The 144,179-nt window shown below is 44.2% G+C and overlaps 3 protein-coding genes across 11 annotated transcripts; 1 reads left to right on the forward strand and 2 right to left on the reverse strand.

The window, feature by feature from the left end:
• Positions 1 to 494: 494 nt before the first annotated feature.
• Positions 495 to 40,179, reverse strand: ANKRD22 (ankyrin repeat domain 22). The gene is made up of 6 exons (XM_053311343.1): positions 39,949 to 40,179; positions 18,121 to 18,312; positions 15,694 to 15,801; positions 9,546 to 9,623; positions 5,179 to 5,277; positions 495 to 1,104 (listed from the first exon to the last, which is right to left on the reverse strand). The coding sequence occupies exons 1-6, from the start codon at positions 39,967 to 39,969 to the stop codon at positions 1,027 to 1,029; spliced, it is 576 nt and encodes a 191-aa protein (XP_053167318.1). The 5' UTR covers positions 39,970 to 40,179; the 3' UTR covers positions 495 to 1,026.
• Positions 40,180 to 60,423: 20,244 nt separating this feature from the next.
• On the forward strand, positions 60,424 to 99,414 carry STAMBPL1 (STAM binding protein like 1). 9 transcript variants are annotated; one of them, XR_008320067.1, is made up of 12 exons: positions 61,366 to 62,357; positions 73,873 to 73,953; positions 75,091 to 75,308; positions 77,426 to 77,501; positions 78,949 to 79,044; positions 81,646 to 81,988; positions 88,143 to 88,267; positions 89,637 to 89,774; positions 95,808 to 95,860; positions 96,096 to 96,208; positions 97,286 to 97,315; positions 99,067 to 99,144. XR_008320067.1 is itself a non-coding variant. In XM_053311789.1 (11 exons), the coding sequence occupies exons 2-11, from the start codon at positions 73,873 to 73,875 to the stop codon at positions 99,121 to 99,123; spliced, it is 1,347 nt and encodes a 448-aa protein (XP_053167764.1). In that variant the 5' UTR covers positions 60,424 to 61,209; the 3' UTR covers positions 99,124 to 99,414. The 9 variants fall into 9 exon arrangements, 8 of the variants coding, with proteins under 8 accessions (XP_053167764.1, XP_053167769.1, XP_053167766.1 ...); XM_053311789.1 differs by lacking the exons at positions 61,366 to 62,357; positions 95,808 to 95,860; positions 97,286 to 97,315 and adding exons at positions 60,424 to 61,209; positions 97,350 to 97,449 and having other exon boundaries at positions 99,067 to 99,414; XM_053311794.1 differs by lacking the exon at positions 97,286 to 97,315 and having other exon boundaries at positions 99,067 to 99,414.
• A 4,243-nt stretch (positions 99,415 to 103,657) lies between these two features.
• Positions 103,658 to 128,441, reverse strand: ACTA2 (actin alpha 2, smooth muscle). Its single transcript, XM_053308053.1, has 9 exons — positions 128,385 to 128,441; positions 119,647 to 119,817; positions 114,909 to 115,037; positions 113,022 to 113,132; positions 112,207 to 112,291; positions 111,957 to 112,118; positions 108,676 to 108,867; positions 104,697 to 104,878; positions 103,658 to 104,045 (listed from the first exon to the last, which is right to left on the reverse strand). The coding sequence occupies exons 2-9, from the start codon at positions 119,773 to 119,775 to the stop codon at positions 103,902 to 103,904; spliced, it is 1,134 nt and encodes a 377-aa protein (XP_053164028.1). The 5' UTR covers positions 119,776 to 119,817; positions 128,385 to 128,441; the 3' UTR covers positions 103,658 to 103,901.
• Between the last annotated feature and the right edge of the window lie 15,738 nt (positions 128,442 to 144,179).

Here is a 144,179-nt window from a genome sequence, read left to right on the forward strand (position 1 = left end):
GGCCTAGTGACAGATGGTAAAGAAATACAAAACAGGTCTTTATTTCCAAATCTGTTTTGAATCATAACTTTTACAGAGAGTAAGTAAGTAAAATGTGCCGTCAAGTTGATTTCGACTCCTGGCACCCACAGAGCCCTCTGGTTTTCTTTAATAGAATACAGGAGGGGTTTATCATTGCCTGCTCCCATGCAGTGTGGCCAGAACCTAAGGGGTATACTTGTGAGTCAAATGGGCGGTAACCCAAAATTTGGCTTTTAAAAAGCTAAATCTGGCAACAGAGCTCCCATGCAGTATGAGATGATGCCTTTCAGCATCTTCCTATATCGCTGATGCCCGATATAGTAGCAGCAGGGATTCGAACCGGCAACCTTCTGCTTGTTAGTCGAGCATTTCCCCGCTGCACCACTTACATATCACCTAATGGGGCAGTGGGGAAATGACTTGATTAACAAGCCAGAGACTGCTGGTTCAAATCCCCACTGGTATGTTTCTGAGACTATGGGAAACACCTATATCAGGCAGCAGCGATATAGGAAGATGCTGATAGGCATCATCTCATACTGTACGGGAGATGGCAATGGTAAACCCCTTCTGTATTCTACCAAAAATAACCACAGGGCTCTGTCATCACCAGGAATCAACATCGAATCGATGACACACTTTACCTTTTACATATCAAATAAATACTGTGGCTCATACACTTACAAGCACCATGCTTGGAAATAAAAAGAAGATCAAAATCAAGGGTGCCATTTAATTGTTCAAAGAGTTGTTGCAATTGTTTAAGTGTTTACAAAACTGATCATGTCCTTCTGGTAAAATCATATCACTTATCAATGTGATGTGAACACAGTAGCAGGTTCAACATAGGTTCACTACAGTTATGTTACCTAAACCCCACTGCTGCTGTAAACAACAGGTCAAGCCAATTGTAAACAATAGGTCAAGCCAATGGCACTGATTTGAATGAATTGCCCAAGCACATAATCTTTCTTCATAACCTTCTTGAGAACATCCCATAATAGTCTAGGATTCCTTCTTTAATATGTATTCTATGTTGTTGAACTTTAATCTTTGTACTATATCCAATGGAGTCTCTCCTTCCTGAAAAAAAAAGAGGTAAATGAAACAGTATTAGATGTAATTAAAGAAGGTAGTACTGATGGCTGACAGGATGCACATCTTGGCATTGCGGTAAATCAAACTGGGGCTGCTGTGGACACATAAGGCAACCCCTGACATGATTGAGGACAGGTGATTGCACAAGCAGGCATCCACAGCAGCGCCAACATGGTTTAGGTCCAGGATGTTGCCAAGACACTGCGCCCCATGTCAGCCAAGATATATCATCCAGAGGGAGAAGAGGCGCTCTTATCCCTGGACTTCAAGGCCAAAGTCCAGGGCCTCCACACCCCCTGGGGGTCCCCAAATCCTCTTTAGTCTGTCCTGAGTGGTGTAGTTTGTGCCCTCAAATACCTACATGTTAAAAAATGATGATTAACCTGCAGCAGGAGGGCCGCCAAAGACCTTTAGGTCCAGTCTCCAAAGTTACTCTGAGAGGGAGTAATCCTTTGCAAGCTGTATAGATATGAATGGATGTTGGGCAAGAATTACTACTGTTGATGGGACATATGCAGGATGTGCTTCCTTTGGATTCTGCCCACTATGACTAACTTTGTTGTTTCAACACTGATGTAGTTGCAAATTCAAAAGTGCAGGTGGTCTGCATGATAGTCCCCATAGCCACAGATCATTTCAGTGCAAAAAATCAACAACAACAACAACAACAACTAATATTTATATATTTGGAAACAAAAGTTTCCAAAGCAGTTATATAGAGAAATGATAAATATATAAGATGGCTCCCTGTCCCCAAGAGCTCACATAGGGCCAGTTACTCTGGGGGTGGATAGGGCCAGAACGGACATTGAACCACCTTCAAATTATTCTCTTGACAAAATTAATCACAGAATATATGGTCCCAGACCCTTCTGCAGTGGAATGGCTTTTATAAGGCATAGGAACATGGGAAGCTGCCTCAGACCATTGGTCCATGTAGCTCAGTGTTGTCTAAACAGACTGGCAGAGGCTTCTCCAAGGTTGCAGACAGGAGTCTCTCTCAGCCCTATTTTGGAAATGCCAGGGAGGGAACTTGGAATCTTCTGCATGCAAGCATGCAGATGCTCTTCCTAGAGCAGCCCCATCCCCTGAGTACTCTATTTTACAGTGCTCACATGTAGACTCCCATTCAAATGCAAACCAGGGTTGACACGCAAGTCCTTTTCAGACATGATTAAAGCATGGACACTATATTCTAATGCAGTTTCCTCCAGAACACACTGGGAAGCCCCACTCCTTTGCTGATGTGCTCTGAAACCTTGACCCTCCATCAGATGCATAACCAGGGTGGGGCAGGCAGGGCACGTGCCCTAGGCGCCAATTGCAGGGGGGGGCACAAAGTGCCTGCCATGCCCCACCCATGTCCCCAACCACCACAATTTTATTTAAAATAATTATCTTATTTTTTGTGAAAATTTCCCCTTCAATCCCAGCGGGCGCCACCGGGCAGGCCCGCTGCCACTCACCGCTGCCTGCCACGGCCGCACCCCCCTCACTTGCACAGGCGTGACTCTGAGTTGGGGTGGGCTGGCGCTCTCCCATTGGCTGCAAGCCTGCGGAGAGTGTGCGCGGCACCTACCCCACCCCCAAGAGCCCCCTCCCCCGAGCGAGCAGCACTTGCTGATTATTTTCAAGCAGCGTTTGCTGCCTGAAAGCCTCTATTCCCCTTTGTATGTGGCCACTCCCTTTTGTGGTGTCACATGCAAGGGGGCTTGGCCCCAAGCTCCTTAGAGCCCAAGAGAGCTCCTCAGTTTCATTTCAGGCAGGCTTGCTGCCTGAAAGCCAGAAAACGCTGCTTGAAAATAATTGTTGAAAATAATTGGCAAGTGCTGCTGGTGGGGTTCCTAGTAGCCCATGCATGGGGGGGGGGCGGTTCTGGCCGGAACTGGCAGGAAGTAGCACCCACGGGTGCACACGCTACTTCCAGCCAAGAAGGGGAAAGGGGTGGCAGCTCCCTGCCGAGCTTAGGTTCAGAGGCATCAAGATTCCTCGTTTCTCCCGCCTTCAGAATGGAAAGTGAACTGTTTTCTTTTACTGTAAAGCAGACCATTTGGGGGAAGCAGAGAGAGGTAAACATAATATAGATTATTTCCTTCTTCCCACTGCTCTGCTTTCTAGCAATGGCTACGGATGTTTGAAGTGAGAAGGATGGGGGTGGCAACGGGGTGGGGGGAGGAAGAAAGGGGATTGTTATAAAGAAAAACTTAAAAGAAGTTGTGAGAGGAAGGGCAGGGGTGGATCTGGGTGGGAGATCTGCTTTTTCTTGCAGTTAAAGCTGCAGCATATTTACTCTGAAGTAGGTCCCATTCACTTCAAGGGGACTTGAACTTGGGGTGTGTGTGTGTGTGTGTGTGTGTGTGTGTGTGTGTGTGCGTGTGTGCGTGTGCGTGTGTACTCAGAAGAAAATCCAGCTATGGTCTGTGAAGCTCACTCCCGGGTAAGTGTGTGTGAAGTTGGAACCTCCTCAGCTCCAGTAAAAATGCATCTGATTGCAAGCAAAAGAGGCAGGAATTCTTCTGCTGCATCCCTGCTGAACTGGTTTCTTTAAGCACCCTGACCCCATTCCTGAATGCTAGACAAGAGGAAGAAAAATTGGTTCTGAATATGAGTTCTCTCAAGGGTGGAAAAAAATTAGAGCCAGACATGCCCCATGGTTTCCTGTTTTGTTTGGGATCTTAGTCTTTTGTTCGGGATCCATGTGTGATGCCTTGGGGAAAGAAGTCCTCATGTTCTAGTTGAAAGAACACCATTTTCCTCTCCTTTAACTTTAAGGAATGGGGCAGTACTGGAATGAGTTGGGGGGTCGGGGGGGGGGAGTGCTCCCTCTAGTTTTTTTCATCTCTGTGTGGAATGAGTTTTGTTCTGGGTGGCAGTATCAAGGCACTGTGTACGCAGATGCATTCAGAATCAGTGCCTTCGCCCTCACATCCCCTGCCTTCATTTTCTGTTGCATGCTAGAGATGGGGGTGGGATGGCATAGAGAAGCCAGACCAGGCATTCAGGTGTGCTATTCTTTCATGCCTTTACGCCTTTGAGGGGTTGCAGATAGAACTGCAAGCCTTTTGGGTGGGAACTAGATCGTGTCTGAGTTCGGCATAGCATTAGCATAGCATAGTATAGCAGTTATCTGAAAGATGGGTGTCAGATGTTTGGACAGGGGTGCAATTTCAGTGCTTGCTCTAGGCATTATTTTCCCTAGATACGCCCCTGCCCTCCATTCTCAATGCTTACACCATTTCTGTCTGAAGAGACAAATTCTGCACATGAGAAGAGATCATCTCTGTGATGTGGAATGTGTACCGGATCTCTCCTCACATTGATCTCTTCAAACAAGTGCTGCAAGTGGGGAAAGTGGAGGTGCAGTGATGTGGCTCCCAAGCACACACTTTGGGATTTGTAGAATGTTTTGCACAGAACTAGAGATGTCCACAGATTGAATACTTTAAACATATATATTGTTCTCTATGACAGATTTTTAGAAAAACCCAACAATTTTTAGCAGAAGGGAGTGGAATGGAAATTAAAGGAAACCATACAAAGTTAAGAGGGAACAGAAACAGAGCAAACCATCCACCTACATGAGGTAACCAGCGAGAAGGATTTTGTAGTGGATTTACCAAACCATTACTGATACTGAGGGCTCCAGTTTGGTCATTAGAGTTCTCTGGGGAAATATTGTATGCCATGCAGTTACCCAGTAAAAACAAAAATATGGTTCACTATGATGATCATTCTTGATTGTTCTGCGGAGACTCAGTTGACCATTTCAAGAAGCAAGTTCATGGGCAACTGCTTCTGCATATCAGAATGTCTGTGGGTTGAGATTATTTGTAATTATTATTATTATTTGTAAAGGGTTGCTAGGAGTGCTGAACACACACCCCCTTCCAGCTAACAGCAGATGGGGAAGGGGGAGAATAACTTATGATCTACATAGGAAAAACATTTTTTTTCCTCCCTAGAGAAAAAACAACTAGGTCCCACCATTCATAACGGGTGTGATGGTCTAGGAGAAAACAGTCAAAACTGTAGCCATTTTAAGAGTTCTAACTTGCTTACCGTATCTGTTATGGAAGGATCACCACCTGCTTCAAGTAGTAGAGGAATGATGGACTCATTCTTCATTTCACAGGCATAGTGGAGAGGTGTCCTTCCTAACTGGAAAGAACCAAAATGTTGAGTTTTTCAAGCATAAACTGCAGGTCTGTACTCATGCTTCTCTATTAAGGTATCCTTCATTTTTAAGAAGAAAATGAGACAGTTATCTTCTCAAGCTTTCCATATGTTATTAATGATTACAATTGTTGTATTTTTATAATCATTTGTTCTACTCTTCCATAAAACTCTAGGCTAGGAGTGGAATCCAGTGGCTTCTTCAGGTTGTACAGAAGAGTATAGCTTAAAAATAGGTAGAAAATACAGCTCCTAAAGTCACCAGGAAGTGTATTTTTTACCCATTTTTAAAAAATTCCTGGAGTAGTCAGTGCCAGGCTGGCACCCACTAGCATTCTGGCTGAACAGCTGGATTAGTAGGCTGTTGTAGCCAATAAAACCAAGCAAGGAAGCAACAGGCAAGGAGGGGGGCTAGATGAAGCTCCGTGCTTTGGGTGATTTGTTGGCTGCCTGTAGTAGTAAGTTCTCTGGTAGCTTTTTGGTTTTGTTTGATTGGGTGTGGGTGTGGATGCAAGTCCTGGCTTTCTCACCCTTGAGTTCTCTTTTCTGACCCGCTTTCTCTCTCCCCCTGCCCTTCTTTTTTTGCTCTCTGCTTTCCGGCTTGTTGCCCCTGGCATCTCTCCCCTTCCCCTTTCTGCTTTTTGGCCTCTGCCTTCTCTCCCCCACCCCCACCCCCACACACTTCCTGCCTTTTGGTCCCTGCCTTCTGCTTTCTCCCCTTTTGTGTCTTCTGCTCCCTTCCTTCTCTCCCCACTTCTGCCTTTTGGCCCCACCTTCTGTTTCTGCTTTGTCCCTTTTTTTCTTTTCTTTTTGCCTTTTGGCCCCTGCTTTCTGCTTTCTCCCCTCCACCCCTCACTTTTGGTTGCTGCTGCCTCACCACTTTCTGGTTTCTTCCTTTTGCCCTGCTTTCTGCTTACCCCTGTTTCTGATATACAGTGGTCCCTCTACTTACGAAATTAATCCGTTCCGAATGCACATTTGTAAGTCGAAAAATTCGTAAGTCGAAAAGCGGTTTACCATAGGAATGCATTGGGAACGGATTAATGCGTTCCGGAGCCTAGAAAAAAGACCCAGACCCCCAGTAAGGCTTGCAAACTGCACAGGAACATTTCTTTTCAAGAATAAACAGGCAGTAAACAGGCAGGCAAGTCAAGGAAACCGCATGTAAAATTCGTAAGTCAAGGAAACCCCATCTAAAAATTTGTAAGTCGAGGAAACCCAATCTAAAAATTTGTAAGTCGAAAAAACCGCATCTAAAACCGGATCTAAAACTGCCGTTTGTAACTCGAAAAATACTTATGTCGAGTAGTTTGTAAGTCGAGGGACCACTGTATTCTTTTTGCCCCTGCTTTTCTCCCTTTCTCTCTGCTTCCCTTCATGTCAGTGGGCTTTCCCTCACCAGTATGGAGGAAAGCATGGTGGGTGGGAAGGAACCTCCTGCCTTGGGAGTAGGCTCTCCTCCATCCCCCTAGCCCTAGTGTCCTCTAGGGGTGTGCACAGACAAAAAAATGTGGTTTGGTTCAAATACAAATCTATTCAAACTGAACTGCATTGAGGAGAGCTGGTCGTGGGGTAGCAACCATGACTTGTCCCCTTAGCTAAGCAGGGTCCACCCTGGTTGCATATGAAAGGGAGACTAGAAGTCTGAGCACTGTAAGATCCATCCTCAGGGGATGCAGCTGCTCTGGGACGAGCATCTGGGTTCCAAGTTCCATCCCTGGCAGCATCTCCAAGATAGGGCTGAGAGAGATTCCTGCCTGCAACCTTGGAGAAGCTGCTGCCAGTCTGTGAAGACAATACTGAGCTAGATAGACCAATGGTCTGACTCAGTATATGGCAGCTTTCTATGAACCGGTTCGGTTGAACTGATCAGCTGGTCTAGTCTATTTGACTGAACAGTCCAGGCAGCCATTACCTGTAAAGGGGAACCCAGTGAAGATTCCCCTTTACAAGTACAGGGGGTGGGGGCCCTTCAAAAGGTAAGGGGTGATCGGGCGGGGGTGGCAAGAGAGGGGGAAATCTGCTTTACCCAGGCGCTGTGGCTGCCGGTGCCACAGCTTGCCCTCCCAGTGTGCTCCCCCATCCTTTACCAAGCCACCAGCTTGGCACCATTTGTGTGGCATCCACACGTGCTGCTCCCACCCAGCCACCCCTGACAGTGTCCAGTTCAATCCACGATTGAACCTCCGAACCGGCCCTGGTTCAAGGCAAACCAGTTCATCACAAACTGTTTGTGTGCACACCCCTAGTTCCTACCAGCTGCCACTGAGTATAGCCAAGGATCACTCATACACCCATTTCTTCCTTCCAACACAAAACTGTTTCTGAATGACTTATTTCAGGCCTGTGTTATTCTATTCAAGTTCCTGTTCAGAATTAGTTCTGCACTTTCCCTTTGCTCTCTAGCTGCTCTGAATTTTAGAAAAACATCTCCCCTCAACATTAAAAATAAAAGAAAAAACAAATTCTCTAGATATTTTTATTTATTTATTTTTATATACCGCCCTTCCAAAAATGGATATATAATTTCCATACCATAAGCTCAATCAAGTGGCAAGAGATGGCTGTAAATTTTCAATATTTAATTATAAGTGGAAAAGTAATGTATCTCCCACAGACGGTAAATGTCCAGGAGATATTATTGGCATCACATATAATGCTAACAATAATTTCTTATAACTGAGTCAAATGGTATTTCCCAAATTGTGTGCATTTCTATTGTGCCACAGAAGAACTACTAGTATGTAATGAAAGAATAACTAACCAGTTAATTAATTGTCACCTATGAGTCCAAAGCACCCATTTGTAGAAAAGGCTATCTGCTGTTTCATTGTATGATTTGATGCTCTTGATAATCTGCTCTGTCTCTGAATTGGGTATAACCTCCTGATGCAAAGACACAGCAGAATTCACACCCTCAGAGGAAGCCACTGTCAGATGCCTAAGGGCAGGATCTCAAACTGGGGCTTCCAGAAGTTAAGTTCCAGTGGCTTACCTCCTGTACAACCAGCACTTTCTCCTACTTCAAGTCTGCCAGAGTGAGCCCTGGGCTTCAAGAGTGCAATGTGATTGATTAAGTGCCATCAGGTAGGTGTCAACTCTTTGTAACCACATAGATAGGTTCTCTCGAGGATGATCTGTCTTCAACTTGGCCTTTAAGGTCTCTCAGTGGTGCATTCATTGCTGTCGTAATTGAGTCCATCCACCTTGCTGCTGGTCATCCTCTTCTCTTTCCTTCAAATTTTCCCAGTATTATGGACTTCTCAAAGGAGCTGGGTTTTTGCATAATGTGTCTGAATTATGATAGTTTGAGCTTGGTCATTTGTGCCTCAAGTGAAAATTCTGGATTGATTTGTTGTATTATCCATTTGTTTGTTTTCCTGGCTGTCCATGGTATCTTCAAAAGTCTTCTCCAGCACCAAAGTTCAAAAGCATCAATGCTTTTTCTATTTTGCTTCTTCCAAGTCCAGCTTTCATATCCATAGAGTGTCACGGGGAAAACCATTGACTCAACAATTCTAATTTTTGTAGGTATAGACACATCATGGCATCTAAATATCCTTTCCAAGGCCTTCATTGCAACCCTACCAAGTGCTAGTCTGTGGCATATTACTTGACTGCTGGATCCTTGCAATGTAAACTGCTCCCAATTAGCTGGCCCTCATGGGCCAATTCTAGCACACCAGGCTTATAAAGTTCTAGTAGAACTAGAGCTAGTTCATTGGTCTGGACAATTGATCAGATGGAATCATTGCTTTAGAGTCCTCCCCTCCCTTCTGCAGCTTCTGACTCTTCCAACTGCCATAGGTTTCAACTCTTCCAACTGCCATAGGTCTCATCTGATTTGGATTACACTCCCACCTCTAGCTCTTCTGACCTCTGTTGGTTCATTGTGGAACTCAGTCTTCTGCCTGGCTCTGACCAATAGATGCTTCTGTTCCTTGGATTCTGCCTTCTCTAGAACTAAACCCATTTTTTTACCATGCTGCTGTCTCTAGACCTGAACTTGACAGGTATCCACTGCATCCTTGCAGGTGCCACTACTCTGGGCTTGCATCCATGCAATCAGGAAACAGCCTCAGTAAAGGAAGTCACACAGAAATAAAGAGGGTGAGCTCCTCTGAGCCAGAAAACTCTTTCACAATCTAAATGAGCTTTCAATGTAACTTCTCGGGAACAGGACTTTCCCTAAGGGCTAGATCACAGAGTAAACAGAATCCTAAAACATTCTGCACAGATATTGGTCCACTTACATTATCTGTAGCATTAACATTAGCACCAGCTCTAAGTAACAGCTTGATGAGATTTTCATTCTGCTTAGTTCTGGATACCTGTTCAAAAGATTGAGGAGAACTTTATGTTCACAGTGAGCTAAGTCAAATACATAAAAAGTAGTCAGATAAATTAGAACTTACTCTTAAAATTATCTTAAAATAATTTATAGATGGTACATGACTCCTGTGAAATTGGCATATATTACTAAAAATAAATATATGCTCTGTAATGAGAAGAGCACTGTAATGAGAAGAGCACATATTTTCATCTATGGTGGATGTGCCCAAGCATTAGAGGCTTTTGGGACTTGGTATTTGCAGAAATGGGTAAAACCATTCATCAGGAAATTAAAATGGACCCTCAGCTAGCATTGTTGGGAATATTTACTGAGGAAAATAAAATAATAAAATCTAAAGAGCTAGTGATTTATATGTTGATAGCAGCTAGAATGGTGATAACTAAACATTGGAAGCAAGGAACATTATCTTTAGGTGAATGGTACAATAAGCTTTGGTTTATAGCTACAGCAGAGAAATTAACCCATTTGTTGCATCTTCAAACAGGACAATCAAAACCATATTCTTTCTTTGTGATTAGGCAAGATTTAATATTTTTTAATTAAATAAATTATGTTAAAGTATTGCCTATTCTATATTCCAATATGGAAAGGTGTGTGTTATTTATAAAATGCTCATATTTGTTTGAGTTTTGGATTGGTAACATTAATTAAAAACTGATAGGCATTTGGCACACAACCCGCCTGATCTGACACTCATCGAGAAGAACTGTATTCTGATCATTGATATTACAATCCGAGGGGATAGACGAGTTGATGAAAAACAATTGGAGAAAATAAATACAAGGACCTTCAGATAGAAATTGAGTGGTTCTGGAAAAAGAAAACAATAGTGGTGCCCTTGGTGCAGTACCAAAAGAACTTGAACACCATCTTGATACCTTGGCCATCAATCAATACAACACATCGACTACAGAAGGCCACACTACCTGGGACAGCACAAATACTACGATGATATCTTTAATTCTTCTTTAGTTATCCTAGACCCTTGGAAAGGGCTCAATAATTAAAGTACCAAGCCCAGTCAATAACATCTGCTAGACTGTCTGTAAATAGCATAGCAGTACTAGCACTACTACTGCTAGTAGTAGTAGTAATAGTAGAGACCTGATCTCTAGGAATCTAACGTGTGTGAGTTGTTATGCATTCTGGGATCTGTGATATTAAATTATGTAATGCTCTGTGTTTAATAAATAAAGATTAATTTAAAAAAACTTTATCTTCTACAGTCATGGCTGGCCCAAATGCGGCATAGCATTGTCCTTCCTTTCCTGGTGGTGTGCTCCACTCTCCCCTCCAGCCCAGCACATGTTCCACTCTCTTTCCCTTCGCCTGGTAATGCACTCCGCTCTTCCTGTTACCTGGCTGCACATTAGTGTTGCTGCTGCTCCTCCCACCCCCTAGATTTTTTTTAAAAAGAAGAGAAAGAGAGCAGAAGATGCTCTAGGCCACCACCTCTCTCCTCCACACATTCTTTTACTTATTAAACTCCAGAGAGTGGGAGAGCTGTAGAGACTAAGAAAAATAAGTAAAAGGGTACATGTCATTGAGTAAGGGGGGCACTGATGGAAGTGACAAGCTGGTGGGGGGAGAAAGAGAGAGGGGATGAAGTGGTGGGAGGCAGAGGCATACAGGTGGGATAATACCTACAGCAGGGGGCAAGGTGGTGGCACCCACTGCACACATACCCCATCTGCTGCCTGAGGCAATTGCCACACTTTCCCTCATAGAAGGGCCTACCCTGTTCCCAACCACCCAAATAATGATGTGGCATTATCTTAGCATTGCCTGAAAAATATTCTGCCATCACTTTTTGGTACTCTGAAGCTGTCCAGCTGTTGGCAACAGACACTCTCATATTGGCTTGATCTGCAGTCCGCCAAGTTAAGTGTCCTCTATAAGTGATTATGATACTAATTCATAGAGCTCCCTCCAATCTCAAAAGCATTACAAGTTCCATTGATCCCAGTGGAATGTAATTTAAAGTATGGGCTACTTCATGTATTACAAAATTCCTGCATTGAAGATACTTCTATGTAGATTTTTCACTGTGTGCCAATGAGCTGAGAAGCTTTGACTAACTATCTGGCTTCTAAAGGTACATGTTCACTGCAGAAAACATACATGTGCAATGGCCATGGGACAATCCATGCAAAGACTGTATATTGAAATTCCTGAACCTTGAAATGGTCCCCAAGATATGGATTACAGGCTCATTTTGACATTCAGCTATATGTTTGTGCATTTAGAACTTAATTTGTAAGGTAAAGGTAAAGTGTGCCGTCGAGTCACTGTCAACTCCTGGTGACCACAGAGCTTTGGTTGTCAGAGCTTTGGTTGTCTTTGGTAGAATACAGGAAGGGTTTACCATTGCCATCTCCCACACAGCATGAGATTATGCCTTTCAGCATCTTCCTATATTGCTGCTGCCCAATATAGGTACCAGCAGGGATTTGAACCGGCAACCTCAGGCTTGCTAGACAAGTCATTTAATATTCTTCTTTGTGGTAAATGTGGAACTGAAAAATCAGATTACACACAAGAAACAGAGCTGAGCCCACATCCCTTTCCTAATGTCTAAAGGAATACAAAATTTAATCAGATGATGCCTGTAATAGAGAGAAATATAATGTACATTAGGGATGTGCACAAAACAGATTTTCCTTCCCCCATCCCCAAGCTCAAAACAAAACAGATGGCTGAATTGTTTCATCAAAAAGTCAGTTGAATTGGTTGTTTTGACAAAACTCAAAACATTTCTAGTAAAATTCAGAACACCCCATTGTTCCCTATGGCTTCACAGAGTGCCCTGCGCATAAGTTTTACATTGCAATTTGGATTGCATTTTGCAACCTTGCCTTCAAAAACACTGCAGAAGCACACAATAAAAGGGAATTTGTCCCTCCCAACACAGAACATACATTTCAAAGACAGTCCAAAAACAGCCAAGAAAGAATAACTGACCCAGAATCTACTTTCAGCCACAGTGCCTGCGCTGCAGTAACATCATTGCTCTCTCCCATATAATTATGACTCCCTACACTCCTAGCAGTGCAACAGCTGCCACAGGAGCACCCTTACTAGCAGTAAGCATTAGGGTTGTGCGTTTTGTCTTTTTTCCTGTTTTGTTTTTGGCTCGAATCCAAAACACCCCCATTTTGTTCTTTGTTCGAAATTGCAAAGTCCAAATCTGAAATGTTTTGGATTTTAAAAAATGGCCCCAGGGAAAAACTAGTGGGTGGGGGTGGTAGTGTCAAATGGGTGGAAACTACCACCCAAATTTCAGAGGAATTGGGCAAAGGGCTGGGTTTTGGTGAAGTTTTGAAGTATAGGATTTTCCCCTTAGGGAAGAATTGAGGTTTTAGCAAAAGTATAGCTTCATGTTGGGGGGAAAGGGGTGGCCCAGAGCAGAGTAGGGTGGGTGGTAGTGCCCAGTGGGGGCAAGGAAGCTGCCAGAATTATTTCAAAGGAATTGGGCAGAAGGCTGATTTTTAAACATATAATGGAGTTTGTGTGTCTGTAAAGTTCTTCCCCATAGGGAATGATGGACCTCCATAACTCCTGCCCCATAAATGCACTTGGGGGCACCAGGGTGGCCCAGAGCGAGTGGTGGTGGAGAGCACATAGGGTGCCAACCACCCACATGGGTTCCTAACCCATGGGGTACTGGGTACTGTTGTTTCTGAGATGTTTTGAGTGTAGATTCAGATTCTCTGGTAGCATATGAGAGTGGATTCATGGTTTGTCATTGAAAATCTCATATGCTACCAGAGAATCTACACTCAGAAACACCTCAGAAACAACAGAACCCAGCACCCCATGGGTTAGCACCCCATGGGGGCGGTTGGCACCCTATGTGCACTACACCACCACTCACTCCTGGCCACCCCAGTGCCCCCCCAGGTGGAGTTATGGGTCTGCTGAAACCTCCATTATTCCCTGAGGGGGACCTTAAAGAAGCGTAAACTTCCAACAATTCCTAAGAAATCAGCCCTTTGCCCTATTCCTTTGGAATATGGGTTGTGGCAGGCACCCCTTGGGGCACTTGCACCCAACCCACTGTTTTGCCCCTCAGGCCCCCTTTCTGCCCCGAATCCACCCCAAAGTAATTTCAACTTCAGAAATTCTTTAAAAATCAGCCCTTTTCCCAATTCCTTTGGAATCTGGGTGGCAGCAGGCACCCATTGGGGCACTACCACCTGAACCACTCTTCTGTCCCTAAGGCCCCCTTTCTGCCCCCAATCCACCCCAAATAACATTAACATCACACCAACAACAGCAGAGCTTTGGAAAAAATCAGGCAGATTTCCAAAGGTCATGCACATCCACATCCCACCCCCCGTCCGAAATGCAACTGATCTACACACAACAGTGTGAAACAACAACAATGAAATGCACACTGCCCCACTGGCCAATGAGGGTAAAATTTACCCTTAAATTTGCTTAAAAGGAATAAGGAGGCAATTGCCAGCAGATGAGCTCATGCTTTCGCTGGCCAATCTGCGGGCTGGAAGGGCTGGAAATTCAAACAGATGTCAAAACTCAAAATGGAGACGGAAGGAGAAAGACTTTTCACAATTGCAAAATGGAGTTCCAAAACAACAAAACATTTTGTATCCGAAACAGGGATGTTTTGTTTTGGCTACAAAATTTTCTGTTTTGGGCATTGGGTGTTTTGAGCATTGTTTTGGCTACAAAACAGCCGAAATGGCCTGTTTTGTTCACAAAACGTTTTGTATCCTAAACGAAACGCACATCCCTAGTAAGCATAGCCATGAGATCTAGAACAACTTCAGCCACATTTTCAATCTTGCAGTACAGATTGAATAGCAGACCAGAGCAGTGAGTGAAGCACAAGTAAGTCTCAAGGCCGGACATGGAGCTCATCATAGCAATCACCAAGGAATATCAGAGAGAGAGAGAGAGAGAGAGAGAGAGAGAGAGAGAGAGAGCTGCTACTGTCCATTTCTCACCACAACACTAGCTCACAAACAAAACAAACCACAACTCAAGGAAGGCAAGCACCCAAGTCCTGTCTTCGTTATTCTGAGATCCAGGAAAACCAGATAGTTATAGCAGCAATAGCACCACATATTAGGGATCTGTATGAGGCGAGAAGTGGATAACTTTAAAGGAGGGGGAGGGTTCTATTACCCCTCCCACTGTGTTTCCCTCACCAGCACTGTGTATTCAAATGGTCTGGCAGGGCAGCAGCATACCTCCCTGCCACCCTCTTGCTTCCTGTGACCGGAAGTTCCCAGTGCACATGCGCACTGGGAACTTCCAGTCACTTCTGCTCTGAGGAAGCAATGGGGCGGCAAGGAGGTATGCTACTGCCCCTCCAGAACACACTCCCCCACCATTAAAGATATCCATTCCCCCACCTTTGAGCTGGCTCAGATGCTGCTCCACAGAATCAGTTCGGCACTACTAGAATGGAGTACTGAACAGTTCTGTGCACATCCCTACAGCATATTATACTTGGCACTGAGAAAACCACAAAATCAAACCTTTCTTGATTCCTTCCTCCTCTCCTGATGTATCCTTTTCAAGAGAGGCACACTATAAGGGCTCTCTCTGCCTCCCAGTCCCTTTGAGTACATTTTGAAACTCCATCCATTTGGGCTCTCTCCCCCTCCCCACCCCCAGTCAATGGGGGCACAGTTGCCCATAACAACACTTGATTGTATGATAACAATCCAACCAAGGATATTGCAAGCCAGTCAGAAGCCAGTGCCAAAAAATTAATCAGCAATGGAAAAACAAGCCTCCAAAATGATTCTCAAAATGTCAAAACTTTTTGAATTGAAATGGGGTTGTTTAGTTCCGAGCTTGAAACAGGCCCTTTAATTAAAGGGTGCTTAATTAAATGGTGTCAGATTAAACACTCGAAAAGGCCATTTGTAGATGAAACATTTTGATGTTGATGTTGAAAAAGTTTGCAAATCCCTAATGTACATAATATCCCAAACATATCCAGGAAATTGAGAGAGAGAGAGATCTAGGCGTAGAAGGCTACAATTTTCATGCTTGGTTTTCACATAGCTTACCATGAGGAGATACCCAATAAGCATAACTGGCATAAGAATGATAATGAGCAGGTAGTCAAGGAAGCTGAATCGTTTTCTGACAGCATAATGCAAACATGTCCGCTCTTTCTGGAGAGAAATAAGAGAGCTATAAGTATCATTGAACAAAGAATTTTCATTCTGTGATGTGTTTCTAAACAGGAAATGTTTTGAATGCCTTTGCCATGTTTTCACGAACTTCCCACAGTGACAGGGGTGTATCTAGGGTACGGCAGACAGAGCACGTGCCCCGGGCACCACTTGAAGGGGGCACCATTTTTAAAAATTATTTTTTTAAAAAAATATATGGCTGCCGAAAACAAAAAGGCCACCGCACATGCTCAAATGACCTTTATGAGGCCCTAGGCCATGCCAGGCCTTGTAGGGGCCATTTGAACATGTGCGGTGGTCATTTTGTTTTCAGCGGCCATTTTAAAAACATATTTTTAAAAATGGCCACTGCACATGCTCAAATGGTCCCTGCGAGGCCCTAGAGGCCAGAGGAGGAGGGGAAACTTTGCAGACCCCCCATGGCCTTTAGGAAGCCCCCCCCCAAGAGGCTACAGGTAAATATTAAAAAAATATATATATAATATATATAATATATATGTCACTGTACACATATTTAGTTTGGAACTATGTACAGAGACTCAGAGCTTGTGAATACTGAGCTGAAGCTTATGAGCTAGGATTGTATTCATTTGCTCTTACTTTGCTTCTTGTGATAAGTGAGTTAAATGTGATGTCTTAATAATATGGCTATTAATGATGAGTTTGCCTTTGAATCAGTGTGAAATCCTTAGTATTAAGGCCCACTGGGAGTTTCTTGCTCTCTTTCTCTCATTTTAACTGTCTTTCTGAAATACTAGAATATATTACAAGCAGTGACACAGTTTACTCTGCATATCCTTTAATTATTTCCAGAGTAACTGGGGAAAGTCAAATTCTCCATTTATTTTTAAAACTTATGTAATAGTGATGCTACAATTCATAATAGAGAATTAGACAGGCACTTCTGTTTAGTTTTCCAAGTATACCTCCACATAGTATTTGGGTATTTCATGAGCCCCAGCATACTGAAATTCGTAGTTTTCCAGCATTTTTTGGTCTGGCTAAATCCACTGCTATATAGTTTTTGAAATATTAAAAGATTAATGAGCTTGGCTTGTATTTTTGAGCTGATATTATGGTAAAGTTATCTGAAAGATGGGTGTCAGATGTTTGGACTGGGGGTGCAATTTCAGTGCTTGCCCTAGGCGCTATTTCCCCTAGATACGCCTCTGCACAGCAAGAGGAGGAGGAGGAGGAGGAGGAGGAGGAGGAGGAGCCTGAGAACACTGACCAACAAGATCTACACCATACCGGTGACAGTGCAATTTGTGCCAGGGCTGCTGCAGACTCAAGCGCAGCCCTGATGCTGTTGAGAACAAATGGTTCTTAATTATTGTGAATCGTTATTTCCATTCTCCACAGTGGGAATATCTGCGGTAACTGCAACAGCCTCTCATTCTCAACAGCACCAGGGCTGCTTATGAGTCTACAGCAGCCCTGGTGGGGATCACACCATCACTGGTTCAGTGCACATCATGTTTATTTATTTAACACATTTAATGTTGTTAATGTTGGCCATTGTTTGATTGGCTATCGGCATGTAACATTTATTTATTATTGATTCATTGATTCGATTTCTATACCAACCTTCCAAAATGGCTCAGGGTGGTTTACACAGAGAAATAATAAGTAAATAAGATGGACCCCTGTCCCCAAAGGGCTCACAATTTTAAAAAGAAACATAAGATAGACACCAGCAACAGTCACTGGAGGTACTGCGCTGGGGGTGGACAGGGCCAGTTACTATCCCCCTGCTAAATAAAGAGAATCGCCATGTTAAAAAGGTGCCTCTTTGCCCAGTTAGTGGGGATTTGTTTCATTTACACCCAGTAGTAGTCTGTACTAACAAGCTGGAAGGGCATAAAATGAGCCACAGCTGCTTTGGCACTGGTAGCTGCTCTCTTACTCTTTCTGGCCCCACCCCAGCTGAATTGAATTATTTTGGGATTGAGCTGAATTGATTGTATTCATAACTTGAATTGGGTAATCCCCACCCCTTGTCATGACATGCACCTGGTTGAAGATTTCCCTCCCCTACTGATCAAATGACCAGCCTACATGGCTTGTTTCCAGCTGGGGCAGGGCTGGCAGGCAGAGAGAGAGCAGCTGCCGATACTGAAGTAGCTGCAGCTTGTTTTTCTCCCCCTCTAGTTGGTTAATACGGGCGGGCCACTACTGCTTATACATATGAATATTCAATAGGCTTTAATTTAACCTGTTATGTTGAGGATGGAACACCTTCCCTTATGCTCAAAAATGCCAGACCACCCTTTGGGCTATGTACTTGTTGCTGCTCACCTTATTCTTGATGTTCACATCAGCATTTCTTTTCAGAAGGTAACTGACTATTCTGTTGTGTCCCTGTTTGCAGGCACAGATTAAGGGCGTGTCTCCGCCAAAGCTGTCCTGGATGTTCAGATTATTGCCATCTTCCTCCAACAGGAGCTGAAGTTCATTTAAGTCATTATTATAAGCTGCCTGACAAATGGGCTGGGGGAGAAAAGGGAAAGAAAGAAGAACATGGTCACAAAACTGCTCAGGGTTAACCAATTTTTTCAGCAGCCCTAAGGCTTCTCAGGGTTTGTTGTGGGTATGCAGTGAGCTTTCCTGTGCATCTAGATCCCAGGACAGTGGGATATTTTCTGCAAGGTTCAGCATAGGAACAGTAGACGTCTGGGTATGGTGGTCAATTCGCCATTTTGGAAAATAGGAGAAACTACAGTAATGCTGGTAGAACAAACACTGTCCTCCCAAGCAGTTGTGTTGCGTCTGTGACCACAGTAGCAGTGTCCCATTACCCCCTGTCCTTGTTAGGACTGTGTCTCATGACAGCCACGGTACACAAATGGTAAGGGTGTTGTACATGGAGCCGGTTGGGGTGGCAGGTCTCAGGGGCCTCCTGGCCCCCAGAAGTCCCAGCATGTTCTGTGCGAGTGTGCAGGATAGTCTAAGGAGCCCTGCAACACCGGGAGGCTGGTTGTAGCCCCCCAGTCGGAGGGCTACTTGTGGAATCACACCAAGGCGACACACAATCAGAGAAACAGGGTTAGCAGAGTGCGCGCTACACTAACTTTATTTAGGGGGGGCATTTACATGGGCTTGCCGCCAGGAGCCATGAGGCTCCCATTGCTTCCCAAGATCAGGAGAAATCAGGCTAGCCTTTCCTAGCTCAATTCTTGCTGATCATGAGAATAGCCTCGTTCTCTTTCTCCCACACATTACTCGTCATACTTTCCACAGTATCTGCTGGCAATATCCCCACCCATTTCATTGGACAGGCACAGTAAACTGAATTAAAGGGAGTCTGCCACCAGTAATTAATAAAGACAAGCAGCCAAGTCCTCAACTCGAGGGAAAGTGGGTGAGGCAGTATGTGAAAGTTATTTCCCCCTACTGCTTATTCATTCATTCATTCATTGAACTTCTATACCACCTAATATAGACATCTCTAGGCTTTGTACAGATTAAAACATAGTATAAAATATAAAACACTTAAAATTCATAAAACAGATAAAAATCACAATAGATAAAAACACATTAAATTTTCAAAATTAGATTTCAGTTAAAAGCCTGGGAAAATAGGTACGTCTTCAGGGTCCTCCTGAAAACAAACAGAGAAGGAGATGCTCTTATTTCAGCAAGGAGTGTGTTCTGAAGCGCTGGAGCAGCCACAGAGAAGGCCTGGTCCCAAGTTGCCACCAATACGAGCTTATATCTGTATTCATTTAAAATAGGGGAAATAAAGAAAAATAAAATAAAAGAGAACCAAGTGAATCAGATGTGACAAAGACACTGAGGCAATTCTCATGATCGGCAGGGTGCACAGGCAGGCGGGGGCGGGGAATGCAGGGTAAACCTTACTTTCCCAACAGATGAGCAAGGTGAAGGTAGTGAGAATGCATTCTGAACTCAGCCCTGCTCTCTGTGAAGCTCCATGAAGCACAGAGCAGAGTAGAGGGGTCTGAGCAGGGGGGGAGGTTCCAGCCTCCGGGCATCCCACAACGCACCATGTGGCACATGCGATGCATTGGGAGATTCCCCCATCAGACAGGCACTCTATGTGCCCATCTCTGTGTCCCCTTGGGGAAACTCAGCTTGAGGAGACCTACGAAACCCAGCAGCTGGGATAAGGGTGTGTGCGCACCCTTAACATCAACGAACAGTTGGGTTGTTTAGGAGGGTTAGCTGGGCAGGAAGCGGAAGGAACTGCAAGGATCCTGCTGCTTCTCATGAGCAGCCTAACCCCAGCTGGGCTGCCCCAAGCTGGTCGTGAGAACAGCCCCATTGGGGGAGGAGCCAAGATGGCAATCGGCTAGCAGCTACCTAACGAGGCTCCTTACAGAATTCACTCCAAGGGCACCTCTCCCTCGATCCATCATGCCATCAAAAGGGGAAAAACGAAGCAAGGATAACAAGTCCTGAGACTGAAAATGTTGCCCAAACTCAATCTGGAAGAAGGAGGAGGGGAAAACAGCTTAAGCTTGATCTCTTCCTTTCACCAATGAAGCAAAGGGAAACAGTGAGTACCATCCCACATGGTACGAACAGATCTATAACCCTGGCCACTGATAAATCAGAACCACCACCCCAACCCAACAAGGACTGCATAGGGGAGCTGCAAATAAATCCAAATATCTCAGATCCAGCAAAACGATCAGACCAGAGACACCCCAGGGAACGGAAAAAAGGGGCCCCTAAATCTGCCGTGTCTGATATTCATCTCCCCCGGGAACTCCTCACTCACTATCTTGGTGATTCATGCCTTTTGACGGCCTAGACTCTAATTACATTGACATCTAAACTAAATAAAATCTCTACTAAGTTGGACAAACTCAGGCTTGACTTAGAATAATTTACGCAGGGGCAGTGCTCACACACAGACTGTAATCTCCAGCCTGTCCCCACCCTCACGGTGTGGGCTCAAAATCTGCCACATAAACCGGATACTGGCATAAGACAAAGTTATCACAGAATCCTGCAACCACACCAAGTCCTCATGGAGCTGCCTGGTAGGGACTGCCAACTTTGGGCAAACAGGAAAGCCATAGAGGCTTCATTATTGGAGCTCTTAATGCTGCAACTTGACACCATAGAACTGAGAGATTTTCACTACCTTCCCTCTAGAGCTGGTTACAAAAGACTTTTTCTCATTTTTAAAACAGCTGCTATTCCTTCACTCCTCTCAAGGCTGACTGATCATGTAAGTTCTTATTGCCTTGCTGCCCGGTGTTGCTTTATGGACATGGGGGTTAGACCATTCTGCTCTAGGAGAAACTGCAATAAATCTCCTGTCCTGGTCAAAGCTCCCACTCTTTTAAGCTCACCTCAACTTAACCCTTCTACACAAAGTCCCAAGATAAAGGTAATTTACCAGGATCTTGCTGAATTAAAAATTAAAATAGCAGAAGCAAGGCACAATACAAAGGCTCTAACCTGTACAGAGGACTCCCTTTCTGACTTGAGCTCTGACTCAGAAAGTGAAATGGAGACATAAGGCACTACAAATACATCCAGAAAGCCCAAAAGAAAACTTACAGCGCACTTTGATGATCCATATCCTCAGATAATGAGTCTGAAATTGAATCTTCTGGCCCCTCCATTCCTCCTGTATGACAGCCCGCGCTGAGGATGAGACCTTCACCATCAGCCACCTCCTTCCTAGATGTGAACATCCCTATCTCTAGAGAGGGCCCATACGTGCTAACTCCACTACTTGCAGAGGGACATATTGAATGCAGGCTGACTCAGGAGAAAATTCACTGCCCTAGCCCCTCTCCACATTTCCAGCTCAGAAGGACGATGCACAATGCCCCTCTCCCCTGAGGAGCAGCACCATGCTGGCACCCAGTTTAAGACTGCCTTATGCCAGCGATCCCCACTTTGACAATCTCATTGCACTGATTGCTCCAGACAGCCTGATCATGCAGAGCGATCGGTCACCCTGTCTCAGCTCTCATCAATGTCTCCTAGAGCCCGCAGAGGTCAGCCACATCCAGGGGCATGATCCTGGCAAAACACTCACGATCCAGCAGGACTGCTGGCACTCTAAGCCCAATAGCATGCTGAGCATGCTAGACAAGCCAACTGATACAGTGAGCTCAGATGGTCCCCCTGTTGAGCCCCAGGGAAGGGAGACAGGACAGATATTGAAGGAATCAGCAGGTTCCCAGAGTGATACTTCAGAGCCCCCTGGGAGCACAGGAAGGATGCTAACAGAGGCTTCTCTATCCACTATACCTAGGCATCAGCTGCAACCCCCCAATGGACCTGCTGATGAACATGCTAATCTCACAACTGCCCTGACCTTGTGACATCCCCTAGACCAGGTATTCTCAAACTTGGGTCCTCAGGTGTTATTGGACTTCAACTCCCATAATCCCCAGCCTCAGTGGCCTTTGGTTGGGGATTATGGGAGCTGAAGTCCAATAACACCTGAGGACCCAAGTTTGAGAATCACTGCCCTAGACCATCATGGGATCAAGCTCACATCATGGAACGTTGCCACATGGGTTTGTTGCAGAGACACAGACTGCAACAGCTTCATCTAAAAATTTGACACAATCCTAGCTCAGGAAACCTGGATGGCAGCTGACCTTACACGCAATGGATTCCACTCATTCTCTGTGGTGGCTATATCTGGGACTGGGAATGGAAGGCTCAAAGGAAGTTTGGCAATACTTGTCTCCACCTCCATACGGGTAATGGTGACACCCCTCACCTCTTTAAAACAATATGCTATGGCCTTACTAATCCATTTTGGTCCCAGTTTGCTGCTGTTAATTAATGTATATCTACCACCTTAGCAACGGAAACCTGTAATTTGGTCTGTATGGACTGACCTTGAGCAGTACACAAATGACCTACTGCTGACCAATCCCAAAGCGCTGGTGGTGATGGGAGGTGACTTCAATGCTAGGATGGGACCAGATGACCACACCCTATTTACTCGACATCAGCTACCCATCCATCATCCAGGATCTGAGCTCCTACCCCTGTCCCACCTGTCAAAGGATCAGAGAGCAAATTTTGTGGGGCTCTGCCTAGCACAAATGACTGCCAGACGTAACCTTCAAATCCTAAATGGCTCACTGGAAAGTGATCACCCAGGAGAATTTACATATCTATCCAGTACAAAAACAAGCACCATAGACTATATTGCTGTTACTGGGAACCTGCAACCTTTTGTTGTGAACTTTGAAGTCATGCCCCATGTAGATAGTGACCATTTCCCACTTCTCTTCGAACTGGCGCCCTTGGCTCAACAGCTACACCTGGAAACTTGCTACACTCCCAATATTTTACCAGAGGGTCAGAGGAGATGCCATGCCAGATGGACACCTCAGCTTGATCAAAAAATATTAAGAATTGCTTGCAGCAGAACCCTTCCTGACTTAACAGCAAGACCTCACTTCAAAGGGTTCATCATTTGCCCCTTTGGAGATGTATGACACGTTAGTACATGAATTCCAACAACATTTAATTAGGAAAGTGGACTACACTTCAAAGCCACCCGGGCGTCCATCCAAACCCTGGTTCGATAAGGTCTGCAAAGAAAGCCCTTACATCCGCCTACCTCTCCTACAGTGCTAGCACTGGGGCCTAGCACCTTAGAGGGCCTCTCACACTTTTCACAACTCAAGAAACTATATAAACATCTATTGACAACCAAGAAGAGAGAGGCCATGAGGGCCACTTAGTCACAACTTATCCAAGCAGCCAAAGATAAGGACTCCTCCACATTTTGGTGCATCATGGCCAACCTTTCCTAAAATGGCATAACCCCAATAGATTCCCACATCCCTCCAGCAGTAACTACACTTCCAGAGCCTATAAGAGGATGTAATGGCAAACTCTGGTCCCCCTCCAAAGGACATAAAAGACTTGCCTAGCTGGCCACCGGTCACTGCAGTGGAGGTTGAGTCCCTTGTCTCGCAATCTAAAGCGGGAAAGGCCCCAGGAAAAGACCTCATCCCTATAGATTTTATAAAAAGTAATCTGGAGTGGTAGGCCCTAGTTCTGACTTCGTTATTTACCCATATTGACTGCCAGGGTCGCATACCCAGGGACTGGGGGCAGGTGATCATCGTCCCCATAATCAAAAAGGGACAAAGGGATGACCCTGCCGATTATAGGCCCATTAGCCTGCTCAACACCATCGGCAAGCTGTATGCCAGGCACATACATGGGAAACTCAAAGACTGGCTAGAGCAAGAAGTAATGCTGGCAGACAAACAAGCAGGCTTTAGGGAAGACAGATCTACAAGTGATCAGTGCCTGGTGTTCCAACATCTCATTGAAAGGTACTCTTCTAACAAATCTACCTCCCTCTATGCTGCCTTCATAGACCTTAAGGCTGCATTTGACTCTATCTCCTGAGTTAAGCTATGGGGAAAAAGCTTGAATCCTCCTCAATTGATAGGTGCCTGCTTTATCTGATTTGCACCCTTTACACAAACACATCACTTAAGGTGAGATGTAGCCCACAAGGACACCTTACGGAGCCTATATCAACCCAAAAGGGAGTTAAACAAGGATGTATCCTGGCCCCGCTATTGTTCAACTTCTGTATCGATGCCATGGTGAACTGTCTCAACAATCCTGACTTCCACCCTCCCAAGTTGGCCGGAAGAGCCATCTCCATCTTACTCTATGCAGATGATCCTGCTATCATTTCAAGGACCCCTGTAGGCCTCAGAAGGACGATGGCAACATTATCACAGCACTGCAAGAGTGGGCAACTGGAAATAAACTACCAAAAAAACCAAGGGCACGGCCTTCGCTAGAAGACTGAAGATCTACCACTGGAATATTGATGGACACAGAATTGAGCAGGTCGCCTGCTTTACATACCTGGTGGTGGTCCTTCATGACTCTAGCTCAAGAAGGGCCCATTATGATCACGTTGCCCTAGCGGCATGGAGGAGCTCCACTGCCATCTTGAGGTTCCTTCATTCTAGAGGCGGCCATTACATACCTGCAGCGCTCAAACTATATGAAGCCAAGTCGCTGGCACAATTATTATATGGCGCCCACCCAGGATCTCCATCCAATCTGGTTATACTGGAATGTGTTCAATCTAAATTCTTGAGAGGGGCCTTACAAGTGCCTTGCTGTGTCTCCAGTGCTGGAAACTGGCATGATATGGCTGGAAACTGGCATGATAAAAGTGGAGGCTAAGGTTTGGATGACAGTTCTCGACCATTGGCTCAAACTAGCCATTTGTCCACAGTGTCTGGCCCCACTAACCCTGTAGGACAATTTTCAATACTCATGGAAAGGGGCTGTCTTCAGTGAAGTGGTGCATCTGGGCTTCTCCCCGTCCCTTCTGTTGACTATGGCTGGAACAAGGCGAAACGGCCACCAAACAGAGGATTCTGGACATGGAACGCCAGGCTTTCTGGCCCCAGATAGTCATAGATTTACCATCTCCCCCTCTACATATCTGACACAATTGGAAATATCAAGCCATAGAAAGGCATTCACCCTCCCCTGGTGTTATGCCCTTCCCCGCACCTCTATGCAGATACAAGAAGATAGGCAGATACAAGAAGATTCCACCCATGGAAAGGCTTTGTCTTTGTGACTCTGGGGAGGTGGAAACCATAGAGCATGTGCTCCTCTCATGTCCCTTTTATAAAGACAGCCATGACAAGCTCATATCTGCCTTGCTTCTCAAATACCCTGGTCGCTCTATTCAAGTCTACACCAAGATGCTGCTCTCAGATGACCATTGGACTTTCATGTACAATGCTGCCAGATTCTGCAGAGCAGCATGCAAGATCCACCGGGTCCTGATCGCCAGTTAATATCCCTTGCAGCAGACTTTCAACTACTGATCATTTTACTTAATAGAATAATTTTTATTTGCTCCTCATGGTAGCTTTTATATGTTATCTTAACCATTTTATATTTTTAGATGCCCCACTTTGAAAGATAGTTGTATACTGTTTTATCTCTACTCCATTAATCTCCCTACAGTTTCTAGGCTTACGCTGCAGTATCTTATTTTATTAATTACCCCACAGTTTTTAGAGTTGTATTTCATTATAATCATAACCAAAATAATCATAATAATTATTATTATTTTATAGGCTAATTATAGTGTTGGATTCACAGCATTTTAGGTGTATCTATCTGGTTAATAATAATTTTGATGAGTTATATTTCATTGTATATGTCCTACTTTTAAAGATAGTTGTATACTTACTCCTGTTTTATCTCTCAACAGCATCTAGGCTTAACCTGCCGTATATTTTTTTAAATTTAATTTAATTTTTATTTTTACATTTTATATCCCGCTCTACCTCCAAGGAGCCCAGAGCGGTGTACTACATACTGAAGTTTCTCCTCACAACAACCCTGTGAAGTAGGTTAGGCTGAGAGAGAAGTGACTGGCCCAGAGTCACCCAGCTGGTATCATGGCTGAATGGGGATTTGAACTCAGGTCTCCCCGGTCCTAGTCCAGCACTCTAGCCACTACACCATGCTGGCTCTCCTAATTACCCCACAGTTTGTAGAGTTGCATTTCACTAATCAAAATCATAATATAATTATAACCATAATGATCATAATTATAGTTATTATTTTATAGGTTAACTATAGCCATGGATTTACAGCATTTTAGGTGTATCTATCTGGTTTATATTAATTTAATGAGTTTTAGTTCATTGTATCTGTACTATATCCTGTGCTGGTCTTTGACCATAATAAAGATGATTGATTGATTCTGAACAGCCTCATTTTGTATTAACCAATCAACTCATTAAAAGTCAAAAAAGCAAAAAGGCATCTTTAAAAGTGGGGTTCTTTTATATTTAGCAGGGGAAGAGCAACTGAACTTATTCAGCCCCAGCACAGCATCCCTCAAGTGGCTGTTGCTGGTGCCTACCTTGTGTTTCTTTTTAGACTGTGTGCCCTTTTAGGACAGATAAGCATCTTTATTTCCTTTTTTTCCTGGGTACACTTTGAGAACTTTGCTGGAAAATAGTATACAAATATCAGTAATGGTAGTAGCAGTAGATTCTACATCCACCTCCCTCAACCCTGGAGGATCCGGATTCCACTTTCACAGTTAGTGGGAGGTAGAATTAAGACTGAAATTACAGGTTAAGTCCACAAGGTGGTGGTAGTAGATCAGCCGTAGCCCAAACTGAAAATAAAAACTGCTAGAGGCCAACCAGCAGCAAGGTGGATGGACTCGATTACGACAGCAGTGAATGCACCACCTAGAGACCTTAAAGGCCAAGTTGAAGACAGATCAACCTGGAGAGAAACTATCTATGTGGTCACTAAGAGTCAACACCGACTTGACGGCACTTAATTAATCAATCAATCAATCAGTGATAACTGATCCCCAGATTTAAGAGCATTCATTCTTGCCTTTGAATAACTAATTCCAGTGTAATGTCCAATGCAAATGAAATGAATGCAGTGAGGTCAGTGTTCTTCGATGTTCATTTCAAGTATGAGTATTATTACAACTGTGCCATCTGAAGCAGATCTTTATAACTGGCAGCCAAAGGAAAAGGAATCCTGTGGAATCCTGCAGGCAAATGAGTTTATTAGCTTTTATAGGCCGACTTCATAATCTGCTAAACTGAGAAGGGTAGCGAGAGAAGACTGAATATCAAAGGTTGCTATAGGCTGGTGACACACAGCACTAGGGATGTGCAAACTGCCCGTTTGGCCAGCTCGGTTCTGCCCCTGGGGAGAAGGTCCTCTGTACCTTAGTGGAGGCCAGCAGAGGCTGTGGCAGAGGCGGCAGAGACATTGGCTGTGGTGATGGTGGTGGTGCTCCTACAAGTCTCCTGTTGGCCTTATGAATGACAGCCTGGGTTGGCTGCAGCCCGGTTTGGGCCATTTTCAAGACCTCTATGCATGTGCTCCAGCCATTCACATCACCACATTATTTGCATGGTGATGCAATTGGCCTCTGAGCTTGTGTGATCATGAAAATGGCCTCCTCGCATGCACAGAGGTCCAAACTGGGCCACAGCTGTCATTCAAGATGTTAGCGGAGGGCTTGGAGGAGCCAACCCCACCACCGCCGAGGTCTCTGCCGCCTCTGCTACCAGCCTCCACTGGCCTCCACTAAGGTATGGAGGACCTATCTCTCTCTCCCCATGCCCCCCCCCCAGCCGTTAGGATAGGGAATACCCCCTTTACTTGTAAAGGGGGATTCTCGCCAGATTCCTTAATAAATATACTCCTGAACTGGGTGCAAACTGGTTCTTAGAACCGGGGCCAGACCCATTCACTCAGAGTGGCTGAACTGGGCCAGGTCAATTCAAACCACAGTTTGAATCAAGCCAGCTTGCACATCCCTACACAGTGCCTATGTCATTGTTTGGAAACATTTATGAAAAACAGTGTAAATTGGATGGTCAGATGTGGACCACAACCTCTTTAAGGATGGATTTACAGTCACAACTCACCTTTGAAGGTGGAGTAGGACCTATTAGAAGGGTACATCCAAGGAGGTTATTAGATCCTATTAATCCGCCCAGAGAACTTGCATTTTGGATGGTATAGAAATGTATTAAGATAGATAGATAGATAGATAGATAGATAGATAGATAGAACCCAAGAGGCCACGGAAGACTGTAGAGTTGGTTCTGCTAGTGACTGAATTAGAAACCTGGAATAGACAGTAGATATGATTGCTCCTAAGTGTTCTCTCACTCACTTTAAAATTAGCCCCATGGTATACTGAAGAACTATGGAAGATGAAGTGGCAAAATAGATGACGAGATCACAAGTGGAAGAGGATTCACCTTGAATCCAACAATGTAGAGCCCATTTGAAGGCTTATGCTGTGGTGGTATGTGCAGCAAAGAAGCATTTATTTTCTGTATGCCGTGCATCAGCAAGCTTGCACCCAATGGACTTAGTTAGGGTTATGAGGAGACTGACTCAGGTTCCCTCCTCCCTAAACTCAAATTTGGAACCTTCAGTGGCCCTCTGTGATGTTTTTAATGACTATTTTGTGGATAACATCTCTCCTTTCTGGGCTGACTTGTATAGCACTATTGTAGCAATTACAAGACTGTCCAGTAACTTCTGTATGGTGTGAGGTATCCCTGGGGCAAGAGTGGAGGGCCAGGAGGAGTGACTAGCCAGCCCTGGCGATGGGGAGTCTCCGATCGCCTCACTCTCCCCAGCCATGGACAGCGATCATGGAATTCCCACACGTGGCTTCGTGTGCTGGCCCATGCAGGGAACCAGTGAGACTGCCTCGGCATTCAGCAAGGCCCCATGAGACTTCATGAGTGTCTCATGAGAGCTTGGTGGAGTCTCGCGGGACTTCGGGCTGAGATCTCGGCCAGGGCTGAGGTATTGCGAGGACTGCCCCAGTTGTCAGTGGCTTTATAACAAGCAGACAGCCTGTGATGAGGGGCCAGACTATGAGGAGGGCTCGGAAGTGACAGAGTCCTATGACTCCTGGTGGAGATGGTGCCCATGGTTTGTGAGCCCCCTGGCTGAGGACATAGCCCCCACTCTGACTGTTCTCGGAGGCCAGCCTGCCTCCAAAGCCCTGTCCTGGGTGTAGGAATCGCCGGCCACAAGGGCAAGTGTGACATAAGGTTAGACAGGATCTGTTTCAATTTGTTATTCCTGAGGATGTAGACAAGCTGCTTGGAATGGTGAAGACTACTGGAGTTCCCTGGGGCTCCATCTTGTCACCAATGTTTTTAAATATCTACATGAAACTGCTGGGAGAGAGCATCAGGAGTGTGCTGATGAAACCCAAATCTATTTCTCCAGGACAATTTCATTGTGCAATGATATGGCTTCCCTCAATGCCTGTTTACAAATGGTAATGGGTTGGATGCACTGGGGGAGCTATAATTGGGTGGATGGATCCAAAGAACCGAGACCACCCAGTTCCTGGAAGCCACCTGATTTGCCCCCATCCCATAGCTACAGCCTAATAAGTCCTAACCCTCCCAAAAGTGAGTTGTGGCTGTACATTCAACCATAACCAGATGGCGGTCCATCTCTGACCATCCAATTTATACTGCTTATCATAAGTATTTCCAGACAATGGCAATTTGTATCAGACTTCCAGTTCACTAATTGCTTGAATTGTTTTAAATTTTTCATAATCTGCCATGAGATTTAATAATTGGAGTATTTATACATAGATTATACTTGTCCCAAAATTATTTTAGAAGCAGACTTGGTGAAAATTCAGAGATGTTGAAGAATTTGGGGGTGAAACAGGCCAATCAGTCAGTTTGGGCAACATTTCAAGGTGCAGACAAATTTTGGAATGAAACAGCAATTTTGGGAGGAGAAATTCTTATAAAATTCTTTATTAAGTTTAGAGCAGAATAACTTACCAATGTTTGGTGACAGCAATAGTATCATTTTCCTTCCTTTTTTCAGTTTATGCTATGTGTCTGAAGGAAGCTATGACAGCACTAACCACTACATAGTTTGTAAGTGGTTTGTATTCTAATCATTTCTGACAGTTAGGAGATGGAGAAATTCATGAGTTTCTCAAGCCTATCAAAAATAAATAAATGGTGAAATTGGCCTCCCATTTTTAACCACCTGAGAATATAATGGAAAAACTGGGAGGTGTGTTTTGGATATGGGAGAATGTAATGGATATTTCAGGAGGAATATTTTTGATCAAAATATTTGCAAAATAAATAAATTAAATAATCTGGAACATTGTGGAGGGCAGATGGGCCCCAGCTTTTGCGGCGAGTGGGGGTGAGGAATACCTAGTGGCATCAAAAATTAAGAAACTTGTGTCTCTCCACACACACACACATCACTTCTCCACTAAGAACCTTTGGTTGTTTTCCAGCTATATAAAGATATATAAAATCATACTAGGGCTTCCTTACACCCTTTTCTTTGTAACATGCAGTTTGTCCCTAAGATTCAGATGTAGAAGAACAATCCGGAATCAGAGAAACAGTAAAAAAAGAGCAAGGCAGGTGGGCAGAAAACAATACAAACCCACCAATGTTCAACAGGGCTAGAAATACTTTTTGGGGGTAAGAAATTATGGGCTTTCCTGTCCTTAACCTTAGCAGTGTGAAGGGAATTTATGCCCTGAATGTTGGTGGGGTGGGGTGGGGTTAAAAGGTGGTTTTTTAACCATGTGATATAGTAAATCAGTGAGTGGGACCAAAGTAAGACAACAGATTGAGGGTGAGAAGAATGGAGAGCTCTCCTGTTATAATATCTAATATATCCCTATTCTTATATATCCCTCAGAACCTTATGAACTAAGGATGTGCAAACAGGTTCAGATTTGAACGTGTTCAAACTCAGTTTGAAGGTTTGAACCGGTTCAAAGGTTCAAACTTGGACCAGACTGGCCATTGGAATGGCAGTTCCAGTCCGAGTTTGAACAGAGCCTAGCCTGGTTTGATTCAAACCGGTTCAAAGAGGCTTGAAGGCTCAAGCTTCCATTTTACAAAGCAGTGGCCATTTTGTGACATATGTGTCACTTTAATTTATTGGCTGAGCTGACGCTTCTCTGATTGGCCAGATGTGTTTGGCCCTTTGGTTGGTTCAACAGTGTTGCCACTCAGGGACAACTGTCACCCCATTGGGCAGGGGGGAGGGACAAGGGGGGAGGGACAAGGGGGGATGCTCCAGATGGAGGGTGATTCAAGTTATAGTTAAAAGCCACCCCTGGCCTAGCAAAATCATTCTGCTAAGGATGATGTTTTACATTGAAACGTTTGCTATTTTGTTACATCTGAGGTTTAATTTTAAAGTTTTAAACAGTGAATGTTTTTTAAACTTGTAAACTTTTAACTTTTACTGCACATTGGAGGAAGTTATTGAAAAAGCTTTGCAGTGTGGAAATGCGTATTTCATCACCCTTATACTGTCATTTATTTTAACTATTTTTTATTCTAGGACTAAGTTTTGAGTGGTATTAAAATATGTTTAATAATTATTATCATCATCATGATCTTAAATAAATAAATAAATAAATAATTTGCCATTTTGTCACCCACTCACCCAGTTTGGAGAGATCCTTTTGGAGCTCCTCACATTCTGTTTTGGATTTTACTACCCTAAATAGTTTCATGTCATCTGCAAATCTGGCCACCTCATGGCTTACCCAAACTTCTAGATCATTTATCAATAAACTAAAAAGCACCGATCCCAGTACAGATCCCTGGAGGACCCCACTTCTTACTTACTTCCATTGTGAAAACTCTCCATTTACACCTACACTCTGTTTCCTGTCCTTCAACCAGTTAGCAATCCACACATGTACTTGTCCCCTTATCCCATGACTGCTAAGTTTTCTCAAGAGTCTTTGATGAGGAACTTTCTTGAAAGTTTTTTGGAAGTCCAGATATACTATGTCAACCAGATCACGTTTATCCACACACCTGTTGACACTCATAAAGAACTCCAAAAGTATTGTGAGGCAAGGTTTACCTTTGAAGAAGCCATGCTGGCTCTCCGCCTGCAGGGCCTACTCTTCTATGATTCTGTTTTCCTATGAATCAGGGGATCTTACAATTTTATCCTTGAGAATGCTTTTCATCAATTTGCCTGGAGCAGACATTAAGCTAACTGGCCTGTAATTTCCCGGATTGCCCCTGGATCCCCTTTTGAAAAATGGAGTTATATTGGCTACTTTCCAGGCCCCTGGTATAGAGCCTGAATGTAGGGATAAGTTATATATTATAGCAAGGAGTTCAACAATTTCACCCCCTTTTTCTGACTGCCCTTTTGCTGGGGTGACATTTTGTTTTTTATGCAGTTGGGCACTCTCTGTGCATTCAGGTACAGGTTGTGCTCTCTGACCTGCCTTTTTCGGCAGAGGAGAGGGAACTGGACTATTTTATTTTAATTTATTGATATTTTTAATTTTTAAAAAAATCTTGAAGCAAGTGCTTCCATATTTGTAAAAAGCTTTTTGAAGCACACTGCCTACACACTCCATGATCAGCAGCAGCTGAGTCTATGGGTGGGGGAGGGGGTTCCTACACAGTGCCCAGAGCTCAGGCCTAGTTCCTAGGTTCTGTGCAGATCCATTTTGCCTTTGGGGGGGGCAGCTCCCTGAGAGAGACTTTTTTAAAGATAGAGAGGCAGGCTTCTCTCTCTCTCTTTTCACATTTAATTCTTTTCCTTGAATTTAGTTTCTGCCATTTCCTTTTGGCCTTTTAATTTAATTTAATAGTGTTTCATTTCATTTGGTTTTTTGGGTGAGTGGCTGTGTGGATCACCTGCAGGCCATGTTTTTCCCTCCCCCCACCAGCTGAGTGTGTTGCCAGGTATTATTGCTCTGCTGGGCTACAGCCCATGGCCTACCTGGGGAAGAAGACTCCAGGACTTCGGAGGGGTAAATTTATGGGGGTTTTAGTTACCCCTTTGCCCCTGAGTTTTTGGTTTAAATAGGGCCTCCTGGTTGATTTGTGGAGGAACTTTGCTCTTCTATGCTCTTTTGGCGGAGCAGGTTTTTCCTTTTCAGGTCCCCCTTTATTTGCTTCCCCCCCCCCCTTGTTGCATGTTGTTGAGCGTCGTGAGTGGGTTTTAAGGGTGCTAGGTTTTTTATTTTAATTTTTTGTTAAAGCCCCAGGGAAGGGAAGACAGGGATGCTTGACTATCACCATATCCCGAGCAAGGCTCAGACCTGGGTGGCAAGCAGAGGAGGGAGGTATGGCCAACATGCTAGCGGGGGAGGTAAGGGGGACAGAGAAGGCTGGAGAGGGTGCTGCAGCTACCCATTCCCCAATTCTTTGCCCCTGGTGAGGTGGCGCACAGGCTCTCCTTCCTGGAGGAGCCTGCTGGTCCTGCTGCACCACCAGAGCTGCTGCCACCTATGGCTCCTGGCAGTGCTGGAGGGGGGCAACTCCCCTGCCAGGGAAGCTGATGTTTCCATGGCAGGGGTGGAGGGCAAGGGCTCGACAGCTGCCAGCGCAGCCAGACTGTCCCTCTTTCTTGTGCCCCCCAACACTCGCCACTTAGTGAGGCCCCCACCGTCCAACTTGTGGAGACCTCTGAGTCCTCCGGGACTGGGTCAGATTCTGAGGAGGGATCTACTGTGGAGGAGGAGTCCCCTCAGCCGGGCCCTTCCCGGATGTAGGGCGGTGGGGTGGGTGGTGGTGGAAATACTTTTTGGGGGTAAGAAATTATGGGCTTTCCTGTCCTTAACCTTAGCAGTGTGAAGGGAATTTATGCCCTGAATGTTGGTGGGGTGGGGTGGGGTTAAAAGGTGGTTTTTTAACCATGTGATATAGTAAATCAGTGAGTGGGACCAAAGTAAGACAACAGATTGAGGGTGAGAAGAATGGAGAGCTCTCCTGTTATAATATCTAATATATCCCTATTCTTATATATCCCTCAGAACCTTATGAACTAAGGATGTGCAAACAGGTTCAGATTTGAACGTGTTCAAACTCAGTTTGAAGGTTTGAACCGGTTCAAAGGTTCAAACTTGGACCAGACTGGCCATTGGAATGGCAGTTCCAGTCCGAGTTTGAACAGAGCCTAGCCCGGTTTGATTCAAACCGGTTCAAAGAGGCTTGAAGGCTCAAGCTTCCATTTTACAAAGCAGTGGCCATTTTGTGACATATGTGTCACTTTAATTTATTGGCTGAGCTGACGCTTCTCTGATTGGCCAGATGTGTTTGGCCCTTTGGTTGGTTCAACAGTGTTGCCACTCAGGGACAACTGTCACCCCATTGGGCAGGGGGGAGGGACAAGGGGGGATGCTCCAGATGGAGGGTGATTCAAGTTATAGTTAAAAGCCACCCCTGGCCTAGCAAAATCATTCTGCTAAGGATGATGTTTTACATTGAAACGTTTGCTATTTTGTTACATCTGAGGTTTAATTTTAAAGTTTTAAACAGTGAATGTTTTTTAAACTTGTAAACTTTTAATTTTTACTGCACATTGGAGGAAGTTATTGAAAAAGCTTTGCAGTGTGGAAATGCGTATTTCATCACCCTTATACTGTCATTTATTTTAACTATTTTTTATTCTAGGACTAAGTTTTGAGTGGTATTAAAATATGTTTAATAATTATTATCATCATCATCATCTTAAATAAATAAATAAATAAATAACCACCCACCCCACCGCCCTACATCCGGGAAGGGCCCGGCTGAGGGGACTCCTCCTCCACAGTAGATCCCTCCTCAGAATCTGACCCAGTCCCGGAGGACTCAGAGGTCTCCACAAGTTGGACGGTGGGGGCCTCACTAAGTGGCGAGTGTTGGGGGGCACAAGAAAGAGGGACAGTCTGGCTGCGCTGGCAGCTGTCGAGCCCTTGCCCTCCACCCCTGCCATGGAAACATCAGCTTCCCTGGCAGAGGAGTTGCCCCCCTCCAGCACTGCCAGGAGCCATAGGTGGCAGCAGCTCTGGTGGTGCAGCAGGACCAGCAGGCTCCTCCAGGAAGGAGAGCCTGTGCGCCACCTCACCAGGGGCAAAGAATTGGGGAATGGGTAGCTGCAGCACCCTCTCCAGCCTTCTCTGTCCCCCTTACCTCCCCCGCTAGCATGTTGGCCATACCTCCCTCCTCTGCTTGCCACCCAGGTCTGAGCCTTGCTCGGGATATGGTGATAGTCAAGCATCCCTGTCTTCCATTCCCTGGGGCTTTAACAAAAAATTAAAATAAAAAACCTAGCACCCTTAAAACCCACTCACGACACCCAACAACATGCAACAAGGGGGGGGGGGGAGCAAATAAAGGGGGACCTGAAAAGGAAAAACCTGCTCCGCCAAAAGAGCATAGAAGAGCAAAGTACCTCCACAAACCAACCAGGAGGCCCTATTTAAACCAAAAACTCAGGGGCAAAGGGGTAACTAAAAACCCCATAAATTTACCCTTCCGAAGTCCTGGAGTCTTCTTCCCCAGGTAGGCCATGGGCTGCAGCCCAGCAGAGCAATAATACCTGACAACACACTCAGCTGGTGGGGGGAGGGAAAAACATGGCCTGCAGTTGATCCACCCAGCCACTCACCCAAAAAATCAAATGAAATTAAATACTATTAAATTAAATTAAAAGGCCAAAAGGACATGGCAGAAACTAAATTCAAGGAAAAGAATTAAATGTGAAAAGAGAGAGAGAGAAGCCTGCCTCTCTATCTTTAAAAAAGTCTCTCTCAGGGAGCTGCCCCCCAAAAAGCAAAAGAAAAGAAAAGAAAAGAAAAGAAAAGAAAAGAAATGAAATCTGGGAACCTGGAGGAATTAAGAGGACTGATCCGAAACCCGAATCAATTTGAATCGAATCAGCTGCAATTCGATTTGTACCCGAATCTAGCCAATGGACCACAGGGGTGATTTGTTTTGTCTCCAAATCACTCTAATCAGCTAGATTCAGGTACAAATCAATTTGTATCTGAATCAATTTGCACATCCCTAGAAAAGGTCAGCACACCTGCACCTCTGCCAGCTGAGCAGTGGTGGATGTGACAGTGGTGTAGCTGCAGCAGTGGGGCTTATTACTGTGTTAAAGGCATAGACTGACTTGCTAATCCACCCTGCCCCCAACACACATTGGCCCCAGTGAGCACCTTCTGTCACTGAGAAGTGATAGGTTCAAAATATCTAAAATGCACAAATCAGCCACTTAAATATTCAAATTAAATAATATCAAGTAGAGTCTTACAGAAGCTATTCTCAGTGGAACAGATAAGTAGCCCCATCAACAATGGCCCATATGGCTGAGGGGAAGCGAGGGGAGGGTCTTGGTATAGGGAGCGTAGTTAGGGATGTGTTGAAATCCCCTGAGAAACAGAAACTCATTTTTCATCCTTGAAAAATTGCAGATGTTTGGCCTTGGATGGTACACTGAAATTCATTTTGGACTTCATTGTGGGTGAAAGCTCAGTGGCAATCCTAGGAATGCAAGAATTCCCCTGAAAAAATTCACTTATCTTTTAGAAATGTATTTGGACTACCTTACTCTTAAGTGTTTCTTCTTGGAAGGAATCTTGAAATTCACTTTGAATTTCACTGCTTTGAAAGTTCAGTGCCAAGTCTAGGTGTAGGCACTGTGTCATGCCTCTGCAAGTTGCTAGAGTAGACTCATTTATTTAGTAACAGAGAGGATGCTATTTTCAGCTTGCAGTAGAGGTACAGGTACAGCACAGGTATAGTACTGCAGTCACTGCATTTGGCAAACTGCATTTTTGCCTCTTCCATTGGTGCTCAGCACTGGCAATCAGTGAATGCCCCTGTCTTCCTCACCACCACTTTAAATGTGGTCCAGTGGTACCATGCAAGAAAATGTACAACGCCAATGAATAACATTGGGTCCAGATGGCCATTATACTCAAAGAATCCTCAGTAAAATCCTAAATAAGGAGAGATTGACAAATCAAGTCAAGGCTGTAAGTCTCTTGCTCAGTAACATCCATATGTGATTGCTTTACTTTATTTTCAAATTCAGAAATAAACACAGATCATAAAATATTTTAAATCTTTTAAGGTGTGGGCTGATATTCTGACTATCAATAATAAGTAATACATGTATTATTACTAGTATTACTACTACTAATAATAATAATAATGTGCTGACCAATAAAGCCATAAATGGTTTGAGACCTGAGTACTTGAAGAACCTTCTTTTCTCATATGAATTTCCACACAATTAATCAAATAATCATGATTATTGGATTAATTGTTGTGAAGATTCATATGAGAAAAGAAGGTCCTTCAAGTACTCAGGTCTCAAATCATTTATGGCTTTATTGGTCAGCATCAGCACTAAGAATTCTGCCCATAAACAAATTGGAAGCCAAGCAGATTTTTCACTATGGGAGGGATGTGATAACTCAGGTAAGCTCCTATTAGCATTCATACTGGGAATCAGTGGAAGTTTCCAAACACTCTGTATTTTTCAGCATAATCCTTGAACTCTGAACATAGAGTACTTCGTTCCTATGCTCCAGCTGAGCACAATTACTCAGCTCGTATGACCTATAGCCCGTCTTCTCATTGAAATTTCTGTGTAAACGACACAGTCAGTACAGCACAGTCAAACAGCACAGTCAACACTAATGCATACAAGTCAATGAAAACTTGTAAATAAAAGTAAAATTTGTAAATAAAAGTAAATATAATTGGCATTCCTCGGGACATGTAAAATGTAGAGGAGGATGTCTGAGAAGAATGTGATGAATTGAATTAGAGTTGTCCCATTTTTTGTAAACTGAAAGGGCTGATGATGGAAATACAAAAAACAAATAATACTCAGGCTTCTGAATTCAAACTAATATGGATTGATCAGTAAAGATTTTCAAAATTCCAAAAAGGGGGAAAAGATGAATATTGCAGTTCTGGAGTTGTAGAGATCGTAATTAAGGACAGTGGCTCATGTGTTGTAGACTGAGCCACCTGTCTGAGTGACAAGAGTGCTTGCTCCTTCAACGACACTTTAAATTTCACTGGTGCAGCTTGCAAAGGAGAGATAGGTCCATGCTTGCTAAGAAGTGAGTCCTTGCACTCCCACTGCTACCCCCATTATTACCAGCAGGAGTGTGGTCACATACTCCTTAGTAGGCATAGAGCCTCGGCACCTTTGCAAGCCTCACTGGCGAGATTTAAGTGCTGCAGAAGCAGTGAGCACACCTGTCGCTTAGATGGGTGATTTGATGCATGGGATGTGAACTACTGATTACTGCCAGTGCACTTCAATTGCCTGCTCGTCAATATATTCAAGATTACAATGTCCAAAAAAGGACTATACTCTAAGAGCATTTATTGTGGTTACTTATTAATATTACAAATAGGGAAGCCATTTCCTAAATGGCTATAGAATTTCCTTCTTCTAGAAATGTGAAACTATGCACATTTCACAACTGCATTATGCACTTGCTACGCACACACGAGGGCCTTTCTCACAATTGCATGGGCGGGTGGGAGGGTGGAAGTCAGGGCTAAGCCTACTTTCCCCGCAGATTATCCAGACTAATCCCAGCTGCACCACACAATCACCACGGCTGCAATTGGCATGGCATTCTGGAGGCTGGGGGGAATCCCACAATGCACTGCGTGACAATGCACTGCATGACAATGCACAGCAGACTAGTGCTCTAGGCAGTCGTATCTGTGTCAGTGCGCATTGCAAGCAGCCTGTGCTAACACACAATCCCAGAGCCTGGGTTAATAGTGCGCTCACTCCGTTAACCCAGACTAAGAATCGAGATTCGGCGATGGGTTTGATGTCGCAGCAACGCTGGGATCTGCGTAGATCTTGGCAGTTCTCATGGGCAGCCAAGTCCAGGTTTGGCTGCTTAAGCCTGGGTTGGCTGCTTGTGAGAACAGCCTCTCTGCATTTCTACTTTTTGCATTTCAGTAAAGTGGGTAAGTAAAACAAAGACTAGATTAAAATGTCAGCAACTGAAACAGCTTTCTGAAATGGAATGTTGTCCAACAAGACTTCTTCTTCTTTTTTTTAACCCTGCCTCCTATTCATGTTTAACATGCATTTTATTTTCCCCTCCCAAAGGTTTATTTTAGTACATTTTGCCTTTCAAATGTAGAGACATGTTTTTCTTGAAAGCAGTACAATAATGCTACACCCAGAAACACAAACACCAATAAACTATACTTTGCATCTAAATTAAATGATTAAATCCAGATATTTATACAAATTTATGCTGACAGATTAATACTTTTATAAATATATGAAATATATGCTATGGCTTGTTTTGCCTTTGTATTCATAGAAAATATTTGGCAATGTGTTTCCTTAGCACCTAGGTTAGCTACCACATCAAGAACTACATGAACAGCCTGATGGGGGATGGAAATGAGGAGGAAAAGGGAGTTCAGTTTTTTCACTAAACTTGCTGCTCTCATGAGCAAAGTTCTGCAGAAACATACAGGATAAGGACAGTGGGAAAGAAGTTACAATTCACATTTTCCAGCAGTCATAAGCCAAGATATAGTAATTACTTAACTCTTTTTATATTCTACCCAATATTCACACTAATTCATAGTGTGAAAGCCTCTTGATTATTACAGTTTCTGTAATTCCCACTGACTGCTTTGATCACAAACATTCAGTGGTTTAGTTCTGATAAAGGTTTTCAAATAACACTTAAAAAGCCTTTGAACCAGGCCTAATTGATTTTTGTGTATAATATCCACCATTGCAGATATAGTCTAGAAAATGGCTACTTACCTGTGAATATAGTATTCCCATGGTTTTCCTTTGGATTCTAGCTGAAGTTCTTTGCTCGTTGCTGGAATGGAAGGTGCTTGATTTTGTATTGACCTTCAAGTTCTTTTCAAAATTGATTAGAGCGTAATCTAAAAATTCCTTTACTGAGCTGAGCAGCAAACACCCTAAATAATTGTACACGTTCCAAAGTGCTTCCTCTGACTGTGGGAAGTGCTTTCTTAAACAGGCACTCTGTAAACCAATGCTGTTTTTCAGAGGCCCAACCCCGTGAGACACAGGTACATGAGGGTTAGCTCTCACATCTTAGTACATGTTGCAACAGATAGAGGGTTGGTTCATAGAGACTGCCCAAAAGGAAGTTGTGAAAACAGCAACAGAAACACTGAGACTTGTCATTAAAAAAAACCTGTAAAGAAAGACTGACTAGCAGTATGAATGAGAAAGTAAAACAGAAAATGGCAGAATTGTTACATTCTACAGTGCTGTTCAAATAGTATATTCAGCCACAAACAAAATATAATGCATATACATGCAAAGCAAATATAAAACATTCATTTCATAGGGACTGGTGCTGGCCAGTTGCCTAGTGGACTGTGCCCTTTGCCACCAATTCCCTACTTTTAGCCCACCTGCAGCTTCTAAATACCGTAGGTATATTTCAGCTCAATGTTTCTTTTCTGAGTCATGCACTAGCTAGTTCAGTTTCAGTGAGGGTTGGGCATAGAGTGATAAAACGTCACAAATATCACAAACTATTTCTAGAGCTTGCAAAACCAGTTCAGCAGTACTCCTGCATGAATCCTCTTCTACAAGCCAATTTTCAGATCTGTAACAGATTTTCTTTTGAGTCTGGGACGAGTGAGGAATCTATTCTCCTCCTCCAATACATCATTCAAAATGCTTTCCACCTTCCCCTGTTTCGGGGACATAGGGAGTTCGCTGGCAGTCCAGGGACAGACTCCAGCTGGTGGGCCTTCCCCCCACTGCTGCATGCACTTGCCACATGTGCCTGATGTTAGATGCAGGGGGCATGGACAGCACCCTCTGGAAGAGAAAGAAAACACTCAGCTGGCCCTTTGCTCACTGGCTAGGAAGGAGTGGGCAAGGGGCTGCATCCTGCACTCCCAGCCATCAAGTACAAAGGAGATCTCATAAAAATTGCCACAGCTACAGAAAGTTAAAACTGCTGAAAATTGACACTCTGTTTTTTGCCCAAATTTTTCCAGGCACATCTTATATTTATTTCAAATTTTGATGAAAATGACAGTTCGAGCTGATCTAGGAAGGCAATACTTTGTTTGATGAAGTTTGGAGTAGCGGTTCAAACATTATTGAGGTTTTCCTGCCCCATTAAAGCCCATATCTAGGAAGTCCCGGCAAAATTATACATAGTGTGGCCATATTGACAATAAAGCCAATGCTTGCCAGTACTGTAAGATTACAGGACTGCCTAGCAGGCAGACAGCTAGTGGATTCTGCTACAAGTGAAATGTCCGTTCTGTTAGTTAGGGAAGAGGGGGACAAGAGATATGGAATGGACAGTTGGAGAAAGCCAGGTGGTTAGTTAGCACTGTGTGAGAGCTTATTTCTGAGTAAATCTGGCCAGGGCTGTAGCATCCTTTTCTTCCCCCTATGCCATCCTTTCTTATCTGTCAGGCAGAATGACTCCCTCAGACTTCTTCAGAATTACCTCAGTTGACACTGTCCTTGCTGCTCATCCTCCACTGTCATAATGCTGACAAGAAAACTGCACTTAACTTCTGTGATAAGAATGCCTCATTGACTTAAATGAAGTAGGCCACATTAATAGGGATGTACAGAACTGGTGCAATCATGAACCGGACTGCCACAAACCAGGCCGGTTCATCTAACTGACTGGCCCAGCCAATAACTTTGACCGATCCGGTTCACATACCTGCAGTTCGGTCCCAATTCGGTTTGAATTCAGACCAAACCACACCAAATGGTCCGTACACACACTAACTGAGGTAATCTCAGTGAACTTTAGCTTCTTTACTACCTATTCACAACGCTCTAACACAAATCCCATTGATTTATCTCTCTTATCTCCTAGACCTTGGAAAGGGGGGAAAGTCTTTGTTTCACAGTGGGAAAACTCTACAAGTGGGCGCCACGTTAGCAAAATTCTTCATTGTGAGGACCATTTCCCACCTCCATGCTATGCTATGCTATGCTATGCTATGCTATGGGGACGGAGGCTGTAAGCAACAACAGAGCCCTGTCAAGCCCTAGCACCCTCTTGAAAGGCACAGAGAGAGCACTGGGAAGTATAGATCTTCCCAGAACCTTCCCCTCAGAGTTCTATGGCCAAAGTGCTGGAAAGACAACCTTTCCCAGCGTTCCATGTGCATCTTCCAAGATACTGTAATTTTTTTTAAATTTATAGACCTCCCTCTGGGGAGTTCCAATTAAAGTTCCCACACATACCATTGGGGATGGGTGCTGAGGGCTTTTCTCCCCTGTCCTATCTACGCTGGCTTCTGAAGCAGGTGTTGTAATGAACTGACCACAACAGCTTCCTTTTTCTTTTATCTTTAGACCCTGGTTTTCAGGCCTCAAGAATGTGCTTAACAGAATGTTAACTCCCACAGTGTGTCTGCTAACAGAACAGCTGCAACTCAAGCACTCTCAACAGTATTCACTATCTTGGTACTGGGCAATTAAGGCAAGGGTTAGAAGGGAAACCAGTATACAGGTGTTCTCACAAAACATGCATTTACAAAGGCATGACTAAAAAAAACCCCTCCCCTAACCAGAGGACTTTGCCAACATACAGGCCATGACTAGTGAGCATAGCTCTACCCCCTTTCCATGCATTCAATAAACACACGTTGAGTGTGTGTGTGTGTGTGTGTGTGTCGGGGGGGGGCATTGGACCGGGGTTAGAGAGTTTGTATGGGGTGGCTGGGGATGATGAGAGCTGTAGACCCAACATCTGGAGACCCAAGGCTGGGGATCCCTGCACGAAGGAGCTGACTATAACTCATAGGTTTACTACTGCACTAGTCATTTGAAAGCCTGCCCATTGTGGTACTATATAAAGTCCCTACTGAATTTTGCTTAATGTGACATTAAAAGCTCATTTCTTATGTGTAATTTTGAGGGGAGCTAAAACAGTTTAGACAGTATTTCCATATATCCTGAAGAGTTTCCTTTTCTCCAGCATGGAGGACAATTACATCGATAAGGCATGGTGGAATATAGGCCTTTGAGAAATCCAGCTGATGCATTTTTCTATACCTGCCCAGAGACCCCAGGCATGCATTTGAGACACACACACAGCAATTGCTGCTTACCCATGAGACTGGTACAAGCTCACAATACATTGCTTTTCTCCCACAGTGAAGCACAAGGTGATATTTGGATACTGGCATGAAAGACTCTGAGAAAACCAGCTATTGTGTTTTTCTCCCCCTGGTCCAGAGAGAGGGGTAATGCTCCAGATATGTGAAGCAGACACAGAGTAATATCTGCTTGCCTGTAAAGGCAGTCCAAGCATGCAATACATCATTTTATTTTTCTTGATGTGAAGAATGAGATAATATAAAAGTAGGCATGCTAGCATGTAAGTCTCTGAAAAAGCCCTCTATCATATTTTCTTTTACCTGGTCCAGATCTGAAGGTAGTGCTCCAGGCATATGACCTGGATTTTCAGTAGTCTCTGCTTACCCAAAAGCAGAGACTACTGAAACATTCAGGTACAATCATTCAGCTGTATTATTTTCCCTGATGTGAAGAAAAGCATTAATTCCATATCTGGAGTGCTATCATGTAGGGCAGTTAGCTATCCTATTTTCCTATGTCTAGTCCTAGGAAATCCAGTGCTCTCGTTGTGAAATCTGAACACCCTTAAGAGTGGCACAAGCTACAATGCATCGGTTTATTTCCCCCAAATATGGAGAATGAGATGATATATGGGTAGATGATACTGGCATGTATGAGTTTGAGAGGAACTGTAGCTTAGTGGTGGAGCACCTGCTTTGCCTGCAGAAAATCCCTGGTTCAATTCATGGCATCTCCAAGGTGCTTTCCAAACTGCATGCAAACTGCGTAAGGAAGTGGTGTAAAATCTGATGACTAACCCTAACCAGCACTAGCGGAGCCAGGGCCAGCTCTTACCAGTAAGCAGACAATGCACCACATTGGGGCGCAGTCTGCAGGAGTGTGTCAAGCCGATGATAACTCTTTTTAAAAAAAATTAAATTCCAGCTGCCGCGCGGCTGAGGAGATGGCTGCGGGGGTGCATGTGTGTCCTACCCCCTACACACACACCCGGCAGTGGGGGCAACGGCTGGTACAAGAGCAATGCCATGGCCTGCTGCTTGGCCCGGCGTCGCTTCCCAACTGTGAGGCACGCCTGCACTGTTAAGAATCTTAACTGCACAGGTGCACTTCGCAGTTGGGAAGCAACACCAGGCCAAGCAGCAGGCAACGGTGTTGCTCTTGTATCAGCCGCTGCCACCGCCGGGGGTGGGAGTATAGAAGGACATACACGCACCCCTGCAGCCATCCCCTTGGCTGTGCAGCGGCTTGAATTGGCGGGAGGTGGCGAGAAGAAAATGGCACCAGATGCAGTGATCATGAAGGAGGGAGGAGGAGGAGGAGACGGTGTTGGCAGCGGGCGGCAGCCGCACGAGGGAGCCTGGCAGCGGGCGGGTAAAAATGGCAGGGAGGGAGGGAGCCCACTGGGAAGAGAAAGCGCTGCCGGGGTGGGGGAGCTGCCTGTGGTGGGAGGAGGACAAGGACCTCCGAAACGACGGGGAACGGACTCTCTCTCTTTTTCTCGCCAAGACTGCTCCATTCTCTCTCTCTCTCTCTCTCTCTCTCTCTCTCTCTCTCTCTCTCTCTCTCTCATTCAAGCCAAGACTGCTCCATTCTCATCTCTCTCTCTCACTCACTCACTCAAGCCAAGACTGCTCCATTATCTTAAATCCCCAGGGCCTAAGCTTTATAGGTTATAACCAGCACCTTGTATTTTGCCCAGAAGCGTATTGGTAGCCAAATAGCTCTTTAAGTATAGGAGTAATATAATTATAATTATATTATATACATATTATGTACAAAATTATAGTATATACAATGTTATATACAGAATTAAGTAAAATCTTTTTGTATTGAATTTTGAATACACACTAATTGTATTTATTTTGAATTTTTATGTTTTACTATAACTGGGGGGAGGCTCGACAGAATGTTGCATCGGGGCGCCAGATCCCCCAGAGCTGGCCCTGAGCAGAGCCAGACCACGGGTGACCTGTGTCTGGCCGCCGTGGTGGCCCCACTCACCCCACCCCCTACATCTGATGTCAGATGTGGGGGTTAGCCACGCTTCCACATCTGACGTCAGATGCAGGGGGCATGGTCTGGCTCCCAAATGGGGCAACTGGGCCCCGTGCAGGAATTAGATCCAAGCCAGCACTGAGTTTGCAGCACAGCCAGGAGCGGCTCTTCCCTGCCTTAAAGGCATGGAGAGCTGCTTCTGGCCATGCTGCGAACACAGCACTGGCCATCCAACTCCCGAACGGGGCAGCTCTTCCCTTAAAGGCAGGAAAGAGTTGCTCCTGGCTGTGCTGCGAATGAAGCGCCAGCAATTTAACTCTCGAATGGGACCCTGCGGCCCTGCTCGGGAGCTAAACCAGCACCCCAGCTAAACCAGCATCTGACGTCAGACGCAGGGTGTGTGTCAGGGCCGCGAGGCGTGGCCCCTGAGGGGTGGCGGCCCAGGTTCTTTGCACCCGGTCATCCAGTGGTGGCTAAGCCACTGCTAACCAGCTTCAAAGTGTGTCATGTTTTGAAGCTGGTTAGGGTTAGCCATTGGATTTTACACCACTTCTTCCCATGCTGAGGCTTGGAGGGGAAAGAAAAAAGAAAGGAGAAGAGGAAGCAACCCCACCCCCACCCCTGGATCTGCACACAGGACGTGTGTGTGTGTGAGAGGGAGGGAGGGGGGGAGAGAGAGAGAGATTGAGAAAGAGAAGAGGAGGAGGGGTGGGTGACATGATGGCTTCCCTCCCTTCCTTTCCCCCCACTCAATGAATTTCTGCAAGAGCACCAGGCTCTTGCATAGAACTAAAATAAAATTGGCCAATTGCAACTGCAGGAGCCACTGTAGTGCTGGTACCGCAGTGCAAGAGCAGCACCATGGGTTTTATTTTGTTTTTTAGCCGATTTCACAGGCTGGTTCCTTTGTGTAAGAAAAGCTGGAATTTAGTTTTTTAAGGCTGATTTCAAAAGCAGAGAGGCAGAGATTAAGATATATCCACTGATAAGCCCCTCCACATGACACCTCAGAAAAAATGGAGCAAGCTTTTGACAAAGTTCCTCATCAAAGACTCCTGAGGAAATGTAGTGGTCATGGGATAAGGGGACAAGTACATGTGTGGATTGCTAACTGGTTGAAAGACAGGAAACAGAGGGCAGGTATAAATGGAGAGTTTTCACAATGGAGGGAAGTAAGAAGTGGGGTCCCCCAGGGATCTGTACTGGGCCCGGTGCTTTCTAATTTATTCATAAATGATCTAGAAGTAGGGGTAAGCAGCGAGGTGGCCAAATTTGCAGATGATACCAAACTCTTCCGGGTAGTGAAATCCAAAACGGGTTATGAGGAGCTCCAAAAGGATCTCTCTAGACTGTGAGAGTGGGCGACAAAATGGCAAATGTGATTCAGTGTTAGCAAGTGTAAGGTGATGCACATTGGGACCAAAAACCCCAACTTCAAGTATATGCTGATGGGATCTGAGCTGTCGGTGACTGACCAGGAGAGGGATCTTGGGGTCGTGGTGGACAGCTCATTGAAAGTGTCGACTCAATGTGCGGCAGCTATGGAAAAAGCCAATTCCATGCTAGGGATCACTGTCAGGAGGTCTAGGACCAACAAACGGAAGTACTTTTTCATACAACGCATGATCCACTTGTGGAACTCTCTGTCACAGGATGTGGTGACAGCCAACAACCTGGATGGCTGTAAGAGAGGTTTGGATAACTTCATGGAGGAGAGGTCTATCAATGGCTACCAGTCGGAGGGCTACAGGCCACCTCCAGCCTGTAAGGCAGGATGCCTCTTAGTACCAGTTGCAGGGGAGTAATGCCAGGAGAGAAGGCATGCCCTCAACTCCTGCCTGTGGCTTCCAGCGGCATCTGGTGGGCCACTGTGCGAAACAAAATGCTGGAGTAGATGGGCCTTGTGCTTGATCCAGCAGGGCTGCTCTTATGTTCTTAAGCTTGCAAACTGTTTTCAAAACTAAGAAATCAGCTATTATTTCTCATGCACATAAAACACTTTAAAACTGAAAGATGAAGATAAGATCTAAATATAGGCTGTGGCTGAATGGCACTTTGCTGTTCCCCTTTTATGCAAGATGGTGTCAAAACCCACCCAGATTGTATGAACCCAGATTGTATGAACACACACCAAGCCTATACGTAGCAAAGCAATTCTAAGTTCCCATCTGAAAAGCACAGAGGTAGAGCTAAAAAATACTCCCACCTAAAACCCTCTAGAGCTTGTAACAGTCAGTAAAGACCAGAGGTTTTCATTGCAAGGCCCACAGGTCAATGGTGGCTTCCATCGAACCAAAGTGTGGCTCCCTGACTGATGGTTTATTAAGCCTGTGAGAAGCTTTGGCTAAAAAGAAATACACTGCACAGTCCTCCAGTACTACGTAGTCCTCCGGCACTACCATTCTCACTACACAGTGTGGCACGTTGCCCAGTGCCAGTGGGATCCCTTTGAGAGAAACGAAGGCGTTGCGCTAACTTGGAAGGTGAGCACGGAGTGCTGGGAAGTGTAATCTTTCCCAGCACTTTCTATTTTTGCACCTTCGAAGATGGTATTGGGGCCCAAAGGGGGTCTGCATCTCATAAAGTGGACTCCCTAGCACTGGAAAAAGCATAGCACTGTATGGAGGTCTCTCACATTGTGGCTCTCACATTCAAGGGTTTTTTTGCCAGAGTAATCCCTGTTTGAAAAATAGAAAAGATGGCTGATATAGAGCTAGATGTATCAAAGCCCTGACTCAGCATAAGGCAGCTTCATCTAAGAAAACAAGCTATCTTATTTTTTCGCCTGATCCAAAGAGGCAAAATGTGCTTCAGATGTACAGTCTTAAGAATGTGTTGTTCGCATAACAGTGTCACAAGGACATGACACATTTTAAAAAGAGAAACCAAAGTTACCTCCTCAGAACAAATGTTCAAGAAATTTTGAAGGAAGCAAAGACTTGTTGAATCCCCAGGAAATTGCAAATTTCTTCTGTATACTCTCTGTTAGACTTCCCTTTTTCTGAGGTAGGGTGAAATTCAGTATACTCTCTTAAGAGCAGCATTCCCTCTAAAGTGTACACTTGTGCACATGCAAACAAGTTTTTTTAATGTCTGCTCAGTTAATTTTAGATCCTGCTCAAGTTGAATCAGGAAGGTCCCACTCTGAATGTGCATACACTGCTTTGTACTGCCAGAATGCTGCTCCTTGTGGCCGGTAACCAGAAAAAAACGCAAATGAAAAAATCCCACAAGAATATTGCACACAGAAAAAAACCCCACTGTCATAAAAGCACACAAGAAATAATGCGCACACAGAGCATTGCTCACACCAGAAAATGCCCACACGAAAAAATGCCCCCCACGGAAAAATATGCACACATAGTAATTTGAAATGTGCATTTTTTAATCTTGTTATCTATATTTTATAGTTTATTGTTATCTATATTTTATCTTATCGATATCTTATGATGAAAATATTTCATATTCATATGCTCTTGAGTGCAAATGTTTGTAAGGGAAAATACAGGAAATAAAAGTGAGCAGTTTTTTATCAATAAACTTTAAATTTATTTAATTTACAATTTGTCAACCTTTTAAATGTCGGAATGAAGTAATTTTTAAAGTAAAGACAGAAAGATATTATTTTAAATGAAATTATGTATGTATTAAATTATGTAGGGGCGGAGCACAAGAGGCCAGGAGATCAAATCAGGCTGCTGATGCTCCCCCTGCTGGGAAACAGCTGGAATAGCAGCAGAAAGTTAAGCTAACCCTTTTTATGAAGTTGCTGCTGCCGAGGAACTGCCGATCGGGATCCAAATTCACAGGGGGTGCAACTGCACCCTTGCACCCCGCCCCTGGATCTGCCGCTGGACTGGTGCCCCGATACAGACTCATTCCAAATGCATCAAGGAAAAGACATTACTACGCTCCAACACAAGAATTTTTCTGTGTGGGCATTTTTCCACATGGGCATTTTTCGGTGCGAGGAATTTTCCGTGTGGGTAATTTTCCATGTTGGCATTTTTTGGTGCGAGCAATGTTCCGTGTGCACATTTTTCTTGTGCGCATTTATGACAGTGGGGTTTTATCTGTGCACAATTTTCTTGTGGGCTTTTTCCCTGTGTTTTTTTTTTCCTCATAGAACCCTTGTGGCCACACCTGCACAGTTGGGCAGGGAGTGGGGTTGTGCCTGGCCTCAATGGGTAGGGCATGCATGGCAGCCATCTTGTGAAGGTCCAGCACGTGACTGTGCTTGGCCAATCAGAGGGGGAGGACTGGCTCCTAAGGGCCAGTCTCGTCTCCTCCCTGCACATTTTGCTCTGCAGAGTGACAGCCACCCACCCACTTCATCTCAGTGGGGGATAGCTAGTTGCCATTGGGACCAACTAGGAATTTGGGGGGCTGTACCTGATTGCCTCTGTTTGTGGCCTTTTTCCCACCCACTTATCACTGAGTTACCATGGGCTAATTTCAGGGTGGTGCTGTTGGATCGATTTGGTCACTTTGGCAGAAGAGTGTAGGTGTGGGTAGATAGGATTACCTATTGGTGTTCAGTCAGAGGGCCATTGAGGTCGGGGGTGGGACCATGGAACAGCCCTTCAAAGTTTTGCAGCCCTGAGCGTTGGCAATGGCCCCTTTGGGGATTGTTTTTTGCTCTGCTCACCAACTCAGATTTCTGCAGCTTGGGTTGCAGTGGTTGAGTAGACCTCCCCTCGACATGGGAAAACCACAAGGTGAGAGGATGTCTGGAGTTTTGTTCCTGACAGATTGAACACCTGACCTTTTGCCCCTGTGTGGGAGACAGTCCTCTTTAGGAGGTTGTTAACCATGAAGAGGAGTACCCACATTCTTGTCAGTTAATAACTATGTTGCAAATTAATTTATGTGTATTAATAAAGTGGCCCTAGTTTAAGCCATTTATGCACATCCTGTCTTGTTTGGGGTGCAACCATCTAAAATGTTCCAGCTGCACAGATGACCAAAACAAATGATAGGATGGGCTTTGGTTTTGACCTACCTCACTTTTGGAGGTCACTTGTCATCCTACCTCACTACCCCAGGTTTGTAACTGCTAGGTCAGGAGGACTCTTGCTGCCTCATTCAGCAGGACAGTGCTCTCCTAACCAGGAATCTGTGGTCATGAGGACAGGCTCTAAGGGTTCTTCATATTTATCTGTGTGGTTATACATACACATGTATTGTGGGGCAGCGTGAGCAACTGACCCAGTGCCAGTGCCAATTCCTAAAGAAACATCAGTTCAGCCCCTCTCCCTGACAATCCACCCTTACCACATAAAAATCTAAACTAAAATCACAAATGTTTCTTGACAGCTCTTGTTTCCAGCAGCACCCATCCCTTGTCATACATTGAGTTGTTTTCCAAATAGTTTAGAACAAAGAGATTTCAACAGATTTTAATGATTTTTAGCCATCCATCTAAGTATGAACCCTAACCTAAACAATAGGAGAAGGTCCCAAAGGAACCTTTTTCTTCCCATGCTGAATGAGGCTCCACCTAGCAGCTGATGGAGAGAATGTGTACCTGGAGTGATATGAAGAAGGCACCACCTATCACACAAAATGCATGTCCTCAAAACCATCGTCTTCTTTTCTTTTTCTAGAGTGCCAGATCACATACAGTGTGGAGAAGAGAAGGCAGACCATTCTAGAGGGGAAACTGGTTTATAAGCTCCCTCTCTCTCTTTAGTTTAAGGAATAGAAGAGTTAAACATCACCACCTGGTGTGAAGCTGTGAAATGACAATTTGCCACTCTAGCAATATATGAAGCACATATGCAAACAACAGTGGCCTCCATTGGTAGAATGTGTGAATCACAAACAGTGTGAGGAGGTGCATACCATTGCGTGGGTACTGTCAAGTGTAGACTGTATTTTATCTTGTAAAGCGGGGGCAGCCCTAAGGCAAGCATAGCTGTTTGGTGCTAGATAAAGATTTCTACACCAAACCTGGAAGTAGGGCATTATCCCATGAAAATCACAGTAAGAAATGTCTGGTGCTTTAGGGCATTAGGGAACACATGATGTACGACACAAAAAAAGTTCCAGTACCACCATGGTCTTAAAAGGCATACCAATCTGAAGCAAGTCCTGAGCACAACATACAAAAAAAATCCCCAAACCCAACATCTGATAAATTACACAAAAAGATAGTAAGGTCGTTCACTGCTGGGGCTGGGAGGAAAACCCAGGTGTTCCCGGAGTGATCGGAAGGTCCGAAAATTCCCACAGGCCAGAGGAAACCCAGCTGCGTTTTCTGGAATCTCACAATCCCTATGGAAACTCAGACTGCTGGTAGCCCAGACTTTCACACGACTGAACAGTGAGATAGGAAGGCACACACACACACCCTTCTGTCTCACTTTCAGTCCAGGCTAGCACTGCCCTACTCGAGTAGGGCTGGTCATGGGAATGACCTTAGTGGCTGTCATCCAGACTAAAATTACTCATGTGCAGTGGTCCTTGTACATAGGGATTCCCAGATGTTGTTGACTACAACTCCCATCAGCCCCAGCTGCAATAGCCTTTGACTGGGGGTGATGCGAGTTGTAGCCAACATCTGGGAATCCCTCTGTATAAGGTACATTGCTCATGAGTAATCCCATTTATATGAGACAAGTTAATCGTGACTTATTTGTCCCATTAATTTCAATGAGACTACTCATGAGTAATTTATTCTGGCTGTCAGCCAGTATATATTGTCACTAATATATGTGACAATATGAAAAATAGCAGTGAATAATTCATCATTTGGGATGGTCATTAATAACAGCTGAAGTTTCTTCTATTTTTCTTCAGATGTCGTCACTGAAAAAATCTTTTGAAACATATTTAATATAACAGCAAAGCAAATACTCCCTCCAACATTTAAGTGTTCTGAAATATGACTAACCCTGCAAGCAAAACATTGAAATTATAAGGGGTGGAGTGGAGTACAACTAGGGTAGCAGTACTGAGTGTCTGCTTGACATGCATATAGGTGTGTTGTATGTGCAAGTAGGGCTCCCACTGATCTGACAAATATCAATATCAAGAGCCAGTGCGGTGTAGTGGTTAGAGTGCTGGATCATGACCAGGGAGACCCGAGTTCAAATCCCCATTCAGCCATAATACTAGCTGGGTGACTCTGGGCCAGTCACTTCTCTCTGAGCCTAACCTACTTGATAGGGTTGTTGTGCGGAGAAAGCTTACCTATGTACACCGTTCAGGGCTCCTTGGAGGAAAAGCGGAATATAAATGTAATAAATAAATAAATAAATAAATAATATCAGAAGTCCTATTGATTTTTAAAGTGTTTGCTGTTTCAAACTGCCAGACAAGGCAGACAGTTCAAGGGATGAGATATAGTGGGAAAGCCCCCACAACCCAACCCCAGGGTGATTCTGTGCTGCCAGGTCCCCACACACTAGGAGAACCGGGGAACCCAAGCCAGCACCTTCAGGATACAGCCCTGCTTTATCCTCTGACTCAGAGGAGTCCCCTGAGTACCCGTTGGCCCCAGTAGAACCCCCAACCCCCACCTTCACCCCATGATGCTGGAGCCAGCATTTTAAAAAATTGGTCAAGGCTCCTTTAAGGAGCAGAGCCTTTCCTAGAGTGGCCAATTCATCTGCCTGAGAAGCAACCATAAGAACAGTCTTCTCTAAGCATATACTAGACAAGCTTGGATCTCCAGCTGTTGATGAACTAAAACTCCCATCATCCCCAGCCACAATAAATCTTGCTGTAGTTCACTGGGAGCTGTCCAGCCATGTGAGATTTTTTAATATCTGCAAGTGGTTGGTAAGGAATTGCTAACTTCACCCAACTACTGTGGAATCAGGGAAATCAACAGCTGATTTGGCTGTTCCATTCCGTTCCAGATGTCAAACCTAGGAAGTCAGTTTGAAATTTTGCTTATTTGACTCCTCTATTCTCTCTTTGTGTGGAAGCACAGCCAATATATATATTTGTTTATATGAGATTTTAAAGGCTCTGAAATGGTTATATTTTGCAAGCTAGATTGCACCCAGTGCATATAACAGTAGGCAAAGCTAAGCTACTAATTGTCTTGCTGAGCTGACTTTCATCAGGGTACTACATATGTAAAACCAGGTAAAGTTGAAAAGCAGAAGTAAAAACTCCAAATTTAGATCCTGTCCATCAAAGTCCAGAATCTATATACCATTTCCAAAAAAGCTGGAAATGTTATGATCCTTAAGTAGAGTTGCCATACCCCCCGGAATTTTGGGTTTCACCTGGATTTCAAACATCTCACCCAGATTTGCCCGGATTTCAGTTTTTTTTATTTATTTTTTTTAAAGCTAAGCTCTAGCCCTTGTAGAAGTGGAGTTATGGAACAAAATGTACAGTCACTATTCTGCTCAAAAATTATTTTCAAGCCAATTTACATAATATTCAAATTAGGCACCCGGATTTGGAAAGCCAGAATATGGCAAGCCTATCCTTATGGATGGATTACCAGAGTGTCTGTGGGCAAGTGAGCAGTATTGGCAGACTCATGATTGCCCGCAGATACATCAGAATAAAAAAGTATTAAGGAAAAAAACCTAAGGAAGCAAACCCCTGCAACTGCCTCCATGTAAGTCAATGGGTGGGAATGTTCATGGGCTCGGAATGCAGTTAACAGGCTATCAGCTGGGCAAAGCTAATGGGATTTCATATCAAGAAGGGGAAGAAGGGCTTGAACAAAAACAGCAGGAAATTTCTCACCACCAATTTCAAAGCTTTGTATTTCTTAGGGGGAAGGGGTTTGACACACTTAAGCTCTTGGTGTAGGTGGTAAAAACCCCTCCCAGCAAACAAAAAACCATAAAAACAACTGTATAGGGCTATTATGACAATCAGTGGAAACCAGGTTTCCATCGATTGTGAGAACCACTGGGCTTGCGGGTGGCCCTGGTGGCTCAACAGCGGTTAGCCTGCCTAAATACCCTTCCCCTTAAATGAGGTTAATGGAGCGAATGCTCCATTAATCTTGTTTTTGTAATCATGTGGGGTACCTTGTTTTTGGACCTTGGAGAGCTCTGTTAACCTTGTTTTTGTAATCGTGAGACACACTTGGGGTTGGGGGAGAGAGAGGACCCCAGGGTTGCACCGTGCACTCGCATGGTGCATTCCTGGGGCTCCGGGTAGAGTTGCGAGTTTCATTTCAGATACAAACTGTTTTGTGCCCAAAACAGGCCTTTTCGGCTGTTTTGTAGCCAAAACAAAAGACCCAATGCTCAAAACAGAAAATTTTGTAGCTGAAACAAAACGTCCCCGTTTTGGATACAAAATGTTTTGTTGTTTCGGCTGTTTAAGAACTCCATGTTGCAATTGTGAAAAGTCTTTTTCCTTCAGTCTCCATTTTGAGTTTTGACATCTGTTTGAATTCCCAGCCCTTCCAGCCTGAAGACTAGCCAGCGAAAGCATTGGCTGATCTGCTGGCAATTGATTCCTTATTCCTTTTAAGGACATTTAAGGGTAAAATTTACCCTCATTAGCCAGTGGGGCAGTGTGCATTTACCCTCATTGGCCAGTGGAGCAGTATGTACACTGTGTGGGGCAGTGTGCATTTCATTGTTGTTGTTTTACACTGTTGTGTGTAGATCAATTGCATTTCGGGGGCGGGGGGATGTGGATGTGCATGACCTTTAGAAATCTGCCTGGTTCTTTGCAAAGCTCTGCTGTTGTTGTTGATGTGTGATGTTATTTGGGGTGGATTCGGGGCAGAAAGGGGGCTTTGGTAGCAGAAGAGTAGGCCAGGTGGTAGTGCTCCAAAGGGTGCCTGCTGCCACCCAGATTCCAAAGGAATAGGGCAAAGGGCTGATTTCTTAGAAATTGTTGAAGTTTATGCATCTTTAAGGTTTTTTCCCATAGGGAATAATGGAGGCTTTAGCAGACCCATAACTCCACCTGGGGGGCACTGGGGTGGCCGGGAGCGAGTGGTGGTGTAGTGCACATAGGGTACCCAACATCCCCATGGGTTGCTAACCCATGGGGTGCTGGGTTCTGTTGTTTCTGAGGTGTTCTGAGTATAGATTCTCTGGTAGCATATGAGATTTTCAATGACAAACCATGAATCCATTCATGGTACCCCAAGTGCAGTTATGGGGCTGCTCCATCATTCCCTATGGGGAAGAACTTTAAAGATACGTAAACGCCATTAAATCTTTAAAAATCAGCCCTCTGCCCAATTCCTTTGAAATAATTCTGGCACGTTCCTTGCCCCCACTGGGCACTACCACCCACCAAACTGGGCCAAACTGGGCCACCCCTTTCCTCCGCAACATGAAGCTATGCTTTTGCTGAAACCTCCATTATTCCCTATGGGAAAAATCTTAAACTTCAAAAATCCACCAAAAATCAGCCCTTTGCCCAATTCCTCTTAAATGTGGGTGGTAGCTTCCACCTATTGGGCACTACCACCCCCACCCATTAGTTTTGCCCTGGGGCCATTTTTTAAAATCCAAAACATGTTGGATTCGGATTTTGCAATTTTGAACAAAGAACAAAATGGGAGTGTTTCGGACTTGGGCCAAAAACAAACAAACAAAAAAACAACCCAGGGGGGAAAAACCCACAACCCTAGCTCCGGAGCCAGGACACCACACAGTGGCACTCCCCTTTCCCTGACCCCTGGAGCTTCTGAGTGAGCCGTGGCCATGTGTGAGAGCACCCGACCAAAGCTGCCACTCGTCTGGGCAGCTGGATCAGCCACCCAGCATCAAGCTACTGCTCGTCTGTGGGGAGATTGGGTCAAGCCTGCTCTCCCCGCAGAACCCCTTAAGGCTCTATACACTGATTGTGTGTAGAGCCTCTAAGTGTGAGAACTGTCCTGAGCAATGGAGGGGTGAAGTTACGCACTGAATCTGTTAATCTACTGATCATTGCATATGTACACACACATTCACAGTTACATAATGAACTAACAGCATTCACCATTAGATATAAAGCTAGCACACATAACTTATCCCATCACCCTACAACAGCAAATATTGATGAAAACATTAAACTGTCCCCTCACTAGACATTAGCTCTTGAAACTTTAGGGCTGGATGAAAAAGAGCTGGGACTGAGCAACAGTGCCTCAACACTACAAAAACACCAGAAAAGCAGGGTAGGTGGGTGGAGGGTAGTCAGCTTATAAAGCAAGATCCAAGCTAGAATAGGGACTCCTTTCTTTATTGCTAACTCCCCACCCCCACCCCCACCCCCCACCGCGCCACATAGTGTTCAGCCACAGTCTTAAGTAAAATATGCACACCAAGTTTATACTGCAACATTTTGTTGAGGGTCCATATAGTATTTGTACTACCTTACTAATGAAAATGGTTTTGTTTTCTAATTTCTGCAGCTCAGAAGTGTCAAAAATAATTCAACATATGCTGGCAGTATACCATACACCTTTAGTTTGGCCTCCACTGTAGGGCAAAGCAGCCAGAAATCTTGTTTTCAAAACTGATACATAACACCATTTGGTAAGGATGGTAAACAGAGGCAGCTATGCCTCAGAGTGACCAGTGTGCCAGCACAATCCTGAATGTATTACAGTAAGTTGTTCCAAGGAGACTGAATAACAAATGTGCTCCACTTATCTTGCACAGGTTGTTGCAAGAATTATACCATGCCCACATACCAAGTGTGCACTGTTATGGAGCTGAGGCTGCAAAGATCCATAGCACTCCCACTAAAGTAGCAAGTTATTTGTATTAACTGTGGAGTAAGTGATTTGAGAGTTATGGATCTGAACATGTTTTCAGACTACAAAACAGTGTTTACATATGCATCAAATATTAGCCCTATTCAGACATTACGTTCAATGCTTATACAATCTGTGCACAATGTACACATGTATGGATCTGAATGCATATACAGGTATTCACATTAAGGCAGTTCACACAATCTAGGTAGGAGGAAAGGAAGTGACTGTGTATGAGGCAGGAGTTGTGTAGGACAACTTTTCCTCTTACCTTGGTAAAATGCTGGTTATGAAAGCTGGCTGGGACGGTGTTGTCCTACTCAGCTCTTGCCTCACACAGCATTAATCTCTCTTCCTCCAACCTAGTTGTTCACTCACACACAAGCAAAAACTGGGAACACACAAAGCTGCTAAACTTGGGTAGGATGCTTGTTTTCAACTGCGAGCTTACTATGTTCAACACACATACAGTACTATACTTGATGTCTGTACCCTGCATCTGAGGGGGCCAATACCCTGGTTCACTTTTCAATCATCACATGTACAATCAGTCACACAAAAACACAGACACCTTCAGTGTCTGAACTGAGCTAATATATATAGCAATTGTTATTTGCTGTATATTGCTCTGCAATAGTACTGTAGTCATGGTGACACTTTTGAAACCACACAGTGCTGCCAGCCAACCAGATCAAGTCTGGAAAGGCATTACCCTGTAGGCTACTTTGCCTTTTGCCAAATCCATGTGTTGATGAAACCCCTTATATAGAAGCATCTTGAATGTTAGGGCATTTTTAGAATTCATTTCATCTAGGGGTGATTAAACAGTTTATGTAAATTTGTGTATTACCAACTTGCATAAAAACACTTCCTTTAGGGGAAATTCATGTTGAAAATAAACAAGCAAATGATGTACAGTTTTGTGTCAATATAGTAAATATTGACAAAGAAATTGTAGCTAGAGCTGCACTGCAAGGAAATGAACAGGGAGGGTGTATGTGTGTGTGAAAGAGAGGGGTGGGGGGGAAAGCATGATTGACTACTGTGGTGAAGCAGCACCTTCCTACTGCACCCATTGTTTCTCATACCAGCAGAAGATCCACCCACCACTCTCTGCTGTCACTGAAGTGATGAATGGCTTCCTTTCCCTGTGGTGGTGAAGAAGACCTAGTAAGGGGTGTGTGCATCCACCTGTGCAAAACAAGAAAGCTGCCTTCAAAACAGCAGATGGCATGTCACATTGTACTGAACTAGGAATCTAGATATTGCTGAAGAGAACGTAGGAAAAAAGGAAATTATTTGCACATATGGTAGGAATTACTCTTGTTCCCTGCTCCAACATTGCTGGAGACAAAGAGTAAGTTTACATGGTTAAAAAAAAGAAGAAGCAAGCATATAGAGGAGATCCCATATAAATCAAGGTCTTTGTTGAGACAGGCATGGTTTCCTGTGATTATGATGGCATTACTGACACATGCCATGCGTACAGAAATCACTGCCAGACTGTATCCATGAACAAACCAGGTCCTATACTACATTCTCCAGGCAAATGCTCGGAGTTTCAGCCTGCTCCCCCTGCTCTGAGTCTTCATCTGAAGATTCCTTCTCCACAGCCCCCATGGGAGTCATCACACCTGCCTCTCTTATATTGCATTGCTTCCACTGCAATACACAAGATGGAAAACCACACCAAGATATGGGGAAATGTGCTGTACAATTGCTCTATTTTATATCTCAAATGAAACTGTCTTATATCGAGCAGACCATTGGCCCATCTAGTTAAGTACTAGATATCTGGCAGTGGCTCTCCAGGGTTTCAGACAGGAATCTTTCCTAGCGCTAATGGGAGATGCCAAGAATAAACCTGAGACCTTCTGCATGCACGCATGTACAAATAAGCCATAGCACCTCCCCAAAGGCATACCTAGAATATGGTTGGTGTGGCACACAAAAGGTTGGCTGACAGTAGCTTAGGTTCTTGGAAAACACTTGGGTAAGCAGAGGAAATGTCCAAACACACTCCAGTGTTTAAGGAGGCATGATGAGTCTCCACTGGTCTGGTCTTCCACACAGCCTCACAGCTGTGTGGAATGTGCTGCTCTTCCCCCTGGCTCTTCTTCCCAACTCATTTTTCCTGCCCCTAGTCTTCCCCCAACTCGCCTGGTGAGGCCACTCTTCCCTCTTCTCCTGACAGAATGGCATACTTGGCCGCATTGCTATTATTTATTATTATTTATTTACTACATTTTTATACTGTCTTTCTGCCTTGACAAAGGCGCCCAAAGCGGTTTACAATATTAAAAGCAGCAAATTACAGAATGTTAATAAAATGTTGTCTCAGGCTGTTGGTCTTTTCAGGAGCTGAGGAGAAGAGCTGCCTGGCCTGGGCCCCTCCTTTCTTGCCTTCTTCCTCTCAGGGCACACTGGTCTTTCAGTACTCCTGGGAAAGTGGGGGTGGGGCTGCCCCAACAGTCCTCACAGGCCAGAGCTGGTCTCTATGGGGGGCGATGTTATGCTCTCCCCTGGCCTGGGCACCTCCTTTCTTCCCTTCCTTTCTACCTCCTCTGCTCCCATCTATGGTACTTTCAAGAAAGATTGTGCCATTTAGTCAGCCTCAACTACTGGTGACCACAGAGCCATGTAGTTTTCTTGATAGAACACAGGAGTGGTTTATCATTGCCTTCTCCCACACGCAGTTTGAGATGATAATGATGATGATTTTTACATTTATATCCCGCTCTTCCTTCAAGGAGCCCAGAGCGGTGTACTACATATTTACATTTCTCATTCACAACAACCCTGTGAAGTAGGCTAGGCTGAGAGAGAAGTGACTGGCCCAGAGTCACCCAGCTAGTATCATGGCTGAATAGGGGTTTGAACTCGGGTCTCCCTGGTCCTAGTCCAGCACTCTAACCACGCTGGCTCTCATGATGCCTCTCAGCACTTTCCTATATTGCTGCTGCCTAATATAGGAGATGCCCATATTCTGGGAAACATACCAGTGAGGATTCGAACCAAAAGCCTCCTGCTTTCTAGGCAGGTTGCTTCCCCACTGTGCCATTAGGTGGCCTGGTACTTTCAAAACTACTGTCAAAATCCAGAGGAAAAGGGAATGGACAGGCGTAGAGGAAAATGCTAGTGGAGGTCATGGCCAGCAAGCTTGGAGAGGCAGCAGGCCACATAGCTAGCCTGCTACTGAGGCCTGTCAAGGTGATCACCTCAGACTGGTGGGGGCAGCAGATTGCCCCACCACCCTACCAGCTTGCTACCTCTCCCATTTCTTATGTGACTCACCAGCCCCCACTGCCATTGGCAGCCTCCTCCACTGCAGCCTCTGACCTTTTTAAAAGTTACAGGAGAGGAAAGGAAATGTGGAAGAGCACTCTAATCCAACAGTGCAGCTTACCCTTCTCCTCTACAGTTTCTTATGGTCCCTTCCCTTTTGGTTTTGGAAAATGCCAGAGGCAGGAGCAGAAGGAGGAAAATAATGGTGCCACAGCAGGGGGAGGAGAAAAAGATGTGGGAGAAGAGTGACCCCACAGGTCGTGGCGGGGGGGGGGAGCCAGGCGGGGGTAGAGATGGGAGAGAGATTGGTGGAAGAGAGGTAGCCGGGGACGAAAAGTGGGGAAGGGGAAGAGGTGGGCAGGGAAGAATGATATGGTCTGCGTGCTGCGAGGCCGCCGCCGTCGGGCCTTCGGAGGTGAAGGCAGCGGGCAATACTACCACCTCCCACCACCTCCGGTGACCACCTCATCCAACTTCATAAGCGGGCTTCTCGGGCCCGTGCCCGGTTGTTGATGGCGGAGGAAGAAGAAGAGGGGGAGAAACTTGAGGCGGCCTCCACCATAACCAGCTGCTCCTGTTCTTCGCTTCCTCCGGGGAACCTGCCCTTTCGCCCCAGCCCGCCCCTCCTGTGGTGGTGTCGGTGTGAAAGCGCGCTTGGCGCCACCCGGCCGCCTCGCTGAGAGGAGGAACGGAGAGTTTTGCGGCGGAGCGAACCAGCAGCGGCTGCTGGCGGCATTTTGCCGAAGCGGAACGAAGCAGCGCGTGAGGACAGAGAAGCAAGTCGAAGCAGTGCGCGCCGCCCCCAGCAGCTTGTCAGTTTAGGCGAGGAAGAGGTGGCGAGGCGAGCGGCGTGTGCCTGCTGGGCCAGGCTCAGCCCCTCTCATTGTTTCCTCTTGCAGCAGGGGCTCTTCCTAGGAAAATCCGCAGGCAGCCAGCCAGCCTCCCGCGTCGACGCGAGTCCGGGCAGCCCGCGCAGCTATTGCTTTGTGGTAAGCGAGCCGCCTCGGCGCTGCAGCCGCGGTCTTTCTGTGTTCAGTCTGTCGTTCGTGGGCGAGAGAGCCCTCGGGAAGGGAGACGGGGCCGGCTTTGTTGCAGAGAGGTGCCGCCTTGAAGGACCGGGAGGGGGATGGGCAGGAGCCGGGGGGAGGAGGGGGCTGCCTGCCTGCCTGCCTGTCTCCACCGTGTCCTGCTAAGCTTGTGAGCTGCCGAGGAGCATCTAGCTGGCCAGTGCTGGAGGCTGAGCGCTGTCCTGCAGGCACCCGCTTCGTCTCATCCAGCAAGAATCAGGTGCTACGTTCTGAGGCAGCTCAACTTCAGGGCACGCGATTGTGACTTGCTTGGGGCGTGCTGCTGGGAACAGCCAGGCGGAAACCCTCTTAGTTCCTTCCCAGCTCTGAGGATAGCCAGATCATGGGTTCAGATGCATCTGGAGAGATAGGGAGGCCAAGAAGATCTGTTTTTTGGGGCTGTGAGACGGTCTGACATCAGGATTTTCCTAGCCATTTTATTTCCTCGAGCAGTGCTGCTGAAGTTGTGATGATTGAAGTGCTGCTGTTGATTTTGTGATCTGTAAGAAGGCGCAAACAAGGGGTGCCCCTTAAAACGCGGTAGACCTGAAACCTCAGTTTTTGCCAGATGCGATTTTCTTTTTAAAGTGATATTGCTCATTGGAAGGGATTGTTCCTTTCCGATAACTGCTCTAGAGGGAACCTAATGGAGCCCTCCCCCTCTAGATTTCCAGAACGGTGCAGCAGCTGCACAGAACAGGCACCAAACAACTCTTTCGGTTACCCCACTGGTCAGATCCAGTCACCTCGCAGCCACATGGATTTGCAACCCCTTTGCTTTCCCTTTCCTGTAGTGGCAGGTGGTGCCTGCTGCACTAGGGACTGACTGCAGCTCTGTTCCAGTTCATTCTTCATCCCAGGGATGCAGCTTCCTCTTTGCCTGCTCTCAGCAGTTTCACGGCAACATTATTGATCTCAAAAGGACTTGTGGTTTCCATCATGATGGCTGAATACAATACAGACACTTTTTGAAGCAGAAAGCTATTGAGTAAATAAATAAGGTGGTACTGAGAAGATGCTCAGCAGCAATCTCATGTTGTGAGCGTCTGTCATTTTTGCTTGGGAGTATGGTAAGGCCATAATAATTCATCACCATGGCTTTAAATTTTGAGGGTGTTGGTGTCAAGATTGTTGCCAATTCAATTTCTGATATAGAACTGTAAATCTAAGTGATTGGCATAGTGAAGAGCAGATTTTGTGGTAGTAATTGTTATTAGCTCAGTTCTCATTTCACCATAGAATGTGAAAATAATGAATATAAATAACAGTGTGCAAAAAAAAAATGTGAAGAAAAAATGGAAGGATTATATGTAATTGCACTGTCTAGAATCTCAGATTGTTCTTTGATTCATATGGATTAATCCAGACTGAGCCCTATCCTGCAGTAATATAGTTTACTAGACCAATTCAATGTAAATGTGATTTTGTTTTTAAATGTTGCATTATCAAAATTGTAGCATTTCTGGATGGGTTTTCCCAAAGAAGGATCATACATATGACGAGTAATTAATATAAATGGCATGCTTGTAGGATAGGCTCAGGCCTCGCCTTGAGGCAGATCATAACCTTGAAAAACTCCGTAGCCCAAGGTGAAAGGTGCCATTAAATCCTAGGCAGCAAAGGATGTTGCAAAACAGCTACTGTAAGACTGAGCTTTACTGATAAAAAAGTCATATTGTTTTGCAACATTTATTGTTTTGCAACATTTACCCCCTCCCCACCTGTTTCATTAAGCTATATTGAAACTATTTATTCCTGGTCAAATGAGTATTCTGCTTTCTAAAAATATTTGTTTTACCCTATATATTTATTTTGGTAAATAATGCTTATTTTACTAAATATGCCGATGTTTACATGAATATGCTGTGTGATAATATATAATATGCTGATGTGCCAGGCAATATTTTTGAACATATTTGTATACTAAATATGTTCCCTTGAAAATAATTCCCCTTTCCTCTGAGGCTCCTGCGGCCAATTGGCAGAACTGAATCAGTGTACTGAGAACATGAGTTTAGAGAATCTTGGCAGAGTTTGGGATATGATTGAGGGCTGAGTCACACAACCCCCTAAGCACGCTGTCATCCCTAGAAAATACTCAGCCTGCCATGAGCTGGCTGAGGAGGGCTATGTGGCTGCTGCCAGTTGCATTAAGCTCAGTGAAATAGTCACTGAATATGTCCTGTACCCAGAAGTAGTTGGATGGTTGCAGTGATATGCAAATAGAGCTCAGCAGATCAGTGGTAGTCATGCAACATCCCCCTTCCAGAGTATTACTATTATCCTTTACTTGTCCTCTTGATTTCAATTAAACTTAGGTGGTGCTAGCTTTCTCTAGACAGTCTATATCGGCAGTAGAAAATCTGTATTTTATTTGATTAAATGGTAGATTATTCAACTAAGTCATGATCAATCCCATAGGACCACCCTTGCATCTAACAAGAATGATGCATTTGCAGAAGCAGGCCTTTATGTTCACATTCACTGTTGAATTGAAGAAGCATCCTGTACATCTTTTTGCTGGCTCCAGATCTCCTCATTCAGCACCCAGGATTGAGTGCAGTTCCTGACAGTGGCTTAGGAGCCACACACAACATCTATCACAGATGGAAGGGGAATGAATCCATTCTCTCCTTATTCTCTCTTACCCACTGAGGAGAATGGATTCAGGTCCTTCTGAGTGGGTTCAGGTCCTTCTGTCTCTCATAACCAAGAAATCTGCACTGTCAAACTGACTGCCATCTGTTAGATGGCTAGGTGCTGTTACTAAGAGAGCCTGTTTGGGGACTCCCAGGAGCACTCCTATACCTAGTTTGGGGCTACCGGCTGGTAGTTCCCACGTTTTGCTGCTCAGTTCCCACGGACTGGCAGTAGAAAAATCTGAGATCTCCATTTTGGTTCACATGAGCTAACTCATAGGGCATGTCACTTGTCGTGTATCCTGGGATGATAGCTCTCAGGTCAAATTTAACTTTGATACTGCAAGAGAATCTCCTTGTGCTCGCCTCCTTGATTACTTTCAGATGAGGAATGCCAGAGTAGGCGTGAGTTAATCAGTGCTATTCTTTTCAAGAATCAGCCAAGTATTCTCCCTATGTTGGCACAGTGGATCAGGTTATGATATCACCTCAGGAAGATGCAACAAAGTAGCAGGTAATCTCCTCTGCTAATGAGAATGTTAATGGTTGGCTCAGGGCATTGGAAGCTAGCTTTTTTACATTTTTAGTCATTCCCAGGTATTTGGAAAAGACAAGAGATAAATCCTGATGTGTCCATTGTGTTTTCCCTACATGAGTCTTTTAGATCTTTTCAGCCTTTGTACTGAAAGGAAACACACCCAGCAAATTGAAAAGGACAAAGTTTCATCCTTCCTTTGTCCCTATTGTTCACCTTTTCAGAGTGTGATCAGCATAATGCCTTTGGGCAAGATTTTTCCCTGAAAAATCCAAGAAACAACCAATCAGTGTATCTCTACCCCAGATTAGCCAGGTGTTTCTTCCTCGGATTCACCAACTGCTTTTCACTATGTCTTGGCATTGGCACCTCCATCTTGTCTTGCCTTGCCTCTTGCTCCTGTCCTGCTTGTTGCTTCCAGACCAGTCCTCTCCCCTGCACAGCACTCTTGGTCGCGGGATTCTGGTCTCTTGGATTTTTCCCTGGCTTTCCCTGACTTTTACCTGGTCCTTGGACTTCCATTCCCATTTCTGCCTTTCTGCCTACCTCGGAGGAGAGAAGTCCCTTGGTAACAACCGAGCTACAAGGATTTTACAGCACCCCACTGAGGTAGTAGCTAACCCCTGCTCTCAAACCTCTCACTCCCCCTCTTACTTTTTGTAAAATCCAAAGCCTATTTCTCTCACTAGCCTTGAATTAACTTAATTTGGAAACTCAAGCCAAATTGCCTCCTTGTGAGTTTTAACATAGTCCTTTTAATCTCTTAGTCTTGTTAGTTAAATATTGTTGTTCATTAACCATTATTTTCTCTTCCTGTACCCCTAAAATTCCTCAAATAAACCTTATTTTATTTTGAACTTTAACCTCTCTGTTCAGTTCTTTCCGTGACCGAAGCTTTGAACACATTTATTCTGAAAGTGGGCTGCTCCATTCAAGCTTGGTAATTCCCCCACACAAGCCTAAAATGTAGCCCGGAGTACTTGCCAATTCCCCCTGATCAGTTCTATTAATAGTGAATGTGTAACACGTTTAACACACTTTTGTGCATGAATATTTCTGCACAAGGATAACATTTAAAACATGGTTCGAAAATTACTGAAGCGATCCTCATGATCGCGTGAGGAGGCTAGCCCCTTCTGCAGGGAGGAAACCCGAAAGCACTTGCCTCCCTGCAGACGATCGCAGCCAGGCCTCTGCACAGGCGGGTTGGCGATGCAGACGAGCGGTGGCTCTCCTGCCATCCACCCGCGCCTTGCCCAGCAGCCCTGGGGGTTGGATGAAGGGATGCACTGCCGTGTGGCTCCCCACCCCTGGAGCCCCAGTAATGCACCGCACAAGTGCGTGGTGCATTTCTGGGAGCCCCTCCCCACTCCAAGTGTGTCCACAGCTGCACCAGACATACAATAATTTAACCCGTTTGGGATTCTGTAAGTGGACTTGCGACACCCAGCAGTTTTTACGACCAGCAGGGGCCAGGCTGGGCTCTTTTAGCCCAGTTCCTGCTGGTCATGAGAAAAGCTTCACTGTCTACTACTTTGAGAACCTTATGTTGAAAATTGGCATGTAATAATAACAGTAGTGATTATTATTACATTGTAAGGCTGTAAATGTATCTTCATAAGCTGAAAGCCAATAATATGTAATTGATAGTTGAGTGGAATTTCCTTTCTGCATATCATAAAGCATGGCTTTAAAAAGCCAATGCAGTGTAATGGATAGATTGTTGTACTCTGGCCATGGTATCCAGCCAGGTAGTCCACCTTAGTCCAGTCATACTTTCTCATTTTCTTCTACTCATTTTGGTTTGAGAATAAAATTGGATGACCCCCGTGGCCACCGCGCACTACCTGAAGGAAGGCATGGAATAGAAATGTCGTGGGAAAGGTGGTTTTTGATGAGGTTTTATAATTTGTTGGAATAGAAATGCAATGAAAGAAATACATAATAGATGTATATATTTGTTAGATAAACTACGGAATTTAGTATGAACTACAGTAAAATGTGTGGGTGAGGGTTAACTAGGTGCTTGTTACTTAGTTAAAGATATATTGTTTTTGTTTTATGACTGGAAAGGGGTGTAATACCAATAGTTTAGTTATTAAGGAGCTCATTGTTCAAATGGGTTATATTAGAGGACACACCCCATCTACTAACTGTGTGTTGATTTGGAAGTATATTGGAGAAATTAGATGCTTTGAACAATCATGCCTATTGAGCTTATTGAAGTTTGTAGAAAACATGGCTTTGGAAGTGAATTTTTTTCTCATAGTTGATATTCATCCTGCTTTGATACCTTCATTCTGACTGGCCAAAGGTCTGCTTTGAAAACCAATAAGACGGTTTGTCTTCATATTGAGTGTTGACCAATACTTTATCTATTCATGACTACAATCAGGATAAGCTCAGATTTAACTACTCTTCTTCTGCAGCTTTTGCATGTTCAGTTTTACTGCTCCGTATCCCCCCCTGTTTGGTGCCACCTAATGGCGCAGTGGGGAAGTAACTTGCCTAGGGAGCAAGAGGTTGCTGGCTCGAATCCCCGCTGGTATGTTTCCCAGACTATGGTGAACACCTATATTGGGCAGCAGTGATATAGGAAGATGCTGAATGGCATCATCTCATACTGCATGGGAGATGACAATGGTAAATCCCTCCTATATTCTACCAAAGAAACCCACATGGCTCTGTGGTCGCCAGGAGTTGACACCAACTCGACGGCACAACTTTACTTTTTATCCCCCATGTTCAGGGTGCAGTTACAGAAGAGAAAAATACTGTGCCTGAACCATACACCTTTGTAGGGAGTTAAAAGGATTTTGCCTATTAAATCTTGACATCCAATATTTGGCAACAATGTGTTTTTAGTGCTGTGATATTACCATGCTTGCTTGGTACCTTGGGGAAACATGTTTCACATTGACTTCTCTGCCAAGGAGTCGCTGTGTCTGCTCTTAACCCCTGTGTGTTGCAGTGGTTTCTAGGATGCACACTTAGAACACTGGCCAGTTTTGTTGAACTTTACACACTCTTGCCCTATGTGATAAAAGATCTTGAAGGTGAGGGGTGGGTGGGTGGGGCAGCCCTGTGACTGTTTGTTCCATCTTTACAAAGAAAACCCTTTATGGCTGTGAACTCTTGTGTAAGGGGGTGCTGCAGTGCTTGAGAAAAAAATCTTTAGAATACTTTTATTATCATATTATGATGAATATTTATTGACCACTTTTCAACAAAAATGTTCTCAAAACAATTTACATCACAAATACAATAAAATCAAATGAGAAAATGATTCCCTGTCCCAAAGGGCCTCACAATCTAAAAGGAGACTCATGGGAGACACCAGCAAAAAGCCACAAAAATGGACCTGTACTGTTGTCCTGCCCCTGCTAACTATAAGAGAACCACAACTCCAAAAAAAGCCACCTAATGGCACAGCGGGGAAGTAAGTTGCCTACAGAGCAAGAGGTAGCTGGTTCGGATCCCTGCTAGTATGTTTCCCAAACTATGGGAAATACCTACAGTATATTGGGCAGCAGCAATATAGGAAGATGCTGAAAGGCACCATCTCATACTGTGCGGGAGATGGCAGTGGTCAACCCCTCCTGTATTCTACCAAAGATAACCACAGGGCTCTGTGGTCGCCAGGAGTCGACACCGACTCGACGGCACAACTTTACCACTTCGAAAGGTGCCTCTTTGCCTACTATAGCAGGGAAAAGCTAACCGAAGCAGCCATTTCAGGTAGTCACCATCACCATGAAGTTGAAAATTAGTATTAGGGAGAATAAATGTAATATTAGTAGATTTTCTTGATAATGAGGATGATGACTGGGGGTGGGGGGGGGAGGACAATGAATGAAAATCTTACTGAACAAAGCATGCTCTAACTTCAGGTTATTTTCAGCAGCTAGAGTTCTGATAGCTGAATGCATGGGTGGCCAACCTGAAGCTCTCCAGCTGTTGTAGCCCAGCAACAGCTGGAGCACCTCAGGCTGGCCATCGCCTGGCTTAATATATTTATATTGTTTCTCTTGTAGTGGTACAGAGGAATCTCAGGTCACCATGCTTTTATTTTTCTGCAGTGGTGTAACTAACTTTATCTTGAGAGCAATTTTTAAAGCAGTAATGTTTGCTTTAGATAAGTCAGGGCTGCACAACTTTGGTCCTCCAGGTGTTGCTGGACAACAACTTCCATCATCCCAGATCATTGGCCGCTGTGACTGAGGACGATGGGAGTTGTAATTCAACAGCAGTTTGAGGGATGAAGGTGTGTAGCCCTGAGAAAGTTGTGAAAAAAATACTTTGTTAGAAAACAAACAAATTAGACAGTTATAAATTCAGTTTTTGACACTATTTTGAAAGAAGCCAGGGGAGTGTCTGTTTACTTTCGTCATTCTGTGTTCAACAGTGTGGCCCCTTATACTTTCATAGTGCTATAAATCGGAGCTGGCTTTGATCATTCAGTTTTTGTTGCCTTGACTATGATGTTTGATCAGTATTATTTGGAGTCATGCATATTGTTTAAATGTTTGTATATACACGTTTGCTAACTTTGGGCTTATATAACTAAAGCCACTGTTAATCTTGCCTTGAAATGCTTACTACTTACTTTAGTTCTTAATGCATACCTGCTGTTTCATGTGAATGGGGAAATAGGGACATGTTGACAGGCATGGTTAACGCACATTTTTTTTCTCCTAACCTGCCTTCCTACACATATTGTACTGGTGTAAGTAATTTGTGGTGCATTGACTACCTGTAAGAAAATACTTCACTCTTACTTGTCAAGGCCTGCTCTATGTATAAAGTAGATAGAGTAGGAAGATGTAAGTACCACTTTTAACACATCAGTCAAGAATTTAATTGCAGCCAGAAGAACCTATAGTGAGGTGAAGCAGGTTAGGACTGGAGGAGGTACTAGGATTAGGAAAGATCAAGAGTGCAAGGGGGTGAAGTTTGATGAAGTAGGTTGAGAAGGAGAGTGTGTGCCAGAGCAGGCAACTTGTTCATCACTTAAGACTACACCAGAAATGTGTCAACAGTATGTTACTGTTAGTATTCTGTTTAGGATTAAGGGCATCAGCCAACTGTGTGAATCAAATATCGTCAAATAAAGCCGGAGAGTGTTCTCAATGTTCTACCATTATAAGCCCTGAACCTTCTATTGCTAATAAAATCGAAACCATTTGTCTGATCTGCTTGGCCATCAGCATACATTCACTAGGTGAAAAGAGACACCTCCCCTGCAAATTTTGTGAAGATCCATTGAAAAATGGCTTAAATTGAGCAGTTTAAAGTTTTTCTCTTTTGAACAGGGGTTCAAAAGGTTGGCAACATTTTTCCAGACTGAAGAACAATGTTCTCTCTAATTTTTTAAATCTGTGTGCAGAATGTGTTTTGTTCTGGGTGGCAGTATCAAGGCAGTGTGTGCACACGTGCATTCAGAATGGGACCTTCCTGTCAACCTGATCAGAATCTAAAATTAACTGGGCAGACATAAAAAAACTTGTGAGCACAGGCACATGTGCGCACTTTAGAGGGAACGCTGCTGAGGAAGTGCTATTTAAATTATTTTGTGGTCTATTTGCATAGTTTCAGCCTTTAGACTGCACGCCAGAAAAGTGCCTTTTGTATACCCTCCCACCCAGGACCCAGTTGATTGTTGTTTTACAATTGATCCTCAAAGTTGGGTTTTAGGAGGCAATTGTTACTGCTAACAGAGTTTGTGCGGTAGCAAGTTTGAACTTAAAGTGCCCAGAGTTCTGCTCACAAAAAACATGGCTACTGACTCACCTCTCTACCCCTCCAGCTGCCCCCAACCCTTCTGCCCACTGCTGCCGCTCCCGCCCTTTGCTCATTATGGTGTGCGCCCCTCACCCATTCTGGCACACACTTCACCCTGGCAAGCCAGTGTTCCCTGCCAGATGCCCTAACCTCTGTCCCCAGGGCTCAGATGGCCTCCGTGCATGTGTGGTCTCCGGATAACTGCATATATTTGTGCAGAAATTGCAAGTTAAGGTGCCCATCTTAACTTGCATGCCATAAAGACTTTGTACAGTCTGGTATATGATGATGGCTTTAGAAATGAGGCTCCATGCACCCACACTTTGCCTTGATCAGAGATGCATCAGGCAGAAATTTATCAGGGGCATCTCTAGGAAGAGATATGGGAAACTGTACCTGTTAAATGTCTGCCTGGATGCATCCCTCCCCAGCCCAATGTCCAACTGAAAGACCAAGGCAAAGTGTGGGTGCATGGAGCCTCATTTCTAAAGCCATCATCATATACCAGACTGTACAAAGTCTTTACAGCTTATATGGCACAGAAGTTAAGATGGGCACCTAAACTTGCAATTTCCATTCTTTTTAGAGCAGGTGTGAAAATGTAAAGCAGCTTAACTCTCCTTTTAAACCAAAGTTTTTTGAATTACTGAATATTATCGTTTGACTGTGGTCAAATATTCTATTAAAAATAACATCCTTGATTCATAGTAGCACATACATGAAGTTGTGGTGGTGGTGGTGGGGTGTGTGTGTGTGTGTGTGTTTATTTATTTATTTGTTTGTTTATTTTTATATCCCTCTCTCTAAGATGTACCTGTGGCTAATCCCATGTGTGGCAGCTCCCGCTAGAGTTCGCGAGCAGCTGCCCAGATAATCACAGGGAAGAAAACAGTGATGGTGGCCGGTGGTGGGCCGGAGGAGGCGGCCGCCAAGAGCAAGTGCAGTGGCCTCTGGGAGGAAGCAACGTGCCAGCCACCGAGAGGAAGCGGCAGGCCAGCCAGCTAGAAGAGCCAGGCCAGCCGGCCGGTGGACAGAAGGAGGTGGTGGCCTGGCAGGCCGAGGTGGCTGGAGGGAAGGTGGCTGGCTGGCTAGATGGCCAGGAAAATGAGCACCAGCGGCAGGCAGGGGGCGAGACAGGGGGGAAGAGAGAAAACAGCTGTGGCTAACTAGAGGCACAGATGCTCTGTGCCCAGCCCAGCTTGTGTGTGTGTGTGTGTGTGTGTATACACACACACACACACAATAATATTGCAATAAAACTCCTTAGTCCTATCAGGTCTCATAAGCACACACTCTTCACATAAACACACTTCCCCTATCCTGTAACTCTCTAATGAACTTCTGCCCTCTCCCTCCATTAAGCTCCATGGCCTAGCTTCTACTACTAGCCTTGTGCTGTAACTGTAGGCATCTCTGAGCAGATGGTTCAGAAGGAAGCAAATGCATAAAGTGGATATCACAATGGCAAAAGTCACAACTGACCAGTACTAGTAAGGTCCGCCTTTAACTACATTGTATTTACTGTGTGGAAGATGAATCATCATGTGTTCTGTTACTGCAGAAAGCTCTATTTTTTGTAATTAGAATGATTTCCACTGTTCTTTGTTACTGTTTCAATAAATTAATGGTCGAATATCTCACTATAATTTAACTGATTATTTTGACCGGTCAAATGCTACCCCTAATTCCGTTTCCTGTAAGTAACACAATTTCCTGGTGGCAAAATAGTCAGCCTTCTGTAGGCCAATAGGTCTGGGAGAACCTTTTCTCCTTTGCTGTGATGCCAGAATGTGTGGTGAACGTTCCATGGGAGGTCATCATGCAGATCCACTACCACACAGCCTTTTCTGTACTAATGATGATTTGAACCTAGGGTGTTCAGTATTTTTATTCTTTTAGAGAAAAACAGTACATGTGAGATAATGGATAATGCCAGCTTTGTGATGGCTGAATAGCTCTTATTCTGGCTGCTTTTGAAAATAATGTGTTAGCTTATAGATCCAGATGCCTTATGTTTAGAAGGGAGAGTTGATGTAAGTAGATTGTACTGGAATTGTTGTTGCACAAGCTATAAAAGGGTTGACTCAGTTTTCCATAGAGCAGTCAAGTGCAAGCTTTGTTGAAATGAAATGAATAGGTCTAATTGCCGGACTGAACTCGATTTCTGTTGAAAGCTGATAGAAGATAACTATTAAAAATTTGTCAAATCCTTTTGAAGAAAGGGTTCTTCAGAATGTATTTCCTTTGCCTTCATACATTGCCTTCTTAAAGGCCTGATCTTATCAGCTGATGTATCAGCAAAGAAGAATATTTCATGTGCTGGGATTACTGTGGCTTCATGAAGTCAGGATCATGGCATCACAAGCTGACCAAAACATTATGCCCGCACACCAGCAGAAGCCGAAACCCACACAGTAGCTTTGCACATGTTACTGCTATTTTGTTTGAACAGCCAACATCTCTATATACAGCACTGGAGTGAATTATTTCAAACTTACCTGCCAAAATCTTCATAGATGCTGAAGGAACATAGCATAACCAATTACTTTGTTTACCTTAAATTCATCTTAGTTAAATTAACCCTTAAATTCCCTAGAGTGTTCAAATGTTGGTGAATATAAATCTATATTACACATGTGACCCTCCTGATAACTCACACTTCAAATGAACGTGAATGAATAGATCACAATTTTTCTTCAGTTTGCCACTTCTCCTTTTTGTATCTTCAGTATTCAGACATTTCTATAAATTTGTCAGTGATGTAGGTGTTGAAACACATAATGCTTCAGATCTTGCCTTTTGATATTACTAATCATGCAGTTCCTTTTTCAAACCTGGAGAATGACATTCATTTTGCTTCTTTGCTTTCTGTAGATCTGGCAGGGAGGGGGGGAATTCTCAGCTTATAGTAAAGAGCTTACTTATTTCCAAAATTAGGATGCAGCAATTGTTATCCTATGGCTGATATTCTGAGATAACTCTGGTCTGTGTGAAAAAGTAATTCAAGGGCATTTCAGCTATAGACTTTTTGCTCTGTTTGGAACGCTGGGTAGGGCACAGGGTTACATGTGTCATTAAGGCACGTTCTATCATTGGTATGTGGCCATTTCATGATGTGATTTTAGACACTATTAAAGGGTGGTGTCGGTGATATAATTATTTGTAACAAAGTTTAAAAAGCAATCTCTTGTGCCTCACACTCTCTCCAGTCATGATTATTTATTAAACTGATTTTTGGTGTGCTCATGGTGAGGTGGGAGGGAATACAATATGGACAAACTACTCTGAGGTTTAATGCTTGTCATAGCAACAGCAACGTAAGTTTTGTCAAACCAGCAAGTTTGTACTGCTGGTTTTTTCAAAGACCAGTTGCACATGTACATGTTAGAATACCATTTGGATTGTCTGCCTCAGAAACAAAATACCTTGGGCTAATGTTATGTACCAACTTATTCAGACATAATATATTTTCAGAGATAAATACTGCTTTGCTACAGTTGATGACAGAATGGGAGGATCTTCACTTTGTTTCCACTGAATTTCCTTATTGACTAATACTTTGTATATGAGAGATAAGATCAGATGACCTTTGCTACTGAGCACAATATTCCATTCTGTTTTATTGGCTAGATGGAAGGACAGGAAGAAAACCACAAACCTGGTTTCCAGACAGCGAGTAACATGGAACAGCCATTCACTGTGAGTTCCTTGGTAAGTACTGAAAATTGATGCATTTCAATATGTGGAAAACTGCTAATCATGGCAACATGTTTGCTTAGAGGAAGCGAGTGTTGGCTTGATTGCTAAATGTATGAAGGCAGAATTATGTCCAACTCAAAATATACCCTGGAATATTTTGTCACTCAGTTTTCCAGAATCTAAGAAAATTGCATAAAAATGACTCTTCACGCATGCTATTTATCTTATTATTCATCTGGGTCATAACTTTTGTCTTCTGAGTTCCTATTTCACAGTCTTGGAATCCTTGATAGGTTATCCTAGCAGGCTTCCCCAACCTGCGGCCCTCCAGATGTTGCTGAACTACAACTCCCAGCATGCTTAGCCACAATAGGGAAGCCTAAAGCATTCTCTCTTAAAGCCTCCAGTTTTCATGAAGGAGTATGCTTGAGACTGGGACCAGTTGAGTTGGGAGATGCATGATTGCTGCCAAAAACAACAGCTCCTCATTTTCTTCTTCTGTCCTCCACACCCACGTCTAGTAATACAACGCATGTGATGTATCATTACCATGCTGAGCATATTCCTGCTCCATTTCATTGATTTCTGCTTGCATGAGCAGCAAAATTCTCAGCATGTCATGCATTTACATTACTAAACTTTATCAAAGGAGGGACAACAAGATGTGGGCATCTCCTTTTATGTATTGTTTTGACCTAAAGTCACATTTCAAACCATCTTTAAGGGCCAAACTATATGTGACACTGGCATCACAATCTATGACCGAAATGTTTCTGTTTATAGCCCATATGCACAAATAAAATATGAAAGAAAGTAATTTTTTAAAAAATACAACAAAAGGCAGCAACTCAATGGGCCTTAAAAAGCACCTCACTGCTCATCAGTAGCAAAATGCTTTTTGGAAATTGTGGTTTTGGAGTGTTTGCATGTGTGTTTCTTGTACAGCCTGGGTGATGATTATTCCTCCATTATTTTGTAATGGCTTTGAGGAAGTGTAATTAAAGGACCTTAACCATTGCTAAAACAAAGATTGCAGCTGCTAATTGCAGTTCCAGATTTCTCTTGATTTCTTTGCATAAAATCATAGGTGAACAAGGTTAGCTATCAAAGTAAAAACTGAAATGCAGTTTGTGATATCTTCTTTAACAGAAAAGGCTAGCAGCGATACCTGACCACACAGATATTTCATTGAGCCCAGAAGAGCGTGTACGTGCCTTAAGCAAACTTGGTTGTAACATCACAATAGATGAAGAAGTTACACCACGGCGCTACTTTAGATCTGGAGTGGAGATGGAGCGAATGGCATCTGCATATCTGGAAGAAGGAAATCTTGAAAATGCCTTTGTTCTGTATAACAAGTTCATAATGTAAGAATTTATTTGCAGCCTTTGGATTTTGATTTGATAAATAAATACATTTAGTTTTTAGGAATGGCAAAGTAGACTATTCTGTTGGACCACTGGTGAGTGATATCAACACTGTCTTTGTAGATTACCATTTTAGTTCAGTAAATATGCAGTTCTAATTAATTTATTATGGCAATTCAAATTTGTTTTTGAGCTTCTGTTGCATTTTCCTAGCCCACAAACCGTAGTATTTTTTCCCCCTGAGAAAATTCAGTTTTTCTCTCAACTAGCTCATCAGTTGTAATGTGAGTGTTGTATGGAATATGTTTGTGCTAATGCAACATATACTTAGTGGAAAGTATCTGACATCAGTAGTAAATACCTGGGTGTTATCATTTGAAAAGGACATTACTGTAATTCTGCCTGGATCAAAGATGCGAGGTTTCCAGAAAATTTTGAATGTGAAAAATTTGCAGAAAAAGTTCCCATGGAAATTTGCATAAAATGTGTATTTTTTTCCTATTAAATATACTATACAAATTTTCCTGATGTCCTAAATAGATTGTAATCTGATTTGGCATGTTATTTGTCCTATTTATACTGTAAGAAACCAAATGAAACACCTCCACCATATTAATTTCCCACACTGTATCTCAAATGTTTTTCAAGCAGCCAAGTAGAAATTTTAGAAACAGAAAATTTTTCACACAAAGAAAATAATGGATGGGGAAATTCCTCATCCCATATGTCTGATCTGAATGCAAGTCATAAGAATTAGGCAACATTTCTACTACGGATATTTATTTACCCTTTTCCAACAAAGGTTATCAAAGCAGTTTACATAGAAAAATAAATAATATGTTTCCCTATCCCAAAAGAGCTCACAATCTTTTAAAAATAAAATAAGGCAGATATCAACAACAGCTATTGAAGGGATACTGTGCTGGAAATGGATAGGACCAGTTGCTTTCCCTTTGCTAAAGATAAGAGAACCACTACTTTAGAACATGCCTCTTTGCTGTGTTAGTCAAAAGGTTATTATACAATACACTTAGCAAGGCAGACATTATATTTAAAAAAAATTCAAATAGACAATCCATTCATAAATCAAACAGGATTTCACTGGACCCTTCAAGGTCCATCCTCACTAAGAGCTACATGCATGCTGGATTTATGTTAACAGTATGATCCAGGAATGGACTCCTGCCCTCTGCCAGTATGGTGCTATGATGAGAGATTATCAAAACTCAGAACGTGTACACTGATGGGGATGTGCAGTAGGTTTTGGGAATAAGCATTGGTTATGACACCACAAAGTGGAACAATGGGAATTAGGTTGACCCTGTTCAAAACTTTGAATGGGCTGGGGTTTCAGACTTGACTTTGGGGCTTGTGCAGAACCCTGATTTATTCACAAGTGATTTGTGTGATTCACTTTATGAAGATCTTTATGAGGAAAATATACAGTGGCTTCTTCAGTTACTCCTGCCATGAATCTTCTGTACAATTCCCAAGTACATATTATAATAACCTGTTTCAGGAAAAGCAGTGGGAGCAGATGAATGGGAGAGGATTAACATTCATTAATAAGCAGACATGCTTTGTACACAGAAGGTCCCAGGTTCTTTCCATAGCAATCCCAGTAGACTACAGGTCTAGGACTGGAAAATCTCTCCCTAAGTTTGGGGGAACCACTGCCAGTTGTACTAGAAAGTATGGGGCTAGATGTCCCAAGGCAAGAGAAAACAAGAGTTCCAATGGAAGAGAGGGAAAGGTAGTGATTAGGTATGAAAAGAGTAGTTCTGATGTTTTGTTAAGTTCCTTAACTGTTTAAAAAATACCTTCCAAAAATTGCATTGTTTGTGATTGACATACTCCAGTCCAGAATAGTTTTCCTAGAATTAGGGGCCATAGTAAATGCTATGAGGATTGAAACTGTTGTGTACTTAGGCCAGTTGTAGAACTGCAGTGTCATAATTGAAACTTCAAAGGTTTAGAAAGCTGTTGTGGATAAAAAAGGAATGTTGTGTCCAGCCTCAAATGATTTTTTGCAACTGCTTTTGTTCCAGCAGAAAAACAATGGTATTGTGAATATTCATCAGATGTGCAAGGGAAAATGTGTGTGTTTCATTTTCTAGTTTGTTTGTAGAAAAGCTGCCCTGTCATCGAGACTACCAGCAATGTGCAGTTCCAGAAAAACAGGATATTATGAAGGTAGTGTTGCTTTTTCACTAGCATCTCAGAGGATTTTTTTTAATTTTAGGAACTAATTATTTTTGCCAGTGATCTCCCTGCCCTAGTTCCCTAGAACAGTTTTCAGGTTTTCTGACCTTTGGAAATCCTTTCCACATCACCATATCTGGCAAGGATCCCCTGCGTGAAGATTTGGGGGCAAGTTCTAGTGAACACGCTCAGTGCTGCAAGCCACTTTCCAGCCTTGTTGACCCTCAGTGTCACTCCATATGCTGAGAGTGCAACCTAGAACCCAATATACCAAACTCCTTCCAGTAGCTACAAGTTTTAGGGGAAGATTTATAATGGTGAACAAGATATTTATTTCTGGCCTAACAGCTGACTAGAGGGGAAATGGGTTAAAAAGAGCCCCAGGGGTGGGGAGGGCAAAATTCAGTGGAGAACATATGAATTTTCCCTGCTTGCTTGCTTATTTATTTATTTATTTATTTATCCATCAGACTTCTATACCGCCCAAACTTTCATCTCTGGCCGGTTAACATAAAACAATTAAAACACATATAAACAGTTTAAATCACATATAATAAATAGAACATGTTGACTCTTCCCTTCAAATTCCCTGACTCTTCCTCCACTTTAGTTTTACAAGGCAGACTCAGGCTCAGGAATCCCTCTTTGCCGTGTAATGTATGTTCGTACTTTGAGGCTCAGCTTTATGAATTGTCTGTGCCTTGTGGCCACCTTGTTGAACTGCCACCTTGCTGAGGTATCCAGCTGTGACTTTAACCACATATCACCAGCACCCACAAAACAGTTTCACCAGCAGCCTGATTCTATGCATGTTTATTCCGAAGGTAATCCTGCATTGTTCGATGGGGCTTTCTCTCACTCCCAAGTAAATGTGCATACGATTGCAGCCTTAACGCCAGGGAAAGAGGAAAACTTACTACTGAATTGCACTTTGGACATCTTGAGAGAGGCACAGTGACTGGCCTCCGACTGTGGGGATGTGCCAGGAGCCCTTGTGCTACTCCCTTGGTTCCCCTGTGCATACACTCTTGTGCCAAAGCCCTTGGACTCCTTGCATTCTGGAAGCACTCTGGAAGATCACACATACATCGCTGACCCTTAGCAACATGTTTCCAATCTACAGAGCACTTCCAGTGTGCAGAGAGCACTCCATACTCTACGGGTTCTGGCACAACTGCATGTACACAGGGGACTGGGGCAGTTCAGCGAGAACTCCCAGTGTGTCTTCACAGTCCCTCAAAGTATGTGTGTTTCATTAGTCAAGATGCCAGCCAGTTTGCAGGCAAAGTTGATTCAACACTGAGCATTGATGTATTTATGATAAAAAAAATGATTAACTTGAGATATGAGATCCAGCTGATGATTTAGAGTGGAAGAAAACAAGCACTGGTATTCACATAAGTACAAACTTTGTTCCTTTTTATTTCCCTTAACAAAGAAACTGAAGGATGTCGCATTTCCAAGAACTGATGAGTTGAAGAAGGACTTGTTAAAAAAATACAGTGCAGAATACCAAGAATATATGCAAAACAAGGTACGTTCCACTGCAGCAAATGCATGTTTTAATTCTTAATTGTTTTTGTGATTTGTAATTCACACAGAGAGAGAGAGATCACAATTATCTTTTAGCTGTTTAATTGAGATTTCCCCCCTTTTAAAGCCTTTATAGTAGTATTAACATACAGGTGAAACTCGGAAAATTAGAATATCGTGCAAAAGTCCATTAATTTCAGTAATGCAAATTAAAAGGTGAAACTGATATATGAGACAGATGCATTACATGCAAAGCGAGATAAGTCAAGCCTTAATTTGTTATAATTGTAATGATCATGGCGTACAGCTCATGAAAACCCCAAATCCACAATCCCAGAAAATTAGAATATTACATGGAACCAAGAAGACAAGGATTGTAGAATAGAACAATATCGGACCTCCGAAAAGTATACAGTGTACTGTGCTTGATTGGCCAGCAAACTTGCCTGACCTGACCCCATAGAGAATCTATGGGGCATTGCCAAGAGAAGGATGAGAGACATGAGACCAAACAATGCAGAAGAGCTGAACGCCGCTAATGAAGCATCCTGGTCTTCCATAACACCTCATCAGTGCCACAGGCTGATAGCATCCATGCCATGCCACATTGATGCAGTAATTGCTGCAAAAGGGGCCCAAACCAAGTACTGAATACATATGCATGCTTATACTTTTCAGAGGTCCGATATTGTTCTATTCTACAATCCTTGTCTTCTTGGTTCCATGTAATAATCTAATTTTCTGGGATTGTGGATTTGGGGTTTTCATGAGCTGTACGCCATGTTCATCACAATGATAACAAATTAAGGCTTGACTTATCTCACTTTGCATGTAATGCGTCTGTCTCATATATCAGTTTCACCTTTTAATTTGCATTACTGAAATTAATGGACTTTTGCACGATATTCTAATTTTCCGAGTTTCACCTGTAATAGTCATAGCAGTAGTTGTGGGGAAAAAATTAATGGTGGACGAAAAGAGTGACTGGACATTAATCTATAAACATTATTGTCTCCTTAGAACCACACTTTTTTGTTAGGGCTTGATCCACAAAGCTGATGTGATTCTTTCACCCCACTACCTCCCCCAATTATTGTAGGAAGCCAAAACCCAGCAATCCCCAGGTATGCATGATGCCCACAGGCCATGTAGCCATAGCCAGCACTGTCTTACTCCAGCCAGAAAGTTTGACAAAGACTCTTATCAGAAATGAAAGCATGCCTGTTATACTTGCACACTCAGTGGTACCTGTCTTTGTTATGGTTTATTTTTGCCTGTACTCACTGCCTGTGCTGATGTACACAACGGTGTGGATTAAATCAGAGCCCTGAACATGTTTTATGGCCTGATAGTTGCTTTTAAAAGTAATACTCCAATCCTGCAGACAGGCTGCAGTCCTGTGCAGTTAGGCTGCTTATCCTATGAAAATTAAAGTGATTTAAGGAGTCTGACAGCCCAATATTATGCATGGTTGCTTGCGAGTTCGTAAGTATGAATCTCCATATACCCAGACTGACAAAGGAGTCAGCTTTAATTAAGAATTCAGTGGATTCAATGATACTAATTACTAGCTGACTGTTGATAGGATTGCAGCCTAAATTTTCATACCAGCACACTCTGTTTCTATATGGAGATTCATACTTGTATCCAAATAACCATATTAAATAATGTAGTTAGTATATAATTTAGCCTTCACCGGGCTAAAATATGCATTGGGTATTGACAAGCTCATTCAAGAAGTGATATGAACAACAAAATATGCATATGTGAATATGCATATATTTTTACAACACACAATGTTAGAATCAGCTTTAGAATTTTCAGACTTTTGTAGGTGGTGGGGACTAAACAAAAAAGGCTGGCATGATGATTTAATTAACTAATTCTAATTCTGCACAGAAATACCTGTGTAATATGTATGATTTTAATGTTGAGTATGGTTTTGTTTCTCAGGCCCAAACTACACATGACTGTGGCAGACCCATATCTCTAAGCAGGATTCTGCCCTATTCACATAAGAGGTGGAAATGCAATTGAAAGGGCAAAAGGGGTGCACAGGTTGTGCGTGGGAGGGAAGGGTGCTGAACCTTCACCCCAGCAGTCTGTCCTTCTAGACTTCATACTGTAAGTAAACCCACCAGGGCTAAAGTCAGGGGTTGGCATCACTGGGCAGCTGCCAAGTGTGCAGGTGCCATGGACCTTCTCAGAAGGGTCCAGTGCTGATCCCTGAGATCTTCTTTGCCCATAGCTTTCATGGAATGGTGACAAAGCAGTTCTCTGCCCACCCAGGTAGGAGAGGGCCCATGGAAGGTACTTGCTGAAGAACCTCTGAAACCTAGAGCCAGCCCCAGAAACCAGCTAGGAGGAGCTGAGAGAAAACCATGGGCAGAGAAAGAGTTCAGCCCCCTCCCATCTGCATGCTTTGGCCTTTAAATTCTATTCCCCAACTGCTTCACAGATGACCCATGTTTCAAGATGCTGGCCTGCCTGTCATGTCTACTAACTCACTGGAATTAAACTAAAGGACCGGGCCTTCCTTTTCTAGGTTCCCATCTTTGCCTTTGGCTGTTGATGAGCTCTTTTCACTTAACACATTTTCCAGAACAAATGCAATGCTGAACTGCTGAAGAAACTAGAGCAACAAAAACTGATTGAAGAAGAGAAAAAGCGAATTGCACAGATCCGTCAACAGCAGTTGGAAACGGAACAGTTTCAGTTCTTTGAAGATCAACTGAAGAAGCAAGAACTAGCTCGTGATCAGAAAATTAAAGACAACTCAGTTATATCAGAACAGACTGATGGGAGCACATTGTCGTCATGCATTTCAGCACATCTGAACAATACCTTACCCACAACGATAGCAAACAAGAGTGATGCGTCTGCTGGACAATCTCCACCTATAAGTCGGGCCTTAAAGCCAGCTGCTACACTAAGTGCTGTTCAGAGTAAGCAATCATTTTCTTTTTGTCTGGTGGTCCTCTGCCTCTTATAGCATTGTACTGCTGGAATTTGTGGTCCGCTATATTGTGAGTGTTCAGAGCAGGTGGCATTACAAAATATATGGGATATCAAACCTAAAAACCGACAGAATTCCATATATTAAAATAGCATTCAATCAAAATGTTACTTCTTGGTGTGTGCTCTAAAGCTTACACACACACACACACACACACACACACACACACACACACACACACACGTACCTTTTAGCTGGTTACAGAACTGCATATTTTAAAGAACTGCTCAGTTTCTTCCTACAATCTGATGATTAGTACAGTTTCCTCTAGTTCCTTGTCCAGGCATCAAGAAACAAGATACTAAGCTATTTTCCTGAAGAAGAAACAAACCAAGAACTAACTATTTTCAATTACTATTTCAGTCCAATCAAGCTACTTAATTCAAAGACAATGACTCTCTTCAGATGACTATGAACTAGTGAGGAAGAAGCAACAAGAATGAATGGATGTTCCCTCCTCTTCTCTCTCCTTTAGTCTTCTCCTCATGTGCCAATCCAAAAGCCAAACTTTCTCCATTGTTGAATCAGTTTCCTGTATGTCTCGTCCATGAAACTGTTGGATCCTGGTTTGTAAGAAGCACATAAACCTCTGTTTCAGATGTCATGGGAAACTATGATTTAACAAACCAGAAAGATTTGCTTTTAGGTGGGAATGCAGTGGGGGAAGATGCATGTAGACTCGTTGCTCCTCCCTCATTCGTTCACTATCAACAAACCATGTATCTTCTGAACTAGGTGCCTTATTCAAAGTGCCAAGTTGTGGGATATTCCAGGATATTCCGTTTGCTGGATGACTTTGGACAAATTATTGGGGCTTACCCTTTTTTAGGTCGCTAAACCTTCATTTATCCTGGTGGCTCCTAGCTCACTTTCTTACACTGATTAAGGATGCACACATGACTGTTGGTTGGGTGAGGAGGGCAGGTGTGTGGCGGGGGAGGCAGAGTTGAACTTACCTTCCCCCTGGACTATTGTCCTGCTGCTCTTGGGCATGCCATCTCACACCCACACGATCTGCATTGTTCTAAGCATCGTAAATTGCCATAGGCCGAGAAAACGAGTTCCGGCTTCCAGGAATCCCAAGATGCACCATGTGAGCAGCGCAGTGATTCCTCCTCATGATTCCCCCTCATGCCAGTTGCTCTAGGCACCACATGACCCCAGACCTGCCCTCTAACCCTGGTTAAGGGCTGGGATAAAAAGGTGAGCTAGAGAGGCAGAAGTGCCGGGATCAGGAGCAATCCCAGTGCTCCACACAAGCAGCCCAACCTAGGCTAGGCTGCTTTACCTGGGTTGGGCTGCTCATGTGATTATCCTTATAGTTTTCTAGAACGCTGCATATCTCCAAAGCCATCTCTAATTCTGGACCCATTTCTAATCTTTCCACTCAGGCCTCAGTATTTTTGTGTGCAGCTCTCGCTCAAACCTCTAGAAAACCCTGACTCTCAAACAAAGCATTCTAGAGTATGACAACTTCTGTTAAGTAACTCCTTACTCATTCTGATAGTGTAGGGTTGTTGTTTTTTATGCATAGCCCTTCAGAAAGCCTAATTTTGTAATTTCTCAGAATTCCTTGAATACTCCTTATTATCAGTGCACTCCATCACCTCATTTCCTAAGATGCTCAGTTGCTGATGAACAGCCCCATAGTTTTATGCTTCCATTTTGTTGCTGTGTGCACAGAATTGTGTCTCAGCAGGAGTTTTTCTTGTATCCATAAGGCCTAATTTACACGGGGCTTGGCTTTGCACAATATTCCTGGACCTTGCTTGGGTTGGCAAACACAGGCAAACTTTCATGGCTACAGATGAAAGTCTCCATGGGCAACTGTGTTTCAACATAAGCTTGCTTTCACTGCCAACTTACTGTACATCAACCTTCATCAGAAGTGAATTTAATGCCCATCTCACCCATGTACTTTGGCTCAGTACATTGGCCCCTGGCAAATGTTTTCTACTTGTGGCAATTCAATTTTCTTCTGCTTGGTTCCTGTGTTATTCACACTCAAGGGTTTTAATGGGGACTAGCCACCTAATGGCACAGCAGGAAAATGTTTGACTAACAAGCAGAAGGTTCTGGTTTGAATCCCCACTGGTACTATATTGGGCAGCAGCAATATAGGAAGATGCTGAAAGGCATCAACTCATACTGTGTGGGAGGAGGCAATGGTAAACCCCTCCTGTATTCTACCGAAGACAACCACAGGGCTCTGTGGCCACCCAGAGTCAAAACTGACTTGACGGCACACTTTACTTTTACTTTACTTTACTTAGGGAGAAGCAAGACCTCTCTCTAGAACTATTTCTGCCTTATTCTCCCTTTCTTATCTCTCTTTATTTTCCAGCGTTACATTTTGTGTCCTTCTTTTCCTTGGTTGCCCCACCACCACCCCCATCTTCTGCCACCTCTGCTGCTGAAGAAGAAGAAGAAGAAGAAGAAGAAGAAGAAGAAGAAGAAGAAGAAGAAGAAGAAGAAGAAGAAGAAGAAGAAGAAGAAGAAGAAAGATTTTTCCTCTCACTCCTTGCCCCACAGTTTATGGCATCTATGGCTTTTTTAAAAAGGTGTGTGGAGCTAAACCCCTGACTAATGACAGCCATAAAAAGTGCTTGCTTTGCTTGGGGGAAATTCACAAAGTTGACACCTGCACTATTTGCCTTAGTTTTACTTGACAAGCATGCAGTAACAGACCTAAGCTATGAGCTCTTCTATGGGAGTGGGCTCTCTCAGCCACTCATGCACTGGCTACGCCTGAAACTCCCTCTGCCAGATAACATACAAAAATCTTGGCACTCAAAACTCAGAGCTTTTCTTTGATGGATTCTCAAGCCAGTTTTTTGGGACCGAAGCCACTGCCAGGTTCAAAGGGCTCTGGTTTACCTAAGCCTTTGGTTTCTCCTACACAAACTTCTGTTTTGCAAGCACCAGGACAGACAGAGGCTAATTCCTTGGTTCCTCCATCTCTATCAATGGGCAGTCGGTCTGCCATAGTCCAACAAAAGCTAAACACAAAAGGAAGTAATAATGACCCTTCCTAAGAAAGGCAGCAAAAAGAAAAAAACTTTCTTCCACTCTCACAATGCCCTGTCAACAAGAGATCAAAGAAGTCTGACAGGCTGCCTACATTGCTGGCCCCTCTCCCATCCTCAGATGAAGACGGGAAGGATGACGATTTGACAGCTTGACGGGGAAGAGATGGCCAAGCAGCAACCTTGAGGGAGAGCCTGAGCACAGGGCTCTGGATGGTGTGGGATTGAGGATAGCTGCCCTGCTTTGCTTTACTAAAGGATTGCCCTGACAGCAGCAAAGGGTCCAGTTATGGGTTTAATTCAATCAGATATTCAATTGCCCATTGCATTACCTATGTTGCCCACTCTGCTGGAGATGGCTAAGAATTCATGGGAGAAACCAGTATCCATATGAATAGGATGAATATTTATATAATGCTTTTCAACCGAAGTTCCCAAAGTGTACATACAGAAATAAATTAATTTTACTGCCTCCCGGACTCCAAAGGGCTCATTGTCTAAAAAAAGAAACATAAGAGATGTAGGGTATAGAAATATGATAAATAATCAGGCAATACAGAAATATGATAAAGGAGAAGGAGACGAAAGATGAAAGACAATGGCCACTGGAGGAATGCTGTGCTGGGGTTGAAAAGGGGCCAGTTGCTCTCCCCCTGCTAAATAAAGATAATCACCATTTTAAAAGGTGCCTCTTTGCTCAGTTAGCAGGGAACTGCTCAGTTAGCAGGGGACTATGCTTCTAAGAGACTTGAACATATGTACAGAGTGCAGCAAAAAGACTCTACTTTCCTGATTAGACATCCAATTCCTAATTAAGTGGTGGCAGAGTCTGCTCAGTCCAGATCTAGGCAAAAGCCTTTGACTGCCCCTGCTGACATAGAAAGTCATAAACTTGATGCAAATGGTCGGGGGCTGAACTCTACAGCTAGCCTCGAGCTCTGAATCTCACATCATCAAGCTTGTATGGCCAAGTATGAACATATCTTGCAAGAAAAACTCTCTCCTTTCATGGATTTATTGCAACCTGAAGGAATCTGCTTCACTTTTCCTTAATGACGATCTTAAAGTAGCTAAGCAACACCTCCACTCCACTCGTCATGGAGCTGACTGCAGCTGTCGTTCTGTGGCTGCAAAAATTGTATTGTGTAGACATGCCTGGCTTCGATCTTCTACACTTTCCCATGAGGCAAGATAGAGGATCTTCCCTTTGATGGTGAAGCCCTTTTGGGTCAAAAGACAGACACCATAGAGAGAGTGCAGAAGCTTCGCTCAACTGCCTGCTCTATGGGATTGACTAGCACTTCCTTCTCGCCCTACCACTGACCTGGAGCACATCTGCCATGCCCTTGATGTATGCAGGGCTCTAGTCTTTTATTTGAAGAGAACAGTGGACTTCCGCAAATATAACTCTCTGTTTGTAGCCTTTGCTTAACCTACCAGAGGTTGCTTGATCTCCACACATAGACTCGTTTCTTGACTCTCCCAAACCGCCTGACCTAAGAAACCTCATCCACAGTTTATTTATGTTTGTATTTATTTATCAAATTTGAACACACCCCAAACTTTTGTCTCTGGGCAGCTAACAACAGCATAAAACAAGTTAAAAACATATTCAAAAGCTTAGAACAATTTAACAATTTAAAAATCAACACAGATTAAAACCTAAAAAAATTTTAAAGTTGCTTTGAGCCCATTCCACCAGGGCTTTGGCTGCCTCTACAGCCTTTGGCAATGGATTTCCTATAGATGTCATCGGCAAAGCTGCCATCTGGTCTCAACCATCCACCTTTATTAAACACTATACATTGAATCTTAACTCCAGGACACATGCCAAGTTTGGTACTTCTGTTCTCCAGTCTATTTTTCAATAAAGCTGCTCCCTCCATCTGGTTGTGTTTGATTATTATGATCCCATGAGTGTGGATATCACAGGGACCATGCAGAACAAAAGCATGTTTCTTACCTCTAACTGTAGTTCTTCTAGTGGTTCCTGTATATTCACATGACCCACCCACTACCTCCCCACTGCAGCTTTTGCTTCTTATTTCTCTGCAGCAATAAACCTGCCTTTCTGCCTCATTTGGTAGCTGTTGGCCACTTCTGCCACTTTTTATGGACAAAGGTTCTGTGCTTTTAATAGCTGCATAATAAGTAAGCATTAGCTAATGAAGCTTTCCCTGGAATGGACCAGAGATGCATGTAGCAAGTCACTGGGACTAGAGCTAGTGGTAAAACACATGCTTTGCATGCAGAAGGTGCCAGGTTCAGTCTGACATCTTCAGGCAGGGCTGGCAAAGACCCCTGTCTAAAACCCGGGAGAGCTGCTGCCAGCCAGTGCAGGCAGTACTGACCTAGACAGACCAGTTATCTGACTCAGTACCAGACACTTTCTGATCTAATGTGGAAGACTTCTCCATGTTGATTTCCGGTTTTTGTTTGTTTGTTTTTTGGTGTGTGTTTTTTAACATCTGTTAAAGGCATAGCGCCTCCAACCATTAAAAAAAGCCCAAACTGTGGTGTCATGGCTGGATTGTTAGGTTTGATTGATAGATATGGAAAATCCCAGTTCAAATAACTATTAAGTCCACTGTTTACCTCACAGGGTTTGTTTATTTCTTACATTTACAGTAACCTGCCTTTTCTGCAAGAAGCTCAGAGCAGAGGACATAACATTTCTCCCCCACTTGATCCTCACAGATACTTTGGGCTATACATACAAAACAAACAAACAAGAATTTGGCCAGCTCTTGCTGCTGTTAAACTACATGGTTTTCAATATTGTTCAGAAATTTCAGTTTCTGCTTTTAGCACACGAATCAGATAAGCCATTTGTCATTAGTAAAGAACAGATGCCAGGTCTACTAAAGAAAATATGGCTGTTACAAGCAAGGCAGTAGATTTATATCTAATCTGAGTGCCAATTAATGAGAAGTAAAACAATCACAACGACCTTGAATATGCACACAGACTGTCCAGTGTTGTTCAAACAGTTGTATGGGAGCACTTTACACTATAGAGTTCCTTATAAATGATCTTTTGTTACTCTCTCCTTTTTAGACAATGCGACGGAAGGTCTGAGAAGTGTGGTTCTGCCCAAGGATCTTTGCCACAAGTTTCTGCTGCTTGCAGAGGCAAATACAGTAAGAGGAATAGAGACATGTGGAATTCTCTGTGGAAAACTGGTACAGTTGAACCTTCACGTTTGTATGGGGAAGGCACTTTTGATAGTACAGTACTGTATTTTCCTGTAATTAACTGCTAGAGCAAAAGCAGATCTGAAGTATAAGTGTGCTATATGATAGACTTTAAATAAAATAGCTATGTGGATGTGTTCAGAATTTCTTATTGAACTGTGGTCTGCTGTTTGCATTTTCTAAGAAATGGTGGCTCTTAGGCAATGAGAAGCATGTAATGAGATTAACCCATCACCACTGGGCAATTAAGCTCCATTAAAGTATTCTTCATGGAATTTTCTGATTTTCATGAAGTACAAATGAGATTTTTGTTACAGGAAAACTGATATGAAAGATAGCATCTAATGATGTGGTTTATTGTATTTTTTTAAAAACCTCCTAGCAAATATCACTAAGTAGTATTGTTTGAGTCTTGCTCCTAGATAATGTATGCTGTTGCCTAATATTCACTATAAAACAACAGTTAAGTGTGAAATTGTACCTAAAGTATGACTGATCTATAAACTGCTCAGCCTAGCATACACAGGAATACATACATAGATATTAAACATGTATATTCTGGCTAATAAGGGGTGAGAAATAGTGCAGTGTGCAATCCAATTATCTGCATTTTTACTGAGAAATGCCACTGGTCAAAGGTACTTGTTGCCAGAGGTGCTCTAATCCCCGGACCTTGGGACCTGGTCTGGTCCTCCAAGGTCTGGGGGTCCCTCCAAATGGCCAGGGCCAGGGGCCTCCGGAGGTCACCTCATGCCTGCCCCGCCAAATCTCCAGGTTTTTTATTATTACCATGGCCGATGGGTGGCTGCCGGAGGCAGGGGCGGAGCAGTCCTCCCCTCCCCGCCCCCAGCGACACTGGGCCCATCCGTTTGGGCCAGCATATTTTTTCCAACTGCGAGGTGTGCCTGTGGAGTGGAGAGATCATCACAAGCCCGTGATGTCAAAGGAGGTTGCGAGGGGCCTGGCAGTGGGGGGGGGGTGTGGCTTGCAGCTGGGTGGTCCAGGTGCCCAAAATACCTAGGTGCACCTCTGCTTGTTGCTAAATATTAACAGTATTGTATGCTTTAAAAGGCATATTTATTTTACAGTGTTATATATAAACCAACATGCATCCTTTGAAATGTTTTTTCTGGGTATGTAAAAACAAAAAATATGTAATTTATGTGTATTAATCTCCAGTGTTGCTGTTTAGTCTGTTGCTGTGATGAATCATTGGGGACAAGCATGCCTAGTGTAAATCAGCACAGATTACACAAGTCCATAGTAAGAACTATGCCAGTTTATGCTGCTGGTGGTTCTGGAAATTTAAGTTCAGTGTTTGTTCAAAAAGCCATCTGCCCACCCTTGTGTTTTACAGACCCATAATGAACTCACTATTACTCATGTAATAGTGCCAAAACAGTCTGCAGGACCAGACTACTGTGACGTGGAGAATGTGGAAGAGCTATTCAGCGTTCAAGACCAACATGATCTCCTCACTCTGGGCTGGATCCATGTAATTATATGTATACATCCTATGGGCCCTGGGAAGGGGTGGGGTTCTGCATTTGAACTGATGAGGTATGAGAAACAAGCACTCCTTACAGAAACTATGTTCATGGCCAACTCTTTCTTCTTATTCTTTTTGTTAGCCATCAGGTACCAAATATTTTATAACCCTAGGAAGTTGCAAAACTTTCTAGCAAGACCTGCCTTTTCTTTGCTATAACTGCAAAGAAGTACTTAGGATGGCAGGGCATTTTGTCTATTATGCTAGCACACAGTATGTATGAATGAATGAATGAATGAATGAATGAATGAATGAATGAATGAATGAATGAATATTGCAGGAATATATAGCAGTTCTAGGCAGGTGCAGTTATTGATGAGCATAGTGAAAGCCTACCTATTGCGGGGGCAATGATGGTCCTTGAGAGCAAATGTGCATGCCACCAAACATAAGAAGTAATGTGAGACACAATGTGCACCCTTTGATTTATACATGTGGCCCAGTCTTGTAATCTTCAGGTGCCTGCCCCACAGAAAAGGGGCATCAAGAGATGTTTGGCTAATTGGGTATATATTTCAGTGTGAATTTGCTTGGGCCTCAAATTCCTTCCTAAGAGTACTGGTTGATACACATGCTGACAAGGTCTGGTACTATGCTCCATTGCATATAGGGGCCTTTATGCAGACCTCAGTATTGCTGTCAAATATGGCAGTGCAAACGTTTAGGCCAACACCAGAGTGTAGTGTGCTGACTCAGTACTTCCTTGCAGTGGTGAGCATACACAGATGTGAAGCTGTGATTGTTTCAGTGTGTGTGTAACTTGCAACTCAACCCACACACCTCCTCCAAGTGCAAGAAGTGTTTGAACAGTGGTGCAGGTGAATCTGCAAGTTGGATATATATAAAAGCAGTCAAACAATCACATTAGCATATGGCAGATATTGCACAGATCTACTGAGCTACACTGTTTATGTATTCATTTTCATTGGCAGTGGACTCAGAACACACTGTTTGGATTCATTCCCACTGGCTGTATTGTGTGTCTATATGACTATATGAAACCTGGAAACAATTGGAAATTAATTTGGAATTTTGGAAATATTGCCACAATTTCTGAACATTAAGGATGTGTATCAATATTAACAGAGGTGGATGTGGTTTGTTTCTGGCTCTATCACCAACCACGTGGCTCTTCAAATAACACATCTACTTGCATTCAAATCCAACTCGGATTTCTTCTTTGCCTCTCCCACACCCATTCTTCGGGCTTTCCATCCCACTCCCCAGCACTTGCAAATTTTCCCAATGATACACATGCTCAGCACCTTTCCCCTGACTTAAATGCCAATCAGTTATTTTAAACCTGGGAAGAGTGCTCTGGGGAAGTAGCTTTGTGATTTTCACAAGGGCCAGCCAATCACGCACACAGCACAGCTCCATCAGCTGCACACAGGAAAAACAGTCTCTTAAGCTCAGTACTTAAAAGAAGGTTATATGTCTCATACAAACGTAGTATATCACTTCCATATTAGGTTCAGTTATCCAATTACATATATCGGGATACACCCTAAGAAGCTAAGAATGGCAGTTGCATTAACCCTCATCTGGATTATGGGGTGGACTTCTACTCCCAACCGCATAAAGGTGCATAAACAAGCAAACCACTGCACTCCCACCTATACTCTTATTGTCAAACTCTTAACTGGACTCTTTCACACAATACATCCGCAAGTATGGCCTCTCACTAGTTATGATATTTATGTTTTTAATAAAAAATATGATGCAGGGTAGAAAACTACTCAAAATGGATGGGTTTCCTTATGATGGGGTGGTTTCTATCCCATTATAAATTAATTGAGAGAAAAACCACCCCGGAAAATGAATGGGATCCCTGTGGTGGGGTGGTTTCTATCCCATTATAAGTCAAGCAATTAATGGGCAGTTTTCATGCTCTTGCCCATTTTAAGCTCTTTGGAATGGACACCCTGAGGTGCTTCACACAACCCATGTGAAGCACCAGAAGGGGTTTGGCGAGGCAGTTGCATGAGCAGTTGCTTGTTGCTGGGCAGCCGGATCGGCTGCCCAGATGAGCAGCTGCTTCAATTGGGTGCTCCTGCGCCCGGCCGCGGCTCTGTTGAGGAGCTCCAGGGGTTGGGGGAAGGGGAGCACTGCCATGCGGTGTCCCAAACCCCAGGAAGGCATCATCTCAGTGTGATGTGCCTTCCTGGGGTCCCCCCTCCCCTCCGCCCCACCCCGAGTGAGTCAGCCATGTCTTCAGGCAGCCACAGCTGACACACGATCAAAAGGATGAGGTTAATGGAGCACTCACTCTGTTAACCTCATCTAGGGGTAGGGGTTTTTAGGCAGGCTAGCCACTGTGGAACCACTGGGCTTGCAAGCAAGCCCGGTGGTTCCGACAATCATGTTAAACTGGGCTGGGCTTCCATAGCCCAGTTTTTAGTGATCGTCAAAATAGCTTCCCTGTTTCTGAAGTTTGGAAACTTCAGTTTTGCTTCCCCAGATGAACATTGATGCAATTCTCACGATCAGTGGAAAGTGGGCTAAGGGAGCTTAGCCTGCTTTCCATGGACCATAGGAACCACCAGGCTCGCAGGCGAGCCCGGTTTCCCCAAAGCGAGTAACCCACTTAAATACCCCTCCACTTAGTCCAGGTTAGCGGGCCAAGTGCTCCGCTAACCCGGGTTTTCCGATCATATATTGCTGCGGCTCCACACCGCAGCAATGCACGAGGAGACTCCTGGGCTCGCAGGTCTCTCAAGCATGCCTCGCACACTTATGCGGGGCATCCTGGAACTTCCAGGGGCTGCACAGCACCCCATCCCCACAGCCCCCGCCGGCCCCGTGACGGAGCCGGCAGTCGTGTGGGCAGCCAATCTGCTCTCCTTGCAAACCCCCTTATGGCAGTTCTCACGAATCGTGAGACTCATCTCATTGTGTCTCAAAATTAATCTGAGACACTGTATATTTCCGTGTTCCCAACTTAGGGTAGATGAAACTGGCCCCTCCCACAATGTCAGACCAAGAGGAGAGTCAGCACGATCAGTGAGACCCACCATAAGAGGGTTTGCGGAGAGAGCGGGCTTAGCCTGCTCTGCCCGCAGACAATCCTCAGACAGCCCTGGATGGCCGGCTCGGCCGCCCACACGACTGCCGGCTGTGTCATGGAGCCGGCGGGGGCTGCAGGGATCGAAGGTTGCGTGGCCCCCGGAAGTTCCAGGATGCCCTGTGTGAGTGCACGGGGCATGCTGGAGAGACCCTCAAGCCCAGGAGGCTGCTTGCAGCCTCCTAGCTAGGTGTCTCCTTACGTGTTGCCGCGGAGCTGCACCGCAGCAATAAACAACCAAAAAACCCGGGTTAGTGGAGCGCTTGCTCTGCAAACCTGGGCTAAGGGGAGGTGTAGTTAAGCGGGTGACCCGCTTTTGGGGAAACCAGGCTCGCCTGCGAGTCCGGTCATTCCAACGATCTGTGTTAAGCGGGCTAAGCTCCCTTAGCCCACTTTCCACGGATCATTGGGATACCCTCCTAGTGTTTTGAACAAGTAAACATTCAGAAGCATCTGACTTTGCAGAAGCAGGGATTTTAGCCCGCAGAACAAAGCCAAAAAGACCACACAGCAGCAACCACCACAACATGTCAGCTTCAGTAAGCCTGGCATCAGTGATTCAACAATCTGCAGTACATATTATTATTTTTATTATTATTATTTTACATTTTATATCCCACTTTTCCTCTAAGGAGCCCAGAGTGGTGTACTACATACTCAGGTTTCTCCTCACAACAACCCTGTGAAGAAGGTTAGGCTGAGAGACAAGTGACTGGCCCAGAGTCACCCAGCAAGTATCATGGCTGAATGGGGATTTGAACTCGGGTCTCCCCAGTCCTAGTCCAGCACTCTAACCACTATACCACGCTGGCTCTGGTTTTTCCCCATTTCTCCTACTGGGATATAGCCCAGAATGGAGGTGTTGCAGCTTGGTTCCAAGTGGAGAGAGGAAGAAGATGTAGAGGTGGGATTGAATCATTTGCCAGTGAAGGTACGAAGATAATAGCTTACATGACAAGCAGAAATGGCAAAAGGTGGTCTACAACCAGTCTATTACTCTCCCACTGCAAAATGCTGGGGTGGGGACTGTATCTTCCAGCGAGAGGCCAGACCAAGAAAAGTTTAGTACAGCAGGTGGAGGCAGTGAGTGAAACAACTCCCTTCCTTGCAATCTGCGGGAAGGAGAGTATGAGTGAGAGTGAGAATCATTGTGAACCCTGAGGGGGGAATCCAAATACTATCTGAAGTCCAGAATCACCACTGCCACTCAGAATAGACAATGCTGCTCTAAATGTAGAACCTTCCTACTTCTGTGCCCCCATGCAGCTGAGATGATTTGAGGACATTACAATTAATTTAAGGTTCAATGACAAAGCCACATGAAAGCAGAGAGGAGTGGTTGCCAGGCTGGCAACAACTACAGGTATCTAGACCTTCTTTGTGCAGAAGCTGCAGCACATCTACATTCCTGGGTCTGACCAGCAGTTGATGAGCAACTGCTAGGTTTGTGAGGTGCTGTTCCTTTTGGCAACACATTCCAAGCAAGCCAAAGAAGTACAGTTTGAAATTATAGTGGTGCTGTGACGGAGTAACGTCCTATCCACTGACAGGAGATATTTACTAAGCTGGAGGACTGCAACAAAGACAAGTAGGCCTGCAAGTTGTGCAGCAATGTTTACAGCCATGGAACAACACTTGGGGCTGCTTGCTGAAGTGCATGTAGAGGGGTGATTCAGATGAACATCCCGCTCACATGATTAAAAGATGTGCCAAGAGCACACTGGCGCACCCACCAATGACATCAGGACAAATACGTTCTTGCTACAGATCTGATGTTCTCGTGTGTGATGTTCATTTGTACCTGCTCTCAGAGAACTGTGGTGAGGGATAACTCCCCCCCCCCCCCGCAGTATATAGCTGTCAGATGCTCTCCTGAGCAAGGAGTTGACCTGTGAAGGCACTATGAAACATAAGAAGCCAAACATACCCTCAGAAATGCAACCACATTCACAAAAGGAAGCACTGTCAACTTGGATAACAGATAGCTTGGATGGACAGAAGACATTCGTATTATGTGTACCCAGAAATTTTGTGACCAGGACAGCTGACAAGAAACCTAGCAAAAAAAAAATGCACCTGTAGAATGCACTTGACAAGCTCCCAGATTGTCTTTAGGTTAGTCACAGCATGTCTTTTCTGCTTAAATGCTGAGAACAGAGTGTGGGTTTGAAGTGCTCATTTTTCTTAGCTGAGTACTTACAGTTTCAGTGAGTTGTGCAGTCACATAGGGATGTGGTAGTCACTGCTACCATGGGATGTGGTAGTCACATGCATGGGATGTGGTAGTCACTGCTACACTCCACTGGAGTGAAATGTTAAATTATAGTGAGTTTTTGGGCCTGAAAAAGTTGGGGGGGGGAACCAGTGTAACCAATGGGACTACTTGGAAGTAGGAAGTTCTGCTTGTGTGTAAAAAATCATGACTGTGGATGAGAGTTAAAGCTACAATGTGGTCATTCATAGGTCACATTCAGACATCACATGAAACCGGACTAACAACATGGCTGGGGTTCGTGTAACTGCATGTCCGAATGCGTAAAACCACAGTACAGATCCTAACTCAAACTGAGGGTTACCCACCAAACTCCATTTTGAACGCTCGGTTTGAAGTGAGGTTCACTGCTTAGGCCTCTGATTTGCAGCTGCCTCCATTACATCCAAATTCAGTAATGGAGGCAGCCTTCCATGGGACCAGGGTTGTGGGAAGGAAGCGCTTCCCTTTCTCCACCCTGATTGGCTGTTGCAGGTGTCCATCAATCAAAGGAGGAAGCCCAGCAGCCACGTCTCCTCCTTCTCTGCAGTCTCACAGACCAGGGGTGGGGAGAGCGAATTACGTCTGAATTTGGCCATAGTGTGTCTGCTTCTTATTCTTAGAAGTAGCAAGGGCAAAAACCTTCATTTTCTTTTCCTTTCAGAATTTTTCCTATGTAGTTACTGGTGCAGTACTAGTTACTGCATTGATGTCGCGGTAAGTAACTTTCAAATGCTGCCTTAGCTGTAACCTTACGGTGCTCTCTTTGATGGCCACAACCTCTGTATATCTATTTGGGTGAGGAAAATAACACAGATGGGTTGTCATAGCTACCAGAAGTTCACAAAACAAACCTACAGATTAACTATGGTTTCTCCTTGATTATATTTTGACCTTGATTTGTACAAAAACAAATCCACTATAGAGACCTTTTCAATGTTTTTCTTTGTAGACACATCCAACGCAGACTGCATTCTTATCCAGTGTTGATCTTCATACCCATTGTTCTTATCAGCTAATGCTACCAGAAGCTATTGCGATTGTTTGTTCTCCAAAACATAATGAGTGAGTTCTCTCTCTTTCTTTTCAGTTCTCAGCAATGTTCAGATAGCTACTTTGGCTTACTGTCTCTATGCTAATATCACTTTTAAATGTCAAATAAGGGGAAGAGAAAAAAGTTGAAGTATATTTTTTGTTCTCAGTATTAATTGACACAAGCCACCATTATCGACAGATTTATTTTAGAGTATCCCCTTTTTATTATTATCTTAATTTATCCCCCCCCCCCATTTAAATTCTACAAGGTTGGATCTTAGTATATTATTTTAGGTCCGAGAATAAACTACTGTGATTGACTCTTACATTCTTGGAACCTTAGTCTCTGTAATCCTGTTTAAAGAATATTAGGGGTAGCTCTGCTTTCCACACATGGAGATATTAGCATATCACTCAAAAGAGCCCCCGCCCTTCCCTTATGACACATGTGCAACACAATGCGCCTGGTGATGGCTTATAACAAGTCTGCACAACTTCAGCCCTCCTGAGATTTGGACTACACCTCCCATCACCTCTGACTCTTGGCCACTGTGGCTGAGGATGATGGGAATTGTAGTCCAACAACAGCTGGAGAGCCAAAGTTGTGCAGCTCTGACCTAAAAGAAGCGGCCTATATGCATTTCATATAGCCCTCCCTCTTGCTAGGTGAACGTCATTCAGTTATTTGTGCCTAGGTTTTCAAGCTCTATTTAGTTTAGTTGGTGGTCTTGACCTCCTGAGTCAGATATTTGGTTGATCTAGCCCAGTACTGTCTCATCTGACTGGCTGTAGCTCTTCAGAGCTTCAGGCAAATTATTAATCAAGTTCCAGAACAGGACCTTTTCTGATACTACTTTATTCATAGTTTGAAATGACACTTGTTGAAGTAGTCAGAAGAATATGCTGCAGGGTGGCTGTTTTTGTATCACACATTTCCCTACAATATGTGAGGAAACAGTTGGGTCATATAAAAGGCTTTATGGAGTTCTCAAACTCCATAATGGGTGTCTGCTTTTCCCACATCTCAGACCTGCATATGATTATTCACACTCTGTGAAGATGTCCGTATGTGGCTATGTTCTGACTGCTTTCCAATTGTGTTTTCAGAATGCAAGTAGGTAATGCCATTTCAAAAAGGTAATGTCATTCCATCTTATTCTTTGCTTTCTAGCATGGGAGTCTTCAGACTTACTAACGCTGGCATGTTGGAAGTTTCTGCTTGTAAAAAGAAGGGCTTCCATCCCCATACCAAGGACCCTAGGCTATTTAATGTAAGAATAACATGACATTTGATATTATCCAGTTGTTTGGTTAAGGAGAGAGGGAGAGAGACAGAAAGAGAACCTTTTAATCATTGCAAATGGCAGGACTATTGAAAGAAATGATGTATACAAACTTGAAATGTAATAGATATTCTGCTGTATGTAGTCATTCTACCTGTAATTCTACATGGGTGAGTTCTCATTATATAGAACTTATTTGGAAAAGGAGAGTGTGGGGAAACATGAACTCCCTTTTATCTTGCCTCGGTTCCCAAGAGCTAGTAATTCTCTCAGAAATAGGCATGACACATACAACTTTAGCTATGAGTTTTTTTCTGCCTAGCTGCCCTGAGCTAGAAGACACTGAGGTTGGCTTCAAATGATTGCCTGTAAGAAAGTACAGAGTAAGTAGAGGGGAAATGGAGGTTTCTGATGTGTGTACACACACCTGACAGGTGTATCATCTAGATGGTTACCATCTTCCGCCCAAACTCTACTGAGAATATCTGCCCAACATCAACTCTAGATTTGGAGTTGGATGGAAGTTCTTGGTAGAATCTCAAGCAGAAATTGGTAACTGGGAACAATGGTGGATTTAGACAACTTACACGCTGGGAGCGCACATTCCCTGGGAACCTCTAGTTTCCTTCTTATTTTGTACTTATTTATGGGTGATTGTGAGAAGCCACCCAAATGTTGTTTCAAAAAGAAGGAACAACATGAGTGGCTGAGAATTTAAATCTTTCCCAGTTCTTTTTGCTGTTGGACACAGTTGTGTAACCAAAGCTGAAGAGTTGTCTGGAGCTTAGCACCAGACATCTTCCCACCTTAGCACCCCCTGACTGCATACAGTCCACCTCCTTTATAGGGCTGGAAACTGTGCAGTGACCAAAACACGGAACAAAGATCAGTAAGACTGGGAAGCTACTATCTTAGTATTTCTTACATGTTGGGTGATTTCTTGGAAAGGACGGGACTGGGAATGATAATGCTGCTTTGAATATCAGAACCTCACACCGCCTGCCTCCAAACTGAATCCCTTCCTTACAAGTGAGACTCATATTTAGTTAAATACCTTGTTCTCAAAGAAATAAATACTGGCCACATTCTCACGTAATGTGGAACTACGGGTCCAATGGACCTTCGGTTTCACTCCCACTACTCTCTTCCAAATTCAGCCGTAACTGAGAGCTCCCACTCTGCAGTCAACAAGACTGCAGAGAGGAGGAGGAACTGGCTGGTCAGGCTTGCTTCTTGACTGAAGGACAGCCCACACAGCCATTCACAGCCAGAGTTGAGGGAGGAGCTTCCTCGCTCAGCTCCGGTTGAGGGGGATACAGTCTGCGGTTCCTAATTCAGAAGCATCCAACCTCAGGTTGCAGCGACAAAACTCAATACAACTCGAGGATTCAGATTGGAGCTACAAATCTGAAACCTCACCAAACCACATTTCCACCTATTCTGTCGTAACACATACAGAACCTCCGGGCCATTCAACCACAGTTCTGCATTACGTGTGCAGGTAGCCACTCTCTTAAATGGCTAAACCATGATTGATTTCATTTAATTACTGTTTTGCAGCAGATTTCTCACAGATATGTGACTGATTTTTTATTTCTTTTCCAGACTTGTAAACATGTGATTGGGAAAGATGTGAAAATAACTCTATTGGATTTGAGGTGATATGGATGAGAGAAGAACACCTTCCCCAAAACAGATGCCCAAAGGAGAACAATGGCTGCCAGATTTTCCTACAGTGTTTTCCAAAAGTTATTGACATTTTATATTTGTACATTTTAGATTTAATAATTTGATATTTATTACCCTTTCCCATTTTGAAGTTATTTTATTGTTCTGTCAAGATGGAGTTCACAGTGGCATTCAATCAGGATCAGTTATTATACTGGAATACTATGCTAAGATAATAAAATGAACTTGGAACAGTGACCATGGTGAAACGTTTACACTGCTTCACATCTTTTTGTCTTGTATTTTGTTTTAAAATGATTTGCATTGTGTCAGTTTTCAGGAATGCTCTCCACAGATTTAAATGTGAATGTGTGAGGTTGGGGCTGGCAACAGGGACCTCAGAATCTTGTCAGAGTCCTGACCATTCCCACTTTTTTATTTATTTATTTATTTTTAAGTAAAATTGTGGATGGTGAGTAAGAATGAGCCAGATGAGCTTTGGCCCTGGATCCATAGAGATAGGAAGGGCTACTTTCTGCGGCAAGGAAATTGAGTGTTTCAACTTTCAGCATAGAGATTCTTCTAAATAGAACACCTTCCATCCATCTTCTCAGTGGCATGTGCCTCCCAACTGGGTTTCAGACTTCTGAGGGAAGAGGGCACCAACTGGAAGAAGCATGGAGTCTTTTGTTGGTTTTTTGTCAATGATTGTAAATTATCCTGGAGCCTTCCCTAAAATTTCCTAACCATTTTGACTGTAATAGCCAGTGGCAAAGACTCTCTGACATACTACACAAGGGTATGGCAGTCTAATAATGTCATGTGCACTCAAGTTGTGCATTTGCACAAAAGATGTTACACAAGCATAAGTCCACTGGAGATAGTAGGCTTTTGTACAGTTGTACAGCTTGTGTACATACAGTGTTCCTGGACAGATCTACCCCTGGGTAGTATGTCAGCCACTGTATTTAAGCAAAACTATCAAAGGGTGAGAAAGAAGATCATAAGTAAAACAGTTTCAGTTTAATTAAGGGATTCAAGCTGTAATTTAAAGGGTCAGTTTGCCCAGTCATTTTTTTCAATTTCAAGGTGAATTTTCACAGTCAGCACATTTTGGCATAGCTGCCCTCCACTGTCAAAAGCTCCTTTTGTGAACAGGAGAGCTCCACACATGGAAATATTGTTCCACAAGCTGAAGGGGTTCTTGATTGAGCATAACTCTCTTCCTATTCACAGAAGGAGCTCCCAGTGATGGAACGCTACTGCACTAAAGGCTTGGATATAACATGCAGTTTTTGTGGAATTAATCATATGATTAACTCAGGAGGAAAAAAAACAGAGCAGCCAGGAGGGAAATGGTGCTGAACTTTACTTTTTTAAAATTATTTTTAAAGGTGTTTCCTAAGAAAATTTCAGGTCCACCAAAATTCATTTTTATTCAAATATTGAAATATTCAGCAGAACTGGCTGCCTCTTCTCTTCTGCCCCCTTGGTTGCCATCTGCCTCCCCCCAGGACTGCTTGTGGAGAGGCTTTGCAGGACTGGGGCTGCAAGAGTGACTGGGCAGTTTTTCCTGGTCCCACCTGCTGGGCTTGCTGCTCAGCCTATAAAGGAAGACTGCCAGTGGTAGCGGGCCCGCCACCAAAGGGATGACACCAAAGGTGGTCGCCCGTCTGGGGGAGCCACTTCGCGGGAGAAACAAGGGCGAGGGCTGGACATTTTGTCCAACTATCTGTATAGACTGAGGCATTCAATAGTGGGGCTTCTGTATAATCAGCTTTAAGTTGGGTTGAAGTTGCAATGTGTGTGGGTTTGTCTGGAGATGGGGAGGCAGGGAGCTCCTTCGTTGAATGTGGGGCAGCTATTCCAGTGGAGGTGGGGAATAGAAGAAGTAATGCTGGCAAGTCAGCAGGCTGTTCTAGGGGAAGGGTAGTCAGAAACCTAATAGCTGTCTCCCCTTCCGGCTGTCCTGCCAGCTCTTTGACCTCGGGGAGCACTGCCAACAACCCACATAACCTTACCTTGCTCCTCTGCAATGCCAGGTCGGTCCAAAATAAATTAGAACTCATCCATGATTTGATTATGGATGAAGGGGCCGACCTGGTGTGTATTACCGAGACTTGGTTGGGGGAGGCTAGTGGTCCAGTTTGGTCCCAGCTTCTCCCTCCAGGATATTCTGTAGAGGAGCAGGTGAGGGGATGTGGGCGGAGAGGTGGAGTGGCTGTGGTCTATAAGGATAATATCTCCATTACCAGGGTCCCTGTTAGGGTATCGGACCATATTGAATGTGTGTACTTGAGTTTGGGGACCAGGGATAGATTGGGACTTCTGTTGGTGTACCAATCGCCCCACTGCCCAGCGGAATCCCTTACTGAGCTCACGGACTTGGTCGTGGAACTTGCGTTGGAGTCTCCCAGACTTTTGGTGCTGGGGGACTTCAATGTTCATTTCAGGACCAATTTGTCCGTGGCAGCTCAGGAGTTAATAGTGGCCATGAAAACTATGGGCCTATCCCAAGCGGTCTCTGGATCGATGCATATTTCAGGTCACACACTTGATTTGGTCTTTTACTCTGATCGGGGTAGTGTTCCGTGGGTGGGGACTCCTACAATCTCCCCGTTGTCATGGACGGACCACCATCTGGTTAAGGTTGGACTTACAACCGCTTTCCACTTTCGCAGGGGCGAGAGGCCTATTAGAATGGTCCGCCCGAAGAGGTTACTGGATCCGGTAGGATTCCAAGAAGCCTTGGAGGGATTTAATGTTGGCTGTGCTGGTGATCCTGTTGATGCCCTGGTTGAGAATTGGAACAACTTACTCACCAGGGCAGTAGACACGATTGCTCCTATGTGTCTCCTCCGATCTGCTTCAAAATTGGCCCCTTGGTATATGGAAGATCTACGGTGGCTGAAGCGGCAAGGTAGGCGACTGGAGCGCAAATGGAGAAAGACTCGACTCGAATCCGACAGATTACGACATGGAGCACATTTAAAGATCTATGCTCAGGTGATACGTGTGGCAAAGAGTGTTTCTTTTCTGCCTGTATTGCTCTGCGAGTTCATGTCCAGTGGAGTTGTTCAGGGTTGTGAGGGGACTAGTATCTGCCCCCTCTCCCTTGAACCAGAATTTGGAGGCATCAGTTACCCGCTGCGATGTATTTAATTAATTTTTCACACAAAAAATCTCTTGGATTCGGGCCGACTTAGATGGAGACTCCACAATTAATTTGATGTCTGAACTGGAGATGTCTAACAACTCCTCTTACATGATTTGACTGGATCAATTTCAGTTTGTGACTCTTGAGGATGTGGACAAGCTGCTTGGAGCGGCGAGGCCTACCACTTGTTCTCTTGACCCTTGTCCAACGTGGCTTATTCGATCTAGCGGGGAGGCTGTTGTAGAAATCATAAATGCTTCTCTGAGGGAGGGCAGGATGCCTCCTTGTCTTAAGGAGGCAATTATTAGACCTCTTCTAAAGAAGCCTGCATTAGATCCCTCAGAGTTGAGCAATTATAGGCCAGTTTCCAATCTCCCATGGCTGGGCAAGGTAATTGAGAGGGTGGTGGCCTCTCAGTTCCAGGCGGTACCAGCCCTAAACAGCGTAGGCCCTGAGTATTTAAGAGAGCATCTTCTTCGCTATGAGCCCCACCGCCCACTGAGGTCATTTGAGGAGGTCCATCTCCAGTTGCCGCCAACTTGTTTGGTGGCTACACAGAGACAGGCCTTCTCGGCTGCTGCCCCGAGATTGTGGAATGCGCTCCTTGCTGGGATACGAGCCTCCCCATCTCTGGCAATTTTTTAAAAACTTCTGAAAACACATCTCTTGACCAGGCTTTCTCAGCTTTTTAAAACTTGTTTTTAAATTGTTCTGACTATTTAATTGTTGTTTTATGATGTTTTTAAATTGTTAATCATTGTTTTATGCTTTCATAATTTTTGTTTTAATTATTAACTGATTTTAATGGTGTTTTAATGTAAACCACCTTGAGCCTTTTGGAAGGATGGTATAAATGTTTTAATAATAAATAAATAAATAACTACAGGAGGAACGTCACCTGCAGTTGTCAGAAGCAGCATTATCAAGGAGCTGAGCCACCCCATAGCAGAATGGCCTCTGTGATCCTAGAATTTGTCATTTGCTATGGCCTGGGACCGAGCACACACACACACACACACACACAGAAAGAGAGAGTCACAGGAGGCTTTAATTGTTTGGTTTTAGGAATGCCCCCTGTTGTCATAAGATGATAAGAGCCTTGCAAGATCAGACCTGTTTCCAACACTGGTCAGTTAAATGCTTCCAGGAAGCCTCCATGAAGTCATGACAGCAATAGCCCTCTCCTTTCTCCCCAGCAAATGGTATTAAAAGATACACTACCACTGAGCACAGAAATTCCAAAGAACTACCATAGCTAATAGTAATTGATTGATCTCTGCTTCATGAATTTGTTGTGCAATATTGGCTAGTCTATTGAATCTCTGCTGTACCAAGCTATTCTTATTCCAAAAAAGGGGAATTTCATTAGAGTAAGAGACAATTGAAAGATATTTTATTCATAAAAATTACAAGCACCCAACTTATAGCATGTTTAAGATTTATGTAAAAAAAATTACACATGAATCTAATTGGAAACAAAGACAGAGACATTGTTATGAAAATATTTGGAATGAAGTAATATGAATGTTATTTTTCCTGAATATATTCACAGTAATGTGCTCAAAGAGGAGAGAGGGGAAGGAGCGGGGAGAGTGAGAGTAAGAGAACAAGTAGTTTAGAAGCATTTACGGTGAACAATGGATGGACCAGCCTCATCGTATTCCTGTTTGCTGATCCACATCTGCTGAAAAGTGGATAGGGAGGCAAGGATAGAGCCCCCAATCCAAACAGAGTACTTGCGCTCGGGAGGAGCTATAATCTGGACAAAGGAAAGAAAGGACTCTTGTTAAATGTTGTAGACCAGGATACTGTGAATTGCATATCATGTAAAGAGAACAAAAATATGATGGTTTAAGCACCCTAGGAGTCACTAGCTGACATCCTAACTAATGAAGTTACCTGCCTTTCTCCCAGAAGCCCTCTATTCACTCATAAATATATCCTTGAGGGCTGTGTGATCTTCAGTGACATATTTTTTGACAGCACAAAGCCTTTCTTGCGTGGAGGAGATGTGGTATAAATTTGCCCCCATCACTGAGCCAGCTGTGAAGTTGAGTAAGTTGAACTCTCCAGAAGCACCAGCGCTTCTTCCATTGCTCCAGTGCTCTGTTAATCAAGATGTCAGCCACTGTTCTTATCCCACTGGGAACCTCAGGAGGCTGAGCATTTTCCTTCTCCCGTACCTGTCTTTCCTCACTGGGGAATTCAGGTTCAGGAGTGAGATGACATGACTGTCCTTTAGCTAGAATGTTTGTCTCTAGTTATTTAGAACAAGACATTAAGGCTTATAAATCCATCTATTTTTTTTAAATTTGAACTTCAAGGCACTAAAATAATGAAGATGATAATGTTACAGCTTGCCTACATTGCCACAATCTGTTGGATAATGAACAACAGTGCGATACAGTACCTTGATTTTCATTGTGCTTGGTGCCAAGGCAGTGATCTCCTTTTGCATTCGGTCTGCAATGCCAGGGTACATAGTGGTTCCACCAGAAAGAACGTTGTTTGCATAGAGGTCTTTTCTGATATCAATGTCACACTTCATAATGCTGTTATAGGTGGTTTCATGAATACCAGCAGATTCCATGCCTACAACAATTCCAGTAAGTTATTTATTTGTTCTTTCCAGTTATATTTAAATATATTGATGCTAATGCCACACTTTTTGTGGCCCCAAAGACAGCCTACAGTCAAATGTTTAAAACAAGACCATGGTTCATAAAACAAAACCAAAAAGAAGATAGCGGCAAAAATATTGATAATCCTAAATACAGCCAACATTAATTTGTAAACTGCTCAAACTCATAAGATGCCAAATGTTCTCGGTAAATAGAAAGGTATTTAATAGACACCAATGTCCCAACCCTTGTAAGCCCTTGGTATTCCAACATCTGAGTGCCACAACTGAAAAGACCATGTCCTTGGCAAGCAGTACCTTACCTTTGAGGATAGGGATCTGAAGCAAGGTCTTATTTTAATACACCAGCAGGATGTTAGAATGAGCACAATTAAAACAGCCTTTAAGTGAAGAGGAATTTTTTTTAAAAACCCATCATCTAGCAAATGTCTTTTTCCAATTTGGTGTGTTTAACCAAAGAAACATCTTAGAGAAGTTCAGAGTCAGTCAAGGGTTATTTGGAGTATATAATCTGTTTTCAAAATTATATTTTATGAAGAAGGTGACTGTGCTTAAAGAAGAAGAGAGGTACCTTTACCATTTCAGCTCAGGTTTTGACAGGTTAAGTATTTCATATATAGTTATTGAATTTATTTGGGTTTGAAAAATTAAAAGTCCAGTTCAAGTTTTATCTCCTTGGACATTTTCTTATGAAAAATGATGCCACTGTATCCACACTTAATTCTAATTAAAATTAAAAAAACTTCCCTGAAAAATTCATTTTTCCTAAAGCAGCAAATGTATGTACATCTCTAAGCCATCATTTATCTGCTAATATTGTACAGGTGCAATTGGCAGGATCAGGAATAGCCTTGGATCCCTGTATAGAGTCCCCTGACCCCTCCAAAATCACCTCTGAATCCCAGAAATGACCCCTGAACCCCGAAAATGACCCCCACCCCACCCCTTTTAAAAAAAAACCTTGCCAAATTGTGGATACTTGGGTCACAGTTGGCGAGGGCAGTCACCATTTCCCAGTTGTGGATACTCAAATCCATGATTGGAGAAACCGCGATAAGCAAGAGACAACTGTACTCTGTGACAAATCCAGACCTTCTAACCTGACAATGTATGAAGTATTCAACATTACCTCAAGCAAGTAAACAAACAGAAAATAAAGTGAATCAAGGAATCTGTGTAGGACCAGATTAAAGATTAGGTAGGAGCTGAAATAGTGCATCAGGATGCCATCTGGAGGCGGATGAATTGTAGATTGCACTGTGAGAGGGATATTAACTTCAGTTGACATCCTAACGAAATTTACTCAGCAAAGTCCCATTGAAATTAAAAATCCCATTTATTTCAATGGGACTTCCTTGAGTAACCATAGTCAGGGAGTCAGTCCTTATTGCCACGAGATAATAAATAAAGCCTGAATAGTTGAGGGGTTTAAAAAAAATGCATTTCCATTATAAACGCTGAAAATTCCATTCGTCAAAAATTCAAATCCATATGAAATTTGGCACAGAGAAACTAGGAGAAAAGCATTGTCAGTTGTCCAGATACATCTGGGATTGGTAGTTGTTTTCTTTCCTGAGGCTGCAGCCATGGCTGAAGTCCTTTGTTTCTCCCAAACAGCGACACCACTTCAGCCCTGCTAACTGAGCAAAGAGATGCTAAGGTGGTGATTCTCTTATATTTAGCATGGGGAGAGCAATGGGCCCTATCCAACCCCAGCACAGCATCCCTCCAGTGACTGTCGCTGGTGTTTACCTTATGTTTCTTTTTGGATTGTGAGTCCTTTGGGGTCAGGGGACCATCTTATTTATGTGTTTGTTTTTTCTATGTAAACTGCTTGGAGAACTTTGGCTGAAGAGTGGTATATAAATATTAGTAGCAGTAGTAGTAATAGTAGTAGTAGTTGTTGTTGTTCAGACCCAGAGGAAAATGCCTCCCTACGGCTTCTCTTGAGTGCTACAGATACTTCTGAGAAATTGAATTTTTTTCCCCCTGAGGTCACAGACTCAGCCTCAGGGGGGAAAAAACTACCAGTCCCAGATACACTTACATAACTCAAGGACCCCTCGAAAGAAAGTTTAGGAAAGGGGGAAATGCCCTTTAAACTCAAGTTCAAGAAGAGGTGTGTGTGCTTCCTCTGAGCTTCCTGCTGTCACTACAGAACTCCCTCCGAAAATGCCTGATAGAGGGCATAACAAGTCTGACATTTATGTCGGACACTACATGGCACCCAGGACTATTCCACACCATCCCATAAGTGAAGGGATCTGTTAATACATTTCTTAAAGAAATGCCAACAACTCCTTCCCTCCTACTTGTAGACTAGGGATGTGTACAGATCGTGGTTCATGCGCTGGTTCGAATACAAACCGGTTCATGGTTCAGCGAACTGTTTCATTTCAGTTTGGCCAAATCATGAACCAGTTAAGTGGCTCAAGTGTGGCACAGGGTGGGGAGGGACGAGCAGCACCTTTAAAAGTGAGTCGTGCAGGTCCTTACCTACATTTTGGCTGCTCCATGCAGCTTCCTGCTGTGGCTGAGCTCTCTCCAGCAACCCACACGCGGTGCTGGCATGCACATGGCCTCTGCACATGCACGGAAGCCATTTGTGTAGTCAGCAACACCAGGCGCATGGTCAGCAACACCAGTGTGGTCAGCCGGCACCACACATGGGTTGCTGGCAGAAGCGCCACAGCAGGAGGAAGCTGCATGGAGTGGCAGACACACAGAAACGGACCTGCACTACTCACTTTTAAAGGCACTGCTTGCTGCTCCCCACCCCCGGTGCCACACTTGAATTGCCGAACTGGTTTGTGGGTTGGCCGAGCCAGAATGAACCACTTTGCCTAACCACGAACTGGTGTTTGTGGTTTTGCCGAACCACGAACCATGTATTCGAGCCAGTGCATGAGCCAGACAGAACAGCAAGAAAGATACCATGATTATTAAGCATAAGCTTGTGGTGTGAAGGAGAGAAATGCACTGTGTGTACACTCAGAAACTACACCCTTTGCTGGCAGTTTTACAATGTAACACAATAGCCCAATACAGACATTATACTGTGTGGATGTATAGATGTCTGTACACTTGTACATATGTTTGTGCAAATGACTGTATCTGTGTTCATTTTAAAAGTGAACCTGGATACTGGCCCTTCAAATGCATGGTACAGATAGGAAGTGTGCTTCTATACCTGATTCAGCGTAGCATGTGAGTGACCATACCTACGTACAGATATGTACCTGTGTGCACTGCCCACTCATTGTGCAAGTGTTGAACATAGCATGTGGATGGGCCTTTTGTTTCTTTCTTTTTGTATTGTTTACAGACATCAGTGAGGGATAATATCTTTTCACATAGGATTTAATGAAGAGAAATGCATTCTGTATATGCTCAGAGGTGACATTTTGGGGAACCACTGTGCCTTGAAGACATGCATCACATAGAAAGTCATCCGGTGTATCTCTAGAATGTTATTGGTGAAACTGCACCTGTTGACATTCTACCTCGACACTTCCCTCCCCAGGCCAATATGGTGATGAAAGACAAAGACAAACTGAATGCGTAGAACCTAATTTGTAAAGTCAGCATAATATGCAAGACTTTTCAAAGTCTTTACTCCTTACATAGCAAATTCAGTGACCTCCTGAATTTGCAATTTTCACACTGTTTAGAATATAAATGAAAACTGTAAACACTAACTCTGATCTTAAACCAAAGATGTTTTGATTTTTAATATAAATTATCTTACCAATGAAAGAGGGTTGGAAGAGTGTCTCTGGGCAACGGAAACGCTCATTCCCTATTGTGATCACCTGACCATCAGGCAGTTCATAGCTTTTTTCTAGGGAAGATGAAGAAGCAGCTGTGGCCATCTCATTTTCAAAGTCCAGGGCAACATAGCAGAGCTTCTCCTTGATGTCTCGGACAATTTCACGCTCAGCTATAGACAAGATGCAAAATTATGATCTGTGTATAATAGGACTCTACCTAATAATCCTTTTGCAATCATAAAGAGGAATATAGAATTCTATCTTCTTGTTCAATTTGTTTCTCTGAAGTTTAATATGTATGTTTACTAAAGAGAAAGTTTTTTTAAAAAAATGGTTAGGGTTTTTAATAAATGAAAAAGTCTGTTCTGATTGTTGAGCCCAATAAATGTTTTGAATTAAAAATATATATTCTGGATTTCTGTTTGTCAGGTTCTGGTTGCTCAAAGAAGCCAGCTTCAACACGGGCGTTCTTCACACAGCAGGCTTTACTGTGAGGCTTTATTGCAAACTTGAAGTTGTCCCAAAAAATGGCACAAAAAGTGGATGTTCTTTTTACTCTGGATATAAATCAGGCTACACTCTAGCACACAGTGAAAAACCTGAAGTGTGTGTGAAGTGCTTGCAGGGACTTTGGGGTAAATCTGCCCAATATGTGAACACACACCTTCCATTCCAGAGGAAATGCGAGCTAAAGGACTTTAACAGCCCTGTGTGGAAAACACCCTGGCAAATGAAGAAGAAAAAAATCCTGCAAACCAACAATATACATTCTACAGCAACCAAATAAGTAGAACATATTTTTTAAAAGATGTTTGCTTCTGAAGATTTTCACCTACCAGTGTTTTGAAACTGAATATGTGAAAGGGGAAGGGTGGAAAAAAACACATATCCATATTGTATTTCAAATGTCCCATATTGTGTATATGAACATTTTAGGCCTGTGTATGAATGACAATATTGGATCCGACCTTATCCAATGCAAATAATAATAATAATAATAATAATAATGTTGGTTGAGGTCTTTAGACCCCTTCAAATCATTGGAGTCTGAGTCAGATTTTCCAAAGACCTAAAATCTTATCTTTAACCAGGTCAAGATTAGGCATGGAGATACTTTCTCTCCAAAATGGCTTCAGACCAATTTTTTAGCACCACACCTGCAAAATCAGAGGATGGAGGGGCCCAAGGTAATCCCTCAGATAGCACCCACTGGCCCATTGAATGTTTGCTGGAGTTTAACTTGGGCCCCCACCCTGCAGTTTTGGGAATGCCGCACTTAAAAACCAGGCCAGGAGTGGGCTTGGAGACACCTTATCTCCAGCTAGCTACAGATCCGTTTTTAAACACTGCACTACCAAAAGGGGGCAAACAAGGTAACCTCCCAGCAGACACCGACTGGGCCAGTGGGCGCTTGCTGGGGTGTTACCCTGGGGCCCCGAGTCCCTGATTTCAGAGGTGTAACACTTAAAAACCATGTCGAGACCAGTGCTTACTGCCCACCAGAGCACTGTGCGCAGCCCCTTCCCTTCCCTTTCCTTCCCTTCCCTTCCCTGCCCTCAGTTGCAGCAGCCATTTTGGAAGCCACCACAAATGCCCAATGAGCCTCTTTATGGCTGGGTAATGACTCAGAGGCCTGGGGGGGGGCGTCGGTTAGAAATCGAGCCATCGAATCAAACCTGTTCACACATCCCTAGCAGATAATACTGAGCAAGATGGACTAATTGTCTAAGACAGTTTTCTGTGTAGGCAGAGGACTGGTTCTCATGATCATTTCAAGGTCAGTTAAATGAAAATCTGAGATCCTGGCAGCATGTGTATGCCCGTGGAGCATACTGTGAGAACTTGAAACTTCCCGCCCGCCCCCCTCCCCTACCAACCCTCAGATTAGAGCCACACTGAACTGACATTTATGCAAGTTCAAAATACTGAGTTCAAATCTTAAATTACCAGGTTCAGGTAAATGTCAGTTGATCACGGCTCTAATCTGAGATCAGGGGGGAAGTTCTGGGTTGTCATAACACACTTCATGGGAGTATGTGTACCGCCAGGATCTCAGATTTTCATTTAACTGACAGCAAAATTATTGTGAGAACCAGCCCAGAACGTAGCTTTCCATCCTGTCAATAGGAATGTGCTTACTATCCCTATGTGCATCCCTGATGTCTTCTATTTAGGGCTATAGTGTCTCCTAATAGATCAAGGCCAAAAAACTGGCTTTGATCCAGAGACAGTAAATTGTTGATGTGACTTTCTCTGGATCAAGACCAATTTATGCTACATGTAGTAGAAACTGGTCTTGATCCAGAGGCAGTCATATCCAAGAACCTGTTACATGTAGCCAACAATATAATAGCTGTTAAACTGTGTTTCAGGGACGCAACGTTTTCTGAAGATCCATCATGGATTACTGAGAAAATCAGTAGTAGCAGACAAGTGTTTCTGTAAGATAAGTCACCCATTAGTATGAATCTGTCCCTGTGATGTGCAGCTTTAGGGGAATTATAGGATGCACAATTAGTCTCATGGGCGCACTGGTGGATTAGCACAGAGGTATCTGCCTATGGCAGCAAAATTTGAGGAGCGGCTCCTCAAATTTGGCCGTGCCTCTGCCTCTGGCCTATTTTGGGCTGCAGCCTATAGCAGAGCGGGAGGCTCAGCCTGAGTGCATGAGCTGAGCTCACAGCAGTCAGCAACGGGCTTTTAAGAGTATAAAAGCGGTGAACTCTCCCCACCTCGCCCCCGCTCCCTGAAGCCAGTTACTGGCACCACCACACCCCATCCTGCCACTCGCAGCAGCGGTGGTCTTTTAGGGGACAAAAGGGAGGAACTTTCCCCTCACCTGGTCACTCCTCCTCCCCTCAGCAGCCACTGCTGCCACTGCTGTGCCTTTTAAATAAAAAATTAAGTAAAGGAGGGTGACTTTCCTCTCACCCCACTTCCCCACAGTACTGCTGCCACCGTACAGCAGCTGCATTTTTTTTTGTTAAGGGTGGCCTATAAGTGGCAAAAAGGTTAATCTGCCCCTGCATGGGTGCAGTGACGCCTAACATGAGCTGAGGGTACGCTCTAGAATGCTCCCCAAACCCCATTCAATTTGCAGGAATTCTTTAGCATCAGTGTCAAATTAGAAAGAGCATGCTGAAAATTTGAAAATCATTGGACTTCTGTATGGGCTGGAACAATTTAGCCACAGCATGTCTAGAAATCTCCTCAAAATGCAAAACATTGAGCAAATCTTAATAATAAACATTCCCCTTACCAGTAGTAACAAATGAGTAGCCACGTTCCGTCAAGATTTTCATGAGGTAGTCAGTTAGATCGCGGCCAGCCAAGTCCAGGCGCATGATGGCATGAGGCAGTGCGTAGCCCTCATAGATTGGCACATTGTGGGTGACACCATCCCCAGAGTCAAGCACAATCCCTTTAGAGGACACAAAGCAGGCAGCATTTGGCCCCATATCAACTTGCTAGTCTTCCATTTTTAAAAGTCCAAAGTCAGCGTCACTTACCTGTTGTACGTCCAGAAGCATAGAGGGACAGAACAGCCTGAATCGCAACATACATGGCTGGGACATTGAACGTTTCAAACATAATCTGAAAAGTAATGAAAAATAGAAAGCTAAGGAAGTGTTGGGTTCATGGTGCTTTATTGGCTTTGTTACTTCACATGACAGACAGAGCACTGGCAAAATAATAGGGCTTATAGTATTGAAAGTACTTGATGCTGCAGGACTGGTAGCATTTTCTAGCTCTTTTTTGGGAATAAGGATGTCCCCCTTTCCATTTTGATGCTATTCTGTTTTTGTTATTACACTATTCCATAGATGGGTTCTGCCTTGGTTCTCTGACTGCCTCCCAGTTCTCTAAATTAGAGATATTCTAAAATGAACTTCAGAACTTGCGCATTCCCAATTTCCTGCCATTTTCAGTTTCCTTCTCTCTTTTTCTTACTAATGTACATGAGTGAATATGCCTATTGATTGAAACGCAGTGCAAGAAGAAATGCTGATGCAACCACATCCAGATTCTGTTTGTATAGATATTGTGCTTGCAGATCACATTATCAGCAGATCCAACTTGATTGGATCCAGGTTGCAGCTCATGGATTTGCTGCAAACATGCTTACCTCTTCAGATGAATGGCACTGTAACTGTGATCATCAGCATGAGGGAGTGATTGTCAGCAGGATGGTGAGATTTTTTCCAAAGCCACCATTAGGCCTGGACTTTGGAGTGAAGGTCTGTGGCCTCGGCTACCTCTCTTTCCTGGCGGGCCCCAGCATATAACCCACTCCAAAAACTGAAGTATGGAGGATGCCATTTACCTGTGTCATTTTCTCTCGGTTAGCTTTGGGATTCAATGGTGCCTCTGTAAGCAGAGTTGGATGCTCTTCAGGAGCAACACGCAGCTCATTGTAGAAAGAATGATGCCAAATCTGTAGTAAAAGGCAAGGAGAAAATGGTCTTATCATGGTAATTACCACCAGCCCACTTCAAACAGTGGAACATCTAGAGACACTATAAAGAGGCAATATTTTACATTCCACTGAGCAGTGTTCATTTAGGATAATTTGGGCCTAATTCACAACTGAGGGAGTAATGGCTTCATGCAGTGACTTAACTGTATTTGCACATGGAGAGCTATTTGACTGAAATAGTCTTCACATGAAAAACAGAAACGTGTGCCATTTAAGAGAAAATGCCACCCTTTTAAAGAAAATGTTGGCAACCTATTCTTGATTAGCTAGTATTTTTGTCTTAATATAGCAACTGTTTCACACAAATAGCTTTTCACAAGGAAATGTGGTGGCAATGTCACCTTGAAACGAACATGTGTTGTAGCCCATAGAGTGAGTACTGTGACAATGGACTATAGCGAGACCTGTATTAGCTGAACCCCTTCCCAAAAGCTCTACAGATTATCTTTTATCTATATCCCTTTAATACATCACTATGGCTGCCGCTTCAGGTGACATATACATCTTATGCCTATATAGCTCAGGGGAATCACATGGCTATGTATATGCTAACAATGAGCCTATTCCCATGATCATTGGAAAGCAGGCTAAGGGAGGCTAGCCCGCTTTCCAGTGATCGTCAGAACCATTGGGCTCAGGGCAATCCCAGTGGTTCCGTGGTGGCTAGCCCACCTAAATCCCCCTCCCCTTAAACGAAGTTAATGGTGCGAGTGCTCCGTTAACCTTGGGTTTTTTTGCTCATGTGCCGCTGAGGTGTGTGGCGACACAGTAGTAGACCCCTGACTGGTCTCTTGGTCTCAGAGGACCCCCCAGAATGCCCCCTATGCTTACATGGGACATCCTGTGCAACATCGGGGGTTGCACAGCCCCCAATCCCTGCAGCCCCTACCAGCTCTGTGACGGAGCCAGTAGTCATGTGGGCGGCCGATTTGGCCACCCAGGGCTGCAGGCCTAATAGTCTGTGGGGAGAGCCCAGTAATCGTGTGAAACAGCTCATTGTTTGCCACATTGGGGAGGTGTCAGCTATGCCTGTGGGGTTACCATACTGACAGGCAAATTGTAGTTGTTTGGGGAAATACTATGAAGAAACATCTCCTAAACAGCTGTACATGTAAGGGAGGACACCGTGGACATAAGAGCAGATATCATCTACAGTGGCCTGGAAGCAACTATTTCAGGTAAAGTAAAAATAAATCCATAACCACAACTGCCCCAAACTCCTTGTTATCCAGTTTCTCTCTGTGTTCCTGTTATCCAGATATCAACAGTCAGGGGTGTAGCTACAATTCAGTGGATGGGTTCAAAAAACCCAGCCCCCCAGCTCCACCCCTCCCTATTTCCTTCATTATCTTCTTCACTCTGAGGAGCCACCAGAGATAAGGGCAAACATGGGCCCCTTCTCCCTAGCTATGCCCCTGTCAAAAGCGTGTCCGGATTGGATAGCCTAATGGATATCAGCAGCAGAAAACTTTGGGCCTTTGTCTATGATTACTGGAAACGTGCAAAAACCACATTTTAGCTACTAAGGTTGTTCACATGCCCAGCCCTACCTGGTCATGTGGAGCGCTGGGAGTGCCTCCAACAGCATACATGCAAACTGTGCTCAACAAATGGGAAAGAAATGTGAACGTGATGTGCAAAGAGGTGTTTTTAAGTTTAACGTATGTGTCCACATGCAATTCATTTGATGCTGGATCCTTCACAGTGTCAAAAATGTTATTTAGAATACTGTACCTTCTCCATATCATCCCAGTTTGTGATTATTCCATGTTCTATGGGGTATTTCAGTGTCAGGATCCCTCTCTTGCTCTGAGCTTCGTCACCTACATAGCTGTCTTTCTGACCCATTCCTACCATCACACCCTAGTAAGTCAGAGCGGGGGCGGGGGGGGAGAGGGTTCCATGAGACTCATAAGCAAGCAATGTCAAAACTTAAAGCAGTTCCTTGTTTAGATATTCTAATATTAATATTAACATTAATATTAACATTAATTGATATTAATATTGATTAAATATTCCTAATATCACCATGATTTTATTTTCATTTTAGATAAGAAAGAAGCTGAGAAAATTGCCTTCTTTATCACCCCTACCCTCTCAACACTGAGCATACATGTAACAAACATAACGGAAAAGTGATCAACATGATGTATGAAAACTGGATTACTAATTATTATTTAACCCTAACGTCAATTCTCATTCAAACAAAAAAATTACTACTGCAGTGAGATAAAATGGCAGAGAGCCACCTAATGGCACATGTTAGACAAAGCACTTATTCCACATTCACTGCTTCAGTGGCCCGCATTGCTACATTTGCAGACTGACCTCTGTGGCTGCCTTCAGACATCACAGGTAACCTGAGGCAAACTCACCTCAGGTTCGCCACCTGTGACAACTGAAGAGTCAGAATCGTGGTTCCGGGACCCAACCATGACTCCGATTCCCACCCCAGCCTCCGACCGAACCTTTGGTTGTAAATAAGGTTCACTTACCTAACTAAGGGTCCGGACACTGGCGGAGCTACCATAGTGAGAAAGCGTGCAAAGAGCATGGGCCGCTGCCTCCAAGGAGCCGCTGACACTGCCTCTCCCCCCTCCCCCCCAGGGGCGTAACTATCATAGGGCAAGGGGAGACAGTTGTCTAGGGGCCCACTGACTTGGGGGGGCCCCCAGAGGCAAGTCACATGACTGACTCCCCCAGCCACGCACCCACCCAGGCTTCCTTCAGTTTTATTCATCCTCCAAAATTGATGTGAGTGTTAAGACCTGGAGCTACCAGAACAGCATGTCTTTCTCTAGGACCATTAAATGACTTTCATTGTGCACAATTTTCAAAACCTTAAAAAAAAAAAATTTAGGATGATGTTCTATTGTGGCACATAGAATATATATATAGATAGATAGATAGATATAGATATAGATATAGATATAGATATAGATATAGATATAGATATAAATAGATATATATAGATATATATAGATATCCATCTGCATGCTTTTTGTTACCACTATTCAGCGAGCTTCAGTGACGGGGGGCACTATTTTAAAATCTTGTCTCTGGGCCCACTCCAACCTTGCTACGCCCCTGCTCCCCCCCTCCACATTTCAAAAGGCAGACAGGTACTGTTGTCTTTCATCCCCCACCCCAACCTCCACTACAGGGCCGCAGCCCCCACCCCCCTCCCTCACCCCATCCCATCTCTGATGATTACCACCCCTCCCCCAGTTCCAGCAGGAGATTAACTGCGGGGGGTCAAATAGCAATTTGACTCCCTGCTTGACCACTTCTTGAAATAAGTCATCCTGTTTCCTAGAGAAGCAGGTAGGAGGAAGAAACATTTGGCTGTAGGTAGCAGCAGCAGCCCGCCGGCACAAGCAAGCAGAGGAGCGAGTCTGCAGCAGGACCTCTTGAGAGAGAAGGCAAGGAACTGGCGGGGGCACAATCTTTGCAGGGGTGGGCTGTAACAGTGAGACTCAGGGTTAGGGTTAGGCTGGAGCGGGCAACTGCAAATCTGCAACTAGTACAGAACAGAGTCTCATACAGCAACTCGCAACTCATACAGAACAGAGGAGGAGAGTGGAGAAACTGAGAAGAAAGAGAGCCGCAGCAGCCCCCTCTGCCCTGAGCCTATTGGGTCCACCGCTTGTGTTCTCTGCTTCCCTTCCTTCCTGCCCCCCCCCCACTCTTGCTGCTGCTAGAGAGAGTGCTGCAGTGCTAGCAGAACAACACAGAGAGAGGGACTCACTGAGAGCAAGCATTGCAAGTTTGCAAGAACTGAAGGTGTTGTGTTGTGCAGTGTTGTTGAGTCTGAGAAGACTACGTGATGAGAGTCCTCAGAGTCAGGCTCAGGTAGTGCCGTTGAGTAGGGGTGCAGGGCGGGCGCAGGGCAGGGGTGGGGGGTGGAGGTGTCTGTGTTTGTTTGCTTGCTTGCTTGCTTGCTTGCTTGCTTGCTACTACCCTCCCTGGCCTCCTCATTCTCCCAGCATAACTGCCATCCCGGCCATGGGACCGCATGGTCTGCTCCATGGCAGTGCGCTCCCCCGGCCCCCTTCTGTGTTGTAGGTGTTGCTTGCACCTTGCTTGCTTGCTGGGCCCACTCCAACCTTGTTAAGCCCCCTAGACTCACCATGTCCCTGACCTTAGCCCCTGCGAAAGGTGAAGCCGGAACCTTTCTCCCAGACCTCTGTATGAAAGGATTTGTTTGTGCAGAAGAGCATTCAGTCATATGAGCATCCACCTCATTCTGAAATGCTGCAGTCCAGCAGGGCTGGCCCCACCATAAAGCAGAGTGAAGCAGGCTGCTTTAGGACAATGGCCACATACATAGCTGCTCACCTAGCACCCTCCCCAGAGGCAAAGGAAAAGACTACAAGGTGGTTTTCTACTTACCTTCCTACTAGATAAGGAAAAAAGGGGGAGAGATCTGGGGAAAGGGAGATGAGATTTTAAGAGGACAAAATGTGGGGAGAGGAAGGGGTGCTATTTTGTGCTCTGCTGCAGGCAGCAAAACACTTCTGGGCTGCCACTGTAGCTCAGACACAGCTTGTCACCTCTTCAGGTTTTTGTGGGAAGTAGGGCAAAGTGTGGATAGAATTGCAGGCATGTGACTTGCACGTAAGGCAACAAGAGAGCCAGCGTGGTGTAGTGGTTAGAGTGCTGGACTAGGACTGGGGAGACCTGAGTTCAAATCCCCATTCAGCCATGAGACTTGCTGGGTGACTCTGGGCCAGTCACTCCTCTCTCAGCCTAACCTACTTCACAGGGTTGTTGTGAGGAGAAACTCAAGTATGTAGTACACCACTCTTTGCTCCTTGGAGGAAGAGCGGGATATAAAATGTAAAAATAATAAATAAGAATGACACACTCATCAAAAATGCTAATGGTAAATTTTAGCAATATCAACATTGTGATGCCTTAATCTGAGTCCTGTTTCTCCCCCAAATAGCCCTACAATCCTGCCCCCTGATGCTGAATTGTCTTATTTGTATCATTACAAATAAGAACTTGTATTATTAGTTATTTATTATAATTAAAGTTGTGTTTGCCTTTTAGCATGTTCTTGTTCTTTGCTAGTGCCTGAATACCCATATTACCTGTCAGACAGATGCGTGCTGCCTCTTGCCACTATAGCAGGAGGAGGCTAAAGCTTCTTTTCCCTCTCTCTTTATATGCAGCCACAAAAAAAAAGGTGGGGAGGGGCCCATTTTCAATTCTTGAACACGGACCCCTTCAGGGCTTGCTACGCCCCTGGGTCCGGAGGCTGGAGCATGTTGTCTGGTTTGGGCAACTCGCCCAAACCGGATTAAAGGGAAAGCTCCTCCCATGGCTTACCCTCCATTGGCTGGTGAAGTTTTCCTTCACGCATCTTGGAAAGCCTGAACAGCCAGTTCCCGCCCTCTTGCAGGCTCCGAGACAGCTACTCCGGCTTGTCTGGGAGCGCTTTAGGGGATGGGCAAGAGAACCGCAGATTCACTGAACCCGCGGTTCTTAACAATGTCCAAATGGACCCTAAATATTTACCCAGAAGGAATGATTTCACCTGGGCTTACTTTCAAGTAAGCAAGTGAGGATTATAGACCTACAGTGAAAGAGTCTCACAGTTATTTAAAGGCATTTTAAGTAATAGTGATGTTAAAAATGCAAATGAATAATTGCATATTCCATTCTTACAAAACCACAGAAAATATTAGATACCTATACAAGACACAGTATCATAAGACTGACATCTAGCTGCTCCCCATCTCATGTTTGGCTTGTCAATGTCTTGGCAGTTTTAGGTCTCCTTAGGCTGTGGGCTTGGAATTTAATTTCATGGTTATTTAGTAAGCACTTTACCAGATTTGCTTTTAGTTCATACTTCCATTCATGGATATCAAGTCCCACATCTATGGCAATCTGTGCCTGCTCTGGCAGCCTGTTTGTTCAAATATGAGCTTGACCATATACTAGAACAGGCCTGCTCAACTTAGGGCCCCCCACCAACTGCTTTTGAACAACAACTCCCATAACTCCCAGTCACAGTGGCCAATTACCAGGGATTATGGGAATTGTAGGCCAAAATCTGGAGGGCCAAAGTTGAGCAGCCCTGCACTAGAATGAATGCATCTAGTTAGCTATCAAAGTTCTCCACTTCAGTTCAATAAAAATGTGTTCAGATATTTGCTATGTGTTAATTAGTCTGAGTGATGTGTCTTTAAAACAAATAAATAAAAGAAACTGGCTGAAGTAAAAGGAGGGTAACCTCGAGTGAAAAATTGCCTACTTTCAAAATGGCTGCTCAGCAGCAGTTCAAATGAAAGGTGAATACAGCTGCATTATATAACCATCCCAACTGAACTAGTCTAGAATAAATTGTCTAAGAACTGCAACATTAGAAAAAAATGCCACTCTTTTGTCATCACTTCCCAGCTATGAATCTGTTCTGTCTACTTTATCAATCAGTACTTGAGTAACTGAACTTCTCATTCACCTGGTGCCTGGGACGTCCCACAATGGAAGGAAAAACAGCTCTTGGAGCATCATCCCCAGCAAAGCCAGCCTTACAAAGTCCTGAGCCATTGTCACAAACCAGTGCGGTGCTGTCCTCTTCCTCACACATCTTCTATTGCAACTTTCTTAGACCTTCCGCACAGATACAATCCTATAAAGAGAAGACCCAGTGAAATATAATAAAGCACTTCTAGAAGCTTCACCAATGAGATTTTTTAGTCCTATCCACATATTATGTTTAATGCATGTATAATTTGTTTGCAACATATGCATGTACAGATCTGAACACACATATAGTTATTCACACATTACATTCAAAACATGTATAGTAGTACACTTCCTGTCTGTACTCTACATTTCAGCAGGCCCGTACCCAGTTTTACTTTTAAAATGGACACATGCACTGACATTCACACAAAACATGTACATGTGCAGAGATGTATATTGTCATATTGTATACACACATACAATATGACAGTGATCCTCACTATTTTTCAAGTGGGGCCACTTTTGGGACCCCCCCCCCCAAAAAAAACCCAAACTTCGATGTGAGAACCATTTCTGAATGAATTGTACTCCACACAGTACTGCAGTTTTCTCAGTGCTGAGGGGAGGGGGGTGGCTCTAAGAGTTATGGAGCCCTCTCTTGAAAGCACGAGGAGGAAAACACTGGGAAGGGCTACACTTCACAGCACTCTGTGTATGCCTTCCAAGGTTGTACAGGGGCTAAGGAGAGCTCCATTGCCCTTAAAAGAGTCCCCTGGTGCTAGAACTGCATGGTGAGAATCACTGGCCACCTTCGGACATAATGCCAAACCAGAGGCAACCATGCCAGAGGTTCAAGATTGTGCTCATCCGAATGCGTGAACCTGTGGTTTCGTCACTGAACTGTGGGTCAGTTTTCAACCCCAATCCTGAATTTGAGCCTTCCGTTAGCATTGAGTTTCACCACCGAAACCTCAGGTCCAAAAGCAGAATCATGTCATCCAAATTCTGCTGCTGTCTCCTCCAGTTTGTGCAAGCTTCACAAACTGGAATTGAGGGTAGGAGCATCTCCCTATCTCCTTCTCGATTGACTACCATAGCTTTCCTTCAATTGAAGGAGGAACTGTGCAGCCAGTTCCTCCCCCTTGCAGTCTCCCAGACTGCAGATCAGGATCAACTGGGAGCACGGCAGGGAAAATGGAGGCAAACGGCAGGTCCATTGGACCCCGTGGTTTGCCTTTATGTCTGAAGACGGCCATTGTTTCCGCATGATACAGGGGAACTGTGCAGAATATTCAGCTTTGGCTAAAGCTTAACACAGGGAAATAATTAGTCAGGGAGCCACACTTAGGGTTGAATGTGGGGTGGCCACTGGCCCCCAGGCCTTACAGTGAAGAACTCTGTAACATAATGTCTGGATAGTTCTTCTGTCAATAATGTATTGAAAGTTTCTATTAACAATAATAATAAATATATACATAGTAATAACAAAAATAAAGAGCAATAAAGTAAAACCAGAACTTGACATTTAGAAAAACAAATGCATTATCCCTCTGGGAAGCACAAAATTATCCAGAAGAAAAGAAATCCCTAATAATCAAAATATATGGTTTTTAGCTATTTGGTTTTTGCACATTTCTTGGGACTCGAGACTTCTTTCTTCATTCAGGTAAGAAGATAATGCAACCAAGTAGCACCAAATGAATAAAGGAAAACTGATTCACCTAGTAATTCTTTGACTGACATCTTGCTCAAGATCTTATACTGCATTGCAGCTCCAAAACATATCTTCTACCTTCATATTTGGGTTACCATTGTGGATTTCTATGAATATTCTATTCATGGATTAACATATTGATTTGTGGGATTTCATGGTTTTCCATTCATGTATCATTTTCAGAATTTATATTATATCATTGGGATTATTGTTTGTATGGGTTATTAGTAGTAGATGTTTTATATTTTACTTTATGGTTCTATGTATATTATGTTGATTTACATATAGTATTTGTGTCTGTTTTTATATGAACTATGAAATGTAACAGTTGTTATTTATTGGTGAATCTTTTTTCATTTTTTGTTTTGTTAGGATTCTAGATCTTGTATGCATTGTGGATTTTTTGGGTTGTTTCTAGAGAGATTACAGAACCATTTAAACAATTTGTATTTTGTTTGTAAGTCATACAAAGATAACTAGCCTTGGGAATTTAGTGGCTGCAAGGATGAGTTAATGCATTTGTCCTCCTCAAATGCTTTTTAGTGAGGAAGCTTGTGACAGAAGAGGAAAGCCTGAAATTCCAAGGGCTGTGCTGAGCCAGGCTGGTGATTTACAATGTGTGTCGGGGTTTATCAGCCAGTGATTCACTGCTACAGCAGTAATCAAAGGGATGTGCTTCTTTTTCAAACTGCTCACAGAACTTAAAGCACTTTTACCTATAACTGACTACAAATAAGAGACCTCCAGTGTGGCCTGCCTTCTTACAGGTTTCTCCTCAGTGTCTCCATTTAAGTGCCTGAGAGAATGCTAGTAGCTAGATCTCAAAAGCAAAATATGCTTTGCTTTGCTTTTTAGGAAGCTTCATCTACAATGTGAAATTATACATCTTTTACAAGTTGGGTCCTGAGATCGGCCACAAGTAATACCTTGGTGATCCCGGGCCCTAGGGATGTTAAACTGCAATCAATGAGAGCCAGGGCCTTCTCAGTGGTGGCCCCAGCTCAATTGAACGGTCTCCCGGATAATATCAGAGCTCTCCATGATTTGTTGGCTTTCTGTAAGGCATGCAAGACGGAAATGTTCCGTCGGGTGTTTGGTTGCTGAGATAGCTGGTCGTAGAGTGATTTGGTAATCCATGATTATTATGTCTTGTAATGAGTACTGTATGGGGTTGTGGTTATGATGTTATGTATGTTGTATTTTATAGAACTGTGTTGCTTTGCATGTTATTGCTTGTAAGCCACCCTGAGTCCTATGGGAGTAGGGCGACATCTAAATAAATAAATAAATTCCACAAAAGGGTGTGCAGTACCAAGCTGATTTTGGACAAACGTAGCAAACACAACTAATTAGCTGAGCTGCATTTTTTACCATGATTCAGAGGGAGCGCGGGGGGGGGGGGGACACAGAGAGCCCTTTCTCATAACCAGTGAGAAAGGGCAAGAGGGTTAGCGGGGAGGAAGTCCTAAAGAGCTTACCTCGCACAGATGAACAAGGGTGTCCTCTTCGACGGACAGACCGGTAGATGATTACTGGTTGCTGCCAGTAACTCAGAGGGACAGGGTGCCAGGACACATTGCCCGGCTTCACACACACCCTGCCTAGAACTCCAATAATACACCATGTGGGGATCCCCCTCACCTCCCTTCCCCAAAGCTGTCTGGAATCTCCGCAAGTAGCCATGGCTGGCAGACTATCACAGAAGCGCAGCAGACTATCACAGGCAAAACCGGGCTGGGCTTCCTTAGTCCATTTTTGCCTGCACGTGTGAATAGCTTCAGAGTGTAGTAGTGGATACAGAATTCAGCTTCCTGACAATTCCAGCTTTCATGATTTGAAAAGCAAGTTTCTAGTCCTTAGAGCTGTAAAAACGCTTGAAATTGTGAGGACAATGGGCATAGATTCAGTGGCCTTACCCCAACCATGACTACGAAAACTAGAATAAACAGCAAAAAAAAAAAAAAAAAGCCAAATTAACTACAACTAAATAAATGTGCATAATTAGTACAAATCTGTTATTCTACCAAAGAAAGCAACAGGGCTCTGTGGGTGCCAGTAGTCAAAATCGACTTGACGGTACACCAGGGGCGTAGCTAGGGGAGAGGGGGCCCATGTTCATCCCTCTCTCTGGTGGCCCCCCAGAGTGAGGGAGATAATGAAGAAAATAGGGAGGGGTGGAGCTGGAGGGCGCTCGGGAGCTGGGGGCCCGTGTTCTTTGAGCCCTTTTGCTCAATTATAGCTACGCCCCTGCGGTACACTTTACCTATTAGTACAGTTTGCAGAATTCAGCTTTTCTTGATGCAGTATTGCAGTTTGTGTTAAAACAAACTGCAATACTGCATCAAGAAAAGCTGAATTCTGCAAACAAGTACTCTGTGTTAAGAGTACTCAGGAAATCTTGCTTATTAAATTGTCATCACTAGTGCAAATTACTCTGATAAGATCATCCCGTTCCTTAATTACAGGCCTGCAGCACTGGATTTTAGCTGCCCTGCATCAAGAGGAGAGGTAATGACCCATTAGTATAATTTCATTCTAAGATATTCTGTGTTCTCTAATAAACCAGATAGCAAGAAACTGCAAATAAGGATAAAACAGAGGATAAAGTATCTCAGGCAAATATTGCCTCATCTTGTCTGAAGGCAAAGTGAATCGATTTTGAAAGACACAAAACTCAGAGTTAACCCCATGCCTTGCCATTGGTGTCTACTATTAATATCCAGAGAGTATTCTTTGTGATCTAGTAAGCAAATTCTGCCTGCTTTAGATGTGAGAGATAACCAGGTTTAAATGGCATCTCAGCCAGGAGATAATATCTCATAAAGAGATATTTATATAAGTGTTTTAGAAAGGAATTGGATAGGGGCCAATTCATAGATTTACACAGAACAAACCTAAAATTGCTACCACATAGGAGCTCCTCTGCAGCCAGACCGGGCTCCCAAATGAGTATTACTGTAGGATAGCCTTGTTTGCAAGTGCAGGTCAGTCACATGTACATTTTGCATTTTTAGGTATGCACCTAAAAACATTATGAGCTTGTTCACACAATCAAAAACTGTGTTCTACCCAAGTTTGGGAGCTGTGTGTGCTCCCAGTTTTCGGTTGTGTGGTAGCAAGGTAGGAGGAAAACCTGGGTCGCTTTTCCTCCTACCTTGCTTCCACACAATTACTTCTACCCAGGTTTTCTCCTCCTACCTTGCTTCCACACAACCAAAAATTGGGAGCAGACACAGCTCCCAAGCCCAGATTGAACACAGTTTTTGTTTGTGTGAATGACCTCCATGTGTGAATAATAATTCTTCAGAAGGTGGCCTTGAGAGGGTAACTTGTCTAAACCAACTTTTCTCACAAGTTTGCTGTGTAATAATAATAATAAGAAGAAGAAGAAGAAGAAGAAGAAAAAGAAGAAGAAGAAGAAGAAGAAGACATGTTTGAAATGATACATTTTTTAGGCATATGGGCTATTTATATTTAAGTATTGACGCCGGGCACAGAAGGTTTACCTAACATGAATGCCTCTAGTCTGTTTGGAACAACTATTTCCTAATTAGGAAACAAAGTCTTTCAAAAGTCTGCTTTTGGAATGGAGCTGGAGAGGTCAAGGGGGTTTTGCTCAAACTCAGCCAACAGAGCCAAAAATCCTTGGAGGAAGAGGGAGGGGAAATTCTGCATTTCTGCTTGAGCATACTGGACTCTAAATGAAAGCCATATTTAGTAGCAAAGCTCAGAAATCCAAAGAAACCAAAGCTTCAAGGCAATTTTTCTGGTGGCAGCCAAATAGAGATTTAAGGCCTTGGGATGCTCCAGAGTGCAGGGATGATTGTCTTCAGCAGTGGTTAACTTGGTCCAGAATTCAGCAATAAACTTATAAAGTGCATTTCTCATGGTCAATTAACCACAAATGAATCTTGCTCCTGGAAATTGCTAAAACTGATCCCAGCATACAAGGTTCTACAGCACAATGTTGCAGAAGCGACTCTCATTAGAAATATACTATCTGTGCATCATTCCTTATTGGGGCTCTTATTACTATCATCATCATCATCATCATCATCATCATCATTTACTATTACTACTACTACCACCCCCCACCACCATCACCACCAAAGAGGCTTACACACCAGCTTACAATGTCAAAGCAATACAGTTTATAAAAGACAGTAAAATAGTTTGAAATCACAAAAATCAACACAAGAGGAACAAGAAGAACTGAAACATAAGCCCACCACAATTCCAGCTGAGATTTAATATCAGGAAACACTAGCAGGTTCTGATCAAGGCTTTGAAAGCATTTGGAAAGAGGAGGTCTTCATCCTTTCCCTAAAAACCTGAAAATGGGTTGACCAGAGGAATCTCCCTGGAAAAGAAGCTCGGCAGGGATACAGCCGCTATGGGAAAGGCCTTAGTCCTTAAGCCTCCCCTCCCAACACTGAACTTCATTTGGTGAGGCCACCTGCAACAGGCATCTGTGTGGTGTAGCAGTTAGAGTGTTGGACTGGGACTCGAGAGACCTGAGTTAAATTCCCCCTTCAGCCATGAAACTTACTGTGTGACTCTGGGCCAGTCACTTCTCTCTCAGCCTAACCTACCTCACAGGGTTGTTGTGAGGAGAAACATAACCATGTGTGCACTGCTCTGGGCTCTTTGGAGGAAGAGCAGGATATAAATGTAGTAGAGAAATAAAATAAATAAACTTGCAGGCACAAGGTGGGGAAGAATACTTATGGCAGGCAGCTATGGGATCCAGCAAACACTAACAGCAATCCATGGACCCAAAGCAAAAAAGGGAATCCTCTCCATGAATGATGTAGCAATGAAATAATGTACAAGACAGCATTGAGAATGTCTAATTTTAAAAAATCCAAACATATTACAGCAGCCACAGCTTATTTAATTCAAAAAGCGCAAAAGCATAGACAGGAGAATAATATTTGCTTTGTAATGATGGCATGCCATAGTACATATTATATTATTATTAATTATTATTATTATTATTACATGTTATATCCCACTCTTCCTCCAAGGAGCCCAGAGCGGTGTACTACATACTTAAGTTTCTCTTTCACAACAACCCTGTGAAGTAGGTTAGGCTGAGAGAGAAGTGACTGGCCCAGAGTCACCCAGCTAGTATCATGGCTGAATGGGGATTTTAACTCGGGTCTCCCAGGCCCTAGTCCAGCACTCTAACCACTACACCACGCTGGCTTCTGGAGCTGTCTGCATTATGGTATGCAGGCAGCTCCTACTCATCCTAGTTCAAACATATCTATATGTGAGCAGAAATTCTTCCATCTTCCATGGCAGGATGGGTGGGTAGCATTGTCTATGTATTTACATAAAACGAAATATGTGAGCAGGGTTAGGGTGGAGAATGATTGCCAGTTTTGAATCATATTGCTGTTGCCAAAGGAGGGATCCTGCATGTTCCTTGCCCAGGACTGCCCACATTCCCAGATGGGCTCATACTATGCAAATAGTTCGCAGCTATTACATTTGTGCCGCATTTATCCTGTGACAGGTTATGTTTGCCCCCCCTTTAACAAGCTGGGTAATTGTTTTCTGTCCTTAAGTGGCACTGGAGACAGAATGCAGTTATGCCCTAATAGACTGTTATGATTACCTCTAATGAATTTCCTCTAGACACACTACTAACTGGTGATCATAAGAATAGCAACAGTACTGTATACAGGGAACTGTTTATTTGTTCATGTATCCAACCATTTCTACCCACCTTTTGGCAACAATGGGCCCAAAGGTGACTTATAGTCAATAAAAAAACATAATAATAATAATTATAATAATTATAATTATAATTATTATTATTATTATTATTATTATTAAAACAACAGTTTAAAACATTAATTAACAACAATAATAAAAAATAACAACACATCAAAAAAGGAACTAATAACTGAGAAAGAATTCAGGGAAGAAAGAAACACAGAAGAAATCACCCTAATTTCAGCACTTGAGAAAATATAAATGTTCAGTAACATAAGCAAAAAACAAGTCCCTGATCTCAAGTGGCTTACACAGCACCCCTTGCTCTAAAGATAGATATGCCCAGGCCACATGCCCAGGCCGGGGGGGGGGGGGGGCAGGCAGGGAATCCAGCTCCGACCCATTTGGGAAGCAACCATGGGGCAAACTGTCAGGTGTGCATATATTCTCAGGCCTTATCCAGGGATCTGTCCAGGCTTGCAAGATACACTGTGCTTCTAAAGAATCTGTCAAAAAGCCTTGACAGATATACACTGTGCAGTTGACTATGGGAAATCCTTTTCAGGTGTACAATGCAGAAGCAAATTAATATGAGAGTAAATCCAGGGCATCTAGAGGAAATAAATCTAAAGCAAAGCATTTGGTGTGGTGAGGGGGTGAACCCTTTAATATTGCTTTAATAGATTAATTCATTTAATTTCATTGACAGATGAAATAAATGCATCAACAAAGAGGCTGTATTAGATCTTAGCTGTAAATGCTGTCATGTATAAAACTTAGAGCAGTTTCATCTTTGCAGTTTCAATATGAACTACAGGAGTGAGTGGTGAAAACAACCATCAGAACAAAGTCACACCCCACTGAATCCCACTGATTTCAAAGAGGAACTAGGCATGTGTTTAGCTCTCAGCACCAGCGAAAGCCATTGGACTTAGAAGTGCTAAACTCATGCAAAGGTTTGTCAGGTCACTTCAGAGACAAAAGCTGCAATCCGATCCACACTTACTCTACTCGGGAGTATGGAAGTAAGTGGGACTTATTTCCCAGTAAACATAGGTAGCATCAGACCTCAGGCAAATGTGCAACCTAAGATTCTCTCCACACACCCTGGAAGTAAACAGCAAGTGTCTATTGAGTTTAATGTGTGTGGGCTGCACATTTCCACATTACTGTGGGATGAGATTTGAAAGGCCCCAAGTTGCTTCATCAGAACAAGGAAATGATTTATCCTCTAAACAGTTCAGGCAAATCCGGATATCTCTAAGCCATCCATTTGGTCTGCTGCCACTTACCCTGTCAGTGCTTGGCTGGGGAGAGCTGCTCTGGAATGGTGCACTAGGAAATGGGAAGCTCTCTGCTTATATAGATCCTTGGCCTGCTCCCCTCCCACTAGTTTCCCAAACAAGGAGCAAACCCAGGCTCCATCTCCATCTCTCTGTCAAACAGAACCATATAGGGGCTTCTGCACAAAACCCTCTGAACTGGGCGGCCAAAAGGCCCTGGGTCTTTTTCACTCTGCATTCCATTCTACTCTTCATAAAACAGGAGGAGGCTTCAGCTGTGCATAAGATAAACACAGTGAAATGTCATGATAGCTGCCGAAAGACTACTGGGGTAGCACATGAGTGACAGGCAGCTCCGGGCAAGGAGCATATACTGCCCCATGCAGCGCTTGTTACATGCAAGGCAGCCAGCAACAGGGATCATGGGGAGAGAAGCTTGACAAGGAAACACCCTGCAGGGCTCCCATTTGCAATGGGCTCGGCACTAAACATTATAGCCCTAAGGAATCCAAATGCTACGTTCTGCATTAGGGATGCCAACTCTGACTGATGCTATTCCTGAAGATTCCCCCTGCAAAAAACCCCACACATTTTCTAAAAGATCAAGCTATTAAAATCTCTAGACTTGCTTTCAATAGTCGCCTGGAGATTGATACCGATGTCTAGAGATCCCAGGCCAGTCCTGGAGGGCCAGCAGCAGCCTTATTTTGAATGAATGACTAAAAGTGCTATTGCAAAGGTATACACTGTATTTTAGAAACCTGGGATGCCTAAACAGTAGCAGTAGGGCATGGGTGCCTTAACTGTACATGTCTATGTATGGGTCTGTCTGTCTGCCTGTCTGATGATGTGGATCCTCTGCAGTGTGAGGGCGACATCATGCACCCTTGATCCTTACTCATCTCGGCTCATTAAAGTTGCCAAAGTGAGGACAGCTGGATGTTTGAGGGAAGAGAAGGTAGTAGTTAAACCACTGCTAAAAAAACACTCCCTCAATTGCTCCTGTGCTGTCTTAATCATTACCAGCCAGGTAAAAGGAAATTACCTTACTTTTTCTGGGTAGGTGATCATCAGTGGTGGATTAACAGAGAGGCAGAATAGCCATTTGCCTACGGCAGCAAAATTTTGCTCCTCCTCAAATTTTGCCGCCCCTCCTCAAATTTTGCCGCCCCTCTCTGTGGACAGTGGAGTGGGCAAGGAGAAAGCCCCCCCCCCCTTTACCTTATTTTTTTAAAAAGGGCTAACTTTTTTGTTTAAGGTAAAAGGGCGGCAAAAACCTTTTTGCCTATGGACAGCAAAAAGCTTAATCCAACCCTGTAGGTGATGGAACTGTAGTGTTCCAACTGCAGGCAGTCTTGGATGACACAGACCATCTTGACCTATTCCAATTTGGCTTCTGCCCAGGCCAGGGTTTGATGACCTAGTGAGTGGCCTACTCTAGCAACTAAACAATATAAGTGCCTCCCTGTTAATTCTAATGGCTTGCAGTGGCTTTCAGTACCCTCAGCCATGGTGTTTTTCTGGACTGACTCACAGGGTTTGGGCTGGGCAGTCTGGTTCTAGATTGGTTCTGGTCTTACCTTGGGAGTCAGGTCCAGAAGGTGGCACTGCGGGACTCTTTTTGGCTGCTTGACCATTGGCCTGTGGAGTCCTTCAGTGTTCAAATGTTGTTCAACATCATCTATATTATTAATTATCCAAGATGGGCCATGTGTGGGGATGTGGTAGAAAGGAGGTGATTGGCTGACAGAGTTTGCAGGCAGAAGCACCTCATTGGGCAGTGGGGATTCCATATGCAGATAGGCAAAAGGAGCCTCTGAGAGCAGAAGCACCATGGTGATTGGGCAGTGGGGATTCCATATGCAGATAAGGAGGAGGAGCCTGTGATGGTTAAGGTCAGTTGGAATGCAACTGTTACTGGTAGGAAGATGTTCTTGATTGTAGAAAAGATTAATCTATATATATATAAGAATAGCAGGCAGGGGACTGCAAAAAGACAGGGCGTGAGGGAGGAAGGAGTCCCTTCATGAGAAGGAGGATGCCATTGTGTGAATTATATGAGGAAACAAGATGAACAAAATCTGTTAACTCAGGGAGGGAGGGAGGGGAAAAACATGAAGGGATGGGGAAGAAAGAGTGGAGAAGAGAGAAAGAGAAAAAGAAGGGAGGGGGAAGAGAGACAGAAGGAAGGGCAAGGGACGGGCCCGGGCCTGTCAGTGGCCTGAGGGGAACAAGCGGCCCGGTCAACCACTGCTGCTCCTGGGGGGAGGAGCAGGAGCGGGGCTCGGGTGAGGGTGGGGAGGTCTCTGGGGATAGGGACCTGCAGCTTGGCCAATAGGCAGCAGCAATGCTGCAGCCACAACCAAAAAGGGTGAGTGGGGTGGAAACAATGGGATGGAGGAGGAGCAGGAGTGCAGCTTAGGTGAGGGTGGGGAGATCTCTGAGGTGATGGAAGCAATCAAGTACTAACGCGGAGATGCTCTAGAGCATGCAAGAGTTCCAGCATTGAAGCGGAAAGAAATACATACATACCATACCTAATATTTATTCGGTCCTTGACTAGCAGTTTTACAAATGCAGACATTACAAACATAAACTAAACATTAGCACGTGTTTTGCAAAGAATAGAACAGTATCTAGCCACAGTTCTAATTTTATCTTCATCACATAAAGAAAATAAAAACCTCAATAAGACATCATCTGCTCTTCCATTAAAATTTATCAGGAGGGGAGAAAGTAGCTTTCCTCTGGCTTCATCATAAAAATTACAATGTAAAAAGGCATGTGCTATTGTTTCAACACAGCCCTTATCACAAGGACATACACGATTCGCCAAAGGAATTCCTGCATATCTGCCAAACAGAACTGCAGATGGAAGAACATCTAACCTGGCCAGTGTCATGGCTCGTCTATATTTAGGAATCGTGACTACCTGGAGATAGAGGACCAAATTAAATCCACTCAGTTGGTCACCCAAAAACAATCTTTTAGATATCTGGGAAATTTCGTATTGCAACTCAATATCCATTAGGTGTTGAATAATTTGGATACGAGCTCTGTCGTAACCAAGCTCCTGTATGGCCTCTAAGGAGTATCCACAGCGGGCCAGCTTATCAATGGCCTCAGTATGCCATCTAAATTTAAAGGAGTCCTGTTTTATGAAAGCAACCAGACCCTCCTGCAAAAAATAAATTTTTAACCAGTAAAGGATAATGACTCTCCATAAGCATGTCTGAAGCCTAACCATTCCGACCTCTCTTCTCAGAGCCACCGTGGGGGCACATCTGGGAACAGCCAGTACAGCTCTTAAAAATTTAGACTGCAGTGCCTCCAGCGGGTCAAGATTTTTAACTATGCCCAACTGAGGTCCATAAAAAAGTTGAGGCAAAACCTTTGCCGAGAATAGTTTGATCACGGCCGAAACATAGGATGCACCCTTAGTATAATAATAAGAGAATATTGATTTAACTACTGCAGAGAGAAATAATGGCGGTGGTCAGGATGCAGAGGTGGAGGGACATCAGGTGAAGCCCCGCCGGCCAGGAAGAGGAGGCAGTGGCAGGGAGAAAGCCCTACCAGACGGGAGGAGGAGGTGGGAGGCGGTGGTGGGATGGCCTGGCCCTGGCCCGCCCAATGGGGAGAGCGAGTGAGCGAGCTGCGGGGGGGAGCGAGCAAGCGAGCTGCGGGGGGAGGGGGGAGAGCGAGCGAGTGAGCTGTGGGGGGGAGAGTGAGCGAGCTACAGGGGGAGGGGGAGAGCGAGTGAGCTGCGGGGGGAGGGGAGAGCATGCGAGCGAGCTGCGGGGGGGAGAGTGAGTGAGAGCGCTGCGGGGCTCAGTGCACAACTGCACAGATGCTCTGTGCAGGGTCAGCTAGTTAATATCTTTATTTATGATCAAGGATCAAATATTTACACCATTAGAATACTCAGAATCTCAGATAGTAAGCTCAAATTAAAACGACAACAACCAGTTAATGCATATGGGCCAGGCTCAGACAGGATAACCGCAGTTATAGCTGGCCAAAGTGGTAACTCCAGTATGCCCAAACGCGCGAAACTGCAGTACGGGCCGAAAGCTAACTCCATTTTGCCTTGCCAAACTGGAATTGGAACGCCATGCCTAACTTCTACAACTGTGGCTCCGCAGTCATGTCGAAACCCAAATCATAGCGGCCGCAACACAGACCCACCCAAGGATGTGGCTGCTCCATGCTTTCGGCACTTCTCACTGGCAGCAAAACTGGCCCCTCCTGTCAGCTATGCAGTTATGGAGTTGCCAGGCTACAGGGATGCCACCACATCCCATCCCGGACTGGCCAGCCTGTCAAGCTGCACAGCCACTCAGGGTAGGGATGTGCACAAACCTGTTCAGAGGCCCTTTTACCGGCCTCCGAACAGATTCGAACACCAGTGGGAGGGACGGAGTTTGAAGGCGGGGGGGGGGTGTCTCACTTTAAGGGCAGGGCATCCCATCACTGTGCTGCGGGGGGGGACACAAATGGCTGTGGGGGAGCACAAAAGGCAGACCTATTAGGGAAGTTGGAGTAGCCAAGTTCAATTCTTCACACAGAAGTGCTGAGTACAGAGGCCCAGCCCCTTCCCCGAGTGGGGATATTTGCTCTCTAAGTCTTGCTCAGGAGAAGAATTGTCTGTGGACATTAATTGCAGATTAAACAATGGTGCTTTAGTAGCATGAGGTGGCACTCTCAATGTATGCTACATTATCCCACAGACTATTTTCTCACAAGAGTGGCAAACTAAGGGTAGCGAGGGAGGATGCTCTATGCAGGAAAGCTGTGTGGATGGGCACTTGGGCAAGTGTGGTCCTGGTTAGGGATGTGCATGGAACCGGTTTGGAGGCCATGTTGGAGGCCTCCAAACTGGTTCGGAATAGGGCCGGGCCAGCAGGGGGAAGGTGTCTTAATTTAAGGGCGCGGGGGTAGTACTTACCCCTCCCGCTGCTTTTCCCCCTCTGGCGCTCCACTTTGCAGGAAAGTTTCTGGGGCGGCAGTGTTCCTCCCTGCTGCCCCTGCCCCCGTTGTTGCCCAGAAAAAGCAGAAGATACTTCCACGCGTGTTCCCATTGCGGCGCGCACGTATCCGCCACCGCCACCGTACACACACGCCGCACACGTCACGTGCGCATGCAATGTGTAACATGTACGGGGCACACCCGCACATGCACGCCGCACATGTCACATGTTGCGTGCGCACGCAATGTGTGACGTGTGTGGGGCACGCGCACGGCTGCGAAGGACACGCTCGAATGTCCGTTGCCGCCACCGCGCACGCACGCCACACATGTCACACGTTGCGTGCATACGCAACGTGTGACGTGTGCAGGGTGCGCGCGCACGGCAGCGACGGACACACGTGTGCCACAACAGGAGCATGTGCGGAAGTAACTTTAGATTTTTCCAGGCAACGACGGGGGCAGGGGCGGCAGGGAGGAACGCTGCCACCCCAAAAACTTTGCTCCAAAGTGGAGCGCTGGAGGGGGGAAAGTGGCAGGAGGGGTAAGTACTACCCCCCTGCCCTTAAAGTGAGACACACGCACCCCGGTGCCGGACCGCGCCTCCATCGTTCTGTGCACATCCCCAGTCCTGGTCTCAGTGACTGCTGCCAATCCGCTGCCAGACCCCGTGCCCTGCCAGCCAGACTGCCAATATGGAGAAGTGCACCTCTGCCCAAGTCCCCCCGGGGAGAGGGAGCAGGGCAGCTGGAAACCAGGGATCCCCTCTCCTTCCCTTACCCGCACTGGGAGATCTGCATATTGTGCCACACCAGCCCAGCCCTGGGAACTTTGAATGGGTTAAAGTGTCTGTGCTGCAGCTGGGTGTCCTCACTGACAATGCAAATGGTTTGCATGGGTGTGCTATTGGCAGGGTTTGAAAGGCAGCCCCCCCCCCCCCAAGAAGGGATTCCTGAGCAGCCAAGTTATAAATCTATTACGGGAATCCTTGTAGAAAGGGCAATATAGCAGAACATGTTTTATCGATTCAATTGCGCTTTCACCACAAGGGCAGGTTTGATTAACAAGTGGGATTTTGGAATACCTACCCTGTAGCACTGCCGATGGGAAAACATTATATCTTGCTCTAAAAAAGACCTTCCACAAAATGGGAAAAGTAAGAGCTGCCAAATAATATTTAAGAGAATGTGTTCTTCACTATGAACCAGACCACCCACTGATCATCAGGAGAGGTTCATCTGCAGTTGCCACAGGCTCATCTGGTGGCTACTTGGGGACGGGGCTTCTCCATTGCTGCCCCGAGGCTTTGGAACACACTTCCTGCTGAAATAAGAGCCTCGCCATCTCTTATAACTTTTTAAAAGGAAGTCAAGACACATTTGTTCACCCAGGCTTTTAATCAGCAGGTGGGCGGGCAAGGCCAGGCCGGCCCACTGCTGCCTCCTCCGGCCAGGCTAGCCTGCCACCACCTCCTCTGGCTGACTGGCAACCGGACCAGGCCGACCTGCCACTGCCACCATTGTCTTCCGTCTCCGTTGCTATCCCCAGGCAGCTGCTCTTGCGAGAGCTGCCACACATGGGATTAGCGACGGGTACATTTAGGACAATTAAATATATAGATAATAAAAATGGCAGTCTTTATGTTCGCTTCTTCATGAATCTGAGTGCAAAGAAACTCCTCTCCCGAAAAAGATAAAATGCCTGCATGCTGCAAGAATCATCTTACTGAATTGAATAACCCTACTAAAAACATCTTTGCCTCTATTGTATTCTATCTAGTAATCTTTAAAGTTTTGTTGTTGATGTTGGAAGTAAAAGACTTTGCGCTGTCTCTTTGCCTCAGACAGTGGAGGACAGACTAGTAAGTCAGAGGGCTAGAAGGTCAAAGACATTTGGTCATCACTTCCTGCTGCTCTGATGCTATCCCTTTGAAATGTAGATTGCTAATCTTAGGGGATTCAACTTCCTTCCTCCTTCTCTCTCTTGCTACCTGGCTGTTGACCTTGCAACATGGCAAGTCTCTTGCCCTGCACCATATGTGCAGAGAAGATGGTGAATCCATCTGCATCCATTTAGATAGATAGATTAGAGATCCTAAATCCTCACTTTCCTATCTAGAATGGAGTTCCTTAATAAATGCCTTTTATATTGATTTGAAACTAGCAATTGGCTCCAAGTTACTTTACTCTTAGCACACATGCATGCCTAACTAAATCCGCTGTGTTTGTGCCTCTGTGCACTCTGCTATATTGAAAAAGGGATTCTCTCACCACAGAGAATTTCCAACAGTTGAGAAGTTTGTCCAAGCAGGGATCCTGTAGAGGGACTCCACCAAGTTACTGAGGAAGACCCCCCGCCAGATGGAACCACAAATGCTGAGAAAGCCCTGAAAGAGAAATGGGTGCGCCAAGACCAGAAAGCTGGAGCGATGATTGCAGCTTCCGTGAGTAAAACTTTCCTTTATGCTATTTGTGATCTTGGAACCTCAAAGGAGATGCTAAACAAGCTAGATTCTATGCATATGAGGAAAGGATGGGCATACACATTTAATTTATGCTGAAAATTGCAAGATCTTCAGTATAAAGAAGGGGACTGTTTCTCTACTTTTATTGGGACTTTGGAAGATTTCTTTTTCCAATTTAGACAAGCAGGAGAGGAATTTACAGAAAATCAGAAGCTAGAAACTCTGTTCTTAAGCTTGCCCGCTAGTTATAGCAGTATTATTGGCCAATTGGAAACCCACACCAATCTAAACTTTGAAAAGTCTGTAGAAACATTGTCTTTGGAAGCAAACCGAAGAAACCTTTTAAACTCACGCTATGAAAGTGAACTGGCTAGCAACTTTGCTCTTAAAGCAACAATTGATCATTCCAGACGTAACCCGAGATGGGGAGGGAATGCTGGAGGAAATGCTGCAAGAGGGAACCGCATGGGCACCTCACATTTGCATACAAAGAGAGCTGATTACACCAGAGAAACTCAGCCCAGAGAGAGAGGTCACATGACCGCCAGTGCTGAAATGAGGTCAGCTGGAAACAAAGCCTTTAGGTGTTTCCTATGTAACGAATTTGGCCACCGGGTGGCGCATTGTCCCAAGAATCAGACCAGGAGGTCTGGGAATATCAGTCAAACAAAGGAGAATGAAAATAGAGATTCCAAGTATACAGACAGACATTTCAACAAGAACTATAGTGTTAATTTAATGAAAAATAATGAAAAGCTGATTTTAGATTCTGGGTCATCTGTCCATATTTCTAAAAATCTAAGTTTCTATACTGAACTGTTTGATATTCCTGAAGAGACTGTTTATTTGGGCAACAATACTACAATTAAAGCAAAGAAAAAGGGCGAAGGAATTTTATATTGCAAATTGCTGGATGGATCTGTTAAACCATTTTTTCTGAGAGATGTTTTGTATATCCCTGAATTCTCAAGCTCTTTGATTTCAATATCCAAGCTAGAGCAACAAGGCTGTGAATTGTATATTAAAGATGGACAATGTGTTGTTACCCAGAATGGAGAAGTTTGCCTTGTGGGCTCGGAATTTCAAGGTCTTTATTGTGTGGAAGAGCATTCTACAGACAGAGAAAGACCTGAGGCATACCAGCCTAATGTAGTGAACCTAGCCAAGTTGTGTCAGCATGGAAACTGCTTACAATTATGGCACAGAAGACTAGGACACAGAAGTTTTGAATCAATTCAAAACATGAAGGAACAGGGATTAGCTAATGGCATTGATTTTGTACCATGTGACACTGTAACTAATTGTGTTTCTTGTCTAGAGTTCAAGGCAGTAAAAAAGCCATTCCCAAAGCAGAGTGAAAGGAAGACGAAAGGACCCTTGGATCTGATCCACAGTGACGTATCTGGACCACTACCAGCAACCATAGGTAATCATAAATATTTTCTAACTATAACAGATGATTTCTCACGATACACATGTGTTTATTTACTGAAGGAAAAATCAGAGATGCTGGAGAAATTAAAACAATATGTGGCGATGGAAAGCAACAAATTTGGCTGGAAGCCAAAGATCCTGCGCACAGACAATGGAGGAGAATACATGTCCAATGCTACACAGCAGTTCTTGAGAGAACATGGAATCGTGCATCAAACTACAGTGCCTTACTGCCCGCCCCAAAATGGAATTGCAGAAAGAATGAACAGAACTCTACTGGACATGGTAAGATGCATGCTTGCTGACGCACACCTCCCACAGAAATTCTGGGGAGAAGGCATCATGACTGCTACATACATACACAACAGAATGAACACAAAACCTATTGAAACAACACCTTATGAACTTTGGCATGGTCATAAGCCGTCCATGACGCATCTGCGTGTCTTTGGAAGCACGGCTTACTCATACATCCCAAAGGAAAAAAGGACTAAGTTAGGGGCTAGGGCCACAAAAGGGATTTTTGTAGGCTACGCAGCACAATCCAAAGCCTACAGAATTCTGGATCCTGACACCAACAGGATAACCATAAGCAGAGCAGTGTGTTTTGAAGAGGATGAAAGAGCTACACCTTCAGAGGGGGCCTACACTGAAGCAAGCAACCAGACCAAGCACCCTGATGACTGGATTATGCTTCCTGATCTCAGAGGAACTGAGGAGGAGGAGACAGCAGATCCAGATCCAACCACACTTGACACAGAGACCCCCAGCGATCCACCAGACGCACCTGAGGTGATAGGAGAGACCACAGAGGGTGAGGTGAGGCGATCAACACGCTCAAACAGAGGTGTTCCAGCTCCAAGGCTGTCCTACCTCGCAAGAACAGTGGAACAACCAGAACCTTCATCATGGGAGGAAATATCCCAGCTACCACAACCAGAAGCCCAGAAGTGGAAACAAGCTGCAATTGAAGAGCTTGAGGCTCTACAGAAAAACAAAACCTGGACTCTTACTAAGTTACCACAAGGAAGAAAAGTTATTGGCTGCAAATGGGTTTTCAAACTCAAACATGATGCTGATGGTGAGATTCAGCGCTACAAAGCCAGATTAGTAGCAAAAGGATATTCGCAGAAATATGGAGAAGATTATGATGAAACCTTTGCACCAGTGGTTAAACATACCACAGTAAGGACTCTGTTAAGTATTGCTGCTAGCAAAGGAATGCATGTTGAGCACCTAGACGTGAAAACTGCATTCTTGCATGGTGAACTAGAAGAGGACATTTACATGCAACAACCACCAGGTTTCTTACAGGAAGGCAAAGAGGACTATGTATGCAAACTGCAAAAGAGCATTTATGGTTTAAAACAAGCTGCCAGAGCATGGAATATAAAACTGAATGATATGCTGCTTCAAGCAAACTTCAAAAGAAGTGAAGCTGATCCCTGCCTGTACACGAGATGCAGAGATGGGAAATGGACTTACATTTTGGCGTATGTTGATGATTTGATTTTTGCCTATGAAAATCCAGATGACAGCAAGGAAATAATGGATCATCTGAACAAAGAAGTGGAAGTCAAGCAACTTGGCAACATTGCACACTACTTGGGCATTCAAATACAAAGAGAGAAAGATGGAAGTTTCCTGATCAACCAAGAACAGAAAATTAAAGACTTGATAAACTTGCTCAGACTGGAAAATGCAAATCCTACACCAACTCCAATGGAAGTGAACTACATAAAGCAAGAAGATCAAACTGAGCCACTATCTGACAACCATAGATATCGTGAAGCATTGGGTAAGCTTTTATACATTAGTACACTCACTAGGCCAGATATTAGTACAGCAGTTGGCTTACTTTGTAGAAAGACTGCATCACCAACAGTCAAGGACTGGAATGCAATGAAAAGACTTGTTAGGTACCTAAAGGGTACTGCACATTTTAAGCTCAAGCTGCCAGCTAATAGTCAACCAAAGCTAGAAGCATACGTAGATGCAGACTGGGGTGGAGATATAACAGACAGGAAATCCACCAGTGGTCACATAATTTTCTATGGAGATGGAGTGATAAGCTGGTCAAGCAGAAAACAAGACATAGTAGCATCATCAACCACTGAAGCGGAATATGTATCAGCTGCACAGGGCTGTCACGAGATACAATGGCTGTGTCAACTACTGAAGGACCTAGGTACAGAGGTACCACAGCCCATACCAGTGTATGAAGACAACCAAAGCTGCATTCAACTCTCCAAACAAGAAGATGTAAAGAGGAGTACCAGACATATTGATGTGAAGTACCATGTAGTGAGAAGTCTGCAGAAAGATGGACTAATCAAGTTGCTCTACTGCCCGACAAATGAAATGCTTGCAGACTTACTCACTAAGCCACTACCAAGACCCTGCTTTGAAAAGCTGAGAGAGAAAATGAATATTGTGAACTGAGTCACGAGACAACGAGAGGGGGTGTTGGAAGTAAAGGACTTTGCGCTGTCTCTTTGCCTCAGACAGTGGAGGACAGACTAGTAAGTCAGAGGGCTAGAAGGTCAAAGACATTTGGTCATCACTTCCTGCTGCTCTGATGCTATCCCTTTGAAATGTAGATTGCTAATCTTAGGGGATTCAACTTCCTTCCTCCTTCTCTCTCTTGCTACCTGGCTGTTGACCTTGCAACATGGCAAGTCTCTTGCCCTGCACCATATGTGCAGAGAAGATGGTGAATCCATCTGCATCCATTTAGATAGATAGATTAGAGATCCTAAATCCTCACTTTCCTATCTAGAATGGAGTTCCTTAATAAATGCCTTTTATATTGATTTGAAACTAGCAATTGGCTCCAAGTTACTTTACTCTTAGCACACATGCATGCCTAACTAAATCCGCTGTGTTTGTGCCTCTGTGCACTCTGCTATATTGAAAAAGGGATTCTCTCACCACAGAGAATTTCCAACAGTTGAGAAGTTTGTCCAAGCAGGGATCCTGTAGAATGTGTGGGGGTGGGGTGGGGGGGTGGAGTCAGAATGGGAAAGGGAGGGAAAGGAGAAGAAGAAGTTGGAGATGTTTCTGAATAAACTCTTAGTTAAATCTGCATTAGATTACTTTGTGTTTATGAATGAAGCATCTATAAAACAGTCCCCTTTTTATTTAGAAGTTGTCTTACATTTTGCAAGCAACAGCAGGATTTTCAAACTCAGTTCCTTTCCTATAACTCAGTGAGAGATTTTTAAACCCTTTGAAAATAGATATATACAGATCAGCTGGGGGCAAGAGAGAGAAAGAAGCTCTGCCAATAGCTTGATTTATTACAGCTGCCAAATGGCATAGCATATCTGTAAAGTGCAAAGGCAGGGTGTACAGTCATTCAAACCTTTTTCTAGCAGTTTCTTTGACAGTAAAGAAAGCCCAGGCTGCTGACCAGACAGCTTCAAGAAAAGAGGAAGTGCAGGCAAACAGAAAATAATCTTCACATTGAAGACTGCTAATGGTTCAAACTTTCTCACATTGTGAAAGAGGCCGTTCTTTTTCAACAGTTGGGGGGAGGCTTTTTCAGGGTTTGTTTCTCTCCCCACTAGTCATGTGCACGGACGAGTTCGGAGGCCATTCTAAAGGCCTCCAGACCGGTCCGGGCACAGGGTGGTATTGGTTCGGGTGGGGGGGTTCCAATAAAAACAGGGGGGGCTCTACTCACCCCTTCCAGTAAAAAAACGTATTTCTTGTACTAATTGGGCGGCAGGGTGCCGCCCGCTTCAATCTCCTGGCGCGGGCTCCTCGTATCCATCGGGGCGGCAGGATCGCTCCAGTCCCTGCCGCCCCCTTCAAGTTAAGTCCCCCTCGGCTGGCGGCCGCCCCCTGAAGTTCCCCAGAGGTCCCCCGCCACCCCCTTCTTTCCAAAACTACCCCCATTACCAGAGGACGGCAGGAGAACTCCCTGCCGTCCCCTTCCCCCTTGCCGGCTTGGCTGCAAATGGCTTCTAGGAATGGCTAGAAGCCATTTGCAGCCCAGCCGGCAAGGGGGAAGGGGACGGCAGGGAGTTCTCCTGCCGTCCTCTGGTAATGGGGGTAGTTTTGGAAAGAAGGGGGTGGCGGGGGACCTCTGGGGAACTTCAGGGGGCGGCCGCCAGCCGAGGGGGACTTAACTTGAAGGGGGCGGCAGGGACTGGAGCGATCCTGCCGCCCCGATGGATACGAGGAGCCCGCGCCAGGAGATTGAAGCGGGCGGCACCCTGCCGCCCAATTAGTACAAGAAATACTTTTTTTACTGGAAGGGGTGAGTAGAGCCCCCCCTGTTTTTATTGGAACCCCCCACCCCAGTGCCGGACCGGTTCCGTGCACACCCCTACTCCCCACTTCAGGGCTATGCAAAGACAGTGAGTTGGCAGTGAGGGAGTGTGATCCCTACCTCTCTTTAACAGCCCCTATAAGGAATGGGAATGGAGATTTACACCAAGAGGACAAGAGAGTCAGTCAGTGTCAAGGGTGATGCATCCAAAGCATGACCCTGACCACTTCCTAAATAGGTGTGTCTTCCTTTGCCTGCTTATACAAGTGATGCTGCATACCGAATTGGCTAAGATCTGCCATGTGACCCATCCAGGAAGCATTGCCCTCAATCTCACTCAGCTGCACTGAGTGGAACATAATGGAACATAAGAAGCTGCCATATACTGAATCAGACCATAGGTCCATCTAGCTCAGTATTGTCTTCACAGACAGGCAGTGGCTTCTCCAAGGTTGCCGGCAGGAATCTCTCTCAGCCCTATCTTGGAGAAGCCAGGGAGGGAACTTGAAATCTTCTGCTCTTCCCAGAGCGGCTTCATCCCCTGAGGGGAATATCTTGCAGTGCTCACACTTCTAGTCTCCCTTTCAAATGCAATCAGGACAGACCCTGCTTAGCAATGGGGACAAGTCATACTTGCTACCACAAGACCAGCTCTCCTCTACCACAGTAGGTAGAGGTAGGTAGAGGTAGCCTTCTAGTCTCTAGGTAGGGGTAGTCTACTAGGTAGGTAGGTAGAGGTAGCCTTCTAATCTCCCTTTCAAAGTCTCCCTTCTAGTCTCCCTTTCAAATGCAACCAAGACGGACCCTGCTTAGCTAAGGGGACAAGTCATGCTTGCTACCACAAGACCAGATCTCCTCTACCACAGTAGGTAGAGGTAGAGGTAGAGGTAGGTAACATGGTAGGTGGCTTGCCCTCAGTTACATCATCACACTAACTATGTGATCTCTGATTAGCTGGAATCACTGGTGGAAGGAGAGAGCAAAAGGGGCAATGATGCTGAAGCAGCAGCAGATGCAGTAAGAGAAAAATGGAAGAATAAGAGCACTAAAGAAAACCACAAAGAAGGGGTTTTTCAGGGACCACTTTGCTTTCTTAAAAATGCTTTTGACATAAAAGATGATCATTAATGAGCAGGGGCGCACCAAGGTAATTTGGGTCCCCAGACTGCCCAGCCACTAGGAGCCCCCCTGCACACAAGGCTCCCTGAAACCACCTTTTGGGGGCATGGCCCACCAAACCTTCGCTGTGTTGTTTTTAATTCTTACCACGGCCAAGGGGTGGCTGTGGGGAGGGAGAGGAGCAGTCCTTTTCCCTTCTCCCTGTTCCCCCAGTGGCAGCGGAGAGACCGGAACAATGCTAGTCCCGTCCATTCGGGCCATCTTTAACAAACTGCAAGGCACGTCTGTGCAGTTGAGATCCTCACAAGCCCATGACATCACTAATCTGCACAGGTGCACCTCACAGTCTGTTAAAGACCCTGGCTCAAACGGACGGGACCAGCGTCGCCTTGGTCTCTCTGCCACCGTTGGGGGAGGGGGGAGAAGGGAGCCATCCCTCAGCTATGATAAGAATTTAAAAAAATAGAGGAGGTTTGGTGGGGTAGGCGCGGGGTGGCTTCTGGAGGCCCCTGGCCCCAGCCATTTGGAGCCCCCCCCCCAACCTTGGAGGACCGGACAGGGTCCCCAAGGTCTGGGGGGTAGTGCGCCTCTGTTAATGAACAGTATTATTTATAACCTCTTATGGGTATATAATTCAGCAAATTCAGTCTCACTCCAAATCCCTTGCATTTCGCACAGTTCTTCTTTGGGGGAAAGGGATGGCTTTTAAAATTATACTCTTAACACACTAGTTCAAGGGTGCCATGGCAGATTGCAGTGGAGGGGAGGAAGGGGAATTTTCAGGCAGGGCAGGTTCACAGCAAAGTAGAGAGGCCTACTTTTGGTGCCAGGGTTGCCAATTGATTATTAAAAAATGGTCTGGCCAGTTCTTGTTTCATTTACAGCAGCATGATCTGAAGGAATTAGCAAATTAATCTGTTCATGTCATGTAGCTAAATATTATCACCTGCTAATGTATGTACATCAGGTGCTGTTAAAGGGAGAGGAGCAGGGACTAGTAAAGAATTGGGAACCTTAGCTCTTAGGTGCAAAGTTCAAGATCTTAAATTTTAAAAAAATCAGTTATGTTTTAAGAACATTTGTGGTGGTTACTTTTTTGTACTTCATAATATTGTAATGGCCATAAAATAAACTGACTGACTATACCTCATAATAACCTGAGACATGGGTGCTCAAATAAATAATGCATGTAGTTTGAAACCCAGGATGAGGTAAGAGGGCATATTTTTGTTTTAGATTGTTTTTGGAGCATCCTTTTTAGGCTTGGCTTTTACAAGCACCACAAATTTCTCTGAGCTGTAAGGAATGAGGATAAATGAATAATAGCATTTTTGCTAAACCACAAACCCTTTTCAGACATTATCAGAAGATACGCTGTAGTATAGCGTCTCAAAGCAGGTCTAGAAGTCCTGCCCACCCGTCAATCAATTCCAGCAGCACACCACTCATGGTTACAGTGGTGTTTGTCTAGAGAGGGGCATGCTGTAACTGTGATGGCTGCCATTTCCATGATTGGCAGTCTTGAGCCAAACATTGATCCAA

This window comes from Hemicordylus capensis, chromosome 3, assembly GCF_027244095.1.
Source record: "Hemicordylus capensis ecotype Gifberg chromosome 3, rHemCap1.1.pri, whole genome shotgun sequence".
Classification (NCBI taxonomy): domain Eukaryota; kingdom Metazoa; phylum Chordata; class Lepidosauria; order Squamata; family Cordylidae; genus Hemicordylus; species Hemicordylus capensis.

What these genes read in the sequence shown, in the direction of transcription:
- ACTA2 (XM_053308053.1), bottom strand. Translation starts at nt 119,775, where the DNA reads ATGTGTGAGGAAGAGGACAGCACCGCACTGGTTTGTGACAATGGCTCA. An exon ending in TGGGACGTCCCAGGCACCAG is followed by an intron (nt 115,038 to 119,646) that starts GTGAATGAGAAG and finishes CTGACTTACTAG; the next exon opens with GGTGTGATGGTAGGAATGGG. An exon ending in ACCGAGAGAAAATGACACAG is followed by an intron (nt 112,292 to 113,021) that starts GTAAATGGCATC and finishes ATTACTTTTCAG; the next exon opens with ATTATGTTTGAAACGTTCAA.
- ANKRD22 (XM_053311343.1), bottom strand. Translation starts at nt 39,969, where the DNA reads ATGGGAATACTATATTCACAG. An exon ending in TGGGAATACTATATTCACAG is followed by an intron (nt 18,313 to 39,948) that starts GTAAGTAGCCAT and finishes TTTCTCCCCCAG; the next exon opens with CCCATTTGTCAGGCAGCTTA. An exon ending in ATCCTTCCATAACAGATACG is followed by an intron (nt 1,105 to 5,178) that starts GTAAGCAAGTTA and finishes TTTTTTTTTCAG; the next exon opens with GAAGGAGAGACTCCATTGGA.
- STAMBPL1 (XM_053311788.1), top strand. An exon ending in AAAAACAGGATATTATGAAG is followed by an intron (nt 77,502 to 78,948) that starts GTAGTGTTGCTT and finishes CCCTTAACAAAG; the next exon opens with AAACTGAAGGATGTCGCATT. An exon ending in TCACTCTGGGCTGGATCCAT is followed by an intron (nt 89,775 to 96,095) that starts GTAATTATATGT and finishes TTTTCTTTGTAG; the next exon opens with ACACATCCAACGCAGACTGC.